Source organism: Pan troglodytes, chromosome 15, assembly GCF_028858775.2.
Source record: "Pan troglodytes isolate AG18354 chromosome 15, NHGRI_mPanTro3-v2.0_pri, whole genome shotgun sequence".
Taxonomy (NCBI): Eukaryota; Metazoa; Chordata; class Mammalia; order Primates; family Hominidae; genus Pan; species Pan troglodytes.
The window spans coordinates 97,155,520-97,297,614 of record NC_072413.2 but is presented as its reverse complement, the minus strand read 5'-3'; the positions used below and the strand labels follow the sequence as shown (position 1 = coordinate 97,297,614).

The 142,095-nt window shown below is 49.6% G+C and overlaps 1 protein-coding gene across 4 annotated transcripts; it reads left to right on the top strand.

Annotated features, from left to right (window-relative positions):
* The first annotated feature begins 22,673 nt into the window (after nt 1–22,673).
* On the top strand, nt 22,674–125,690 carry BCL11B (BCL11 transcription factor B). Of its 4 annotated transcripts, none has more exons than XM_009428435.5 (4): nt 22,674–23,831; nt 37,107–37,472; nt 63,330–63,542; nt 118,782–125,690. In XM_009428435.5, exons 1-4 carry the CDS (start codon nt 23,774–23,776, stop codon nt 120,824–120,826), a joined length of 2,682 nt encoding a protein of 893 aa, XP_009426710.1. In that variant the 5' UTR covers nt 22,674–23,773; the 3' UTR covers nt 120,827–125,690. The 4 variants fall into 4 exon arrangements, with proteins under 4 accessions (XP_009426710.1, XP_001151763.2, XP_009426711.1 ...); XM_001151763.7 differs by having other exon boundaries at nt 37,104–37,472; XM_009428436.5 differs by lacking the exon at nt 63,330–63,542.
* Nucleotides 125,691–142,095: the final 16,405 nt, after the last annotated feature.

Below are 142,095 nucleotides of genomic sequence, written 5' to 3'. Positions count from 1 at the left end.
ACCAGCTGTCCCAATAATATCCTTTATACTGCAAGAAAGCCCAAGGTCATCTGTTGCTCTCATTTGTCATGCCTCTTTAGTTTCATATTTTATGACACAGACACTTTTGAAGAGCATGGTCCAGTTATTTTGTAGAATGGGTGTCTTTTTTTTTTTGAGATGGAGTCTTACTCTGTTGCCCAGGCTGGAGTGGCACAGTCTCAGCTCACTGCAACCTCTACCTCCCGGGTTCAAGTGATTCTCGTGCCTCAGCCTCATGCGTAGTTGGGATTACAGGTGTGTGCTACCAGAGTCGGGTAATTTTCATATTTTTAGTAGAGACAGGGTTTCACTATGTTGGCCAGGCTGATCTTGAACTCCTGACCTCAAGTGATCCACCAGCCTTGGCCTCCCTAAGTGCTGGGATTACAGGTGTGAGCACCGTGCCTGGCCTGGAATCCAAGGATGGGTTTCCTGATGGTTTCTCATAGGTAGATTCAGTTAAGGCCCTTTGGCCGGAGCACCATGCGGTGATGCTGTGTTCTCAGTGCATCCTATCAGGAAGCACGTGTGGCCCATTAGTCCCATGGCTGGTGACATAACTTCAATCACTTGGTTAAGATGGCATCTGTCAGGCCTCTCTAGTGTAGACACTATTTTATCCTTTGTAATTGAAAAGTATAATGTGAGGCTATACTTTGAGACTATGTAAATATCTTGTTATTACTCAAAGTCTTATCTCCCAGTTTTAGCATCTATTAATGACTCTTGCTTGAATCAATTATTATAATTATTATTATGGTTGCCAAATGGTGATTTTCTAATTTTATCATTTGTTCTATTTTTATTAGTTGGCTTTCTACTATAATAAATAATTTTTCTTCCTATTTATTCATCTATTTATATCAGTATGATTCATAGATTCTTACCTTATACTATAGGTTATAATCATTTACTGCCATTGTTTATTTTGACACTCAAAGTGTCCCAGATTTGGCCAGTGGAAGCCTCTTTAGTTTGGCTCTTGTGCCTTTTTGACATACCTCTATCTTTTTTTTTTTTTTGGAGCACTTCCTTACATTTTGCTACAAGATGTTCTAAGCTCATCTTGTACATTCCTTGCTCCAGCCCTGGAATCAGTCATCAGTTCCTTTGTGTGGAAAATGACATTTATAAACCAAGATCTTGTCTATACATATGCTCATTGCTACGAGGCCCTCTTAGCAGACAGAACTGGGAAATTTTACACACACACATACATCACATATCCACACATATCTGTATGTGTGTATCTATCAATCATTTACCTATGTATGTATGTATGTATCTATCAATCTATCATCTATCTATATATCTATGTATCTATCATCGGTCTATCAGCATATATTTATCACCTATTTATCTATCAGCTATATATCTGTTATCTATCTATCTATCGAAACCTATAAGTTCACACCAATATCTCCAATTCCAAACAACACCTCATGGTACCTCTTATCTTTCTCCTTTTGCATATTTGTAACTGCCTTCTCAATAGTGAAAAGACTGGCTTCCATGATCAACAACATAGTCACATATTTGTTCAGTGATAGAATGTACAGAGTATCCGAATCGCTAACCCATTCCTTTGCAAAAAGGAAGCCTACTAAAGAGAGTTCAAGATTTGTTTGGGGTCTTTTTGTCTAGTGTCTGAGGGCATATAATCCAAGTACCATGTTCAAAAGTGACTCAGTTCTCCCCCGCAGCAGTTATGCTATTTATTTGAAATATAGCTCTGTAGTCTGTTGGTATTCTAATTCAGGTCCTCTCCTCTCTCCTGGTTGATTTCATTTTCTTTTCTTTGAGCACGTGACACATTAGCATGGTCAGGATTATATAAAATATAATCAGAGAGTGTTCTGTGTTATGACCCCATCATTTTGAACATTTCACCCCCTTCTCACCCAAGCCTTTTATGTGACTGCTATGGCCTGAATTATGTCCCACTCAAATTCATATGTTGAATCCTTAACCCCCAATACCTGGTCATGATGTATTATCCTTTCAGTGCATTGCAGTATTCAACTTTCTAATATTTTGTTTAAGATTGCTGCATCTAGGCTTATGAGGGATTAAGGTCTGCAATTTTCTTTTCTTTTTCTTTTTTTTTTTTTTTTGAGACGGAATCTTGCTCTGTCACCCAGGCTGGAGGGCAGTGGGACGATTTTGGCTCACTGCAGCTTCCACCTCCTGGGTTCAAGCAATTCTCCCACCTCAGCCTCCCAAGTAGCTGGGATTACAGGCACCCACCACCATGCCTGGCTAATTTTCATAGAGATGGGGTTTCACCATATTGGCCAGGCTGTTCTCGAACTCCTGGCCTCAAGTGATCCACCTGCCTCTTGTAACGTCCATGTCAGGTTTCAGTTTTGGGGTTCTGTATCCTCATAAAATGAGTTGGGAGGTGTTTTTTCTTCCTCTGTTTTCTGGAAGAGTTGGTGTAAAACTGGTATTTCTTCCTTAAATATTTGGAAAATTTACCAATGAAGTCATCTGGACCTAATTTTTTTTTTTTGGTGGGGGCTGGGGAGAGCAGAGAAAGAGGAAGGAGGGGAAGAAGGTTTTAAATTACAGATTAAATCTTAAACAGACGTGACTCTGAAAATTTTCTGTTTCTTCTGATGGTAGTTTTTTGTTTGTTTGTGTATTTTGAGCGTCTCACTCTGTCACCTGGGTTGGAGTGCAGTGGTGCGGTCGAGCCTCCTGGGCTCAAGTGATCCTCCAGCCTCAGCCTCCCAAGTAGCTGAGACTACAGGTCCACACCACCACGCTTGGCTAATTTTGTAGAGATGGGGTCTTGATATGTTGCCCAGGCTGGTCTTGAACTCCTGGCTTCAAGGGATCCTCCCAACTCAGCCTCTTAAAGTGCTGGGATTATAGCTGTGAGCTACTGTGCCTTATGTCAGTTTTGATAATTGGTATTTTTCAAGGAATTGGTTCATTTTATCCAAGTTGTCAGTGTTTCAGTGATAAATCAACTGGTCCAGGAAGGCCTCCTTGAGAAGGCAATATGTGAACAGAGACCTGAAGGAGGAGAGGAAGCAGGCCATGACCTGGGGAGCATATTGCAGGGAGAGGAAATAGAAGATGCAAAGACCCTGACGCATGTACCTGCCTGTGAGTTGCAGAATAATCCACAGGCCAGCGGAGTGGTGTTCCGGAGGGAGAGAGTGGTGGGGTTAAGGTCAGAGAGGCAAAGGAGGCTGGGACCTAGGACCCTCTGGGCCATCATAGGGTCTTTGGTTTTTACTCTGAGTAACAGAAAGTTTTCGTCAGAGCAGTGTTGTGATCTGGCTTATGCTTCAAAATATCAGACTGACTGTTGAGAGCAGCCTCAAGGAAGAAGCAAAAAGACCAGACAGGAGGCTCTTGGCCTGGGGAGGTGGCAGTAGGGTTAGTGAGACCTGGCCATGTTCTGGAAAGACTTTAAAGGCAGAAGCCATACAGTGTGATGAGGGGTTGGATGTTGGGTGTGGGAGAAAGAGAAAGGTCAGGGCTGACTCTCAGGGTTTTAGCCTGAGCAGTGACCATATTCTGAATTAGAGAATACTGTGGGCAGAGCAGATTTGGGGAGTGGAGCTCTGAAGTCAGTCTTGGAGAGGTTAACAGTGAGAGGCCTGTTAGGCACTCACTGTTAGTGAGTTAGTCCACTGTTAGTGAGGAAGTCCATCAGGTGGCTGGATACATGGAAGCATTGTTCGGGGCTGGGGACACATTGGCATGTAGATGGCATTTGAAGCCACATGAGACGTTGGTATTGCCAAGGGAGTGAGTGTAAGTTGAGAAGAGGTCTGAGGGATGAGCTCTGGGGCAGAACTATGCCCAGAGGTTGAGAGATGAGGGAGAACCAGAAAAGAGATTTCTGGCCGGTGAGATGGGGGAAAAAACCAGGGGCACGTGGCCACCTCAAAGCCCAGCAAAGAGGAGGAACGTCCTGCCATGGCACAGGCAACTGACGGGCCTGGGGTGATGAGGACTGCGTGGTGACATTGCACTTAGCAACAGAGAGGCCAGTGGTGACTTTGGCAAGGTCCCTTGGGTGGCTCCTGAGAGCCAAGGCGGATGGGGTGGCTTCCACAGGGACTGGGAAGACAGAGACCCAACAGAGTTAGCATAGACAGCCCTGTCACAAATGTGCTCTTCTTGGAGAAATAGGCTGGTACCTGGGGGAGCTATGGAGGAATTACAGCGTGTCTTGATTACAGCTGGTAAAACGAGAGCTGTTTACATGCCAAGTCCTGGGGCACTGTGGGGTCCCAGAGGTAAAGAAGACACCATTCCTGCACCCACCGAGTTCAGTAGCAGCTTGGGGCCTGCAGGATTACAGCCCAGGGACTGATGTGCTGTGATGGATGAGGCCCAGTGCCTGGTTGGAGCCTGCAGAGGGAAGCCTTCCTGGAGGAAGTGATGTCTGGCCGAGCCTTGAAAGGGAGGTGAAGAGGCCTCCTCCCCCAGGAAGCCTTCCTTGGTGTATTTGCACAACACCCCTCATCTTTGTCTCCATAGAACTCGCTGCGTTCTACTTGGTACTGGCTATCTATGGGGATTGCATTCACACAGGTGAAGCGCCTTCCACGCCCAGCTGCTGAGCTTAGTACTTTCACCTGAGCTTTCTCAGTTCCTCCTTGGAACTGCGTTGTGAGGGAGGTCCCGCTAGGATTCCATCTCACAGAGGAGGAAACTGAGGCCCTGGGGGGTTGAAGGGCCTTGCCTGAGTTCACACTGCCAGGAAGCAGCTGAGCTCGATTTGAATTCTTTCTGATCCCTATCCAGCGGCCTTAGCACATAGCAGGGGCTCAGGAAATGTTTTTTGACTCGACACTACCAGGGAGGTTTGATCTTGCAGAGGCCAGAGGAGGAGAAGATCTCCTGGCTGACTCCACAGACACAGCTCAGAGGGGAACCCCCTTCGCTCATCCTCGGGACCTGCTTCAAGGGAGCTATGTGGCTTACACCTGGTCCCTGGGCTTCGGAGTGAGCTCGGGAACCCTGGCTTTGCTTCAGAATAAAGAAGGCTGGACGTAGACGGGAAGGCCCCATTGAAGCCCTTCTGCCTCCTGGGCCTGGGAGTCAGGGCATCGGGGCCCACCCCATGGCTCAGGCACTACCCCGGTCCTGTGCCTCCCCCGCCTCCCCCTGGCCTCAGACTCCCTCCTAAGGTAGGTGGACTGCATTATCTCTTGGTTCCTTCCAGCTTAAAAATTCTATGTTCTAAATCCATCCATCAAACCCTATTTTGAGGGCTTTGAAGTGAAGCCTGGGTGTTTTTACCTTATCCCACACACCTACCTCACACCTTCCAAAGTTCCAACATCTCCTTTGATTGGCATGTCAAGTGGACACATTTCTGGACTGGAGGGGCCCCCACTGTGAGTCTCTGTTTCCAAGGAGCTAGCTGCTCACTTCCAAATGCTGCGGGTTGGTTTGCTCCTGAGGGCACATTGCACAACCAGGAATAAAGTCTCCTAGATTCTTGCCTCTGTATTACCTTGAAAGCCCCATGCTTCTTCAGTGTGATGGGAGCAAGCACAGTGAGTGATGGATAAAGGAATGGTGCCAGCAGTGAACTTCAGAGGACGGAGGGAAAAACCTCAGTCAGCTCAGAATAAGATCCTGCGTATGTTATGTAACAAATCCAGGTGTGTGGGCACTTCCGTTGACCCATGGTCCTGATTCCCAAATTGACTGGTGAAGAAATTTCTAGTGAAGGCCCCTTCAGTCAACAAGGAGTAACTGTGCACACCCTCTTCCTGGACATGGTGGCAATGGGCACTGCCAACCACACTCGGGGGCTGTTCTGCATTTCCCAGCTTCTCTGGAGGTGGGGTTGGGTCATGTGACTGGCTCTGGCCAATGGGCTGTGAATAGAGGTGATGAGTGTCACTTCTGGGTTGAGGCAGTTAAGAGCCAGTGGGACTCCTCCGTCTCCCTCTTCCCCTGCCATGGAGGTCCTGGAGGCCATGAGGGGTGGCTAGAGGGATAGAAGGACCACCAACAGCCTATGGCAAAAGAGGACATGTGAACCTTTCTTGTGTAAACTTCTTGTTTTTTCGAATTTATTTTTATTATTATTATACTTTAAGTTCTTGGGTACATGTGCACAATGTGCAGGTTTGTTACATATGTATACATGTGCCATGTTGGTGTGCTGCACCCACTAACTCGTCATTTACATTAGGTATATCTCCTAATGCTATCCCTCCCCCCTCCCCCCACCCCATGACAGGCCCCGGTGTGTGATGTTCCCCTTCCTGTGCCCAGGTGTTCTCATTGTTCAATTCCCACCTATGAGTGAGAACATGTGGTGTTTGGTTTTTTGTCCTTGCGATAGTTTGCTGAGAATGATGGTTTCCAGCTTCATCCATGTCCCTACAAAGGACCTGAACTCATCCTTTTTCATGGCTGCATAGTATTCCATGGTGTATATGTGCCACATTTTCTTAATCCAGTCTATCATTGATGGACATTTGGGTTGGTTCCAAGTCTTTGCTATTGTGAATAGTTCCACAATAAACATACGTGTGCATGTGTCTTTATAGCAGCATGATTTATAATCCTTTGGGTATATACCCAGTAATGGGATGGCTGGGTCAAATGGTAATTCTAGTTCTAGATCCCTGAGGAATCGCCACACTGTCTTCCACAATGGTTGAACTAGTTTACCATCCCACCAACAGTGTAAAACTGTTCCTAATTCTTCACATCCTCTCCAGCACCTGTTGTTTCCCGACTTTTTAATGACTGCCATTCTAACTGGTGTGAGATGGTATCTCATTGTGGTTTTGATTTGCATTTCTCTGATGGCCAATGATGATGAGCATTTCTTCATGTGTCTGTTGGCTGCATAAATGTCTTCTTTTGAGAAGCGTCTGTTCATATCCTTCGTCCACTTTTTGATGGAGTTGTTTTTTTCTCGTAAATTTGTTTGAGTTATTTGTAGATTCTGGATATTAGCCCTTTGTCAGATGAGTAGATTGAAAAAATTTTCTCCCATTCTGTAGGTTGCCTGTTCACTTAGATGGTAGTTTCTTTTGCTGTGCAGAAGCTCTTTAGTTTAAATAGATCCCATTTGTCAATTTTGGCTTTTGTTGCCCTTGCTTTTGGTGTTTTAGAGATGAAGTCCTCTTAGATAAAGAGATTAAGTTGTGTAGCAGCACAGCCTGGGTTACCCTAACATGAGGAGGTAGACACAACAGGACGCGTGTCATTGGAAAAACCGACTTTGAACCCTGCGTCTGCTGCTACTGCCTGTGCAGTCTTGAGCTAATCGCATAGCTTGGCTTCCCTCCTATAAAATGAGACGGATGTGTAACCCGGGGGGCGGTGTGGTGTGTAGGAAGAGTGGATGTCAAATGTCCAGCTGCTGCCTGGTGCATAAGAGGGGCACAGCCTGGGTCTGAGTCAGCTCTCTGTGAGCCCTGCCCTGTGACTTCACTCCCGCTGAAGGCTCAGTCAACTGGGGGAGACCGTTCCATGAAGAGCGAGGGCGCATCTACCCCACCATACATGCCTTTGGTCAAAGCTGCAGAAGCCTGTGGTTGGGCGTGAACCCAGCACTTTGCAGAAGTGTGAATTCTTAATTTACCTCCCCCACAGCCACACACACAGGAGTGAAGGCAGCAGAGCCAAGCAGGAACCCGTCCTGCCCCAGGCCTGAGCTTTCTTAAGAGGCTCACGGGGCAGAAAGGTAAAGTGGTTTCTTCCTCATCTTCCATGTGCAGGAGCAGGGGTAGAGCTATGTGCCCAGATAATTTCATTTTGTGGGGCGCTGTGGGGAGGAGGGAAAATGGGGCTTCTTCACTCTATTATGTCCAGGAGGGTTTTCAGTAAGCACCAGAGAAATGTGTCTTTTATGTAATTCCATTTTCCTGTGCAGTAATTTACTACTAGTAGTTAGTTAATAGTTTCTCTTGTTTTTAATTCTTTATTTGTTAAACACAAAAATGAAAATGAAACCCAGCTACACACCGAGCTAACACTTCAGTGGCTGAAGAGTTTCACCGGGGTGCAGTCTTATTTTAGGGTCAACTTTGTGTGTGGTTACTTGGAGGGTGTGATTTGAGGCCACTACAAATATTCAGCCCTTAAATATTTCCTCCACTGAAGCATTATTTTCCCCTAAACCCTGACTTTATAACTGGAGCTTAAACTATGTGCAAAGTCCCAAGCTAGGACAAGAGGGTGGCAGGGGACATCTGAGTGGGAGTTCAGGGCAAACCTGCCATGATTTTGGCCTCAAGATACTCACAGTCCAGGCATTATTGCTCTTTTCTGAGGTTGGCAAGGAGGGCCACCAGTTCTTGTCAACATTCTCTTTGCAAATATGAAATGCAGGGAAATCTTTATTTATGTAATTTTAAAGGCAGAGTCTGTCACCCAGGCTGGAGTGCAATGGTACCAATTATAGCTCACTGCAGCCTAGAACTCCTGGACTCAAGTAATCCTCCTGCCTCAGCCTCCCAAATCGCTGAGACTACAGGCCTGTGCCACTATGCTTGGCCAATTTTCTTTTCAAATTTTTGTAGAGATGAGGTCTCACAATGTTGCTTAGGCTGGCCTTGAACTCCTGGCCTCATAAGGTCCTCCTGCCTCAGTCACCTACAGTGCTGGGATTACGGGTGTGAGGCACTGCGCCCCGGCCTCGGGGATACTTTCCACAGTGTTTTACGACTTCGTAGAAAAGGCCTGTGACCCCTGAGCCCCCGAGGGCAGGGTCTGTGTCCAGGTAGCTTGGCTCTGCTGGCCTGGCCCCGGCTCATTATCCAGCACAGGGCAGGCACACACATTCATTTCTGGGGGTTGGCATAACAAAGTATTGCTAGCTGGGTGGCTTAAAACAAGAGGTGCTGATTGACAACTAGGGAGGCTAGAAGTCTGAAATCACGGTGTCTCTGGGCTACGTTACCCCTCCAGGGGAAGATCCTTCCTTGCCTCTTCCTAGCTTCTGGTGGTGGCCAGCATTCTTTGGTGTTCCTGGCAGCTGTCTGGGTCCAGCGTCTGCCTCCGTTGTCACCAGACATCCTCCCTGTGTGTCTCTGTGTTCACATGGCTGTGTTTTTAGGAGGACACCAGTCATGGCATGGAAGGTCCACCCTAACCCAGGATGACGTCATCTTAACTAATTACATTTGCAAAGACCCTAAGGCACATTCACAGGTACAGGGCTTAGGACTCCAACATATTATGGGGGGGTAGGGGGCATGATTTGACCCACAACAGAGCACAATGCTTGGTAACAATGTAGTTACCAAGTGAACCATGAGGTGCTCTGGGAGCAGGGAGGGCATTGGAAAACGAGGGCGAACAGGCCACAGAAAGGAGGGCTTTGCATGTAAAATGTGTCTAAGTATTCAAACACTGCATGGCGCTGTGCTGGGTGAGAAAGGGAGTCTCTTAGTTTACCACTTTGCCGAAACCCAGGGTTTTTCTCTTCCTAGGGTCATTGTGCATTTTTGGTGACTATTGATTCTCCCCTTCATTCAACAACTGTACTGAGGCCAGATCCCAAACTGAGCTCTGACGAGATGGAGAAGCAAAGGACACGGTTCCTGCCCCCAAGGAGCTCCCAGACAAGCAGGAGAGAAGGCGGCTCCCAGACAAGCAGGAGAGAAGGCAGCTCCCAGCCAAGCAGGAGAGAAGGCAGCTCCCAGCCAAGCAGGAGAGAAGGCAGCTCCCAGCCAAGCAGGAGAGAAGGCAGCTCCCAGCCAAGCAGGAGAGAAGGCCGTGGAAATGATCCTTCTGATACCACAGCCTGCCGATGTCATCTAGAACTCTGGGGGACTGGGGGAAAACGAACAGAACCAGATTAAAAAAAAACCCTGTCCTTAGCTAGGTGTGGTGGTGGGCACCTGTAATCCCAGCTACTTGGGCGGCTGAGGCAGGAGAATCGCTTGAACCCAGGAGGTGGAGACTGCAGTGAGCCAAGACTGTGCCACTGCACTCCAGCCTGGGTGACAGAGCGAGACTCTGTCTCAAAACAAAAAATGAAAAAGAAAAACAAAAACCAAACCCTGCCTTGTAATTTTGACTTTTATTTTATCCAAGTCAGGACTCCTGGTCTGAAGAATATTTGACCTCATAACTATTGGGGGACACTGGGGCTCCCTGCCCAGGGACAGGATGTTCTCTGCAGATATCAGGACGTGGGTGCCGATGACAAGGGCGCTTTGCCGCCATGGCCCGGGGCTGGAAGCGCAGCTCTCAAAGGTTGGTTGTGAAGCTTCCAGGGGAGATGGTCCTCTGCAGGAAGAATAAGAGCCATCCTGTAGCCTTCGCTGTTCCAGAAGGCTCCGTGGTGAATACATAACTAGGTCCTCTGTAATTACCAGTTTGAATCTGCCTAGGACACTAAGGCTCCCACCCCCTAATTTACCTTATAAACTTATTCTGCTAAAAAAGTCGAAAATGTCAGTCTTCTGTGAACGCTGCATAAATGAATTATCTCCCCGATGACAGAAGGTGGGGAGCGGGGAGGCTTCCAGAGGACATTCCTCACTATGAGTGTCGGAAAGTGCTCCACGCTTCGCAAGCACCCAGCAGAGAGCCTAACCAAGCTGCTTCCTGCGCCCACCCCACGGAGGGCCAGGTTCCAGCAGGTTCTGTGTAGCTGGTTAGCTGGTTAGCCAGCCCCAGCAGGGCGAGCAGAGGTGGCTTTAAAATCAGCCTGTTTGGCAGCTGTGAGAGAGCTTTGCCTTAGTGTGCAGTCCCAGGTAATGGAGGGCTGCAGACAGAAGGAAAGGAAGGAAAAAGCATGGCAGCTTCTTAAAGAAGGTCTCATCCAACCACGTCCCACAGACCTCCCTGCACCCAGGATGGTCTCACACCATAGCATGGCAACCATCTCCTTGATTCTTTCACAAAGAATAGTTTTACAAAACTATTTATTACAATGTACGAGGCTGGGCGCGGTGGCTCACGCCTGTAATCTCAGCACTTTGGGAGGCAGAGGCAGGCGGATCACTTGAGGCCAGGAGTTTGAGAGCAGCTTTGCCTATATGGGGAAACCCTGTCTCTACTAAAAATACAAAAATACAAAAATTAGCCAGTCCTGGTGGTGGGCACCTGTAGCTCCAGCTACTTGGGATGCTGAGGCAGAATTGCTTGAACCTGGGAGGCAGAGGTTGCAGTGAGCCGAGATATTGTGCCACTGTACTCCAGCCTGGGTGACAAAGCCAGATGCCATCTCAAAAAAGAAAAAAAAATGTACAGCAAGTCTTTAGTGACATTCTAGGGGGTTTGGGAAACAAAGTTCCTTTTTTTCTTTTTGAGACGGAGCCTCACTCTGTCACCTGGGCTGGAGTACAGTGGCGTGATCTTGGCTCACTGCAACCTCTGCCTCTCGGGTTCAAGCGATTCTCCTGCCTCAGCCTCCAGAGTAGCTGGGATTAGCCCGCCACTACAGCAAGCTAATTTTTTTTATTTTTAGTAGAGATGGGGTTTCACTATGTTGGCCAGGCTGATCTTGAACTCATGACCTTGTGATTCGCCTGTCTCGGGCTCCCAAAGTGCTGAGATTACAGGTATGAGCCACCGCGCCCGGCGGGAGACAAAGTTCTTTTAAAATCCCCCCTAATCTCATAATTCTCACACAATAGCTGCTGTTATTTCTGAATCTCCTTCCGGTCTTTTTTTCATATGTAGTCTATTATTTTCCTCCTGAATAATTAGTCAAAAGGTTCAGCCGCTACAACCTTTAATTTTTAATTTTTGGCGGCTGATAATAAAAACCATAAATGCAGATTATAGAAAATGTGGAGACCGAGAGAAGAAAATGAACAATGATTCCCCACCCTCAAACTCCCACGTGCTCATCTCTGAACCCTGAGAGCTTTCTTTGCAGTTTTTGTCCCATGGCCATGGTTTTTCTTTTTCTTTCTTTCTTTCTTTTTTTTTTTCCGAGATGGAGTTTTGCTCTTGTCCCCCAGGCTGGAGTTCAGTGGCCAGATCTCGGCTCGCTGCAACCTCCGCTTCCTGGGTTCAAGCGATTCTCCGCCTCAGCCTCCTGAGTAGCTGGGATTACAGGTGCCTGCTGCCACGCCCAGCTAATTTTTGTATTTTTAGTAGAGACGGCGTTTCACCATGTTGGCCAGGCTGGTCGCGAACTTCTGGCCTCTGACCTCAGGTGATCCACCCGTTTTGGCCTCCCAAAGTGCTGGGATTACAGGTGAGAGCCACCGCGCCCGGCTGGCCTTGGATTTTCTAGTTTGCCTGTGTATTAGGTCTTGTAGTGAAGTCCAGCTGGCTTAGTCACTGATACCCTCCTATGTGCCCGTCACAGGCACAGGAGACAAGGTAGGATCTGGACTGTCTGCTTTGAGAAGCTCAGAGCCCAGTGACCTGCTACTAGCAGATAACAACTATAATGTTTTCCTCTGGGTATTGGCAAAGGTTAGCCTGGTCCTTGGCACAAAGTAGGTGTGCTATGATTTGAATGTGTCCCCTCCAAAATTCACGCTGAAACTCAGTCCCCATTGTGGTGGTATTCAGAGGTAGGGCCTCTGGGGAGATGACTGAGTCATGGAGGCTCTGCCCCATGAGTGGATTAGGAGGGAAAGGGCTGGAGGGAACTAGCTTAGGCCTGTTTGCTCCTCTGCCATGTGAAGCTGTAGTGTTTGTCCACCCTGGAGGATGTGGCAACAAGGCACCATCTTGGCAGCAAAGGCTGGGGCCCTCACCAGACACTGAACCTTCTGACGCCTTCATCTTGGACTTGCCAACCTCCAGAAATGTGAGAAATCAACGTCTATTCTTTTTTTTTTTTTTTTTTTTGAGATGGAGTCTCACTGTCACCGAGGCTGGAGTAAAATGGCGTGATCTCGGCTCACTGTAACCTCTGCCTCCCAAGCTCAAGCGATTCTCCTGTTTCAGCATCCTGAGTAGCTGGGATTACAGGCACCTACCATCATGCCTGGCTAATTTTTGTATTTTTGTAGAGATGGGGTTTCACCATGTTGGCCAGGCTGGTCTTGAACTCCTGACCTCAGGTGATCTGCCCGCCTTGGCCTCCCAAAGTGCTGGGATTACAGGCGTGAGCCACTGCGCCCGGCAATATCTATTCTGTATACATTATGCGGTCTCAGGTATTTTGTTACAGCAGCGCTGAGACAAGATGCTTCATCAATATTAGTCGATTATGTACCAGTGAAATCTGGGGGAAATTTCCCATTTCATTCCTGAAATATTGACGTGTGTACCTTAGACTGAGTTGAATGTGAATCTCTTGTTTCATGAGTAAAACGCCTCCATAATAATATCTATCATTTATTCAATGCCTCCTCTGTGCCAGGCCTGTGCTGGGGGCTTTCTGAGAGGTCATCTGATGAGATGCTCACAGAGGCGTTGATAGAGGAGGACCTGGGATGCCGAGAAGAGAAACCGCATGAAGGCTTTTGCAGCTAGCAGCGGGCGCAGCGGAGACTTGACCCTGGCGATCTCGGAGGCGTATATCAAGCTGTGTGTGCCCTGTCCTGCTTTTCTCACAGGCTGCTGGGAGGACAAACTCAAGTCAGGGAAGCAAAAGGGCTTTGTACACTAAAACTCTGTCCCAACATGAGTTGTTTGTCTGTTTCAAATTTTACCAGCAGAAACGTCTGTCTTACCCCACTCTCTCCACCCCATTTCTCTCTGCCTCAATTATCTAGTTTCATAACCGTGGTGTGTCTTGTTGGATTTTGCTGTCTCAAACAAACAAACAAACAAAATCTCTTCTACTAACTGAGTATACTGTGTCCTTAATGCAAACTTTGTTTCTCTGTAATTCTCTTCCTTCCTCCATGTCTCGATCCAGCACTGACTTTGTCTTTGCTGTTCTGGTTCCACATCTGGTGATGTTTTCAGCTGCCTGTTATTGGCTTGCAGGATGGCTGGAAATCCAACCTGGGTATAGGACGGCATAGTGGTTATACACAGAGACAGACCTGGGGTGATTTGGGCTCTACCTCGTGGTGGCTGACTTCGGGTTTCCTGTCTAAGGGGGATGAAAGTCTTTCTCTTCTGAGGATTAGATAAGATAAATGCCTCACAATGTAATTAGACAGAGTGTCTCTTTGAATGAGCAGGTCTTGAGGGTCTTGGAAGAATTCTGCAATCTGTGCTCAGGACCCCTGAGCCCTGCTGCTTTGCTCCCATGGCACTTGGGACACATGGCCATGAATCCATGTGATGGGCTGTACTCTCACTACTATAATTGCTGAACTATGTCATCAACTTTTGTTTTCCCTTGCTCTGTTCTTTGGAGCTGGGGTGGTGTGTCAGATTCAGGCTTGCCTGAACTTGGAACCTCAGTACCACCACCTCACAATATTGCCATCTTTGGGCCCTGTCCCCCATGGTGTGCTCGGCATACAGCAGGCGTCCCATCCGCGTGTGTTGTTGAAGGAACAAATCACAGCCATGCTTATGATGCGACTGCTGCATGGCGAGAGACCGGGCCAGGCGCTTTGCTAAGACCCACTCATCACCGCTTATACAGAGCGGTGAAGCCCATCTGACAGGGAGACCACAGAGCCTGAGAAATGAATGCCCTTTCCCCAGCCGACTCAGCCAAAGCCTGAGCTTCCAGATGGGCACCCTGGCAGCATGTAGCAGGCCAGGGTTTGCAGGGCAGGGGAGCCATTCTACTTCAAGGCAGCAGGCAGCCCTCATGGCTGGTGGGGAGGCTACTGACAGTCACTAGCCGTTACTACTAGCAGGCAGGTTTTAGGGAATGACGCCTCGATTTCTCACTTAGAGGAAACCCTTGATGTGCACCGTGGCAGTGGCAGAGGCTAATCGCGTGGATCTGGGAGCTAATGCAGCTGCTGTAATTCCTGTCACCTTCTCACAGCTCAGTGGGAGCTTCCGATGAATAAATCGTGGCATTCAGGGGCTGCATACATCAGTGGCAGGTGTCACCGTCATAGGTCGGGCAGGGCACTGGTGCTCCACCTTGCCTTGTCTTTAATTAAAGGAGGAAATATGTCAGAACTGACAGGACCACTGACCAGCCTGCCAGGTCCTTTCCAGTCGCAGTGAAATCAACCGTTAAAGATGCTCATCTCAAGAGGAGAACGAGTCTCTTATGCTTCTGGGGAGAAATCACCATCTGGCGAGGGTTTCCTGGCCTTTGGGGGTCCCCCTGCTACCTCCTCTGAGCCATCTGGGGCTCCCCTGCATTTGCCCCTTACTTGGGAACTGTAACCCTTAGGGATCAGAGGGAGCATGGGAACAAAACAATTCAATAAAGTCACAATAAAGCATCCAAAGCCCTTCATACTTTTTCACTTTCTTTAACTCAATTTATTTTTCATTTTGTGGACAGAGATTTAGTCTGGGTATTAGTTTATGATTTTTACTGAAGGAATTACTCAACACACACACATATAAAAAGGAAATATTATTTTTATCATTTATTTTGTGCCATGTATACCATAGGAGAAAAAAACGGAGCGAAATCACTTCAGTACCGCTGTGTTTTTCATTACAAAGTTATTACATATAGAAATTACTCCAAATTATCTGAAATGAATGGAAATTATGAGGTTTAAATTCCCCAGGTTACTGCAGGCACAGCTCTGGAAATTTATTTTGTCATCTTGCTGAACATAATTGCTACAACAAAATTTCTTCCATTTTACAACTGCAGCATAACTTATTTATACCGGTGTAGCTGTAATTTTACATCAATAAGTTGCATGGGAAGGAATACACAGGTGGTAATTGAAAACAATAATTTGTACTGAGGTCCAGGTGGAACGGTTGGCTCAGAAAAAGGCTCCAGTTATTATCGGCAACAGCTTTGTGTCACTGCGGCCTCTTCTCATCCCCTTAGCCAACACTGGTCAAACCATCCAAACACCTTCAATCACATCCCTGTGGCTGCTGCAGTGAGAGCTGCAACTTGTCTGACTTTCCACCATGGCCCATGTATTCCGGTCTGGAAAGGGAGGCCACAGGGTGCTGAAGGTACCCAGGGAGGCCCATGACACCTCTGTGCCAGCTCCTGCCCTTTCCTTCTGCTGCTTTCCAACTTGCCTCTTGGTTGGGTGCATTTAGGTACCCGGAGCTAATTAAGGTGTTTGATAGATTTCAATTGGAGTATGAGTTCTTGCCAGAAACATCAACAATTCGATTCCCCAAGCACAATGCAGAGCGTTAAATCCACTAATGCTTTATACATTACTGTGTTCCTTCCCAGCCGGAATGTGTGGTCTGGGTACAATACCAAACTGGTCCCCAAACAGGCGTCCTCACTCTTCAGTCTCTAATTGTTCCTGTTAAGCAGATACAAATAATGAAACTGCAGATGCCTGTGCTGAATCCCAACAGCTGATGAATCTACCCGTTTGAATCCAGAGGTCCAAATACAGATTTAAAATAATTGACCATAAATCTGCCTTATTTAGAATCCAGATCATCAGAGTGGTCAGAGATGATCTTTTTTGCTCCTGTCTAGTGTTAATTTCATGATACGTGTGTGTGTGTGTGTGTGATGGGGCCGGCGGGGTGGGTAGAAGGGGGGGAGAAAGAGAGAGAGAGAGAGGCAGGCAGAGGGGCTTTGTCACAAGTTCAAATGGGAAATGTTATTGCCACATCCATATTATAGAAGCTATTCTTGTTTCAGTGATTCCAAAGGCTTGAAATCACAGTGAAATCATTTTTATAAAAGGATCCAGATTAAACTAATACCAGAATGCACAGCAATCCAGTGTCTCAGTTTTCCCTGGGCAGCATTAATTATCTTTTGTTGTAGCAAATTGTCTGCCTTGTAAATTAAGCTGAAAGTGCATCTTCAAGCAGAGGCAATGTTTTAATATGTACATAATGGAACAACTTTCATAACTTCCACATACTATAGAAATATGATTTCATCTTCAATAATGTGCCTGCAGTTAAAACTTTGTGGTGTAGAGCCTCGTTTGTCAGCTTGCAACCTTAACCCTTCTCTATTAGATAGAGAGAAACCACTTAAGTGTTTTCCAGGATACAAACTACCTTTGTTGAATTCACTCGAAAGCATCCGTGGCTGTTTCTAAAACTACAAAACAACAGATGAGCTCTCCCAGAGCTCTCTTTCCTAGCTCTGGAAGGCATATCTGAAACAAGGTGTTGGCTGGTTTTTATTTTTATTTTTTGGTAAGCGCCCCCATTGCAGCATCCTCATTAGCCGAGCCTGTTGGAGGGATGCTAGCCTGACTCATGTCTCTCTCTCCTTCTCTGTTCTTCCATAAGTGAGTGCTTGCTTCCCCCTCACTTCCTTTGTAGTGCATCACAGCACAGATAGGAGTTTTCAAAGCCTGGGATTGGGGGTGGGGGAGACCTCTCTACTGAGTCAGATGTCTACAACTCCAGCTTAGCATTTACTGAAACTTCATCTTTCTCAAACTGCTTAAGGATACAAACTAATTAATCCTTACAGCCTCATAAAACCCTTGTTAGGAAGGTGATCATTACTGCCTCCATCCCTAGTCCTCCCCATTTCCTATCACCAGACACCTCATTGTTGCTCGGTCTCAACGACAGCAGCTGACAGCCAGAGTCAGAACTGAAAATTCCTTTCTGAGTCCCTCATTTGAACCACTTTAACTCTCTTTATTTTCCTTGTCTGTTCTCTACAAAGGGCAGATGGATGGTCACTAGACCACTGAATTCAAACTCACGGATATGTGTGTGTCTTCAAAACAGAGCTCTCAGCATCTTCAGGAAAACGGTCTTCCTTGCAGTTTCAGTTACACAATTTGGAGACTCAGTGACAAAAGAGAAAGCAGCAGAGAGACCCTTTTGCATAACACACACACACACACACACGCACACAAACACACACGTGCACTCACACCACAGCTGCTCGGATCTCTGTATATGTGAGGGGTGGGGGTGGAATTTGGTGCAGTCTGATCATCTTCATGAACGATATTTCTCCCAAGTCGACCAACTGGGTGATGCCAGTCCCTACCAAATTTGAATTGATGACTCAACTAAAGAATTAAAATTAGCAAGACAAGAAAATTCCAAATGAGGTGAGAAAGCTGTAGAAATAGTTCCAGATCCCCTAGTACTGAGCCATTCAATATCATTTCTGATGACAGGGACAGAGCTAGGAACATTCAATGTGGGTGTGAGTCCTTTTCATATACGGGGAGCTGGGTAAGTATTTTTTAAGGAAAATAATACATGAATCAGGAACAGTGAATTTGATTTAACCCCTTGCAGGCTGCAGATACAAAGGCAGCAGGCAATGATGCCTCAGTTTTCCTACAGCTTACCTATGCCTTATACAGTTAAGCAACGGTCAGAAATGTACTACTGTATCAAGGCCAGGTATTACTTGCAGAAAAAAATAAGGTGCCAATGATGTCATGTTTTAACAAAAGCAATGTTGTTAAATTCAGTACACCAAAAGAATCAACCAAACAACTGTTGAAAGGCAAGTTTTGCGGTCCTGACTCTGCTATCAGGTGACAACGTAAAAAACTCCTCTAAATCCAGCAAAGCTTTAATTGAGTGCTTATGGCTCCCAGAAATTTGCTGTAATTTTCAGAAATGACATAAAATAATTCTAGAAGATACGGCAGGAAGCCCAAAAGGCCTCTTTTGTCTTTTTATGCCTCTGGATTTGATAGCTGCTAAAGATTCTAGAACTGTAAGGAAAGAGATAAGGACCACCTTGGGAGCCTTATTAATATGTACATAAATATGATTTGCTTGGTGCCTCCACTGTGGTTTCCTCAAAAGTTAGAATAAGTCCATCCACTGATCAGATCGGAACATCGTATTCATGTTCATCTTCTCAGTCAATAACACTTATAGATCCGGAGGAGTAGAAATGAACAGACAGGGGTTGCTTCTGAGTCTGCCCTATACCTGTGAATATGAAACGATTTGCCTTCTCTTTGCATGGATTTCTTCTTCTTTGTTTTAAAGCACCAAAAATGAAGCCCAAAGTAATTTGGTAAGATGTGCTGTTGAATTGCTACAAAGTTGACTGCGTTTCAGAGGGTAGATCTGTGTTAAAAAGAAAACAACAAAAACAAATGAAATGTCAGTTTTCTTTCCGCAGAAACATTAGGACCTTCCCATTTCTACTGACACGTCTTATCTTGATTCTTTCCAAATTTTTGTAAAGACATAAGAGATAAAATATAACAGCTCAGAAGGCAAAGATAACATTGTAGGATCTCGAATAGAGTCCAACCTCAGCTGAGTTAAGTATTGAGAATCGTTCAAAGAATTTTAAACAAAAAGCCTGGCTTGGGGGTCACGTGTCTGTTTAATCTGCCCCCACTGCATGGTGTGTTACACGCAGCACACACAGGGAATTAAAGCCCCACATAAGGTTAATAAAAATGCACTCTGATTTGATGAAATGATTTCTGATTTCTGAACTATTCCTCTATAAAGAAATTTAAAGTGACTGAGAATATGGAGGATTATCTGCTGGAATGCACTGTGAAGCTAGAAAAAGAATAGCAGGGAAATATTTGTGAGTTCAAAAAGCTTTTTGACATCTGCTCTGTGTGTGTGTAAAGATAGTGCAGAAAAGGTGGCATGTATTTCCATGTGATTCCAGCATGCACAAAGCCCCAGCTTTGGGCCCAGCACACAGTAGGTCTGCAGCAGGTGCTAGAGAAATGAACCTGGTTTTAAGATATTAGTTCAGGACCACATTTGGACCCACACTTTTTCCTTTTACATTTTCATATGTGAGCCACCTGCACCCTCTTTTTTGGGGGTGGGGAGGGGGCAGGAGTGACTTGTATTTTAAACAAAGGTTTGGTGAAGAAGAGGTGGGGTGGGGTGCGGTGGGGCGGTGCAGTGACCTTCTCAGGAGAGTCCTGCAGCCCCCTCTCGCCTGCCTGGGGTGCTGAGGCAGGGGTGGGTACATGGCTGTGGGCCGAGGTCGACCACCCGCCTCCCGCCCCGCCTGCTGTCTGGGCATCTAGAGAGTGGGGAAACATTAGTACGGGGCCAGCTGCGGAAGCCAGGCAGGGTCGAGGGAGAGGTCAAGGTCGGCCGAGAGGCGGCTATTGATCCGGCTTGGAACGCGAGACATGGAGCGCAGCAAGACTAAAGGGGGAGCTGTGAGACCAGACATTAACAGCTTTGCGCGCTGATGAGGCCCGTGCCAGACGGGCAGAGGGAAAAAGAGGAGACTGGAGTGGCAGCTGGGATCGCTCCCTGCCTGCGCCCGGCCGCCTCTCGGGAGAAGAGGAGGAGGAGGAGGAGGGGAAGGAGGGGGAGAAGGAGGAGGAGGGGGAGGAAGATGCGGAGGAAAAGGGGGAGGAGGAGGGCGAAGGGGCCGGCTCAAGGCTGGGCAGGGGCAGGGCAGCCTCTCCCCGGCTGCCGCGAGGTGGAGCGCGCCGGCGGGCGGCGGCGTGTCCGGCCCTGCACCCGCCCGCCCGCGCGTCCCTCTTCCCGCCGTCGGGGCAGCGCGGGGCCAATGAGGAAGTGCTCCTCGGGTCCGTGGGGCACGCGCCGGCCCACGCCAGCTACTTCCTGCTGGGAGTGGGGAGGGGGTGCCCCCTCCCCAGGCACGGCCCCTTACCGCACGCGGGGTGGCGGCTGCAGCTGGGACTCCGAGAGCCCTTGCGCCGCTCGCGGAGGGGCTCCCTTTTCCTGAGGGGTCCTCCCCGTCCCGCCTTGCCACTGGCGGGGTCTGCCTTCCTTGTAATCAACCCCAGGAAGGTGAGGGTCGTGGGTCGGGATTTCGAGTCCCGGACCGCCGGCGGCGCTGGGCTGCAGGCACGCCGCGGTGTTTTGGGTCCAGACCTGTCCCTGACGCGCTGTGTGTCCTAGGGCAAAGTGCTCACCCTCTCTGGGCTTCACATCGCTAGTTCTCAGAAAGAGAGCGCGAGTTGATCTTTCAAATTTAGAGTCCGGGCGAGTAGGGATGGCCAGTTTATGAATGTCTTAAAGAAGTTTATTAAAGGTGCGTGTGGGCATATTTTTTTTAAGCCACTTTCCTGGAAAGATTTTCCCGGTGAGAGGGATGGCAGAAGAGGGAGGCCCTACTAGACTTTGGACCACGTGGAGGTGGGGTGTTGGGGGTGGGCAGCCGGGTGCAGCCTGCCCGGCCAGGGCGAGGAGGTGCAAGTCCGCGCCCCGCCCCCGGTCTCCATCCGCTCGGCCTCGCGTCCGCCCACCGTGGAGCCCACAGTTTACAGAACTGCAAGCCAGGGCACATTTTATTGTTATTCATTTTTAGGGTATGGGACTGGAAGGGATCTCTTTCTGTTCTCGCTCACGGACGCTGGGCGCTGTTAAATTGTTGGTGCCATCGCCCCACCCAAGACCTTCGGGACGAAAACAAAAACCCCCGTGTGACCCCCGAGGAAAAGGCCCCGAGGGAGGCGGCGCTCCCTGAGGCGTCACGGCCTCGCCATGCGCCCGGGTGAAGCCGCCGGAGCCAGGCCTGGGGGCGGAGTGGGGTGGGTGCAGCTGGACTCGCCCGCGAAGCCTAGCCGGAGCCAGGCCCCGACCCGCCCTGGCCGCCTCCAGAGAAACCCTGAGAAGGGAGAGGAGGCCAGCCGCGTGGCGCGCCCAGCCCTGGAGGCCAGGTCATCAAATTGACAAAGTTGGCCACAGCCTGGGAAATGAGGGGTGTCCACGGGGGCCGTGGTCTGGCCTTGTCCCCGGGCCACGGAGAGGCCCCACCACTCCTCTTGTCCTCGCCGGTTGGAGATCAAACGGCTGACAAGGCAGCTGCGTCCTTCCCAGTCTGACAGGCATTTCCAAGTCTTACCCTGGGCCGAGGAGCGCGGGGGGCGGGGTGTGACTTCCAGGTTGCTGTGATTGTCAGGGGCGCCTCCTGGAGTCACCCACCCGAGTATCTGCGGAGATTTGGCCACACCTACTCCTGGGCTGGCAAGTCCAAGTCCCTCTCCCACGTGGAGCGCCCCGGTCCCTTTACCCTCTCGCTTGCCATAGACCCAGTTTAGGAGGTGGGGTCGTGTTTGACCCCAGGAGTTAATCGGGGTAAGGTGAGGGGAGGGGACAAAGATTTGAGTGAAAATCCTTTTCCAAGTGGGACTCAAACAAGGTCTCAAACACGTCTCACCCCCTCACGTGCTCTTGATTCTGTTGTCTTAGTGTCGTTTATTTTGTCATCCTCACCCTCCCAGAGTCTGTAATACCAGGATTTATATGGAGACACTTTTTGGAAGTTGAACTCCAACATCTACTCCCCTCCCCTCGCCTCCCGCGACCATAAAACAAAAGTAAAAACTACCAAGCGACTTTTCCAGGGAAACGAAGCGATTCCTACTGTCCCCCCAACTCCCATGTCGACCCCAACCCTTTTCCACAGTCCACGCCCCCACCCCCAAAGTCCAAGTCCGAAAGAGCTTTTGGGTGGGTGGAGACTTGCATTGATTCAATTTAGTTCACTCACACAGCACCCCGCCCCCCTTCTCAGGGGGTCCTGCTCCCAGGAGGGAGGAGATATAAGGACGATTTTTCTTTTATTTTAAAATAAGCTGCCCAGTGGCCCCCCCCAACCCCCTCCCGCTGTTGCGCAGCCGGGGCTCGAGGGAGATGAGCGCACAAAAACGCGGTTTGCACGTGTGTCCGGCTTGGGCTGCGGGTGTGCGCAACTGGCGACTGTGTGTGTGTGTGTGTGTGAGTGTGCGCGCGCGCGCGAGTGTGTCTCTGTGTGTGCTTTCTTGTTCTCTTACAGGGTACAATGTTAAAAAGCCACCGCTAGTCGCCCCCAGTGCTCCGACTCTCTGGGTCTTTTTGTCTCTAGTGCAGATTAAACGTCACGTCCGCACTTGAACTTGAATTTTATCCCATTGTACAGAGGCAGCCCCAGCCATAGAGAGACCGAGAGCTCCCAGAGAACCCGGACTCCGCCATCTTCACGTTGCAATCTATAGCTCCCAGTCTGCGCCCGCACCGACCCAGGCGCACTGGGCGAGCCGCCCCTCCGCCCCGCTCCCCCCGGGCCCGCGGCGCCAGGGGAGCGCTGGGGAGCGCTCGCGGGGACTCGGCAGCCCCTCCGGCCGGCGCCAGCCTGCCAGGTGAACTGGGAAGGAGCCTCTCCTGGTGTCCCCCCAGAGCCTCGGAAGGGTCAGTCTCCGAGAAAAAACAAAAACAAAAACAAAAACAGGCAGCCCGCAGAAAACCCAGAAACAACCGAACCGGGGCAGTTTTACATTGCTTTGGGTTTTTTGAGGGGGCGGGGTGAGGGGGTACGAGACAAGTCCCCAAGTTTTCTTTGCTTTTTTTTTTCCTTTGCTTTTTCTTCTTTTATTTTTTTATTTGTTTGCATTTTTTCCCCCTCCTGGTAGAAGTGCGCTTTCCACCTACCAGACCCTGGAAGAAAGTGTCAGGAGCCGGTGCAAAATCCAGTTTAAGTTCAAGAAGACATTTGCAAGTGCAAGAGGCCAAGCAGTTTGAAGAAGTGTAAGAGATTTTTTTTCCTTCGAAAGAATATATTTTTAAAGAAACCAGCCAGTCCGCGGAAAGCAACAGCAGTTTTTTTTTTTTTTGCCTCTTTTTCTTATTTTAGATCGAGAGGTTTTTCTTGCTTTTCTTCCTTTTTTTTTCTTTTTGCAAACAAAACAAAAAACAGCATAGAAGAAAGAGCAAAATAAAGAAGAAGAAGAGGAGGAAGAGAGGGCAAGAGAGGAAGGGGAAAAAAAGCACCAACCCGGGCAGAGGAGGAGGTGCGGCGGCGGCGGCGGCGGCGGCGGCGGCGGCAGCGGCGGCGGCTCGGACCCCCTCCCCCGGCTCCCCCCATCAGTGCAGCTCTCCGGGCGATGCCAGAATAGATGCCGGGGCAATGTCCCGCCGCAAACAGGGCAACCCGCAGCACTTGTCCCAGAGGGAGCTCATCACCCGTAAGTGTCTGCGGAGTGCGCGCGAGGGGCCGGAGATGGGGCTCCGGGCGTCTGGGGCCGGGGACACCGAGCCCGGAACAGCCGAGCCGGGCCAGGCGCCGGGGCCGCCCGCTGGCTGGCAGAGTCTACGGCGTCGGCCTGGAGCATGGCGGGGGGCGGGGGCCATAGGAAAGTTTCTTTGCAGCCCGGGGAGTTGGGGCGCCGAGCAGCCGGACGCGCCTCGGGCTCGGGGGCCTGCGGAGCCGGCTCCGGGCCGGGGAGGGGGCATGCAGGCTGGAGGAGTGTGTGTGAGTGCGCGCCGAGCCCGGCTGGACGCTCGCCCCTCCGAGCGGCGTGTGTGGCGGCGGCGGCGCTGGTGGCGGGGTTTGGAGAGGAGGGGGAGGGGGCTGGGGGAGCGGAGGGGGAGGGGGAGCCGGGAAGTGGGGAAAAGTTGGCGAGCGCGTGGGTCCGCGCTGACGGCGCGGGCGGAGGAGAGCGGGGTGCGTTCCGACTGGGGGAGCCGTAGGGCCAGGGGCGGCCGCCGGCTCCGGGTCCCCGGTCCCTGCGACCGGCCCAGCAGGGTGCCGGCCGCGCCAGTCCTAGGATTCCGCAGCCGCCTTTCTCTCCCCTCCTCCTGCTATTTGCAAAATAATCCAGCTGCGCGGCTGTTTGCCGGGCTCAAGCCCCCCTCCCCACCCCCCACTTCCCCACCTCCGTCTGTCTCCTGGGATGATCTTGTCTTCTTTCCCCCACTTCAAAAAAGGTGGGGGGATTGGGGTTGGTGAAAAATCCCCGCCACGAGGAAAAAAAAAAAGGTTGTCAGGAGTGGGAAGAGAGTGATGCGCTTGTAAAATAGTAAAAGAAAAAAAAAAAAGAAAAAAAGGAGACCCATCAATCTCGTATCCATCTTTCTATCTCAGTATCTTTCATCTTTCCTATCTAAATAAACAAGGCAGGTCGCAGTGGAAATCCACAGGCTGAAATCGTGTAGATTTCAAGCATGTGGCTGGGCGGGCAAAGTCAGGCAGCGGGGCAAGACAAGCAGCAGCTTCCACCGTCCCTGTTGGGTTTATTTAGCAGAGGGGAAAAGCGAGCGCGAGCGGGCCAGGTACGGTGTTTGCAAGGGAGCCCGCCCCGGGTCCCCGCACACTTGCACCGGGAAGGTGGCTTTGCGGCGCTCCCCGCCCGCCGCAGCCCGCGGGGCGGCTTCTTCGCTGCGCGCGAACATTTCCCCGCCGTTCTTTCTCTCGCGGTGCCTGGGTCGCCGTTCCTTTTTTTTTTTTTTTTTTTTTTTTACTGCAATAGAAATAAAACATCCTCTGGGTGCCATCGAGACCGCGGGCAGGTTATATGCTTGCAATCCGCCGCGCACCTCGCCGGGCTGGGGCCGGGCTGCCCGCGCGGAGCTAGAGAGGGCTGCGCGCCCAGCCACCGCAGAGGACTGGCTGCCGGGCGGCCGAGAGCCGAATATTTATGTTATATTTTAAAAAATTTAAATAAATAAATAAATATATAAAGGGGTTCTCCCCTCCCCTGAAAACCCAGCATAGGAGCCATCTGCTCGGAGCAATTGCTGTTGCCATCTCTCCTTTGTTACAGCAGATACATTAGTAAGAATTTGTGGATTTATTATGATTTTTTTTGGGGGGGGAATAGAAATTAAAGTGGGATTCGCCTTGGGAGAGGGATGCCTCTTTGGAGGAAGGGAAGAGGACTTCTCTTTTATTTTTCGCCATTGTAACACCAAAGAAGACTCGCCGGCTGCGTTTAAAACAAAATGTTTTGCAGCTAGATTTGAGCTTGGTTTGATCAAGGTCTTTTTTGCCAGTTGACATTTCGATCCTTTACCAAGCCACAGCAATCGCTTATTCTACACCCTTCCCCCTTTAGATGGGGTGGTTGTTAAAACGTCTATACTTGCAGAGGCTTAATTTCTCCAGGAGGCAATTTGCCCCACGTAGCCTCTGTATAATTGCAAGGGTTGTTTTTGAGGAGGGGGAATTGGGGGGGTCGGGGAAGGGGGAGTGGATGGGGGTGCACTGCCAAGCTGGCAGCAGCGGCGAGCCAGGAGTGGTTGCAGTTGTGTGTAAGGGGAAGAAGCAGGTAGGTTCGCTTTGCTTTGGCTCTCCTTCTCCTGGCATTCCTGGGACATCAGGCGAGAGCCCTGGCCAGAGGACTGGTGGCAGCTGGGCATGGGGGTGAGGGGTGCCTGGTGCAGCACTTTCCCATCCTTCATTTGTTCCCTGTCTCGCTCAGCCCTGCTCAGAGCCGCGCTGGGGAAAGCCAGCTGACACTGGAGCAGTGGCAGGGAGGGAAAAAGAGAGAGGCAAAGGAGAAGAGAGGTGGAGAGAAAAAGGGGAAGGAGACCAGAGGGCAAAGGAAAGCCGGCCTGCCTTTGAGGGGCACACGGAGCCCAGGCTATGTGTACAGGTTTAAGCTAGGAGAGTGGTCCAACCAGTTTTCAGACAAGGCTATTTATTATCCAAAAGCAGCTGGCTTTTCGTCTGTCCTGTGTCACCCGGGAGGGAGGTGGGAGAGCAAGCAGGGGAAAGGCAGGAATGGGGTGCACTTTAGCCTCTCTGGCCTCTGGAAGTGCCTCTCCACAAATGATGCAGGAGCCGTGGACTCAGGGTGCTTTGGAGCCCTGGCTGGCAAAGCGGGTGCTGTCGCATCCTCTACTTGGGATTCACATTTTAGATTTTAAATGCAAAAGATATCCCTTAAAACATGGTACATCTTTATCAGTTGGGTGGCAGCTCCTGGGCCTGTGGGGCAGCAACCTCAGGTCCTTCAGGGATGATGCAACTGCAAATAACTGATGGCCTGGGAAACAAGAGGGCACACAAATAGCACGCATGGTCTTTGTGGGTGGGTGGCGGGGGGGAGGGGAGAGGGGGGAGGGAGCGTCTGAGAAGGGCTCCATAATGAGCTAGTTAAATTTACAGACAGGGCCAGGGACAAGAGGAGTGAGGTAAAAAAGAGTGAGAGACAGCTGGTGATGGAAACCTGGGCTTCTGGTTTGCTTCAAAATGTTTGACCCAGATGGATATGGCTTTTAAAAGCAGAGGACAGACACAGCTATTAATAAAAAAACAAACACAAAACAACACAGTGGCAATCGTGCCGAGGGGAGGTTAAGGGGGATCGGCTGACCACGCAGAGGAAAGGGCCAGAGCCCGCTGTGCCAGACAGGGCCAGGGTGAAGGGAAGAGTACTTAAATCCAAGAAGGAGCTTGATGCTTTCTGAAGAGACCAAGGAAAATAAGATGTCCACGGTAAACTGCGTAACCCCAGTCAAGGTGATTTTCTCAACAACCCACCAACAGGTGTCCTAGGAAGATTAGTAATTTTCCGTATGAATTCACGATTTTGTAAAACAACTAGAGACCCAAGCAAGATTCAATGCAAAAGTTAGGCTAACTGTGTTAATTCCATGGTTACCTTTTAAATTAGGTTTTGCTGTAGCTGTGTGTTGTGAAGGCAGCGGTGCTCACAATTATCTTAACTCCCCAGGGTAGAGTATATCTCCAGTGGTCCACATGTCTTTCAAAATTGGGCCTCCGATAAATTTCATAAGACATAGCCCTCTTTTTTTTTTTTTTTTGGTTAGTTGGTGGGGGGGGGGGTGAAGTTCCTCTCCCTTCTGCACAGAAGGGAACCCCATATCATTAGAAGTGTGATATAAGTCAGCTGCTCTGATTCAATGGGAGAATAAAAAAACGTGTTCACCAAAGGTGTTATGCCAGGCTGATTTTATTCATTTGTAATTCACACCTGAGAGAAAACAGCCGTGAGCATATTTTAACAACCCCTAATATTTTTAAAGGGTCTTTTTTCCCTACCTGAATGATATGATGTACATATGCATATTTCTTTTCTTTTCTTTTCTTTTTTTTGATGGGGAGGTTGCTATCTGCCTGTGCTTGGCCTTGGCGATTTTTTGTCTGGCCTTTGAAATATTTCATAACAGAAAACTAGTCATTTCTGAAGTGCTGGGGTGAATGCAGTTGCTTTTGTGAAGCCGGCCTTAGAGACATCGAGGCTGGGTTAGCTGGTTGGGTGTGTTGTGTCAGTGACCAGTGTGGAGGGCTAAATGGGTCCTACTCAACCCAAGGGAAGGCCAACTTTGGGTGCATTTGAGAATAATTAGAATTATGTCTCAGGTGAGACGGAAGCACAGAAAACAGTCGTTTACAGATACCAGTTTCTAGCGCCTTCTCAGAATGGAGTTCTTGGCACTGTCTTATAGCTTAGAACACGGCTTGCACCAGCCTTCACTTATCCCCTTTTCATCTCCTATCTCGATTGCTTTGCATTCTCTGTTGCTTGTTGTGATAAAATACTTTCCAAAATAAACTTTCAGTTGAATTGGCTTTTGGTTGATGGCAAGCTGAAACGCCGAGCCGCGCCTAGCGCCACTTGGCAGCTAGGGGGAGCTCGGTGCCCGTGTCATGGCTTGGCGCCTCCGCTACAATGGGCTAGGAACGGGCTTCCATCAGCAGCGGCGGCAGTTTACGTTGCTGCAAAATATCTTAAGTGTGAAGTTGTAATATTGATTTTCCAGCAGAGATTCGTGCAGGACAAAATGAGAATATAAGTTTGAGAAATCTATTTTCAAGCTATCGCCATTGATTTACAAGCCCTCACTTGGCAGATGGGGGCATTTTCTTTTTCTTTGATTTTCTTTCTTTCTTTTTTAACAATTAAAATTGTGAGTTTTGAATGGGTGTGTTTTCTCTGATTCGTCCGTGGTCTTGACGTTCTGAAAATTCTGCTGCGTTATTAAGGCGCTGGTGATCGGGCTGGGGAGGTCTGGGGAAGGCGTACTGTTCATTTCTGTCTTGCATGTCACAGACCCAGGGAACAGTCGAGAGTTGCTGCTTTTGGGAGTCGTGTACCTAAAACAGCTTGATGAATGGAAATCCTTTTAGCTCAAATTTTATGACACTTGGATTCTCAATTCCATTTATTAGGTAATGTTCCCACTGAACTAAGGGAAATAGCACCGTTCCCCAAAGATTTAAAATGCCGACTCAAATAACATGTAAAACTTTGTTTGGAAAGAGTATGTGATTGCTAGAGCCAGTGTTGATCACATCTTTCACCCCAAACAGTTGTCCTTTATGGATGGCTTTTAATGAGAGGATTTCTCCCCTAAACATGTAATCTAGTGATGGGGAATATATGTGCTTTTGATCATAGGATTTCTAGATTTATAATGTCTTCTTTCCCAAGTTGAAGAAATCTGCAGACTGCACCCTGAGTCTTATGCTAGAGTTCAATATATGAGCAGAAGAGGTTACCCTGCGACAGGAAAGAGTGCTTTATTCTAACCTGAAAGAGAAATAAATTAGGTCAGACAAAAGCCTAGCGCTGTCGTCAGCTGGAGAAAGAGCCTTCACTCTCTAGTACAGAGGGCCAGCAATTTATCTGATGATTTCTCTGCTTCATTTAATGTTTGAATCGAGCCAGTTGTAAGCATGTAGTGGCAGCGAGCTCACTGGACCATTCAGAGATGAAGAGGCACGGTGACCTCGAAGTCTTGGGCCGGACGGTGGTCTCTGAGCTGCAGAAAACCGTTAAAAATCAGTTTAGCAATCTCCAATCCTTTGCCTTAGAACTGAGGGGAGTTTCACAAGCTGTAACTAAACACAGATCATAGATAAGACAATGCAGGAAAAAATATATGCGGGAGGGAATGGGAGGGGGTCAGGTTCTTGTCCGTTGGAGACTCTCCTTCATCTCCCATGGCTTAAGGATGGACCTTCTGGCTGCCTGGTTAGGCCTCACCTTTAGCTGAAACTCTCCAAAGACTTTGGCCTCTAGGTTAATGTTGGCTTCACATCTGGGGAGGACAAGGAGAAAGTAAATGGTCTTTGGGGACTGTACCCTGCACCACATGGTTGAGTTATTGATACCGGCTGAGCATCTTTCTCTGAAGACGGTGTTAGCTGTAGATACACTTTTGTATTTATTAATGGGGAAGGGTACAGAAGACACTAGGAATGAATGTCTGTGTCATCCAGCTGCCGTGAGTATGCTTTGTCACTTTGCGGCACTCTTTTGACTCAGGCCATTTGGCCTGAGGTCCTGTGTGCTCTGTCCTGTCCCTACTCCCTGATCCCACTCAGCTTCCTTCCGGTCCCAGGGAGCCAAATGTCAGGGAGATGTGCTCAGGCTCGGTCCCCCTGTTTCTCCATCCCTCCCCAAGAAACGCCGTGTGCTGACTGCCTCCCATGAGCAAGTATGTTTCCCAGGGCGTGGGTAAAAAGTGCCGAGAGCAGGCTATTTGGAGACGCGTGGAAAGAGAAGGACACATTTCTTGCGTCTTCTGCACAAGCCAGTGAGGAGGGTGAGCAGAGCAGCCTCGTTTTTTACTGGCAAAAGTGACACTAGATGGAGGCTTGATGAATGGTGCCACATTCACGGGATGTTGGTCCAGCATTTTGACATATGCTAGTCTTTTGTGCAGTTGATGAAAATCAAGAAATTCATTCTTTTTTCTTTTTCTTATGGCAGCTGATACTTTGCTTGGGTGTTGAATAGCCAGCCTGAGCTATTTTACTGTAATGAAATCCCAGACCACACAAAATTAAGTCACTTCAAAGTAAAAAAAGAAAAAAAAATCCTCTCTTTTACATAACTTCTTTTTTATGGCCCCCTTCCACTTATTTTATTGAAATACAAATAAATACATTTGTGAAATGTTCTAATGAGTTTTCTACTAAAACAACACGCAGAAATGACTCAAGAAAAGTTGAGTGCCAATATTATTGTGATTAACATGTGCCTCAGAAATGGATGCACTGCTAAGAATTAAAAAAAAGGGGGGGGGAGGCGGTGTCATGTTTAAATTCCTACCTTGGAAAAGAGATGTCGAAAGCACTCCTGCCCTTGCTATTTGCTGTTGGCCTCAGATAATCCAAACTCCTCCAGCTAAAGCCTTGAGGTCCAGTGTCCTGTGTGGAAGCCCTTCTTTTCTTCCGCACCTTTGAAAAAAGCATAATGTTAAATAAAAACAAATCTCTTCATTTGCCCACAAAGAGTGCTTTTTTATCACATCGTTAGGAGCCCGATGTGGCTCTGAAGATTGAAGGCATTTGCAGTTTTATAGAACCTGCTAAATGTGTTGAGAAGGATTGCTATTGTGGTAAATCTTTTCCTTTTCTTTTTCTTTAAAGCGCCTATTTTATTTGTCAAGACTTTTATTTGTAACCTTTTAGTAATGGCTGAGACCTGTGAATATACCTGAGTATGTTTTCCTTATTCACTTGTTCTTTTTTCTGCTCTTGTGCTGGGGAGACCCAGACTCCTGGGCTCAGTTTTTGGGGTTCTGGAGAGGTGTGTGCATTGTTCTTTTTTCTGTTCTTGTGCTGGGGAGACCTAGACTCCTGGGCTCAGTTTTTGGGGTTCTGGAGAGGTGTGTGCAGTGGGGGAGAGAAGGCGGTTGGACTCCATAGAGCAACTGAGGATATTTTTCAGGGAGCTGCTTAAGCATCCTAAAATTAGGCTGGAGTCCTGCAAACAATCTGTACACAGGGAGGCCCTCCCCAAACATTCGACTTTCCCGCCTGGAGTCTGTAGACCAGAAGGTATGGGAGTGAGCCTCTTCCTGTATCTAAAACCTCTTCACGGATCTGGAGTTTCCACCTCCTGGCCTGCAGGCCAGGCCCAAAGTTTCCGCTGCTGGCGGAGTCAGCGGGACCCTGGTCATTTTCCTGGGAAGCCCACACTGGGAAGCATGTTTTGCACCAGCCGCCTTCCCTTGCTCTCCCTCTCACATGTCAGAAACGGCGATCGAGGTGTGTGCCTCAGCTGAGGAGGGGCAGACAGGACCTCATGGGGTAGTGGCTGTGGTATGCATCTGTCCCTCCAGGGAGGCAGCCTTTGGAGGGTGTCAGGAGGGTGCAGAGCTGACCTGGAGCAGGCTGGACTCCTCTGACCGTCTGCTGAGAGGGTCGAGGGTCAGGACAGAGAGGTGTGATCTGGGTCTTGCTTCCTGCTTCAGACTCCGCCTGGCTGTGCCTTCCCAGGGTCCCCACCCCCAACTTGTGTCCTAATAACCCTTCGAGACCCCCTGTGGACATCCTCCTGACACCCGCCTCCCTCTTATCTCCATTTCCTTCTCTGCCAGGCACTTCATTATTCCCTCCGTTAGGGAACTTCATAAAATCTCTTGTCGTGCCTTTAAGCGTCATCTAGTCATAGATTATTTTCTCCACCAAGAATTGATTCCTGCTCTCTCCCCCTCCACCCTTCTCCTCCCCCCTCCCTACGGTTGTTATTTTCTCTTGGATCCAATAAATTAAAAATGGATGGCAGCTCAGAAAGTGTTGTGCTCCGTCGAGTGTGCGTGTGGTGGCGTTTCTGTGTCGCCTGGAGTCCCAGCCCCTCCCCAAGTGTTCACAGAGAGGAGATGAAAAGATCTCTTCGTAGATTATGGGTAAGCATGGGCTTGCTGGCAAGAGCTCCCTCTTCGTAGGAAGCAGGTGTAAAGTCTCCAGTCGGATGCAGAGCTCGGGCGGATGGATGCTGAACATTTCTTGTAAACATGCGTACACATCATGATGGCGGTTGTGACGTTGGTGGCACACGATTTTAAGAGCCTGGGACCCATCCCCCCACATCCTTCCCTTTCCCACCCCCGTCATCACTGAAACAATAATTCTGTGTATGTTTCTCCTGGACTGTAGCTTAGCCATTAAAGATAAGAGAGTTGGATTTGAATTAATGCAGGGTAAGGAGGAGCAGCAGCCCATGTACTGTGTATGTAGCAATGCACATGTGTGTGTGCAGGCAGCCACGCACATGCCTGTGCTCTGGGGACAGCAGGCAGCAGACCTCTCGGCTGGAGTTCCCCTAAGGGCAGGTGCATGGGCAGTTGTTAGAGATGGGCCAGGGAGGGCGGGGTCCTTGGCACCCTGTGTGTGGGGGAGTCACTGGCCAGGTAAGGCCCTGCTGAAAGCTTGCAGCTGCTGGGGGCTTGTTGGCTGCTTGGCTGGGCCTGTGTTAACGATGTCTTTCCATTTCTTTCTTCTGACTCAAATTCCTTCCCAGCAAAGCCGAGGCATGGGGAAGTTTGTCTTGGGATCAAGTGCTTCCCCTTTCACTTAACAACGATGTCCATTATTATTTGTGATTGCTTCTAAATGCATTTACCAGCTGGGAGGAGGCCTGGCCTTGTAAATAAAATGTGGTTTTGTTGTAAAAGAAAATCTAACTCGTGTGTTTGTGTGTGTGTGTGTGTAAATACAGATTTGTCCCTGCACTTTAGGATTTAGCATTTCAGAATCCGCCTCAGCCCTCTGATATCTGCCTTTCGAACAAGTTGTCTGCTGCATCCATTCATTTTTCCTCTTAATGAGTCAAACATTTCAGCAATTGCTCTACTTTATTCGGCTCATAATATATTGAGAGCAGCAATATTCTGCAGGGCTGCCCGACACTTGGGGAGCTTTTCATGAAAGCAGAGATCATCTCAGAGGAAAACCTCATCTTGGCTTTATTTTTTTAAGGCCCGAGTTTGCTGGACGAGGCTGCATGAGGGGCTGGTCTGTAGGGTCTGGGAATTTGAAAGACTGTTTTCATTGGTCTTTTTCCTGGTGCTTTTTCGTCTCTGGGTGGCAGGTTGGACCACTCTGCCTGTTAGAACAGAGGCCTGGCTCTCTGAGGCTGTGCAGAGCCGGGAGACTCAGGTGTCCATAGGGCAGAGAAAGAGGGGTGTCACTTTGCCCTTCCCAGGGCTTGGCTTTCTCCTTTTATTTCTTCCATTATCGATACAGTTCTAAGGAGGGACACATGCACACATATGCAGGCACCCTACACGCCTAGCTTGGTATCTGCCTGCCAGCGGAAGTGAAACCACAGTCTTTAGGGGTGTCTACAAAGGCCTTGAACGTGAGCTTTCAGGCCCACTTGGTCCACTTACTCTGACCCAGAAATTTGGGGCTGGGGGTGACTCTGCTGCCTGATGTTGAGGGTGACCTTGCTACCTTCCTGGGAAGTGCCGCACACAGCAGGCCAAGGCGCAGCGCCACAGCCTGGGTGGTAGGGAGAGGAAACCCGGTTCTTTGGAATCGGGTGAACACCCTGTCATCTCAGGGGTTTGACTTTCAGCGCTGAAAGTGGGAGGGGAAGGAGATATTTTTTGTTTGTTTCTTTTCCTCCCAGACTCCCTTAGAGGCAGTGAGTTGGATCTCTGGTCTGCGACGTGGAGATCCCAGCTCAGAACTGAGCCCTGGAGGCCTGGATAATCCCGGGGCTGTCTCGGGGACGCCAACAGGGCCTGGCTCCCAGGTTGGTTGGCTGTTAGGACTTGACGCAGAAATCAGAGCTGCAGCACAGCAAACGGCTTTGGACACCTTCAAACTCAATTACGGGGGCTCGCAGGGCTGCTGCATGAGGAAAGTGAAAAGGCAGAGACTGCCAAAAAAAGGAAAGAATACCAGATGTTACCAAAAATAAAAAAATAAAAAAAAAAAAAAGGAGAGAAAGGAAAAAGTGCTGGTACATAGTCTTGGCAAAAGACGAAGCTGAGGAGGAGGGGTGCTTGCGAACAGGCACGTGTGACCTCTGCTAATTTTTAAATTCATCTGTGTTTCTTTTGAATTAGAAAATGAGTTTGAAATTATGTAGTTGAAAACCTCCTAGCAGAGAGGAGATATTTAGGCTTGCTAGAACTCCTACTCAGGAGGGCGGACGAGGCTGAAAAAGTTAATAAAAAAGCAAACAAAAAAGTAAACCGAAGATTAAATTAAAAAAACCAAGAAAACCTCTTTGCCCTCAGAAAGGACGGTCCAGCTGGCCATGTGGATGTGTCGTCGTTCGTTTTTATCAAATCTTCCACTGATGCAGGAGTTTGCCAGGCCTGGACAGGGTGGTATTTAAAATGGTACCAGGTACCGCACCTCGCCCCTGTTTCCTTTGAATTCTCAATTTCATTATGTCCTTTTTTGCCTTTCAGCTCATTTCTTTTGTGCCTCTCTCTCTATTTTTTAACAAAACAATATTTTGACATCCTCTTCCCATTTATTAGAGCACCTTCTGTAAAAATGGCGCACAATACATCCTTATATTTCTAAAGAACTGTTTTTACAGCGCTCTCCTTTGGCTCTGAAATTATGTATATGTAATTGGTAATTAAAGGTGCGAGCTTTTCAATATAAACAGTATTGCTCAATGTTAGATCATTAAAGGGAAAAAGAGGCACCAAATAATTACCTTTTACATTCTGACAAACCGTTCACAGGAATCCAGTCTTCCCTAGAACCTCTGTTCGGTGGGAAGGTTGTGATTACATTTTAACCATAGCAAAGCATCTTTTCATAAAATAAATTGGTAAATTAATTACGTGGCATTGTCTTCAAACCCCTTTTTAAGTAAACTCCTATTTCTTTTTAAAGTGTAATTAATGGTTTCTGGGACCGGCTTTGTGAGGACTGTTTCTTTACCTTGTAGGTTCTTTTTGTTAGAGAGATGCAGACAACAGATTTAGGATTTCCTCGTCTGCGGGGCGTTTTTGTACTGCCACATTTCTGATGCATTCTGCATTTAATTCATCGAGGGCTCTGTCTGCTTTTCTGTAACCACAGGTGGGATCTCAAATTGTAGTTTCTCTTCTCAGCGATACCTACGTCGCTACCTATCCACACATAGTTCACACGTGCGCGCTGTACGTCACGCTTCGTCGTATATTCCGTATTCAGTTTCACACATGGACTCTCCTAGGCCCTGCATAGGCTCGTGTTCAGAAAATAGAGAACAGTGATTTATGTGTAGGATGGGAGATGCCACAGAATTTTTTCCTTAAATTATCTGTTCTTTGGCTCTGGCACTTCAATAACTTCACTGCCACGGAATGTATTTTCCTCCCTCCCATTCCTTCTCGCCGTTCCTCTGTGGTTTTCATTATCCTTTCCTAAATACCATACAACTTAAAATTTACCTGCCTCCTCGGGTTTCAGACCTTTGGCTGCCCTCTGGCTTCCCTGAAGACCCCGCCACTCATGTCTTCTCTACGACTACTGACATTTGCTCTCGAAAAATTCCAGCCCGAATTTGCTCAGACCCCGAGGGGAATATGAAACCTCCACACTGTCCACTTCTCTTTATTTATGACACTTTCGGCTGCCGAGTCTTCCAATTTTCCCTTGAGGAGGTTGCTGCTTTTTGAGGCATTTATTAGCTTCCAAATATTTGGGTCCTAGGCTCCCTACTCCCTCCCCCCCCCCAAAAAAAACCCAAGATAAATCTATCGGCTGCTAAAGAAATATAAAAACATACAGTCCATTGAAAGTGTGGTTTGATATCTTCCAAGAAATGCTTTTGGAGTCTGGAGAATTTTCTTTCTTTCATTTTTCTGGGAGTGAAAATAAAATCAACAAACAGAAAAGGACAGTGGGGAGTTGATGAGTGTGGGGGAAATCTACAGAGAAATGGAAGTCTGACCGGGCCTCGGGTGCTTGGCAGGAGAGCCTGCTTCCCGACTCTGCAAGCCGGTTCCAGCCTCCCTTCTGCTGCAGTGCTTTCTCCTAAGATATTTTTTTGGAACCTGACACTCACTTGTTGCTTTCTGAGCATGTGGGCTTCCTTCTCTCCTAAGGACGGGCCCTTAGACGCCCATCTGGGTTTCTGTTTTCTAGTTTGGTGTGTGGCCAGGTCCCAGGTAGAGGAATGTGAGTGGGATTCGCATGAATGGGGAGGGCATGAATGAAGGTGTAAGGGATGGGAGGGGTGGGGCTCCAGCCCAGCAGGGGGAAAGGGCTCCAGCTCACTGGTTCTCAGCCCTGGCTGCCCATTGGAATCACCTGGGGAGTCTGAAAGACTATTCCGGTGTTTGTTCCCAGTGTAACTGGTCAGGGGTGCTGCCTGCGCCTTGGGATTTTTCAAACCCTCCAGGTGATTCTCAGATACTGGAAACTTTGAGAGACACATCACGACCTCATGCTGTCAGCAGCCAGGGTGTGTGTGTATGCGCGTGTGTCTGTGTGTGTTCTTATACTACGTTAGGGAGAAACTGGCAGAAAATAAACTAGAATGCAGTAAGATCGGCACTACTTACGTGGCAATGCCCAGGGGGCACGACGTTGCTCCTAGAGCCTCAGTGTGCCCATCTGTCCTGTGGGGGATGCTCACCAGCCCCCAACCCCGGGGAGGACCTGGTGAGCTCTGGCAGCCAGCAGCAGAGGGGGCTGCTTCTTGGCGGGGAAGGGGTGGACCGGAAGTTGGGTGCTGTGACCACCTAAGCCCATCTCTATCTTCTCTGCCCCTTCCCTTTCTTCTTTCTGTCTCCAGCAGAGGCTGACCATGTGGAGGCTGCCATCCTTGAAGAAGACGAGGGTCTGGAGATAGAGGAGCCAAGTGGCCTGGGGCTGATGGTGGGTGGCCCCGACCCTGACCTGCTCACCTGTGGCCAGTGTCAAATGAACTTCCCCTTGGGGGACATCCTGGTTTTTATAGAGCACAAAAGGAAGCAGTGTGGCGGCAGCTTGGGTGCCTGCTATGACAAGGCCCTGGACAAGGACAGCCCACCACCCTCCTCACGCTCCGAGCTCAGGAAAGTGTCCGAGCCGGTGGAGATCGGGATCCAAGTCACCCCCGACGAAGATGACCACCTGCTCTCACCCACGAAAGGCATCTGTCCCAAGCAGGAGAACATTGCAGGTATGGGATGCTGCGCTTGCCTGGTTGCTGTGGAAGCCACCTCCTGGGTCCCATGCCCTCTGCCTGAGTGTGCTGGTGCAGGGGAAGGCCCAGGGGCTTCCAGGATGGCCTCTGGGCCACCAGCCAGGGCTCCCCCTTTCTGAGGGTCCACCATCCAGGTGACCTTCAGGAGGAGACAGGCCTGGGGCTCGGGGAGGCCCAAATGGCTGATGGCTGCTTGCTTTTGGTGAGGGGACTCTGTCTCGGGGGCTAATCCAGAGGTGGTCAGAAGCACAGAATGAAAATTTGGAAGTCTGGTTGGCCCTCTCTTTGCTACTGATCTTGGCTTAGTCCCTGATTTTGAAGCTAGACAGTCTTGGGTTAGAGTTTGTCTTCACGACTTGGACATGTCAGTTTGCCCATCTGTGAAATGCAGCTAAGGAAACCTACCTCGTTAGGGTTGCTGTGAGGACGAATGAGCTGTTGCATGCGGCATGACCTGGTAGGCACTTAGGAATGGGAGTGCTCATTCTCTCCCCTCTTCTTTCTCTCTGGACTCAGTTTCCCATGTGTGAAATGAGGAGTTAGGCCCCCTGATCTCAGAGGTTGCTTCTGACATTGCCCGACCCCAGGGGCCGGTCCCAGGCAGGGGTGTGGGAACTTGTTGGAGCACTGTGCCCGTTGGGGGAGGTTGGATATGCCCTTTGACATGCTCACTCATTCGACCACTGGGACAGCTGGTTTTACCACCTTGAGAACAGGTCTAGGGCCCCTCTGTCCCCAGGCGTGGGTCTGCTCACTGCAGTGAGTTAGCATGAAGTCCCTCCCTCTTGGCCAGCACCATGACATGCTGGAGCCTCTTCCACGGAGCCACTGCTCTCTGTGCAAACCAGAGTGTTTGTTTCTGGTTTATACTTCTGAGCCCAGGAGGCCTGGGGGAGAAAGGAGGGCCTGGCCAGCCTGGGTTCCCTAAAAAGGAGCAGCCTGTGCTGGAGCAAGATGGGCATCAGAGTTTATGCAGACGAGTCTTCAAATCCTGATGGTTGACTTTGGATTAGCCACTTCATGGGTCCGAGCCTCAGTTTCCCCATCTGTCAACAGAAAGTGATAATAGCAGCAGGCCTGGTGTGAGGATTAGATGAGCAGGGGCTCTTAATCAGTCTTTTGCCCGTGGCACTTCTCTCTCAGAGGTCTCCTCTGGCTCTGCGGCGTGCAAGTAGGTGGCTGGCTGGGGAAACGAGTGCATTGATCGTTACCATGCTTCCATCATGGAAGGTAGCATGGGCTCTGGAGGGACTCAGGCTTTGGATGCTTCTAGGAGGGTGAGATGGATGGGCATGGGCACTGATCAAGACCCATCACCCAGGACGCAGTCAGGGTAATGCTGCAAGCCTGTCTCCCCCACGTCTCCAAAGCTTTGTGACGCTGAGCCTCACTTTGCTCACCTGCACAAGGGGCTTAGTGAGCCCTCTCTTTTGTGGGGAGACTGTGGTGATATGCAGAGTCCTGCAGCCTCATGCCAGGCACTGGGGAGACATCAGTGAACCAGATTGGCCTCTGGGCCTTGCCTTCTGATGGGTGCCCTAGCATGAAGTGTCTCATACACTTTCCAAGATGCAAGGGGCTTTGAGACATGTCCAGGCCACCGGCATGTAAACACTGGCTTCTCAGAGTCCTGTGCACACCTGAGCAGCGTCTCTTCACCCGGCTGAGCCATCAGGCGAGAGAGGTGCTGGGTCCCTTTTGTCTTTGTTGGTCCACATTCCAGGGACAGTTTTACCTGTAGTATCAACGCCTGGCCTCAGTGCACATCGATCTTTCGGGGGTGGCCTTGCTAGGGAGACTCGGGCCGCCTATTTATGTTTCCATGGAAAGATTTTCTGCTTTTGCCAAAAACATCCAAATCCTCATTTCACATTGAAGGCATTTCCCAATGAGAGGCTGCAGATCACTGTGGCAGGTTTGTTTAAGAAAGTGACTAAATGTGATTTCATAAAAGGCAAAGCTAATCTCCAAGGCAGCTTTGTCCTCATCCTTCCACTCCCTGGCCCCCCTGTTTTTTTTTTTTCCAGGTTGTGATACTGCAGCAGCCTATAGTATCTTTATTTTATGTGTGACGAAAGATATTCTTGGCCTTTCTGTTCAGCAACAGGACGAATGGATTTCTTCATTCTAGAAGAAATATGTAAAATAATCCCTTAGAAGTCTAAAGAGATATGTTTGTTCAAAGCATTTAAAATGTTATTTTAATCAAAGGCACAAAACAGTCTACATGCTGTGTCAGCTGAAGACGACCATCCCATTTTAACAGCACACATGCGCCTGCCTTTCTAGTTCCCATTCCTCCTATTTCCCTGCCTACTTGGGCACCAACTTTTCTTTTTTTATTTAATAAAAAGGAAAGATTAAAGAATAAAACTTCAGTGGCTCAAATGTATAAAGTAATTTAATATGGTGGGAGCATTAATTATTTTAGCTTAATTGAATTCCGAGGACTGCAGTAGTTGCATTTTTGTAGACAAGCCCTGTTTATTATTTCTCTGTATAGATTAACAGTAAAGGAAACACAGATAACTTTCAGTTATTTATTGTAAAATAAATGTGTCAATTCATGTGTAAAGCAAGCTGCTCAGAGATAATTGAGTCTTTATATTTTAAGAGGGGGACTAGGAATCACGGGCACTTCTCCGCCCAGGCTTCCGGAAACCCGTCCAGCTGCTGCCCACGCTCCTGGCCCCCGGGCCGGCTGTCCCTCCAGGCTTCTGCCTCCTGGCCGGGGCTCCAAGGAGTCCTCCAATCCCTCCATGACCTGCTATTGTCCCCAGGGCCTCGCTGGCCCCGGCCAGTAGCTGGTGAGTGGGTGGCTGTTAATTCTTGGACTCTGCCTCTGGCTTTGGCTGTCCAGGCTCAGAGGAGTCCAGGGTGAGGTGACCTCGAGGGTCCTGGTGGCTGTGAGGGTCCTGCCTTTTCCAGGGCCAGCAACCTTTCTGATACCCAGGCAGGTCCCCGCTCTTCCTTGCTACCAGGTGCTTCTAGAAGTGGGGACTCCAGAGGCAGACCCAAAGGGGGTTCCTCCCACCCTTAAGGGAGATCCCAGGGTGAGAACTGCGGGGGGATTCTGTCAGTCATCACACTAGGTCGGGGACCCCATATCAGCTGTTTCCTCGGGATAGTCATTCTGGAGAGTAATTACTGTTATTTTTTATTTTTGGTAAATGATAGAGAAGTAGGAAGGTAGAGGGAGGAAGTTTCTGAAGCTTTGTTTTCTGGAGGGCATTCATTCATTCATTCAGCAACTGAGCACCTGGGGCCCTTCCTCCGCCCTGGGTGTCCCCACCTGGATCCCCAGGTAAACAGCCCCCAGAGGAGGGAGCGGGCGTCCAACATGGGGATAATGGGCAGAGTGTGAGCTGGCAGCAGCTCTGCTCTTGACGTGTGCATTCTGGATCCAGGGCTCCACTCCCTGCTGAGCATTCGCTGTGGACAGAGGAGGTTCTTGGAAATTTGTTTCAGGCCTCTCTGGGGATGGGGCGAAGCTGGTCAGAGGCAGGGTCTTTAGCTGGTGGTCTGACTCAGGGCAGCTATGGTGCCTCTGATACATCGCTGCCTATAGGTTTACATTCTTTATGTTTCTTAAGGTTCCTGCCTGTGGCATTCTCCCTGCCTCTGTGGGAGTTCAGGGGAGCACAGGACCCATCCTTTGGGGATGCTGAGAGGTGTTCCAGGGTTTGCAAAGAGCACGTGGCGCTGCCAAGCCGTTATCTGGGAGGGGTGTTTTGAGGAGGGGTGAGGAGAAAGGGGCTTTCAGGGTGTTTGGGGTTTGAAGGCTGTCTGTTGCTGTGTGGGAAAGAACACAGCCCGAGTCAGAGCCCCACCCTGCTCCCTGCCAGCCTCTGGCAGCCACTTGACCTTCTGAGCCGCGGTTTCCTCATCTGTCATTGTGACATTTATGATGAGTGCCTGGCACACGGTGGGGGTAGGTGTGCTGCAAATAGGAGCTTTTCCTGGCGCTCGGCTTTCCCTCCTCCGCCGCATTTTCAGGCGTTAGAGCAGCTTGCACCGGTCCTCTTGGCAATGGGCTCCTGTCAGGGTTGGGACAAACCGCCACTGGGTTGTGGGACTAAATCCACCATCACAGGCAGTGTCAGCATGGGGTGGACTCTCTCCCGCCCATTCTGCCTTTTGTTAGGTGACTGTCCCTTGAGGATCTCTTTGCTGGCGGTGCACTCTGAGGAGCCGGCGGGGGGTTTCAGGTGAGGGAGCACAGGCTTTGGCATCTCCCGGGTGGAATCCCAGCCCCATCACTCACTGCTGGCCACCTGTGTGAGTCACTTCACTTTTCTCGGCCTCCGTTTCCTCGACTGCACCTCCTTTTTGGGTTATGCTGAGGATGAAATGAGGAAGCACCCACCTGGCACCGGTTGGGCCTGAGGCAGATGATCGAGAAGTGGATGCTTCTAGAAAGCCAAACACAGGAAAGTGTGGACCCTGCTTGGCAGCATGCCGAGTACGTGCTTTTCTTGGTCAAAACCATGATCACTTACCTGGGATCTCTCGCACGGTGATTTCCTACAGGTTCCTCCATATAATTCCCACTTGATAGTCACTGAAGGGGAGGCGCTTGATCACCAGGAATTTGGTTTTGCCTGTTTTCAGCCCTTCCATAACCAAATGAAGCTACAGAGGGAGGAATTAACTATCAGCTGTCACTCATAGGCCTGCCTCCCTAACCCTCCAAAGTCCTGAATGTCAGTTTTCTGGAGAAGTGCGGAGACAGGCAGCAGGTGACAGGAGGTGGCAGATCCCTCTGGGCTTGGAGGTGGCAGGCAGCCCTGGCTGCGATGTCCCTGCCCACTTGATATGTCTTCATCCGCAACCCAGGGAGGACGCGGGATCTACCTGGGAGATTCTCTTAGCAGGTGGGGCACAGATAAGGGTTTGGTTTGGGGCCCCAGTGACCCATTGCTAAGCAAAATGTGTGAGAGAAAAGGACTTCTGACGAGCCCAGGGATTTACATGCTGCTTTGGGAATGTTCTCTCCAGACTTTTAAAAATAAATAAAATAAACGTGAAAAAAAATATTAGCTTGGCTAGTGAGAGAAACTAAATAACTTGCTTGTGCTGGAAACTGGAGATAAACCCCACTCGCAGGTTGCCTTAAAAAACTTGCACTTCATCTATTTAGAGTTGTTATTTTCCCTTCAAATTAAGATGCGTTAAATCCATGTGTGTTGTGGCATGGATTATCTTTTTTTATTATTAAATCGTGACAGCTAATTATTAGTTCTGTCTGCACCGAGGAATAGTGCAGTGTTCTGTCTGAGGGACATGGCCCTGGGCTCAGGCTGGGGTTTGGGTGTTGGGATGGCTGAACAGGGCAGAGTTTGGGCTGGGCTGGTGGCTGGTGGGGAAGAGGGGCGCTACCTGGTATTCCTCATTGTGCTAGATGCTTTTCTTGGGTTATCTCACTTAATTCTTCAACCTTGAAATATATATTTCTAACCCTACTTTGAACTGGGGCTCAGAGAGGTTAAGGGAGTTGCTGAAGGTCACACAGCAAAGCAGAGTCAGACTCAGTCAGGCCTAGTTTCCTTGGATAGCAAGGGGTGTGGAGGATTTTGGGGATGGGTATTCTAACTCTCTCTGGCTGGCTGGTGGGGCCTTGATGGCGGGCACCACCTCTGACCCCATCCAAAATGGTCTTTGAAGCCCATCCCAGATATGACCCTGTGGATACAGCCAGAAGTCCTCAGACCCCCAGGGACCGTGGCCTGCAGTCTGTGGCTTTTGTATATACTGTCCTGTACTTCCTAATGAGGGCATTGGAGAGATGGGTGGTGACAAAGAATGAAGTACAGTGTAAATTCAGGTGCACCTGGGCCAGAATTTTAGATTTTTTCCCATATATATGATTATTTCTTTTATTTTATATTCACTGTTGCATAGACTTTTCCCCCATAAATACAAATTATTTGTTTTATTTTGTGGAATTGTGGTTTTGCCAGGGTCTTGCTATGTGAGTGTCAGCCAACTGTTTGCCTCCCCAGGTCTCGGTCCCTATAACTGGAGATAATGTTCCTTGTGTTTTGGGCTTGTTATAAGGTTTGATTCAGACAAGGTATACATAGAACAGGTTCCTGTGGGTTTTAGCTGTTGTTGATAATGGAGATCCTGCCGGTGGGATCCAGAGGAAGGGTCTGGCTTCCTAGCCTCCTGGAAGGACCTTGCTGCCAACTCTTCCCTTCTCACCTGCTCACTGACTTGCCTGAACTTACATAACTAGTTACTGGCAGAGCTGAGTCCAGACCCCAATTATCTCGAGTCAGGACAGGTGACTTTTTGCCATCCCAGGGTGCCCAGCCCTGTAGCTTGAGGCCATCTCCCCTGGTGGAGTCCCAGTTTCCTCAGCTGAGAAAGGGGGTGAGCCCTTCCTGTCCCACTGGCCTTCCAGGGAGGCGGCAGATCCACCTGCCATGTGAACTGTGCAAACCAGAGTCAAGAGTGTGTGCAGCTAACATGGTGACATCAGCACCAATTGTAGTTGAAAGTTTTATTGGATTAAAAAAAAGAGAGACAATACTGGTCACATAAATGCGTGTTTTTTTTTTTCTCTTAAGGTTTGAGGCCTTATTTATTGTTTTATGTACGTAGTTCCATACTTCCAGCAGTAATTCAGGAAACAGGAGAGAGAGATAAGGTAAGAAAAAGAGAGAAAGGCAGCTGGGCTCCCAAGGGGTGAACTTAACCAACATTCAGCCTGAGTTAATATTATTATTCTTAGTTTGTCTATTTGACAGTAAATAGTTAGTAATTGACTAAAGTTTTTTCAGTCAGGCATTTGACAGCTTTTTTGGGTGGTTGTTGCTCATTTGCATGCTTGGCTAATGCATTAACCACCAGGTCTCGAATCTGTTAGGAGTGGGCTCTGCTGATACTCTATAGAAATAAGGCTGACTGGCTGTCACCCTGTGCCTTTGGGGTCATCTTTTCACTGAGGAAACAAGGAAATGGAGTTTTTCCTTATTTCATGTAAAATTTATTTATTTATTTTTGAGACAGAGTCTCGCTGTCGCCCAGGCTGGAGTGCAAGGGCGCGATCTCAGCTCACCAAAACCTCTGCCTCCTAGGTTCAAGAGATTCTCCTGCTGGGCACGGTGGCTCACGCCTGTAATCTCAGGACTTTGGGAGGCTGAGGCGGGGGGATCACGAGGTCAGGTGATCGAGACCATCCTGGCTAACACGGTGAAACCCCGTCTCAACTAAAAATACGAAAAATTAGCCGGGCATGGTGGCGGGTGCCTGTAGTCCCAGCTACTCAGGAGGCTGAGGCAGGAGAATGGTGTGAACCCGGGAGGTGGAGCTTGCAGTGAGCCAAGATCATGCCACTGTACTCCAGCCTGGGCGACAGAAGGAGATTCCATCTCAAAAAAAAAAAAAAAAAAAAAAAAAAGATTCTCCTGCCTCAGCCTCCTGAGTAGTTGGGATTACAGGCGCCTGCCTGGCTAATTTTTGTAGTTTTAGTGAGATGGGGTTTTGCCATGTTGGCCAGGCTGGTCTCAAACTCCTGTATTCAGGTGATCCACCCGCCTCGGCCTCCCAAACTGTTGGGATTATAGGCACGAGCCACCGCACCCAGCCTGATGTTAAATTTAACTCATACTTACTAGATCTTACTGTGTGCCAGACACTATTCTAAAGACTGTGCAGATACTAACTGGTGTAATCCTCCCTATGACCTTATGATATGCGAATATCAGCCCCACTTTATAGAAGAGGAAACTGAAGCCCAGAGATGTTAAGTTATTTACCCAAGGTCACACAGCGGTGAGTAGGGTCCCAGGGTGTCAACTCCGGCAGTTATGTTCTTCACTGTGGTCATAATTTTGCCTACATTCCATCCACCTCTCTGCCCCACGAGGGTGGTAAATCAGGTATTCCTTTCATTTTGCAGATGAGGCAACTGAGTCATAGAGAGGTACCTTGCACAGTTGTCCTGTGAGTCACCAGCTCAGTTGCGCCTAGAGACCAGGCTCCTGGGAGGGAGAGCATTAGGAAAAATAGCTAATGCATGCTGGGCTTAATACCTAGGCGATGGGTTGGTAGGTGCAGCAAACCACCATGGCACACGTTTACCTATGTAACAAACCTGCACATCCTGCACATGTACACCAGAACTTAAAATTAAAATTAAAATAAAAAAAGAGGACAGGCTCCTGACTTCCCAGGGAGGCCCTGGGTCTTCACTGTGTCATGTCCCAGGAGCCCAGGCCTCGTGGGATCCTGTGTTCTTGAACTGTGGCTGCTGCAGGCCCTTTCTGCTCCTGGCTGGGCAATGAGTGATTTCCACTCTGAGGTCGAATCTTGGTGATGGGACTTGGGTTCCAGAGTGGGGTGAAAGAACCAAGACAGTAGGCACCCACCTGTCCTGCACACATCTGTGGTTTCAATGTTGACTGCATTTTGGGAGGAGCTGGCCCCCACCTCGTCATGAGTTACAGGCAAGTGGCCCTGTTGAGTCCAGAGTGGGGAGAGGCAGGCACAGTGGACTCTGGCTCGAGACCTAGGATGGCATCCTACTGTGGCTGGCATGCTGTGTGACCTTGAGCAGACAGATCTTCCCCGTCTCTGGGGCTGAGCCTGCTGGGCTGAAATGTGAGATGGAGCCACCAGTGGTTTCTAACAGCTGCAAGAGCCAGGCAGAAGGTCGTGCATTTCCCACCTCAATTCCTTTCCCACCTAGTAGTTCCCCCAACTTTCCTCATTTTTCACATTAATGAGGCTTAGGAGTCAGTTTTCTCTGAAGAAACTGGTGGTGAAAATGAAAACTGTTAGATTGAAAGCTTAGGTCTTTCTGCCCCAGGCTGTGAAGATCCTTATGGGAGAATTTGGTCCACTCACCGTGAGGTTAACAGTTGAAGCTCAGAGCCCCTCGTGTGACCAGGCCCTGTCCCTAATGTCCCTGTGTGGTTTGGCATTCTTTTCTTTGTGATGAGTGTACCCTGAATTGTATAAACCTCGGGCCCTGCAAGATCTGGACCCACCCTGGCCCAGAGCCTGCTGGGGGCGGCCAGTGACCTCTGGGCACACAGGGAGTGGGAGCCTCCTCAGGGGAGGGTGTGATCAGGACTTGCAAGCCTCGAGTTGGACCCAGGGAAGAAGAGGCCTTGCTGGAGAAGGCAAGGCACCCGAGGCTTCATTTTATTTTGTTTTTGAGTTTTCTTGACGCCTTCTTGCTGGTCCGCTGGTTTTGGTCTGGAGGGCCCTGGGGTGTCTCAGAAAGGAGGAGTCTGTGCTGAGGGTTGGGAGAGGAGAGCAGGGAGGGAGGGAGGAGGGAGCCCTTGATCAGCCACAGGTCTGGGAAAGCATCTGCCCCTCGCTGCTCAGACAGCTGGGAAACTGGGACCACAGCCTCCTCTGGGCGGAAAAATAGTAACAAAATAGCCTTTTTGTTGGAGGTGAAAAGTCAGACTCCCCCACTCCTGGTGTGGAGAAAAGGCAGCAGCCAAGGGCAGGGTGAGCCCCCCAGCCCAGGACAGACTGCTCTGTCTCTAAGCCAAGGCAATGTTTGATCAGGGCTGTTTTCCCCCATCCCCTGCCCTGGGGGCTGAGTGCCTGGGCAGCTTCCATGGCCTTCAGGTTGCGGGTGTGGACACAACCTCAAAGGTGCAGGCAAACAGGTGCGTGGGTCAGCGTCTACTGAAGATGAATCCAGAGGCACAGAGCCCTAGGGGCTGGTAGCCCCAGTGCCTAGGCTGTGCCTCTAGTGATATGGCACAGATGAAGCCATCCGTCCAATCCACAAGAGTGTCCAGAAAACACGCGTCTACCTCCTGATGACTGCAGGTGCCAAAGGCATCCTGGAAAGGAGTGGAGAAGGTGGCTTTATTTCAAAGCCTTTTTCAGGGTAGAGCACACCTCCTGGAGAGTGTAGCCAGCCAACCAGGGATTCCAGGCTCCTCCCTTGGGGTTTGAGGGCAGAGACTGGCTGTCCTGGGCTCAGAGAGACAACAACTGTCTGAATTCTTCTCTGTTCGGGAGAAAATGGGACAAACCTTCAGTGACTCCCTGCCACCTTCAGCAGCTGGCTAAAAACTGTTGGAGTTGGTAAACCCAGCAAAACTAAGTTTTCCTGGGGCTGGAGCGGGTTCTTTTCTCCTCCCACCTCAAGTTCAAAGCCAGCCAATTAAGAAAGCTAAACAGTGTGGTCTTCTCTCTGCATCATTGGCTTGTAAAACTTTCCCTGCAAACTAGGCGACTTTATTTGTTGGGAAAACGAAGTATATAATTTTCCTGACCTGGCCTTTGCTTTGGGGAGAAGGGGAAAGAGAGAAAGAAGTCATTTCCAGAAACAGACGGGCCCCGAGGAGCAAAACAAGGTCCACACTCCAGCGTCAGGGCAGCGTAGACTGCAGCGCTGTGGTCTGGAACGCTGAAAACAGCGTGTTGCGGGGAGGCGGGACGCGAGGCTCCAGGCTGCGGAGCCCTCTGGGGCCTGGGTCACTGTCTGCGAGGTGGACATCGAAGTCCTCCCAATTCTGCTTCCGAACCTCTGGGCGCCACCTGCCTCCCCGCTACTGCAATTTTCCGGTTTCCCCGACGTTTGCAACTTGCAAGTCTCCTCTCACTTCCTTCCATCTCCAGCAGCCCCTCCTCAAGCTTGGCCTCCTCCCCTCCCCGCGACGGTGCCTATCCCGAGCAAATCATACCCATCCTCTCCGCCGCCCGCGAGACAGCCTCCCCCGCCCTGCCCGAGGGGGACTTCAGGCCCCTCCCTCCAAGGGCTCAATGGTTGGGGTCCATAGCCCCCTTCATTGCCACACAGGAGAACACAATGGCCTTCCCCGAGGCCAGGGGCGCAGAGCTCCGCGGGGGCGGCTGCATCTCCCGGACCCCGCACCCGGCACGGCGCGGACACTTTGGCAACTTCAAAACTGCGCGGGGGCCTCCCCTGCGAGCGGTGCCCCTTTCCCGGCTGGCCCTGGCCGGGTCGGGAGGCTCCTCGGCACTGTTCCCAGGCCTGCGGGCGCGCCTGGCCCCCGCCTGGCCGCCGGCCTCTGATTCGCCCACGGCCTTGCGCCCATCGTCCACCTCCTTCCCTCTCTCTTTGACCCGCGCCCGCTGCGCACGTTGATTGTGCCTTGGTGGGGCGGGAGGGCCGAGAGGGCTCAAGGTCCATGCATAATTCGGGGGCTTAATGGAGCAGCTGCCTGAGCCGGGCGGCGAGGGGCGGGCGGAGGCGCAGCTGACCCAGCCCGCGTCTGGCCTCGCTGGGAAGGCGCGCTCCTTTCTTCCTCCCCTGACACTCCCCTCCCCCACTCGGCCTGGGTCCGAGGAAGGCGGGGGGTGGGCGAGTCGAAGGGCTAGCTTTGGGAAGGGGTTTCCCTCGTGCATCCGTGCAACTTTTGCTTTGGGGGGCGGGGGGCATGCAGTGAATCGGAGCCGCCTCGGGACCGGCTCCTGAAGGAGGTGGAATGCAGGTTTCCTCGGAGCACTCTGCAGCCCTGGAGTCTTTTTTCCCGGCTCCTTTCCCCCCGCCCCCGTCGGTCCCCAGCCCAGCAGCAGCCCAGCGAGCACGCCCCTGGCCCCGGGCCAGCCCCCTTCCCTGGCAGCCGGCGGAGATGGATGGAGGCGGAGACCCAAGGTCAAGGGCGGGGAGCCTGCCGGCCCCGGGCCCCTTTGTGCGCACGGGGCCGCCCCTCCTCCACCAGTCGCCTCCTCTCTGGCCCTTGGGCGCTCTCCCGGGTGGGTGACCTTCTCGGGCATGGGGAATGTGGAAGTGGTCCCCTCCCCGAAACCGCTGCGCGCCGGTCAGGTCGCTTCGCCGGGGTGGCATTCGTCCCGGGTGCTGGGGGCGCACGGGGATCCCTCTTCCGCCCGCCGCCATTGCCCTGATGAGTGGCGCCGTCTTCCTCAGCCCACCTTGGCGGGACAGAGCGGGCGGTTCCCGGGATCCAGGTGAGGCCGGGACGGAAGGAGCCTCCGGGAGTTCCCTTGTACAAAAATGTGATCATCCAGGGGCAACAGCCCCATCTCAAAGTGGGGATTTCGTGGGGACCTTAGTTTCTTTCCGAGTGGGAGAAGAGTAAGCCCGCTTTTCTCAAGGACAAAAGTGTTTTCCCAATTGTGTGGGAATGGAACCCTCCACTAGAGTGGGCCACCGAAGCTCCTGGAATTACAGGGATTTAATGTCAGTCCTCCTTTCAGCCTGACTTCTCTTAGGATAACCTCTTCCAACAAGAATTTGTATGCAAATCGTCACCTTGCTAGGAGTCTCTAGTTTTGTGTGTTAAAAATTGGCCTCCAATTGTTTAAAGCACTTCAACAGGCCCTTAAAGGCCCAGAAAAGCAGTGGTTGGACGCCCAGCCTGTCCACCACAAAGCTCTTAAGAAAATGTTCAAACATTTTCCCAAAGCTGTTACTCTGGAAATAAAACTGTATACTGTTCGCCTGTAGCCGATTAAAAGTTTACCTTCACTGTGACAGCTTTTCCAGGCTAGGATTGGAGCCACATCTCTATTTTCCATTTTTCAGAAATAAATCTAAACCAGGCAGAATTGATTTGCTATAACAAGAGTCAAGGTAGTATTAAAAATATGCGTATACATATATACTTACAATATGAAACAGTATGTTACACTTGCTGGGCTCTCAAGGCGAGTATTGTGTAAACGCACCGTCATGGCGTTTTGAGTAAGAGTTGATTTTAAAATCTCAGATTTAGCTAACCCAAACTTTGAGCAGCCAGCTTTTCTGGTGGAGGAATCTGAAGGCATTTGTCAATTTATTTTTTGCAAGCCCTCCGGAAAAGGTAACAAATTCAACACTTGGGAGCTCAAAGCTACTGCCAGTCCTGGACAGGAAGGTTTTCATATCTGTCTGAACTTGCTCGCTGATTTCTCAGACGTCCATTTATAACAGTGGGTCTAACAAGATAGAATCCGCCTTTGAATATCTGTAAATACGGGTAAAGATCACAATCCAGCACTCATAATGGTCCAAAACGAACTGGCAGATTCTCGTGTTTGATTAATATTTATGTTACCGGATTCCTTTACAGAAAGGAAGATGAAACGCTAATTATGTGTGTGTGTGTTTGACGGGCCCCATCCTAGGTCTCTGCAGTTCATTTAAAGGGATGTACATTTTAGGATTTTTGGAGACTAGGGGTGTGTGTGTGTGGGGGGGGTAATTGTTCATGTTTTGCTTGAAAGACAGGTAACCTGTGGTTGGCTGAAGTATTGGCTGGTACACTGAGGGAGAGGCTGACTTTTCATTTTCCTTTTCTTTATTTTGACGGCTCAACAGTGTTCAGAATTACGCATGATTTCTCCCTGTATGTTTGGGCTAAGGCTTGGACAGTGTGGTGGAAGGCTCTTGTTCAGGATCTTCCTCGAGGAGAACTGGTAGCCCCCAGGGTGCTCTGGCGTCTTTGCAGGGCACACTTTCTGTGCCTGAGTGGCAGGGTGGGCTGCCCTGCAGTGTGTGCTTCCGAGCCCTGCCATGTGTCTGTAGGGCACTTTCCTTGCCTTTTTTTTTTTTTTTTTTTTTTTTAGGAGCAATGTGTGGGAGATTTGCCTGGAAATGGGGGGTTCTGTCAGCTGGATCATGTTGAAATACCAGTGCAATTGGTAGCCAAAGGGATCCTGGAGAAGCCTCCTTCGGCGGTGCTGTGTTAAGCATCTTCAATTTTATTGCTTTGAGAAGCCTAGATTTTTGTATAGGATTTCCTACAAGGGTGGCTTCCAGAGTGGCACCTGAGTCCTGCTTAGAGGTTCAATAATATTTGTTGTTGCTGGAGCGTCAGGGGCCGTGTCGTTGTTAAAGCCGCAGAATCTAGAGGTTGGCATGTGGTGTCGGATAGTCTCGAATGCATTGACTTCCTAAACAGCCCAGGGCAAACCAGTTCATCTGTTAGTTGCTTCATCTATAAAATGGGGCTAGCCAATTGTTTACTTCCCTGTCCCTGTCCAGATATGAAAACAAACCCGTAGGTAGGAGTGAAGCAATTGCTGATTTCAAAGACATCATAAAAATGGAGAACTGTTATTGTTCAGTCCATGGGGGCAGGGTGACTAATTTGCAAAAGGGAAAGGAATCAAATAGCCGCTTCTAGAGGGTGTAATTTTTTACTGCAAGGAAGAAGAATTAGGGGCTTTGGGAGGAGGTTGATGTGGGGAGGGGGGCACTTGGTTTTTCAATTTAGTAACCTGTCACCAATAGGAAACTCCCCCACTTCCCCATTCATTTTAGAGGAGTGTTCCCCCACCCCAGCTCCTTGTTATTGTTGGGACTGTCACATGATTCAGAATCTTGATACTGAATAGTGTCACTGCTGCTCTTGACCTGAATACCCTAGAAAAGGTATTTTTCCTGATATTTGGTCTCAGGCCCCAGAAGGAGAGGAGCTGGACAGGGGACATGTAGACTTGGATTAGGGAGGAATGCATACAGCAAGCAGTCTTTAAATGCACAGGCTTGCTAGGTGCCGGTGAGGAAGGAACTCAAAGCGGACCAGTGAGGAAATTCTCACCACCTCTCAGAGCTAACAAAAATTGGCACTTATCCCCATGGAGCACACGGCTGCTATGAAATGGTACCTTCACTAGGGAAGCCAGAGGGCCTAAGTGTCCTATTGGGGCTCCATTTTACTTTTTGGTTGTTGCTTTTCTTTGGAAGTGTCTTGGTTTCTTTTTTCCAGCAAAAGCTGGATTACTTGAATTAGATTTTTCATAAAATAACCTCTGGCAGGGTCCAAAACCTCTGGATTAGTCTTGTTAGTTAGGAAATACAGAAGCTTTCTTTATGTATTTGGTTTGTTCACCCTGGCTGGGCCAAGACTTTGGGCTGGAGTTGTGGGGTAGGGGTGGGAGAGTGTGGTCCTCTCCTTTCCCCATGGGGGCCTTGACCCAGCCCCTGTTCACTGGCATTGGGGCTGGAGTGGGGAACGGCAGATACCTGGAGTCTGCGATGGTGCAGGCTTGGAGCCAGGAGCTGTCTGGTGCTTCTTAATTGAATACAGATCTAAGTAAATTCCACGTGGGCATGCAAGGCTGGGCAAGGAAGGCCGTGATATTCCCCTCTCCACGGCTGGACTCGTAACCCTCCCAACCTGACGGGCCTCTCCGCCTGTCGCTGTACCCAGCCCACATGGTTTGCGAGAAAAGGTAGGGAAGCAGGGGGACAAGATCATGCGACGCCCATGTAAATATTGTCTGTATGAACTGGGTCTTCCATCTTTTGTTAGTGGCAGCTCGTTAATTAACCAGCAGATTAGTGCTGCCTTCTTTTGACACATGCATGTATTTTGGGGTAGAGGATTCTTGTTCTCCTAAAACTCTGAACCGAACCGTTCAGAAAGTCTTCCTTCAGCGCCGCCTGCCCCTGCTCCCTCTCCCTCATGTCCTCCCCACTCACTCCCCTTTTCCTGTCCCCTTCTACCCACCCTTTCCTTAAACCCAAGTGGGCTTGTAGTCGAGTGGAGGACAGACACGTTAAACACAGCTAAATAAATCATGTTTACGCTTGGCGTCTTCGGTAGTGAAAAATCTGTTGGCTGTTTTTACTTCCTTATTTCTCAGCATTTGCTTCCTACCTGCTTTTGACCACATGCCCAGAAATAGTAGTTTTGTCAAATGAGGGGATAATGCCAGCCAGCCTTTCTCGCTGCCAAGGAAGCTGCTGGATTTTGCAAAACAGAGTGACGTTTTTTTTAGTGACACTGATGTTTTTTTCAAAGAAATTAGGATGTAGAATAAGGGTATTAAAATGCACTTAGGGAAGGGGAAAAAAAGCGACATGGTCCCCCCTACAGCACAGGGACATGTAGCAAGCAGGTTTAGAGAAGAAAGGTCTCATTTTTGTTTGCACTTGGCCGCTCCAAGGGCAGGAGGCAGCTGTCAGAGGCGGAGGAGCTGAGTCAGGTTCCCTTCGTCTCAGCCCCAAGACTTAATTTTCTCTGCCATTTTGGTGATGTGGTGCGAAGATTTTTTTTTTTTCTTTTTCTTTTGGGTTTTGTGTCTGTTTAGTCTCTGAGGCCTCCTGAGCGATGCTTGCTGCTTTCTTCCTCTGAGATTACAGCTAGATTCTCGCCCCGATCTGGAATTGGAGCTCGTTGGGATCCTGGCTACACTATGATTGTTTATGTGTAAGAGTGGCCCCGGAGGCCTCCCCGCCTCTGGGCTCTTATCTACGATGTTGTTTTGGGGTATATTTCATGATGGGGTGCTGGGCAGAGAACTTCCTGGGTAATTACAGCCAAACAGAGGCTGTAGATTTAAAAAAAAATAATAAAAAAACAGTTTCAAAACCAAGTAAGTGGCATATAAATACTGGGCACTCCTGTAGGGAGAAGAGGCTTGTCTTATCGCGGGATCTTTGCAGGGTTTCTGCAGTCAGTTCTGTCTGAGGTCCAGCACATCAGCTCTGTTTCAAAGACAGCTGAGGAAAAAAAAAATTACAACAAAATCAAAGTCAGCGTGCTATGATTTTCCCCAATTTCTAATGGGAATAGTCTGCAATAGAAATGATATTTCCATTGAGGACTGCGCTGCCGGTTTCTTTAATTACATTAAATAGCGGTATAAACCTCAGCTGAATGTAAACCTCTGTTACAGCGGCGTCTCGCGCGTGGCTAGATGAATCGTAAGGAGCAATGTTCCCAGCGTTAATGTGCTAACAATCTTTATTAAATTAATCCCGCGAAGTGTTAATTTTTACAAATTTTGTTGTGCACGCACTGCACGTCACCGCTAGTGTGTTAGGAGATGAAAACGGATTTCACGTCAAAAAATAAGTAAGAAGGTGGCTGTCAGACAGCTCCCTTAGAAGAAAATTTGTGATTTTTGCCATCAAATGTTACCTGTGCTGAAAAGAAGGCTTACGATATGTATATTAAATGCCATCTACATACAGAAAACTCAGTTAAAGGAACTACTTTGTTGAAAGTAATTACAGGCCTGTTCAATTTTTTAGTCAGTGACATTTCAGACTTGGCTTAGGAACATAAAGAGGCCATAGAAAAGATTTTGTTCTTATGTAATGCAAAGCACTGAACCTCGGTCTTCTGTAAGTCCATTAGGAAAAGGAAAAAAAATGAAAGGGAAAAAAGAGATTTAGTCATAAACAAAATCCAGGGGAGAGCTATATTTTTTTATTACAATAGTAGAAATCAATTGCCTATAATTCTATTAAATGCAACCAAAAACAAAATGTGCATTTAAACTATAGCAGGGTCCTCCTTTTTACAATTTGATTTCTTTTGTCTTTCTTTCTCTTTCCTTTTTTCTCTTTTTAACCTTCTACTAACCAAATTTATTTCTGTTCCATCTGAAACAAGAAACCCTGCTGGCCCTGTGGTTGTCTGTTCCCTTATGGCTCAGGTAGAGTTTTATGGTCTGATCTTAAAAAGGTTGATGATGCTTACATTCCTCATATCCATGACTCCATCTGCACCTGAAATTTCTGTTCCCTTTTCTGGCTGCTTCGGGCTTGAGTCATCCCAATAACCTCCTTGCTGGGCACTCCGTTTTCTTTATGTCCTTTTTATTGGCTGTGCTGTTTATTTTCATTCTTAATTCTCCGGGATTCTCGCAGCTCAGCCTTCCTCCTTCTGTTTATTCCATTGCACTGTCTGTACATGGCCGTTGAGCAAAAGCCAGCATTGGAGTTCGTGGGACCTTGGAACCACAACTTCCTGAACTCCCCAGTTTGTAAACATGTTTTAGGGAGGGCCAGATTCTTAACACGTGTCAGGATTCAGTGTTTTCCGGGTCATTCCTCAAAGGTCAGGCACAGTGGATGCTGAGGGGATAGAAAAAGGTGTCCTTAGTTTAAAACTCACTGTAGGCACCCAATCTGAAGATGAGTTTCCTGGTTTTTGCCTTGTGTGACATGTGAGTTCTATCTTAACTGTGTATTTCCACTCCCACCCCCAGCTCTAAATTAATGAAGAAATAGGAACATATCTGAGGGATGCCTGGCCAAACTTGTCATTGGAGTCTGGCCCCTAAGTTCCATCTGGGAAAGGGCTACAGGGTCCCAACCCGAAGTCCCACATTCTTTATGCTTGGTATCCAGATGATTTATCTAACACTTTACTTCGGTTTGCAGCCTGCCTTCACTCTTCGTCGAGTTATGCTTCATGCAGATGACATGTAGTATACTGTTTGTGGCTCTGGATGCAACCGGAGAGAAAATTACTGAAGGATCTTGAATTAAATTGTCTTAGAAAGCAGAGACTGCTGAAGGTTGAAGCAGCTACCACACCTCTGATCAGAAAACCTAAATTGGGAGGAAAAGGGGCAATTCCTCCATTAGGTATTGACTGGCTGATTTTGCTGGTGAGATTTGGAGAATCTCTCAGTTGCAATTTGTCCTTGGCCTCTGTGGACTCTGGTTGGATGCACGCAAGACATCTTAACATGTCCACGTTGCTGATAGATGAGTGTTTGTTTGTGTATGTGCATATGTATATGTATATAGAACCTCTCTTATAGATAATAGATGTGCATGCACACATTTTTCTAACCAGTGCGACACATGGCTTCACCTTCTGTTGTCCTCAGGCCTGCCCATTCCAGGATGGTGGGCCCCAATTTGGTGGACCCTGCCTGCCTGAGGTCACCCAGAGGAGTTATATTCGTTTTTGTATCTGTGTCCTGAAGCCGTGATGCCTAGGAGCAAAGGAATGATCAGCGTCCCGGCTGGAGGACAAGTGTTTGTGGTTTATTTGCATTTCAGTAGTTCGGAACACTGCAGGATTTTCCCCGAGAGACAAGCAAAAGAAGAGTCCAAGCTGCGTGTCCCTCACTGCGCCCCCCCCACCCCCTGCAAATGCCCACTTAGGGGCTGGAACGGCCAGCCCCCTCCACCTCCGTGGTTCACAGAAGATGGCTGAGGGATGCCCTTCCTCCTCATCAACACTGAAGTGTCCTCTGCTCCCTCACAGGGGCCTTGGTGTTGGAATTTGTGATGTAACTTCACCAGTCCTTGGGTCAGGGTGCAGAAAGGGGATCGGCAGCCCTGGAGTATTTCAGCTGCCTGCATCTTGAGGAAATTGGAGTTGGCAGTCAATGAAACAGGTGCTTTTGGACCTGGGGAAGGGGTGTGCCCGAGCGTGCCTGCCTCTAAATTGCAAGAGGCAGCTGCTGGGGAGGATGTTCCCTTTCCAATCTCTGGTGGAAGGAGGAGAAAGGTTTTGGTAGTGTCGGTGGGGGACGCGATCATTCCTTGGCTCTGCCTTTCCATTTTCTGGGATGAGATTTCGGAAGTGCTCCAAGAGGAGGAGCTTAGAGTAGGGCAGCCTGGCTCAGGGTGCTTCCTGAGGTGTGCTTCTAGTCTCCCTCACGGCCAAGCCTTCTCATGGTGGGTGCAGGTGGATACCCTGGTGGCCACACAGGGTCGTGGGTGGCCTGTGGGGAATCTCTGGATGGTCGTTTGTGGAAGTGATGGTAGAAGTGGTCTCAACCCAAAGATGAGCAGTTGCCCATGTTCCTGGAGGCCCCTGGTGAACCCACCTCACTTCCTGCAGCCTGGCACTCCTCAGTGACCCTCTCTGGATCCATTAGGGCCTAGATGGTTGATGAAGGATGCTGGACAGGCTCTTTCACCTGCATTTGAATTCTTACCCTCCTCAGCCACCTGCAAGGACTGCTGTCTTTCAGCCGGCCGCCCACATAGCGGCCAAACGTAGATTCGAACTGTTTTTATGTCTCCCGTGTAATGACCCCGAAGGAACTCTTTAAACACAGCTGTGCAAACCCTTGTGAGACCTGACTTTCCCTTTTTGTTGCTCTTCTTTCCAAGGACACCTACATGTTCACCCCCAAACCAAAACCCATGGCAACAAGGGACTAGAGACCTGTAATGGCCATCGGGTGCCCAGACAAAACAGTGGTGTCTGATGGAGAATGAGAATCCAGGAGTGGGAGGTGGGGCCTGGGGAGCTCCATCGCCCTGCCTGGCATTTCTAGGTGCCCCAGATGCTCTGGGGCAGTGAGCTGAGCCACGTGGCACACCCACTCCCTCTCTGGTCCTGCCTTGGGGACCCACCCTAGACTTGCAGCTTTTCATGGTAACCTGCGTGTTCACTTAAATGCTTTGCTTTCCCTTTCTGCTTTATGATGATGATTGTTGGTATATATTTTACAATGAAATGGAAAACAAGTTACAGTCATTGCTGGTTCCTAGACCTTGGTAATTAAAAGCTAAAAAAAAAAAAAAAAGAAAAAAAAAGAAATGAAATAATACCTGTGGAGTGAAGGAATTTATTTTTTGAGTCACCCCCGACCCCAAAGACCTGTGTAGCTCTGAAATTGAGCAAATGAAGAAGTCTCCCTAGAATTGTTCTTCTCTATTCCTGCTGTCTCAGCCACTCCCCCTCTACACCCCCCACAGCCCCCCAAAAAAAGGGATTGAGAGAAAGACAAATGATGAGAAGGCCAGTCTTGTCAGGTGAACACCCAGTTCCTGTCTCATTTAAGGTTGCACTCCACTTCTTTCAAATAGGAAATTGCCAAAATGGATGTCATGGGCTGCTAATTAGATGTATTTTAACTGCAGGATCATTTTACCAGCTAATACTGTTATTATGTGCTTCAATGTGAACCCATGGTGGAGCTGTTAAAATATGAGCGTGCAGTCTTAGCAGACAGCTCTTGGAGCCGTTGGGATGGGTGGAGGGCGCTTTTCCTCACGGCCCTGAAGATCCCCGGGCCAGGCCCTGTGCTGAAGATCGGAGCCCTTTCAGCTTCTCAAGAGGTGCCCCCTGCTCTCCCAAAGACCATCTTCTCCTTGTGTTTAGACCAGGGCCTGAGCCTCCAGGAGGCCTGAGCTCTCCAGCGTCACATCTCCTGCCCTCTAGACATCAGGGTTCCCTCTGGACCAGCCTAGAAGTGCCAGATGACCACAGTTCATGCCTGTGCCTACCCAGAACAGGCAGGCCTGAATCTCACACACTGGAGTTTCAAGTCTGTGCTGGCTTCTCCTCCATCTTCCCTCTGTAGCAAACCGGAAAAAGAATCCTAATTTCCCGTTGGGGTGGGAGGAGATGAGCTAGGATCAGGATAATGATTTTTAAATGTGAGCCAGGCATTTGACTTCACGTTATTTCTTTTCCCCCTCACGCTCTTAATACTTAGCATTTTTTTCTATCATCCTTAAGACAAAGTAGCTGGCAAAATATTTAAGTGATCAGAAAAAAATATTTTTATTTGCCCGCGTGCGAATTGGGTTATCTGCCTATCTTGTTTATGAAATTTGGCGCTGCCTTTCCTGCACAGTACATTCGCCTCTCAAATCTTTCCCGGCTCCCATTTCCATATTTCTGCGTGCTTGTTCTTTGTTAATCACTTGGCAAGCGCTTATTTGAATATTAAAAATTTCTTTAATCATCAAAGGCAGGAGCACAGTCTCATGAATATTCATATTTTTCCCCCTCCTCAGACTGGATTCTAGTTCATTACCCTGCAGTAAAAGCCAAACAGCCATCAATCGCCCTCATTACAGGCTCTGGCGTTTTGATTGGCTGCCTGCTGCCCAGAGCTTTTTTTTATTTTTTTAATTTTTTCCCCCTTCTCCTATGAGCTGTCTTGTACCTGCCAACAACCAAAAAAAAAAAGAAAAAAAAAATCAACAATGCAAGAATAAATTTCTCTGGTTGGAAAACAACTTTGCAAACTTGTCAAACAGTCCTTGTGGCTTGCTGCTGCCACCGCTGTAGCATCCACCAGCGCCACCTCCTTCCCCCCGCTGTCCTTCCCCCACCAAAAAAAAAAAAAAAAAGAAAAAAAAAAGAAGCCCAAGATAAAAGAGAGGGGGGGAGAGAAAAATAAATAAATAAATAAATAAAAAGGGAGAAACTTGAGCCTCAGAGATGAATATTTGTCAAGAGAGTTGACGTAAGTTTCATTTGCATAATGACTTTGTACTTCTGCATTAATAAAATTTGCATATGAAGCCATGTTAATTACTCCTGATCATGCTTTTTGCATTCATGCATAGTAATTTTCTCCGACTTGTGAGAATTAATGTCTTGGCATGGGGGGAGGGGGCGCGGGGACTGTCAGGTTCCCTTGCCAGTGTCCCTCACTCACACGCGCTGCCTCCCTGGCTGTCTCCTTCCTTGATCTATGACTCATTTCTGCACTATCAGTAGGAGTTCTCAGCTTAAAAAAATGTATCAATTGAAAGGCACCAGTAGGGAGAAAAATACTCGTCTCCTGCACAGTGTATTCCAGACCACCTCTCTCTAGCTCTGAACATGGAATCTGTAATCCTCCCATTTGGGAGGGGACGCCCCAGAGGCTTTAGGGGTGGGGAAGGCTCGAATTCCCCCCGAAACCGGGATGGGGCTTTTCCAGGCGTTTTTGTGTCTCCACGCTCCTCGGCGGTGGGCGTGTTCGCTGGGTGAGTGCGCATGTGTGAGGAACGGAGCAGGAGCCTCTGCAAAGTCCCTCTAGAAGAGAGACGGGTGACAGACCCCTGTGGAATGCTTAAACCCATGAAGCCATCAAGAATGAGCTTATCTAGCATTGCCCTGTTTTGGAGCCTAAGAAGCGGGATTTTAGGGGCCTTATTTTTAGACTTTTTTTTTTTTTTTTTGCATAGACCTCCAAAGCCAGCGTTTTTTTGGGAGTGTCTTGCAGGTCTTTGCGGGGCGCTTTGCTATGCTCAGAGAACATCCTCTTGCTTTCTTCGCTGGGCAGCGATGATGCCTTGGAAAGGACCATAGGGAGTGGGGAAAGTTTCAGAATGGAAAGCAAGAGAATGATAGTGACCGTTTGGTGAGTTTCCTGGATCTCCGGCTCTGGCTCAGGGCTGACCTGACCCTTCTTTTAAAGTTGAGGGAGCTGAGGCTCTGAGAAAGTGACTCACCTTCAGCCACGAGGCCAGGAGACAGCCGAGGAGGAATTTGAATCCAGTCCTCTCGGTCCTCAAGGCTGTGTGGCCTGGGAGCTCTGGTGGCTTCCTCTGTGCGTGTGTGGGTGCATACCCTGTCCCACGTCTCAAGCGCTCCTTAAGTGCTTTCTGGATTTCCCAGCTTCACTTTTAAAGGCAAATACCCCTCCTCTGAGGAAGGATGGGGGCTGGGAGGTAGCCTGGGACAGGTACTGAGGCTGTTTTTTCAAGTTGAGGTAAGAGTCACGTGATGTACAATTGACCATTTTAAAGTGTACAATCAGTGGTTTTGGATCTATTCACAATGTCGTGCAGCCGTCACTCCTGTCTAAGTCCCGAGCATTTTCATCACCCCCCGAAGAAACTCTGTACCCATTAGCCACCCCTCACACCCCTACTGGCTCCCCCCAGCCCCTGGCAACTGCTACTTTCTGTGTCCATGGATTTGCCTCTTATGAACATTTCATATCCATGGAATCATGCCGTAGGTGGCTCCTTTCATCACTTTGGGCTTTTGCAGTAGCTTCAGATTTCTTGAGTTCCACCCTTGGGAAGGGCTCTGGGTTTAAGCTGCCCCATGTGGAAACCTCTCCCAGTGTAGAAGGTGCTCTGGGAGCCCCAGAGAGGCCCTGCAGAGCTTGGGATTTGAAGCCCCTCTCCCGGCTGCCCCCCTCCCCTGCCTCAGTTGAGCCGGTCCCTGGAGCAGGTGGACTTCAGCAAGGTCACAATTGCTAATGAGACTCTGGGGAAACCTGTCCAGGGCGGCCTACCCCCTGACCCCTATGCAGGGAACAACGCGTGGTGTGTGACATCGCCTTTACAGACCCTGGCCTGAGCCCCACCTTGGACGTTTCCAGGAGAAGGGTGTGGCCAGATGCCTGTTTTCTACCTGCTCTGCAACTGTTCCTCCCACCACGGAGACAGAGTCAGCTCCTTAGCACCTGGGACAACCCTTACCAGGCCTCGAGCTGCTTCTGCTGGTTTCTCAGTAGTGATAAATGGTGCTGGCTGTGTCGTGGCCTCACCCAGAACCCAGGAACCAGAGCCTGGGTTTGGCCTTTGCAGCTTCCAATGGCTGGATTGAGCCCAGGGATCTCAGACTTCCGCCCACTATGTGGCCGTTGCTCTAGAGATCCCAGGACCCCTGGTCACTTACCCAGCTGCAGCCCTAGAGGGAAGCAGAGCATTGCGGGCTTCAGGGACACAACTGGGTTCCAGTCTCAGATCTCCCTAAGCCTCAGTTTTCCCCCAGTGGAATGTGGATCTTTTCTGAGCGAGGTGGCTGTCATGATGATGGATGACCCAGAGCCCTCGGTGGTCTGCAGGGAAGGCCTACATAGGGATTTGAGACCACCAGTGGACAGGATCAAATGCAGTGTCCAGTGCTGGAAGGTTCAGGCTAGGGCAGGCTTCCAGGAGGAGGCAGGTCCTGACCTTCCTTGAGGGATGGCACTAAATCTAGCATGGCCTTCCCCTCAGCATCTGAGGCTGAAACTGTTTACTGGTTCCTCAGCCACATCCTTCCAGGGCTATCCCCAGCTCAGAAATACCCTGGGCCCGAGGCCTCACCTAGTATGAGGTCCTTGTTGGTTCAGGGGGGTCCGAGCAGTGTTGGTGTTAGCTTTGACCTCTTGACAGGACACTGACAGCTTGCAATCCCTAAGCAGGGGGTCTTCTTAAATGCCCTGATGCCTTGATCCTGGATAACCCATGTTTTAGAGAAACTAGGGCTACAGAGAAAGAGCCCTGGTTCTGGGGCCAGACAGCTGGGGTTTGGATGGGGCTGCTGATGTCTGCAGTTTTCTGCAGTCACGCCATCAGTTTCCTGGTCTGTGCAATGGGTATTCTAAGCCCCAGTTCCCGTCAGTGTGTTAGGAACTTCAGTCCAATGAAGACTGACAGGCTCCTGGCTCCTGGTGGCTTGCAGGGTCCTGTGGCTCTCCTTGCGATGGGGGAATCCACGTGGGGGCCCTGGAGTGGGCAGACTCCCACCCGTGCAGACCTGTGCTGGGCCTCCCTGGCAAAGCCGGCTGGGCCCAGCTGCCCATCCTCTTGTTGACGTTTCCTTTTTGTCTCTCTGATGCTTCCCTGCTCAATTATTTACCCAGGGAATTTGGGCTTCTTCACTTGTGGTTTTGGCAAGGGCTTCACACAAATGTTTTGCCCTGGTGGTCTCTTAGCCATTTAAGATAAACGGCTAAATCAAATGCAGGCCTTGCTGCGGAGCTGAGCGAGCTGTGGGGCTGGGCAGAGGCGGGGCCGGCCCTGGCCCTGTGTCCTTGCTGTCACATGGCGGGAGGCCTCCCAAGCCAGGCCGAGACATTAGGAGGGGGTGAGCAGCGCCAGGGTTTTCTTGGGGTGTGGTAGGGGGGTGTGAAAGCCTTCTGAAGGGCATTGCGGCTTGGGTGCAGCACGCTCAGTGCTTGGGGCTGGAGAGAGCCCCCAGCTGGTGGTCTGCCAGACAGGAGGCTAACAGAGCCCAGACACCTGGAGGCGGACCCAAGGTGTCCTGGGCCTGTAGGAACAGCCCATCCTGATATAGCAAACAGGGGAGGCTGTGAGCTTCCCAGCTCTTCCAGGGAGGGGTAGCCCGAAGTTTTGGAAACAAATCCCCAAATGGAACCTATTTGATTGCTCCAGAGGCCCCCACGTGGGGGGTCCTTCCTGAGAGTGGGCCCTGACAGCCCCCGTTCACCCAGCCCCCTGCACCAGGCCCCCAGAGGCGGGGTCCTGCCTCCCCGACAGCCCAGCCTGGCAGCTGTGGAAACCGGGCCCTCCCCAGTGCCCCCTGCCCACCTCCCCGAGCCCATTCCCTCGCCTGTGTCCCGATTGCCTTCCCTGCAGGGCCTGGCACCCCGGGGGCCTCCCACCCCCGAAGGGTGGCCTGAGCTGAGCCCCACGCCCCGAGCCCCGTCCCACCCCGTGCCCCTCACACAGTCCAGGGCCCGACTGACCAGTCTTTTCTATTGTTTTTTCTCCAGGGCCGTGCAGGCCTGCCCAGCTGCCAGCGGTGGCCCCCATAGCTGCCTCCTCCCACCCTCACTCATCCGTGATCACTTCACCTCTGCGTGCCCTGGGCGCTCTCCCGCCCTGCCTCCCCCTGCCGTGCTGCAGCGCGCGCCCGGTCTCGGGTGACGGGACTCAGGGTGAGGGTCAGACGGAGGCTCCCTTTGGATGCCAGTGTCAGTTGTCAGGTAACAGACGACGCCGCGGTGGGGGGCGGGCCCCCGGGATGGCGGGGTGTGCCATGGGCAGCGCTGGAGCAAGGTGGGGACCCAGGGAGAAAGGGCAGCTCCCACCCAGAAGGCTTTTTGGGGTGCCAGGGGAAGTGGTAAAGAATGTTCGCTGAACTATGAGCCAGGGCCCGGTGCCCCTCGGTCAGGAGTCCCCCACGGTGCCCCCACCCGTTCTGAGAGTCTTGCTCCCAGAATGCATTCCCCAGCCTCCCAATCCCGCTTCTTTGGGTTGTTTAGCGACAGCTTAATTGGATAACACTTAACATCTGAGGTTTTCTTCGGCCCTTGCCACTGCCACCCCCTCCCCCACCCCAGACAATCCCCTGCCCCGCCAAGACCAGGCTAGGGGAAGATTCCTTGGTTGACTGTGTACATTGCTGGAGCCGTCCAAAATGCTGAGTTTCTCTTTGGGGAAATGTGTTGCCCATTAGCTTTGAAAAAGAAAAAAAGTGGCTCAAAAGGAGCCTCTTAAAAAGCTGTGGCCACGAGAGGGAGTGAAACACTGTGAGGTGTGTGAGGGGTGGGGGCGGGAGCTGAGTACCTGCTGTGCGTCCGGCTCTGGGCCAGACCCAGACACAGCTGTTTGTGCCGACTCATCCTGCTCTCCCGGGCGGGCGGTGTGGCTGCCCATTCTACAGATGGGCAGATGGGGCAGTGTGGTGACACAAACTGGCCTCTACCTGCCCTGCTTCTCCCCAAGTGGAACCCAAGATCTTATTCTGCCTAGGGTCTCTGGGAATCCTTGGGGTCCCTGGGAATTCAAGGGCAAAGGGCCCTCTCACAAGTCTGTCCCCCCAGCATCTCGGCAGGGCCTGGTGTGAAAGCACTGTGGCCACGCAAACCAGGATGCTGACACAGACACATGTGGTGAGCAGCCGTGGCCTGGTTTCTGTGGCAGGGGCAGGAAAGGAGAAGGGGGGTGCAGAGCTGGGGCAGATTTGATTGGTCCCTACTTTGTCACCAGGCATGTTGCAGGCTTTCTCTTGACTTGAATTGTGAAAGGAAAACTATTTTTATTGGGCAGGTTTTGTTTTTAATTGAAGCTGTCCCCACAGGCGGTCCCTGATGGAGCCACAGCTCTGCAAAAGCCATGGCCACAGCTCTGTAAAAGGCCACAGGCAGCCCCTGCTCCAGGGTCCAGAGCTTCCTGGGCTCCAGAGCTCCCTAGTAGGGTGGCCTGGAGCTTTAGTGTACCCTCCCTGCTGTGACAGGTGGTGACATCATAGGATCTGGCTTCCAAAAGGGAGTTCTGGTTTCTTACTGGACTTGTGCCTTAAAGGCACAAAGCAAAACCCAAAATCTCCTGGGAAGGAGTCGGAACCACTTGCAAAGACGCCGGCTCCCTTTTCTGGGCTGTGCTGGTCCCCAGGTGCTCAGGCCTCCTGTCCTGGCTCAGTAGATCTGTTCTGTGAGTCTGTGGAAGGCCCTGCTTGCTGAGCAGGGGGTGCCTGCTCTGTCTGGGTGGTTGCCTTGCTCTCTTGGCTTCCTGTCATTAGTGCTGCAGCCCCGGCAACCACTGGGGGGGCCATGCTATCAAAGATCAGCCTGAGTGTTTATTACTGGACGCGGTCAAGTTCCGTGGCACAGAAATCTGATCTCACCAGAGGCTCACCCAGGGCTTTGCTTAACCCTCTGTTGGCCCTACTTAGAAGTTGCTGAAGTAGATGAGACTCAGCTAGAGGACTGAGCCGCTGCCTCATGTGGCCAGGCCTGCTTAGCATCTTTGTATGGTGCTGACCAGGAGCTGTTACCATCCCCATTTTGCAGATGGAGAAGCAAGGGCTTGGGGAGGGAGAGTGGCTAGCCAGGGTGGCAGAACTGGGATTTGTCCTTGGTTGCCTCCTGAAAGGCCACCCCTCTTCCTGTGGAGCCACGCTGCCTCTGCCGACATCCACGGGAGGTCGAATGAGCTTTCCACTGCCTTGGCTCTGGGGGACTCTGCCATCAGCAAGTCCTCATACATGCCACTAGGATCCTTATGAGGACTGTGTATGGAGGGCCTGCTATGTGCTGCATTGTGCTGGGCATGTGTACCTTCTTGAATTTAACCCTCACAGCAACCCTAATACTTTATTCTCCTCACTTTGCAGATGAGAAAATGATGTTCAGAGATGTTGAGTTCTCACAGCTCACGTCTATCCGTCCATCCATCCATCCATCCATCCATCCATCCATTCATCCCTGTATCCATCCATCCATCCATCCATCCATCCATCCATCCATCCATGCATCCATCCATCCATCCATCCATCCATCCATCCATCCATTCATCCATGTATCCATCCATCCATCCATGCATCCATCCGTCTACCCATCCACCCATCCATCCATCCATCCATCCATCTATCCATCCATCCATCCATCCGTTCATCCATCCATCCATTTATTCATTCTTTAGCTTGAAGCCATTTGGAAGGCACCTAGCTTGTAGCACTGTGCACACACAGGAAGAGTCGGCAGGCAGGTCCCTGCCCTCGTGCAGCTTGCATTCTGGTGGTGGGGAGGACAGGGAGTGGGGACCTGCAGAAGGGGAAGGAGGACCTGCAGAAGGGAGGGAGGGAGTGGTGGAGGTGGGATTTGATCCCAGGCTCTCCATCCAGCACCTGCCACATCTTTGGCTTTGGCTCTTCTTCTGGCATTAAAGGCCTTTTTAGATTTTAGGCCTTGAGAGCTGTCAGGACTCAGAGCCTGTGAGCAACCAATGCTTGATTGCAGTGCTCTGGGAGGGACATGAGGAAGGGCAGTGTCCTGTTCCTGGGGTTGGGACTGCAGGAGGCTGAGCCCCTAGGACTGCTCCAGGAGACCCTTCTAAGGGGCCTGCTCTTACCTCCTGCCCTCTGCCACCATGTCCGGTACAGTTCTCTTTTTTCATTCGGTCCCAGTTCATTGGCCCTCACCAGCTTGCACCACCATGTTTCCCGATCAATTTGAATACCTGAAACTATCCTATTCTGGTGTTTTTTGTCCCTTTGTGATTTGTGTCCCTGGCACTGGGCTGTTTGCTTAAGTGTTTTTAGTGCCTGTTTAATTAGTAGTTGGAATGGAGTCATTAAGTTCCCAGTAACCCGTTAGGAAGAAGCAGGCCTTTGTAAAGATGGAATGGGCCTGCTGTCCTTACTTGGTTTTGTCCCTTTTCGGATCAGGATGCATTGAACCCATCTCTTCAAGTTAATATGGAGAACCCCAGTGTAAACGTGTTTCACACAGGTTAATTGCGTGCCTGTTACCACATCTGCAGTTATTTATAGAAGGATGTGATTTTACGGGGGGAGAAAACCACACAGGTATGTGTGTTTGTGCACACCCTGGGCTGGCAGCATCCCAGGTGGCCCTGCCTCCCGGGACCCCAACCCTAGACCTCTTTCCAATGGTCGCAGTGGGGAGAAGGGACTCGGGGGTCCTGACTCTTTTTGACTCTGCTGAAGGAATGTGGGGCTTTGAGTCTAGGCATTCCTGGGGACTGAAATTTCTTCCCTGAGAAATTTCACATAGAGGATTTGGCACAGTGGCTGTGGGGTCAAGAGCCTCAGATTGTGTTCCTGGTCTGTGCTTCAGCTGGCCAGGGGCCCTAAAGAAGTCATTGCCTCAGTTTCCCCTTCTGTAAAAATACACGTATGTATGTATATGTGTATGTATGCAACACTTGAAAACGAGGCTCGTGTTATTTTCTGAGGTCAGTGTGGAGCTGCTGTGGGTGGAGTGAGCATGGGGCTAGCTAGGTTTCCAGGGCAGGGCGTGGGACATTCAGAGAATGGTTTGGACACTCCTGGGCTTTGTGCCCCGCATGCCGGAATCCTTCCCTGTTCTGAGGCTTCCATGATTGGAAAGCGGTGGTCAAGTGTATGAGACTGCTTGGGGGTGAAGGCTGTTCTGCCCCGTGTAGTCATTTCCCCTCTCCATTCCTCAGTTTCCCCATCTATAAAATGGAGCTAAGGATAGGACAGGCTCTGAAGGGTCGTTCTGGGGATCGTGTGAGATCATACGGGCCAGGTGCTGAGTGAGCCCTGTCGAAGTTAGAGTCCATGCACGAGCGGAATGGGATTCACGACATTGAGACTCTGTCAGGTCTCACTTCAAGCTGGATCCTCGCTTTCCATTCTTAAAAGTATTTAGCCTTTTGGCTGGCTCAGATCATGTACCAGCTTTGGGAGGTGGAATAGGAACTGAGACACTTCATTGCATATTTAAAAGCTGCAAATGGTCATCAGCCACGGTGATTAATGCGTGTACTTGGTGAAGTTCAAGGTCTCACACAAGAACACACAGGATCCCAGCTCAGGGAAGTGGAAGTGTTTGGCTTTAATAGAGGGAGTCAGTTGCAGTCATTAGTATATGCTGAAATCACAGGGCAATCTTGTAAAGTTAAATTCAATTTACTTTTCTACTGAAATTGTGCTTGCTGTGTTATTTAACTAGTCTGGGGTTTCTTGGCATGGGTTAAAGGGACAATAAAGATAAAAGAATACCTGTAAGTAAATAGTAGGGTTTAACCATAGAATCTATCCTTTTCTCCTCCTTCAATTATATCCCAGTGTTCATTTTGTGTTGGTTTTATAACCAGAGCCGTCCAATGGGGCGCCGTGGATTAGACCACCCTAGCTGTGGAAGCCTGATGCAATTAATACAGTCTGCCTGGAAAGTGGCCTTATTTCTGGAAGTTTTATGTTAATGATATGGTCTGTGCTTTGCACATTTCATACCAAACAAGAAGCAAGCTGTAGTTTCATTCTGGACTGGGTTTGATTAACACCGGAGGATCCATGGGAAGCCAAACGGTGATGCGGACAGAGATGGTAGCCTCACCAGGCCCCTGCTGATGCGTCGCCTTGATTCTGGTGCAGGGGGTGCCAGAGACACTCCAGGAGGGCGTCAGATTGGCCACTGAGACTGGAGGGAGGGGTGAGTATGGGGGTGAAGACAAAAAAAAGAACCGTGTGAGTGAGCGTGTGTGGACAGCAGAGCTCCGTCGTGGGAAGGTTGGAAAACATGCTCATGGGATTCCCTTTGCAAAGTAACGTTTGTTGTTAGGATCCTTCTGGGCTAACCAGACAGGTCCTAGTGTTGATGGGGGCTGGCTCCATGTAGGAAAAGGGCTTTCAGGGGAGTTATTAAAAATTTAGAGAGTCATCTGTATGCCTTGCAATGTCTACATCGCCCAAGGGCCAGTGGTCCCAGCATCTGCAACGCAGCCTTCACAGCGCTGTTGCTCTTCCTGGCGTGCAAGCGCTGTTGATTCCACCCTAGCACCTGCCTGCTTCTTGAGGTCACACTGCTGCAGAGGCTGTCCATGCCCGCCTGCCTTGAGAACCCAGACGCCTCTTTCTGTGACCGGAGGAAGTGCCAGGAGAAGCCATGGAGAGCTGCAAGCCCCCCAGTTGGGGGAAGCTGATTCTGAGAGTGCTGGAGGTAGCCAAGGGTGGCAGGGCTTGGTGGATGCCAGAAAGTCCCCTGTCCCACGTAGCTGGAAAGTGACATTTCCTACAGCATCAGCAAGGGCCAGAGGAGCTGGGGAGTTGGGGGCAACAGAAGGGCTGCACTGTGGCTCTGTTGGGGGTGGGGCACCTACCAGCATGACTGTCCTTAGATAAAAGAGGCCCCAGCAAATCCCTGAGTGGAGATCGCTGCAGCCTCGCCAGATTCCATTTCACTCTCTGAGTTGGCCCTTCAGACGTTCTGAAGGCAGAGCTAAATCAAAGAATTCTGTTCAAATCCATACAAGATGTTGCTGTTTTTCTGCTCTGACAGGAGAGGCATTTGGAAGTGCAGTTTCTTTCTTTCTTTCTTTTTTTCCTTTTTTTTTTATAGCTGTCTTAAAAAGGAGTTTGGCTGTTTAGCACAGCTGGTGCTCATTACATTATGCACTGGCAATAAGATAGCATGTGTAATTAATTTTTAATGCAGTGCTGGATGCAGCGCTTTCAAGCAGTTAGTGGATGTGAAGAAGCAGCACCGGCCACGGACATCAGAGACCTCAGAGCAAGGCAGCCCCGTTCTCCTTTAAAGGGACTCGGAAAGTGGCAGAGGAGGCTTGAATTGCCCTCTGTGTGGAGCGGACTGGCCCAGAAATGGGTTCTTCTCGGGTGACCTGAGGTCAAGTCAGTCTATAACAATCTAAGACCAGGGATCCCAAGAGATCATCTCCTCCAACCTCTTCATTATATAAATGGGGAAACCAAGGCAGAGAGTGGGGATGAAGCCATGACACATGGGTGGCAGAGCTGACTCATACCTGGGTCTGCCCACTAGGCCATACTACCTCTCTTGAGTTTTTATTGAAAACCAGAAAAGGAAGTTCGTCGCCCAGTGGAAGCCACTTAAAGATTGATTTCTGCCTGACCATGAGGCTTGGTGTGAACCCTGCAATGAGATTGGTAGCAGGTAGAGCTCTGATGTTGAGGAGCCCCACGTTGGGCGCCTTGGACTTCAGCTCTGCTATCTGCAGTGGGAGCACACCAGACACATCCTGGGTTTGAGACTCTGGGGTTGTGCTTTGACAGCTGGCTGCCCTGTCCCTGTGGGGCTCTGTGGCATGGATGTGTGTTTGAAGTTAAATGTCATTGTGGACCCGTATTAGACTGCAGGCATTGTGGGAAGCTCTAGAGATGGGGCCATCCTCGGTCCTTCCCTTGCAGTGAATGGGAGTGAGTATGTGATCCCAGGCTAGCCACTTACTTCCTCTCTCCAATCTTCAGTTTCCCCACCTGTAAAATGGGGACACTGAAGTACTTGCTTACCATCCCTCTACTGGCAGGTCCCATGAACAGCTACCATCTGGGCGTGGCCACAGCCCATGACCAGCACCTGGGGGAATCAGAGGGAAAAGGCCAGTGGGAAGGGAAGGAGGGAGAAAGCTGAGATGCTGGAAAGCCTTTTGAGACTTTGGCCTTGGGTAACCGGCACCCCAGTGATGACTTAGCTCTTGGAAAGCCACTTGCCTGGGAGAGTTTCTTAGTGTGAATGAAGGCAGAGGAAGGGCCAACATCATCAGTGTTCCTGGGGCTTGCCACTGTTTGCTAAAGGGCCGGCTCAGTCCTAGGCATGACATCTCATCCTTGTAACGCTCCCAAGAAGAGGCACTCCCCCACCCTTTTGCTTATGAGGATATTGGGGCTCAGAGAGGCCACACAACCCACCAGGGGTCACACAGCACACAAATAGCAGAACTTGGACAGAGAGTCTCAAAACAGAGATTCAGACTCAGGTCTGGCCAGCCTCCCAGCTGTACTTGGAGCTCTCCCGTCTGGCTTCCCATTGGGCTGTAGTGGACAACAGAGAAGGAGCTGCTGGTAGAAAACCAAATCAAACTCTGATATGGTACCTGGGAGGGTCCTGAAGGTCTTCCTTCATGCACTGGTCATCCTTGTGCCAGACCCTGGGCTGGACTGAGGGATCTGGAAATGGGCATGACAGGGTCCTTGCCCTAGAGGAACTCACCGTGGTGGGGGTGCCCATGGAGGGCCTTCTCACTCAGTGGATGTGAAATGCATGTCCCCATGGCGCCTTTCTCTGTTTGAAAAAAATGAATCAATTGGCTGCCGCTCGGGTGCTCCCTCACTTATTGCCATGGTGCAGCTCAAGAGCAGATCTCAGGATGGAGAGGTGTCCCACCTGAGGACAGCTTGTCCTTGTGGTCGCATTGCTGAGAGGTGGGGGGTACCTTCTGTGAGGATTTTTACCTGAATGAAGCACAAGTGGTGCCTGACTGCATTGGAATCCACGTGATTATTGGCGTGTTTTTGACTCTCATTTTATCCAGTGGTGCATTGGGCCCACGGCTGGTCCATAACCGCATGTTATGTGGAAGAAGTGAGAGAGTAATGGGTTTTCCATGAAAGGTGGTGCTGCTTCTGGAAATGGGGCATACATATGCTCATCCTCATGGAGCAGCGCCGTATTAAACAGAATTATGTGAATTGAAGGTCACCTGGACCACTCTTGGAAAATGCTCCCGACCCCCATGGGGTTCCTTCCAGAGAATTTGTGTTCTCTGTACCTGAAATCAAATGTGTGTCTAAGCAATTCTGGCCCCTGGCTCCCACCACCCTACCCTCTCCACAAAATGGTAGACATTAGGGGAGGTAAGGGAACAGAAGAGGTCTCTTTGCAGATATTATATTTTTAAAAAATGGTTCTATGTAATAAGCAGCAGCTAAGGAGACAGAAAGACAGTAGATGAAGAGAGTGCCAATATCTTCCATGGAGAAAAATGAATGAACTGAAAGAGAATATTATTTTTCTAGAATACAGAAAGCTGTCCTCTCACAGATCAGCTGGAATTCCAAGGTGGATTATGGACTTCTTCTAACTCCCATTGATAGTGCTTCTTCCCAGGTGAAGGGAAGGGCTACTTTTTCCTAAAGGAGAAAAAAGCTTTCAGACAAAGCTTGTACCAACCCCTGAACCGCAAATTTGCTCAAGTGACCGTGCATACTTATATTCCTAATTTAAATGATTATTTATGTCAAATGCTCATTGTGAAACTTGAAAATGTTGTATTACATTACATCAAATAAAGTTTACTTGTAGCAGACAGAAAGAGAGAAAGAGAAAGAAAGAAAGGAAAGAAAGGAAGGAAAGAAGGAAAGAAAGAAAGAAAGAAAGAAAGAAAGAAAAGGAAATAAAGAAATTAAAGGGCTGGGCTTACAGGAGCCTGGAGGGTTGGGAGATCTACAGGGGTTTTACCACCGGGGAACTTGAGGCTGAGGGTCCAGTCACTGTGGGCAGTGACAGGTGTGGATGTGGTGTCTTCTGGGAAGGGGCCTGCTGACAACAAGCTTCCTCCAGCCCTGGCTGGACATAGAGGGAAACAAAGTCACCGATCCTCAGTCCACCAGAAGGCAGTTTTGACCTTGAAGAAGAGGGCTAGAGCATAAGCGAGATTTTCTCATCGGATCACCTCAAATTGGGTTTTGGGGTTCTGACTGGGAGTCAGGGACTTGGCATGTGGTCCCACGCCAGCCTTAACCAAGTCGATTTCCTCGACCAGGCTCATCTCTGTCTCTCCAGTGGCTGGGGCGGGGCTGAGTCCCAGCAGGTGCCCAGGAGATGCTGGGGGATGATGAAGACTCAGAAAAGGTAGTGTCTACACCTGTGAGAGAAAGAGGAAACACAGAAAACGCTGCTAGCACATTCTTTTATGAGCATCCTCCTTGTTTTTGTACACAGGACAGTGGAATCCATTTTTTTCCCCCACTGGGGAGCGAAAGAAATAATAGCCCTTAAAAAAGCTTGAGGTGTTCTTTGTTGTTTTTATGGTGCCGGGAGAGGGGAACAAAATGTACTTGACTTTTCGAACCTGAGGGCAGGGTCGGGGTGGAGGGGCTGTGTTCTGTGTATATTTCACAATTAAACCCAAATAGTCTAGACCATGAGATATAGTTTATTCAAACATAATCAAGGCTGGCCACTTTTACCCAAAAAGCAGTGGGACGGAACCCTCGGTGGGCAGGGGTCCCTCTGTGGGGCCCAGCATTATGCCAGGGAAACCAGATCAAACTCAGATATGGTCCCCGGGAGGATCCCCCAGGTCTTCCTTCATACGCTGGTCATACATGTGGCAGACCCTGGGCTAGACCCTAGGGTCCAGAAATGGGCGTGACAGGGTCCTTGCCCTAGAGGAACTCACTGCGATGGGGTGCCCAGGTGGGGCCTTCTCTCCCAGCTCTGAATTTGGGCTTTCCAGGCAGCTTCTCTTGTAGTTCACAGGTGAGAGGTGACAGGACCTGCTCCTGGTTTTCGCAGATGCGAAATTGCTTTCCTTGCGCGTCTGGTGGACGGCACAGGTGGGATTTGAATCCAAGCCTTCTCGAGCCTGGGGCCCACGTGGGCATCCTGCTCCTGTCCTTGTGTCTGGTCCTGGCCTGCCCCTCCCGCCTGGCCTTGTACCTGGTAGGTGTGAGTAGGAACAACCAAGGGAGAGGAGTGAGCTTGTGAATCACAGAGCTGTCACTGGGCCAGCCTGAGCCCCGGGTAATTAGAACGCCAGTATTGTATGATTCTCAAGGAAGGGATCACGGCGCTCAGGACTTCTCCAGGGAGGTGAATGCAAAAATGGAGTCAGTACCTGCAGAAACGGGGGCCGCTGGAATCTTTTCATAAAACTGGACATTTTAAATGATTGCCTTTGTTAAGAAGTGAGGAATAGCTAGTGGGGCAAGGCCCACTGGGTGCGTGAGTCTCCTCTTGGTGTTGTATTTAACCAGTTCTGACTCAAGTTCTTTTGCACGAATTTCCTTGGGTTTTATTAGCCAACTCAGTTATTAACATTTTAATCTTAAAAAATACCTTTGATCAGGCCAGTCGCGGTGGCTCACGCCTGTAATCCCAGCACTTTGGGAGGCTGAGGCAGGCAGGCGGATCACAAGGTCAAGAGATCAAGACCATCCTGGCCAACATGTTGAAACCCCATCTCTATTAAAAATATAAAAAAATGTAGCTGGGCGTGGTGGCGGGCGCCTATAGTCCCAGCTACTTGGGAGGCTGAGGCAGGAGAATCGCTTGAACCCGGGAGGTGGAGGTTGCAGTGAGCCGAGATCACAACATTGCACTCCAGCCTGGGCAACAGAGCGAGATGCCGTCTAAAAATAAAATAAATAAATAAAATAAAAAATACCATTGATCAAGGGTCCACTGTGTGCTGTGGGCTTTCTGTGTATCTCCAGTGATTCTCACAATGCTTCGATTGTGAGTTTTTTTAATTGTGGTAAGATAAACATTAGATTTACCATTTTAACAATTTTTAAGTGCACAGTTCGGTGGCAATAAGTACATTGCAATTGTTATGCAGCCATCACCACCATCCATCTCCAGAGCTTTTCCATCATCCCAAACAGAGCTCTGGCACCATTAAATACTAACTTCCCATTTCCCCTCTCCCCAGCCCCCCATTCTCCGTTCTGTCTCTCTGAATGTGACTACTCTAGGTTCCTCAGGTAAGTGGAATCATACAGTGCTTGTCCTTTTGTACCTAGCTCATTTCACTTAGTATAGTGTCTTCGAGGTCCATCCATGTTGTAGCACGTGTTACAATCTCCTTCCTTCTTGAGGCTGAATAATATTCTATCATATGGATAGACCACATTTTGCTTATCCACCCACCCATTGATGGACAGTTGGGCTGCTTTTGGCTATTGTGAATGGCACAGCTAAGAACGTGGGTGGACAATAATCTATTTGAATCCTTGCTTTCAGTTCTTTTGGAGTTTCTGCGGAAGTGGAGTTTCTGCGTCAAAGGGTAATCCTATATTTAATTTTTTGAGGAATTGCCAAACCGTTTTCTATAGTGGCTACGCTGTTTTACATTCTCACCAACAGTGCACAGAGGTTCTCATTTCTCCGCATCCTTATCTGACTGTTGGGTAATTTTAGTGTTTTTTGGACTGTTGGAGTTGATAGCCAAGGAACCTGCCTCTCAGGGATGTGGCAACAACTGGTCCAAGTTAGGTGGGTAATAAACCTGAGGGCAATTTGAATCCAGCCTCAGCCAGCCTAGGTGTGGCCCTATAGTCACCACTGGACTGCCGGGGGCTACCACCTTCAGTATATTTTAGTTGAGGGTCTTGAATCCCCTTTGTCTTGGAAATGGTTGCCCATGGCAGTTCTCAGTTCTGTCTCCCAGGACAGCTTTTTTTTTAATTTTTATTTTTTATCTTTATTTTTTATAACAAAGCTAAACATTTAGCTACCTTGATAGCTTGGGGAAGAAAATTCTACAAATGGACAATTTTCATTGTTCTTTCTGTTGTGTCTTCAGGGTGTTGATTTGAGTGTGACTTAGCAGAAGGAGCCCCGTATTTGGAATCAGAATCCCTAGGAGCGAGATAGAGCTCACTCGGTGTCCTGTGCACGCTTTGGCCCTCTCTGAGCCTTGTGGGGTCTCCCTGCCTGATGGGAATCATCACACTGGTTTTGCTTCCTTGGCTGGGCGGGGAGGGACTGGGGACAGGGAATCTCAAGGGAGTGGCCTTGGGTCCTTTGTATATCGGGATGGTAATTGCAATGATTCTTATTAGTGGTTGTGCTTTCTCTCTACTGTCCTGTATTGGTGTCCCAGGGCTGCCATAGCAAATGGGCGCAGACTGGGTAGCCTAAGACAATAAGAAATTGATTCTGTGGTTGGGTGCGGTGGCTCACGCCTGTAATCCCAGCACTTTGGGAGGCTGAGGTGGGTGGATCTCTTGAGCCCAGCAGTTCAAGACCAGCCTGGGCAACATGGCGAAACCCATTCTCTAAAAAAATTAGCCAAGAATGGTGGCATACACCTGTAATCCCAGCTACTGGGGAGGTGGAGGCAGGAGAATCCCTTGAGCCCAGGGAGGTTGAGGCTGCCATGAGCCGAGATCATGCCACTGCGCTCCAGCCTTGGGCAACACAGTGAGACCCTGTCTCAAAAAAAAAAAAAAAAAAAAAAAGAAAGAAATAAAAAAAAGAAAAGAAATGTATTTTCTCACAGTTTGGGAGGCCACAGGTCCAAGATGGAGGGGTCGGCAGGGCCGTGCTCCCTGATTCCCTGCCTCTGTGGGCACACAGCTTTCTCCTCTGGGTTTGACTTCTCTTCTGAACAATTAAAATAAAAAAGACAATTGTCTTTGGATTCAGGACCCACCTAGACCATCCAGAATGATCTCATCAACAGCCTTCACTTAGTCACACCTGCAGTGACCTTGCCCCTAAATAAGCTCACATTTACAGGTCCTGGGATCTGGCTGTGGACAGCTTATTTCAGGTGGCTCCATTCAATCTTCTCTGCATGCCTCTTGCTGGATTCTAGGCCCTTCCAGGGCAGGAAACCCAGCTGGTCTCGGTGAACTGAGGTCTGGGACAGGTTCAGGCACTTACAAGGGATTCCCCAAATGTCTCCTGCATTGAAGCTGGAGCTGGCTTTTGACAAGATGGACACATGTTCCTTTTTTTCTCAGGAATGTGGTGATTCTGAAATGCCTGGCCCTTCGGCTAGCACTCAGACTTCTGTGTTTATGGAAGGCAGTGTGGTCACATGTGGCCCCCAGCCCTGCCCCCACGCTGAGTCAGAACACAACTATTAACGATAGGGCGGGGAGATGGCTTAAAAAAATCTGCGGCCGGGCGCAGTGGCTCACGCCTGTAATCCCAGCACTTTGGGAGGCCGAGGCGGGCAGATCACGAGGTCAGGGGATCGAGACCATCCTGGCTAACATGGTGAAACCCTGTCTCTAGTAAAAATACAAAAAAAAAAAAAAAAAAAAATTAGCCAGGCATGGTGGCGGGTGCCCGTAGTCCCAGCTACTTGGGAGGCTGAGGCAGGAGAATGGCGTGAACCTGGGAGGCGGAGCTTGAAGTGAGCTGAGATCGCGCCATTGCACTCCAGCCTGGGCAACAGAGTGAGACTCTGTCTCAAAAAAAAAAAAAAAAAAAAAACCCTGCAATGATTATTATGAGAATTAACAGAGTTGAATAGGAGCTAAAAATAACTGGACACACACTTGCCTATAATCCAGATTTTAAAAGAAAATATAATTATTTTTGTAAACTGGCTCTGAGAAGCCAGGAATATTTTTAGTTTGCATCTTTTAAGACATGGTGCATGTTTTCAGGGAGAGGAGCTCGGAGCCCACTGGCATGTGATGATGTCACCAAGTCAGAGCACACCTGAAGCCTGTGGGGACGGGGTGGTGGCAGGCGGCGGGGTCAGAGGTTAAGGAGCCCAGTTCTGAGTACCATTTGTTTGTCTGAGCATGCATTTGAGGAGAGGTGTTCCACCAGCCTACCGTGGCTTCTGTAGGTGCTGGAGCCTGGGGTGTCCTGGCTACCCCCAGTCTGGAAGCCAGTAGCATTGAGAGAACAGCAGCTGGTTCAGCTCAGAGGCCAGGGGGTGGGGGTTCCCCCTGGATAAGGTGGACCTGACAGGGTCTGAGCGGACCTGCAAGAAATAACCAAGACTTGAGGGAAAACATTCCACGGCTTTTTCATTTGGAGCCAAACATTGCCTCATGTAATTTTCTCCCTGGTTTTTCCCATTGCCTCTGCCAGGGTCCTTGGGCCTGGCACAGACCCGTAATAAAAGGCCCTGTGTGTGTGTGTGTGTGTGTGTGTGTGTGTCTGTATGTGTGTGTGTGTGTCTGTATGTGTGTGTATATTTGTACTTGTGAGAGTGTATATGTGCATATATGTGCATGCGTGTACACGTGTATATGTAAGTGTATGTATTTGTGAGTGTGTGTGTATGTGAGTATTTGCATATGTCAGCATATGTGTATGTGTGGGTGTGCATATGTGTACATGTCTGAGTGTATATGTGAGCATGCATGTGTATACATGTGAGGGTATATATACATATTTGTATATATGTGTGCATATACATACGTATTTGTGTGTGCACATATGTGTATGTGTATTTGTGCATGTCAGTGTATGTGTGAATGTGGGGGTGTGCATGTGTGTACATGACTAAGTGTATATATGTGCATGCATGTGTATATGTGTAGATGTGAGAGCATATGTGCATATGTATTTGTGTGTACATACACGCGTATTTGTGTGTATGCACACACATGTGTGTGCATATGTGTGTATGCATGTGGATATTTGTGCATATGTGAGTACATATGTGTATGTCTGAGTGTATATGGTATCTGTGCACATATGTGTATGTATGCGTGTGTGTGTATATGAGTGTTTTTGTGTGTGAGCATGTATGTGCATATGTGCATGTTGAGTGTATATGTGTATGTGTCTGTGTGCAGTCCAGGGAGAACTATCAGCACAGAACAGGCCCCTCCCAGCCTCCCAAGCTCTGTGTTTATGGTGAGGGCACTTGTGATTATTTTTCTTCCCTGAACTTTCTGATTCTTCCTGGATTTGTCGTGTGTGTCCATCCTGAGGCCTGCTGAGGCCTTTGAGGGCGAGTCTCTCTCTAGAGCTGAATTCACCTTCTTAGTACCTCCTGGGGGAGACTGAGCCCCCGCCCCCAATCTCAGAGGGAGCCCACAGTCCACAGTGCTGGGAAATGTGGCCAGTCTGGTGTGTGACCCACCAGGAGTGGCTGCAGAGAGAATAAGGGCTGTGGAAGTGGACGGCTGGGTTCAAATCCCGACTCGGATGTCTCTGAGGTTTGGCCTTGGGCAGGTAGCCCAGCCTGTGTGTGCATCTGGTTCCCCACCTGTGGCATGAGAATAGCACCATCTCACGACTGAGAGTGGGCGGCTAACAGTGATAATGGGGCGCTGTGCTAAGCGTTCATTGTGGGCTTCATCTTCAACATCCCTCACCCCAATTCTGCGAGGAAGGCACTTTTCACATCCCCATTTTACAGATGAGGAAATGGAGGCAGTCCGATTTCAGACACTTTACTGCTTTATTCTACCTTAGAGTCTTTCTCTGTTACATTGTGCGGCCTTAAGCAGCAGCTGGCCTGTGAAAGGTGCTGAATAGCGACAGGCATTACTGCTATATTTTTATCGTTGTTATAACTATGATTATTATTATTGCAATCACTGTCATTGCCGCTTCCCTGGGCGGAGGCTTTCCGGGATCCACGGGGCTTTTTCCTCTGTTCCCGGCACTGCCCTCTGTTCCTGGGGGCCGCATTCATCCTCGCGTCTCGCCCCTACTTCCCTGCTTTTCTCCTTCGTTTTGGGTTTGTGTGTATTTGAGGTCTCTTTCTCCTCTAATTGAGATAATGAACACAGTGTTTCCAGAATCACTGCACTAAAAGTCAAGTGCAAAGTGATGGTTTTCATTTGTTTTTCTCCCTCTTTCTCTCTCTCTCTTAATATACATGTCTTTAAGAAGGGATTGGCTGAAAGCAAACAGCTAATAACCTATGGATTTATGGAGGCAGTGCGAGCCGGCTTAATAAGCTTTTATACCTGGAATCAGTGTTCTGTCCCTTTAAGTGGAAACTCCAACGTGCCTTGGTATTTTACAGTGCCTGGTTTCATTTATGCTGGAGCCAGCCTTACTATGTGAGAGCCGTCCGCATGCTGGAATTAGTCTTAAGCTTGCTTCTGTGGCGTTGCCAAATTCCATGTTTGTGTTTTATTTAGAATTCTTTTCACGGCCAGCCGATTCTGTGCCGGCACACATAGGCACTGTTGCGCCCCATGGAGAAAATAAGCAAGCTTGCGTTTTCTTTGGCAGGGGCCGCGGCCACAATAGACTGCGGTCTCCGAAACATTTTTTAAAAGCTATTTTAACCCATAACAGATGCATAAAGTCGGCTCAGGCATGCCAGTTTTCTTAGTTTTAATTAAAAAATAATTACAGTCTAATGGGATGTTAGTGACACATTTGGATGAATGGTGGGTGACATTATCTGCAACTTATAAATTAGTGCATCTCCCTTGGCCGGAGCAGGGGTGGGGAAGAGCTGGGGAGGGAGAACGTGGATATCTGTTCTTCATTGCAGGGTGGGGGGCTGGGGGAGATGAGGTTCCTTCTGGGCATGGAGGCAGCCCGTGGAGCCCTTGGTGAGAGGTCAGCAGCACTCAGAAGGGACATTCCGCTGTAGCTGTCCAGGTGACAGTGCCGTCAGGAGGAATGGTGGTGTGGGCGCATCCCCCACCCCTGCATGCTTGATGAACTCACCTGTGGAGTTCTTCAGCCGGGAGATGGCTGTACCTGGGTGCTGTAGCCTCAAGCCAGCACTGACTTCCTGGCCCCTGTGACCCCTCCCCTGCTTCAGGAGCCACCCATCAGCTAGAAGCACATCCACCTGCTGGGGCCATGGGAATAAGATGCTGCTGGGAAGGTAAAGAGGCAGAACAGCACCGTCCTGCTGGGTCCCCATGCTCCCAAGAAGGCTGCATCCAGATGCTCATCCTGGTTTTTTTTTTTTTTTTTTTTTAATATTTAAATGTATTTTAGGTTCCGGGATACATGTGTAGAATGTGCAGGTTTGTTACATAGGTAAACGTGTGCCATGGTGGTTTGCTGCATGTTTTTTTTTTTTTTCTTTGAGATAGGGTCTTGCTCTGTCACCCAGGCTGGAGTGCAGTGGCGTGATCATAGCTCACAGCAGCCTCAACCTTCTGGGCTCAAGTGATCCTCCTGTCTCAGCCTCCTAAGTAGCTGGGATTATGGGCATGCACCACCATGCCCAGCTAATTTTTTAAAATTTTTTGTAGAGACAGGGTCTTGCTATGTTTCCCAGGCTGGTCTCAAACTCCTGGCCTCAAATGATCCTCTCTCTTCGGCCTCCCAAAACATTGGGATTACAGACATGAGCCACCACACCTGGCCACACCTGGATTCAGATTTTATGTAGAAGTTGCCACTCATTGGAATCTGGAGTGGAGGGCAGTAGGCTGGAGTGTGCCTGGGAGGCAGGGTCTTTGTGGGAATTGAAGCTAGGAACAGGCAGGGCCGTGGATGGGGGGACACTCACTGTGCCAGAAGGGAAGGGGAACTTCTGTGCTGTTTCACCAAGGGGGTCAGTAATATCCTCTCCACTAATTAGGCAGCTGACAAATGGTGACCTGTTGTTCTGACACTTGAGCCCAGGTTCTGCCTGCCCTCTGTGGGGTCTGAGGACTGGGTCTAGGGAGAGGGAGGAGTCAGTGTCCTGGGGCCAAGCCTCTCGGAGGAGCACCGGAGGGCTGGGATGTATCACCTTGAGTGTTCCAGCATCAGAAGCAAGATGCTGGCCCCAGCAGTACCCTTGCGCCTGGGCGCACTGGGCAGCCCCTCGGGGGCCCTTGCCAGGGTCCCCTGTGCCTTGTTGCGAGATGCTCTCCAAGCAGTGCCCCAGAGAGGGGACAGGATGTGCCCCAAGTCCCTGCGCTGAGCTAGGACACGTGTGGCTGACGCTGGACTCTATGCCTTCCCCTTAGACCTTTGTGCTCTGCCCAAGCTCATGGACTCTGCAGCCTGTGGCGTCCGGGAGTGTGGGAGACAGGCACGGGCTGGGGTTCTGCATTTGTACTTTTGGGGTAGTAGGACTTACCATTGCCCGTGGAGTAAAATGAGTGTTTCTTAGACAATATTTCCCTGAGCCCAGATTCCTCAGAAGTGAAAATTAAGTTCTTCTATTAAAAACATGACTCATACCAGCCCAGATGAGAGTCATTTTGGCGTTCCTCGAATTTTTGGAGGGGAAACGTCGCATTCATGTTAATCCATTCAATTATACCTCATTGCTGAATAACGTGCCGGGCATTCTGGGTGGCAGCCTCTGCTGTCTGATTAGTCGGGGCTGTGTCTGCTGCACTTGAGAGGGAGCAGCTCGGGGCCTTCATCCTCTTTTGTGCTGGCACACCCAGGTCGGCCGAGCCTCCGGGGCTCCCTTCTTCATTCCGGGGGCTCATCGAGAGCCTCGGCATGGTCTCAGCATCTGATTCTTGCAAATGATTCCTGCCCAGCTGAAAAGCCTCCCTGTCTGTCTGCTCATGTGAGTTTTAAGCAGATGGCAGTAGGTCCCCCACTCTGCACTGGCACAGGGTCTAGGGTCCCCTCTCCCCTGGTGGGCATCCTGCTCAGGTGAAGGTGGAGACAGGCTTGGTTTTGTTCCCTCAGTGATGTTATTTTATCCTCCCAGAAGCCACCAATAACCAAGACTGGAACCAAAGCAGGAAATCAAAGCAAAGTATCACTGGGTTTGGGGACAGACCCAGAGACTTCTTGTCTAAAGACAGCACATCCTGCTTTGGGCAAGGGAGCCAAGCAGGTGGGGGAGGTTGGAGAGCATCATGGCCCTGGCATCAGCCCTCTGCAGTGCAGTCTTTCTGCCTCTCACATGGGCCCTGTCAGGGCCTGGGTCACAGGCAAGTGGACACTTGCCTCCAGCTTCAGCTCCTGGGGGTGGGGTGTGGAGGGGTTGTTCTCTGGGAAGTCTCTGCTGAGGTCGGGGCTGAGGTCCGTGTCACCTGTGCCCTCCCCGATGGGCCCCTGTACTTACCCATGGAGACACCTATCACGGGGTGGGTCTCCTTTCCTGTCTCCCTGGCTGTCCTGGGAGACCAGGCTGTGAGCTAGCCTGGACCCTGTTTGTCCCCATAGGCCCAGGCGGAGGTCTGGCCCCCATGAGGCTGTCCGTGAGCGCTTGTGAATGAAGTGAAATCAAGTGAAATGAAGCTGACTAAGCAGACACCCAATGTGGCCAGAGATCCAGGGCAGGTGCATTCGGAGCCTCAGTTTCCTGCAGTGTTGGCTGCCCGCCCAGGCCCAGGGGAGGCTGCAGGTTTGCACATTTGGACAACATGGGGCTTGAGCTGCACATGCTGCAGCTGTCGGACCAACCTGGAAGGCCGCCTCTCTGGCTTTGGGTGCACCGTTTGATTTTTGGAAATTTTGGGGAGGTCCATTTTGCTTTTGCTTCTTTATTCAGCAAGTTGCTCTAGCCCCCCCAGTGCTCAGGTGAATCCCGGGGTAGGAGGAGCAGTTGCTTGGGTTGATGGCACCTCCTGGAAAAGAAGACAAAGTGTAGGGATGATGAGAATGAGTGGAAGTCAGTGGGCAGGATGGGAGAAGCTTTGGGCTTGGAATCTGATCCAAAGTGTGGTTTCTGAGTTTGGAACCAACTCTTCTGCTGGGATGTGTGGAGCGGGGAGTGGGGATGGGCAGGGGTTCAAGTTCATTTACTTGTATCGAGTTGAAGTTTCTTCTTCTTATAAGTAAGAAGCAAAAGCCCACATAGATGATGAGAAAGACAGGCTGGAAAAGCAGACTTTGCTTACTCATTAAATTTTCTGTAAAATAAACACAAGTTTAGAACCGAGGAACCAGTGGTGGGGGGTACTCCAGAGGGCAGGGCAGAGTTTGGTGTGAACCTCTGGGTGGGAAATGCACCAGCAGGTCAGAGTCACACATTCATGTGAAAGGGGTCAGGTGCAGCCCTGAGAAGTAAGGACGATGGACTCGAGGAACCAGGTGGAGGGGGGTGTGTGTGCACGTGTGTTTGTGCATGAGTGCATTGTGTGCATGTGAATGCATGTGCACGTGTACATGCATGTGTGCACATATGTCTGTGTGCACACGTGAGTGCATGTGTGAGTGTGCATGTGTGTGCCCATGGATGCATGAGTGGCATTGGCAATTCTACGCTATACTCTGAGACCAGGCTCTGTGGCCGGCTGCCATGAGGAGGAGGACAGAGCAGCAAAAGGCACAGGCCAGGATGGAGTGAGGGGCCCAGACCCAAGTACATGACTCTGCCCTGGGCCCAGAGGCTGTCCAGCTGCAGGCTCTCATGGGGACCCCTTTACTCCCCTGGTTGCCCATGGGCTTGGGCTGGGGACCGGAGCCTCTGCTGCTCCCACGGTGCTTTCTGAAGCAGAGAGTCCGACGGGGTGCCAGACAGGCCTGGGGCAGACCTGGCTTTGCCTTCTTAACTGGATGACTTTGGCCCCCACTTCCATCTTCCAGCCTCAGTTTCCTCACTTGCTAAAAGGAGATCATGGTATTACCTGGGTACGCATGTGTGGATGGCTCAGGATGGGGCCCGCATCGGCAGGCCTCAGCTAGGGGAGCTGTTATTGATCTTATTATTATGATCATTGTCGTCATTGGTAGAGGGGAAGGTGTCTATTGATCTTATTATGATCATTGTCATCGTTGGTAGAGGGGAAGATGTCTATTGATCTCATTAGGATCATTGTCATCGTTGGTAGAGGGGAAGGTGTCTTCTCCATGGTGATGCAGGGCTCTGCGGCCCCAAGTGCAGCTAAGTCAGGAGGAGGTGATGGTGAAGACTGGGTTCCCACCTCAGGCTCCTCCACACGTCAGTGTCAAAGTCACCCCTGCTAGACCAACTCTGGGGCTGCAGTGCTTTCCTGGATCTGGCTTTGGGGACATCCTTATTCCCCAGTGGGAAGCCCTACCTTCAATCTCTCTCTTCCGTAGAGTGACTATCCACACCTGAGCAGGAAAAGCCTTGGCGTGGACCCAAAGCTGGGGAAGTCAGTTTCTTGGTCCTCGGGCATGAGCTGCTTGGGCTCCTGTGGGAGCCTGTTGCAGACCCAGAACGAAAGGGCTGGAGCAGGGAGGTGGCCAGCTGAGGAGAGAGAGCTCTTCTCGGTGATTTCTCCCTGGAGAAAACCTTCTCAGTAAACACACTTCCGCAGTCAAGATGGGCTGGAAAATCTGTGCCTCCTGTTTACTGTGGGCTGAGAAAGCCCAGGGATGTAGGGCAGTTGCAGGCAACTCTTCTTCCCCCCCTTCTCTGGTTTTGGCCATTGTTTTGGACCTGCTCTCCCAACCTTTCTATTTTCTGCAGTGCTTGTTCTGTCTCTTTTGTTTGTTTCTTCTGCAAGGAATAGGATGCAGTTGTCCAGAGATGCATTAGAGTTGGGCATGTCCGTAGCATGTGTGCCTCCATTGCTTCCTCCTACACCATAGCAGACATCACTTGTCAATCACAGCACCTCCTTCCCCTGGGCTCTGGCCTGGATGCTTCAAGCTGAGAGGTAGGGCAGCCTCTGCTAATCAATCGTGCTGCCCAGGAATTGAAACTTAATTTCTGTCCTGGCATGACTTTCCTCAGAGGAAATGGTAAGAGGGTGCACCACCTCACACCATTTCCTCAGCCCTTGATGAGAGTCTCGGGGGGCTCAGAGGTCTTCCTGGTTATGGGACCATTCAGGGGACTTAGCTGGAGGCATTGGCCTAAGTGTTGCAGCTGTGGAGATAGTGGCTGCCCTGTTGAGGGCTAGTGGGTGCCAGGCCATCCTGAGCACTGCATTTTTGCAGTGGTTTTGCAGTCAAGGTGCACAGAAGGCAAGGCTTTGATCTGAGGTCATAGATTTAGAGGCAGAGAGGACAACTGGCCTGGCCAGTCCACTCCAGGGCACTCACCTCTCATCCACCCTCGGGCTTCTTCCCCCACCCTCAGCCTCCTAGCTCTCTTGTCTTCCTGCAGCCATGGCCCTGGCCCAGCCTGAGGCTGAGGTTCTCCCCTGCCCGGGGCCAGGCTCCCCAGGGGCTGGATCCTGCATCCCTGTGGCACCTTGCTGAGGTCGTGCTGGGTGCATGCTTCTCTCCCCTGGTTGTCCCAGTGTCCCTGGCAGCTGTTGTTACTCACAGCTCTGGGCTGGGCTGGCCCTGGCACTGACCTCATTCCAGCCCACGACCAGGCTTGTTCCGTCACATGGCCTCGGTGGTCTCCATGGATTACACCCCAGGGCTCTGCCCTGCTCTCTGGTCGCACAGGAGTCCCCTGCGGATGTCAGTGGAGGCCGAGTGTTTTCATAAACAAGAAGCGGAGTTTTGGGGTCCAGTAGGATTATGAGCCGAGTGAGAGGTGGAACCCCCTCCCCAGCCCATGGCCTATCGCCCTTTCCCTTCAGAGTCCTCATTGTGACTCTGTGGCAGGATGGCAGCTCCCGTCTTGCAAATGAGGAAACTGGGGCTCATAGGAGTCCAGGGCCTCTTGTAAGACCTCATGGCTCTAGAGTGGCAGAGAGGGGGTTGTAACCAGGTCTCAGACTGTAGCCCTTCTCTATCCTAGACACATTTTAGTAAAGCTCTTCCCCACTGTGAGCCCATCTCAGCCTCTTCTGCTGTCACTGTGCTCTGCTTCCCGGGAGGTATCCTGGCTCTCGCATGGAGCCTCTCTCTCCCACTTCTTGGGGGCTCGGGGTTTCCATGTCCACGTTGGCCTTGGCCTGGCTGCAGTGTATGTGGCTGTTGGAGCTGAGGGCAGGGACGAGCTTCATGACCTCTGTGTCCTGGTATCAGTGTCATGTCCAGCCCTGAGGGGCCTCACGTCTGCTGGGTGGGTGAATGGAACTAGAGCGGTTCTTCCAGCAAGCACTCCTTTGCGCAGACTCGGCTGCTGTCTTGGGTCAGAAATGCCTCAAACAACGGGCCCAGTGGATTCTGGGAAGGGGCCCTGCCCTGAGCCTGCCCGGACAGGAGGGAGGCAGTGTTATTAGCTAGAATTGAGTCTGAAGCCAAAGGGAACCTGAAAGCCCCCTTTCCTCTTGTTAAGTGCAGCCCCGTGCTCGGTCTTGCTTGGGTTAGCTTCCCTGTCTGCAGCTAGAAGGAATGGCCCTTTTATTACTTTAGTGCTTCAGGAGACCTCGGGAAAGCTAGGTGTAAATATTAGAGGCTGCCAACAGCCAGTGGCAGCAACTGCTTAATAAACTCCAAATAAATAATGTGGTGATTAGCAGGGATTGCAGCCCCAAGATGCTGGCCTCTGTGGAGGAACGGTCCTTGTCCATTCCTGGGATCTGGGGCTCAGGGAAGTCCGAGGCCCTGTGGCTGTGGCCCAGGTGACCACACCAGGCTTTTCCAGTGGGGGAAGGGATGCCAGGCCTGAGCAGGCCCATCTTTGTTCAAATTGTGCCACTCCAAAGGACAAGGGACAGGATCCTTCGCCTCTTGCTTTAAAACATCCGGGCTTTCAGACACCCCTGTGGGAAAGTAGACTCCTCATTGCAACATGCATGGCCCCTGGGACTTACTGGACTCATCTCCCTATGCTGCCCTGTGTCCGCTACCACCCAGCCAGGCCTCCTGGGGTAGACTTCATTTACAAAGCACCCACTCTGTGCTGGGCGTGGTGCATCTGCTCTCTCCATTCCTCCCAATAATGCTGCTCTGCTGGTGTGGGGAGATGGAGACTCAGGAGCCTGTTACTTGCCCAGGGCCACCCAGCTGGTGGGAGCTCAGTTCCAGGTGGATCTGGGGACAGGATCTGCCAGAGCCCTGTCCCTCAGGGCTGCTGTTGTTGGCAGCTGAGCTCTGCTCCACTGGGCTCCTTGCTCCACTGGGCTCCTGGGTGCCTCTGCCCTTTGGCCTGGCCAGACTCTGCCCAGCAAGCCCTCGGCATCCCCAGGCAGCCGAGGGAGCTCCTGTTTACTCTCCGGGAAAAGCTCCCCCAGGCAGCACTTGCACCTGCCTCTGGGCCGGCTGATAAGTCATGTCACATCCTCTTTGTGTGGAATGTGAAGGCCTCCAGGGCACAGATTGTGCCTGATGCCTCTAGCTCCGGCTCCCAGCACCCAGGGTGCACAGGAGGTCAATGAGGGTCTGAGTGAATAGGGGATGCTTTTGGAGCCCTCTTGCCCACCAGAAACAGGAAGGGCACTGGAAGTGACTGAGGTGAGTGCCCAAAGCTCCCTCAGCTTCATGGGGGATTTTCTGGTCCCAAGGTCTCAGCTAGAGGGACTTTAGATTGGAAAGGAAGGGATGAGGTGCCCTTGGCCAGGTGATTTCTGAGAGTTAGGTCTGCAAAGGCTCATCAAGGTGCAGGGGGCCCCCTGAGCTGGAGCAGCTATTGGGTCCTCATGTATTTTTTCGCTTTGTCATTTATGTCATAATAAGAGGAATTTGAAGTCTCTTGTTTTAAGTAAACCAGTAATAGAAGCATTAAAATGATGGTGAAAGAATGAGAATCATACAATCAAGGGACAGAAAAGGTAGTCCTAGTAATCTGCATTGCATAAAAACCTAGAATTTACCTCTGAGCTTCCTGGCAGCCTTGGCAAAAATGGAAACATTGTGATTTCTGATTCACTTATGAAAGAAAGTAATAGTTCAGCATAGAGAGTTTTGGATCAACTGCAAGCCTGGAGGGCTTCATCCCATGGTTTTTTAGATAAGACCGGGCCTTTATCTATGATAAGTACCAGATAGTGAAGTACTTTAGGGTTCGTGGGCCAAGTGGTCTCTCTTGCAACTATAGTAGTCTCCTCCTAATCCTTGGGGGGATATGTTCCAAGACACCCAGTGGATGCCAGAAACCTTGGGTAGTAGTGAACCCTATTGTACTGTGTTCTTTTTCCTATACACACATACTTATGATAAAGTTTAATTTATAAATTCAGCACAGTAAGAGATTAACAACAATAATTAATAATGAAATAGAACAGTTGGAACAATATGCCAGCATCATTGCCCTTGCACTTTGGGGCCATTATTAGGTAAAATAAGAGTGACTTCGACACAAGCACTGCGATACTACCACAGTTGCTCTGATGCCCAAGAAGGCTACTAGTGACTAAGGGGCAGATGGTGTCTTACAGCATGGATATGCTGGACAGAGGGAAGATTCAGGTCTTGGGCAGGACAGAGCAGGGTGGTGCAAGATCTCATCACACTACTCGGAGTGGCTCAAAATTTAAAACTGATGAATTGTTTATTTCTGGAATTTTCCATTTAATATTTTTGGACCATGGTTAACCTCGGGTAGCTGAAACCCCAGAAAGTGAAACCACGGGTAACGGAACTACTGTATTCAACTGTGCCACTGTAGTGCAAGAGTACCTGTGGACTATTAATGAACAGGTGTGGCTGTTGTTTCAATAAAACTTTATTTACAGAAACAGGCAGACATCCATGGCCCGTAGTTTGTGGCCCCCAGAGATAAGAGATAGTATTACCCTGATGGATGACTGTGACATCTTCCCATCTTGACCCTGTTGGAGGCTGAGATCTTCTTGTTCTGTGTCCTTGGACCACCCTCTGCCTCTGCTCCTGGAGAGAGAATCTGGTCCAGGAGGCCTCTGGCCCTGGCCTCCATTGGATGAACCTTGCTGGCTCAGGTGTTCCTTCCCCAAAGCCTCGGTCCTCTGTTGAGGGTATCGGGGGTCCTTCAGGCTCCCTTCCCACAAGACTCCCCTCCCAACCCCTGGCTACGAAGGGCTGCCTCTTTGGAGCTAACCTTCCTTCAACAACTTGATTCTGCAATGAGAGATCTTTGCCGGAAGACCTTTGTGGGAGTGGCTTTATGGCTGTCTGGACTTGGTCCACCGTGGTCAAGAACCATACTGCTCCCGGGAACTGGTATGTGTGCTGTTATTTTCTTTTAATTTTGGAGGTAAAATGTGGGAACAGAACTTTCTGGGAATTCTGCTCCTTACCACGTACTCTGTTTGTTTATTTACATATTCCTGACCTCATTCCACAAAGCTGGGGGGTAGGGGGGCGGATGCTTCAAATGTCCTGTCAAATTTTGGGCTCCTTTTTCCTCCTCTGGAAAAGGGAGCTCATCTCAGGCATCACAAAGTTCACAGAGCGCCCAGGACAGGGTGACACAGAGGTCCTCACATCGCTCCTCCCCTTTCCTGGCATGCTGGTGTAGCAAGCGCCTGGTCCTTGGGTGCATTTAACCAGTCATTGTAGAAGTGGGAGATGCAGGCTTTGGGAGAGTCTGCGAATTTTCCCTAACTGTCAAACTTGTGGAGCACCAGAGTGAATGCGAATCCTCCACTGGCCCTGCTGGCCGGGGCCGTCTCAGTTAGGGACTGTCCCCGGATGCTCATTTTCAGTGTCTGAGGCCCTGTGGCCACACCTCCATGAAGAAATGGCCGGGTAGGATGGAGCCGTCATCACTACCAGCTGTAGAATTCTCTCTTGACAGCCCAGGAGGGCCCTCGGTTCGTTCAAGGGCCTGTTTTTTTTTAATTCCCTCTTCCTACTGTTGTGAAAGAGCTGCTTCCATTAAGGAAGGATCATATTATGCTCCCTTTCAAAGTAATGTAACTGGAGGGGCATCCCCTGAACACCTGCCCACAGGTGATCTGGGACCTGGTCCGCCTGTCCTGTCCCAGGTACCCCTCCATCCAAGGACAGGGGGCACAGACTGTAATGGTGTTGTCACATGAAGTGGGCTGAATTTAGGCCCCAAGTTACATGTCTGTGTTTTGCTTTGCTCATGCGGCCTTATTGTGGGTACATTTATGAGTTTCTTTAGGTTTTGAACATTTTTGAATGAGAAATGCAGGCAGCCCTTCATGACAGCCTTCAGAGGCCCAAGGACGGAAGGAAGATGCTGCTGTTTGATTTTGTCTAGAACATTCTTTTTACCACTTGGGCTCGAGCTCTCGCTCTGTCTGGATGTGGGGGAAAAGGGACATTATTGGTAAGGGAGAAGGTTCTAGACACTCTTGTTAGGCTCCCAGATGCCCAGCACTGGCCCGGCCCCCGGGAGGTGTCCAGGGACTGCCCCTGGGCATTGGCAGGAAGCTGGTGGAGCAATGTGGGGTGGAGTGGGTGTTGGCGAGTCCCCCACCCACCTCCCTGAGCACTGTGGAGTGAATGATAGGGCTGGGGGAGCAAAGTTCTGAGTTCTCCTGCCTGCCTCCCTCCCCCCTACCCCAAGGCTGTTGGGTGGTGAAAATGCCTTTGGCCACTGCAGGTGGAAGAGCTCGGGTGCTCAGGACAGGCCAGTGGGTGCGGGATCGAGGGCAGTTGTTAGGTTGTTACAGGTGCCTTAGCCTCTCTGCACTAACCCCAGGGAGAGAGAGGCCTTCATTCCAGACCCCCCGGAAAGACGAGTCCACAGACTTCCCCAGAGGCCCACCAGGCAGCTCGTGCATGGATCCTGTCTGCAGCAACCTGCCCAGTGATGGGTTCACAGGTGGCTCATTAGTGAACCCCTTTTGTGGGCCCACCTCCAGTCATCACCCCCAAGGCAGCCTTTTCCCCTCTGAGGCCGAGCTCTGACTGAGCAGGGAGAATGCCCATGCTTCAGGTACTGGGTAGAGCCTGGAAGGCTAGGGTGGGGGCAGTGGCTGGAAGACCACAAGGAGGAAGTCCTTCGATCTGCAAGGGCCTGGGGGACCTGGGGGCTGATGGCATCCTGGGCACTGCTGACCTTCTTGTGGCACTCCTTGGCTCAGACCGGGGGGTTCGGGGCGCTTGGGGCGTTGCGATAAGATTGACTAGGCCACGAGAGGGAGGTGGCTGCTTCCTTCTGTGTACCACCCCCCCGCCCCCAGCCCTCTATCCCTATCTGAGCTGAAGGTCCCACTGTGCTGGCCTGTAATGATGCCTTCAGTGTTGGGGGTAGGGGGGCTCCCTTCATAACCACGTCCTCTCTTGTCCAGCACAGAGCTTGGCCCAGGAGACGCAGTTTTCAGACCCATTTGTGCAATGACAGAGTAAAGAATGACTCACTGAATGAATGAGTGAATGAATGAACTCCTTGTGAGTAGGGACCTTCCCAGGACCCCCATGGTGCCTAGCACATAGTAGATGCTTAGGAAATGCTGCTCAGCCAGTGGACCCATTCCGAACCCACTTCTCCTTTCTTCATCCTCGCTGACACTGACGGAACGTGGTGCACCTTTTCTTTCGTTAACCTCTTTGAACTCGCCTTTAAGAAATTAAAGTTCTGGATTCAGTGTCAGTGTTCTATTGGCCCCAGACATGCATGTCAGCATCCTGCCACTGAGAGGGTCTCAGGGGTCAAGTGAGATCTTTTCATCTCAGAAGTCTCTCTGTCCTGGGGCTTCACGGGTTATTTCCCTTTTTGATGATGGGATTTACAGGAGCAGAGCTGAGCCCTGTGGAGACCTTCTGTTTGGTGCCAGGTCATGTGGCTGACTAGGCCTGTTCTGCTCACTGCGGCCATGGGGGACGAGAACGGGGCCACGTGGGGCAGTGGAGCAGCTCTTGCCTTCCAGATCTGTGGTTGGGGAAAGCCACAGCCTCAGTTTGTCTTCTAGGAGGTGGGAGTTGAGATAGGGTGTGGAAGGGCCCAGCTTCGTGCCACAGTGGGGTGTGGACATTGAACAGCTGAGAGCCAGGATGAGGGGACCCTGTGTATTTCTGAGTGGAAACAGCTTTTCACCGGCTGTCCGACCCCAGAGCACTTGGGCTGTGAGGCCCTGGATTCTTGGCGGGGGTTTGAATTAGATTTGCTTGGTTTGACTCCCTTCCTGACCAGAGACCAGAACCCAGAAAGGAGAAGGGACACTTCCGGGTCACTCAGCAGGGGCAGCGCTGCATGAGACCCCAGGCTTGTTCTGCTGGCTCCAGGTGCCCTCGGCGTCGCTATTCCCTGCCTGAGCTAGGCTGAATGAGGCTGAGGCCGGGGAGGTTGGACTGCCCTGTAGCCAGGAGGACTGTTAGACTTGGGCTCTAGTGGCCGACGACAGGTGGCCTCTGCTCCCTCCCCAGGGCTCTGTGGGCCCTGCCTCCCTCTCTCTCCCTCCCATCCCCATGAGTCCTCAGGGCACTCCTTAGGTTGCCTTGCGCATGGCTTCAGGAGGAAGCTGTCTTGTTTGTCATTTCTGGCCCAGGGCTGGGCTGTCCTCTTCCACTTCAAGGCTCATTTTCGGCTGATCATGAAATTGCTACCCAGCACCTTCTCTGATGGAAGGGCAGTGAGCTGGCAAGCTGGGAGGCGCAAGTGTCCTCCTCCTGGGATGGGCCTATTAAAAGAAAAAGCAGGAGAAAAGAACTCTTAGAGGCTCCTACCACATGCAAAGCTCTCACCAGAAACAAGTGATCCTGGTGCTTACAAAGAGGCCGGTGGCTGGCCATGCTCACACCTGTAATCTCAGCACTTTGGGAGGCTGAGGTGGTAGGATGGCTTGAGTCCAGGAGTTTGAGACCAGCCTGGGCAATATAGTGAGATCCTGTTTCTACACAAAACTAAAAAATAAAAAAATCAGCCGAGTGTGGTGGTGTATGCCTATAATCCCAGCTAATCGGGAGGCTGAGGTGGGGAGAATTGCTTGAGCCCAAGAGGTTGAGGCTGCAGTGAGTGGTAATCGAGCCACTGTACTCCAGCCTGGGCAACAGAGTGAACTGTCTCTACCGAAAAAAAAGAGGCGAGTGTTTCTGGCTGATGCCCCAACTCCTTCCTGCCTGTTGTGGGCTCAAGGACCCCCTTTGGAGCCTGGCATTGTTCTGGTCACCAGAAATAGAGAGGAAGGGTGCAGCTCCTTGGGGGCACCCTGGCATAGAGCCCGGGAGCAGTGTGAGGCACCAAGGGATGGTCAAAGGGAGGCCAGGAGCTCTGCAAGGGAGTCTGAGCCCAGATGTGAAGGAGGCAAAGACATTCCCAGGTGGGCACAGTGGAGGGGCAGCCACACAAGGCAGAGGGGATGCCAGTGCTGGGTGTGAGCAAGGAGACACTTCTGGGATGTGCCAGGGGCAGTGCAGCACCAGGGACCTGGGACAGGGTGCAGAGAGACGGCCTGGGTGGCTGCTGGGGGCAGAGCAGGGTGAACACAGGGCCAGGACAGGGACTGGGGGCAGGTCTGTTTCCCTAGGGAGCAGCCTTGTCATGGGAGGTGGGGGCTTCTGGCTGTGTGACCTTGGACAAGTTACTCCACCTCTTTGAGCCTTGAGTTTCTCATCTCTAAGCAGGGAGGAAGCCCCCTGTGGGATGGTGATGATGATGACAGCGATTCATGTTGCTGCAGGCCTTCATCAGGCTCTAGATGAGAGGGGAGCATTGTCCCGTCACCATTTGTGTCCTGCCCTCCCTTAAAACAGTATTTGGACTGTTAATTGTGTGTGACAACTTTTTAACTACCGACCACTCTTCAGCCGGTGAGGGTCAATTTGCTTTTCAGGCACTCTTTACAATGAGCCTTGGTTTTGCTTCCAGGGTGAGAAATCCCTGGCGAGGGTTGTGTTTTCCTCTGTAGAAATGATTTGCACGGGCTACTGCCCACTTCCCTCGGAGAACTGGGATCCTCTGCAGCTTTGATCCTGCTCTTAGGAAAATGCTGGAGGCCTGGTGGGGGGTGCTGTGTGTCCACTGTCCGACCTGCCTTGGTGCCCTGGCTTCTCCTCCCATGCTGCGTCTGGCTGTGCCACTTCCCCAAGCCAGCAAAGTCTGGTCTGAGAGCATAAAGGATACAGAGGCTGGACTTCCCCTGGCCAGCCTGTGGACCACTGGGGGGCTGCTTCCCATGCAGTTTGAGTCAGCAAATATTGACCAGGGGCTGCTCTGTGCCAGGCCTCGGGAGAGGACTCCAGGCCCCGAGGTGAGCCACACGCAGGGCAGTCTCTGCCCTCTGGAAGCTTCTTGTCCAGGACTTGCCGGCTCTCATTCCATCCTGGGTTAGCTCCAGTAGTGGCCGTGCCAGCCTCCTGTGCCATGCCAGGGACATGTGGCCATGGGGGTCTGTGACCCAGCCCTGGAGCTGGCATTTGCAGGGCGTCCAGATGGGTGGGCCATGTGGTATGAAGAGAGATGCTCCGCCTCGCTGCCTCATGGGCAAAGTGGCATCCCTGGGCCCAGGCAGAGATTTTCTCACCTCTCTGAGGGACAGATGCCCAGGCCCCCAGAGGAGGCCTGTCGTGGTTGGAGGGCTTCCAGATGTCAGCAGATGCCTTGCCCTGCAGGGCCAACTGTGCTTGTGCCTGTGATCTCGGGCACTGCCCATGTCCCCTGGCTCCAGCCATGGATATTGGCTTCTTAGCACTTGGCCTGGCACGGCCCTGGGCTTTCTGAGTGGGAATGACAGAGCTCCAAATGGGGCTTCAGCCCAGTCCCCTTCCCCTGCCCATTCGGGGTGGAATCTGAGCTCCCCAAGACTGACCAGCGCCTGTGCTCCTGCACCAGGACAGCAGGCTCTTCTCTCGGCTGCGGACCCCTGCAGCATCCTGGATTCCCAAATACTCACAGTGGGCCTCATGGGGTTTCACTGCACACCCGTGATGTGTGTCAATAAGACTGTTTAAAAAAAAAAAAAGACGAGAGTCCCTGTCTGTGGTGGAATTTGGTGCCTTTTGAAGCCGAGGGATGGAGAAGTCAGGGGGAGCTCTTTCACAAGAAATAGACTCTCATATCTTGGGATTTGGGGAAACAGAACTGGTGAGGTTTTTTTTTCCTTCCCAGGCACGCTGTATTATTAAGACACTCTGTCTTATAAGGGATGTTGGATAATTAATCCTGTGGTGAGGAGCAACACCAACAAGCGTTCGAATATATTTAAATAATGAGGAAGTTCTTTAATGTGGACCCGTAAAATAATTGTGGGCCAGTGGCATGAAAAACAAGAAGATCCGTATTTATTGAAATGTACTTTTCCCCTTTAGAAGACAGGGATTTTTCTTTTGTGTACACACACACATATGCATGCACACACGCACACACGTGCACGTGCACACACACACACACACACACACACAGAGCATTTAGCCAGAACCCTGCTAAGTCTTCTCCCTTTTCAGTCAAAAAGAATCAATTATGCCTTGTGGTCGCTTTCCAAAAACCACTTTTGATTGTGTGATTCTGTTTCAGTTGAGAGCGCTCCAATCAGTCCCTCAGAAACAAGAAGGGGGAAAGAACCCTCTCACCAAATATCTGGGCGTCTGTGCAGATTCTCAGCCATTGAGAATATTGACAGCAATCAGAATTCCTCGGCTGTTGAAACTTCGCCTCTAATTGAACTGGGAAAGGTAAACCCAGATTCAGGGCTCTGCACGCTGTAATTGCAATAATTTAATTTAGCTATTTAACCTGTAATTCAGTGGTATTTATTAAGGAGCATGGGAGAAAATGAGGCCATTAGGAGCCAGAGATGAATACATTGAAATGAAAATGAACACTTCTAACTGCCAGTTGACCTTCGGTTTGTAGCAGTTTTTATTAGGCTGGTCACGGTAATTACCAGGACGTGGATCAGGGAGGAAAAGCGAATAATTCGGTAATGAACATTTTTATTCATTATCTCACATTTTCAGGAAGCGGACAAGTATCGCAAAAGTATCGGTGATGCTTCCTTTCTGTTTGTTTTTTTAAAAAAATGATTGTTTGTGGACAACGGCCCCGCGCAAAGCGTCCCTCGCCGTGAGCAAGTGGCGTCCGGGGAGTCTGAGCGAGGCGCTCTGGTGTGTCACGGGGCTGGGGTGCACTTGGGGACGGCTGACCTAGTCTTCCTGGGAGGAATGCAGAGAGTCGGAAGCCTGCTAGCCCCATTCACCGAAGAGTTTTCTAAAACCGTTGATTAAGTGGAAAGTTTTTTGCTGTGCTGACCGGGGGTGGGGTGGAACAGGTATTCTCGTGTCTTAGGATTAGCCCAGATGGGGCTGTTCTAGTGAGTGCAAAGCAGTGCATTTCGGAAGGTGCGGAAGGTGCGCTGTGTTTGGAAGGCCGGGGGTATGGCTGAGAATGTGTCGCGAGACCTTTCGTACCATTCAATCCGGGAATTCTACTTCCAGGACCACGGCCTGAAGACTAACCAGGGACACGCATAGGCTCATACGTATACACCTGCAGGGTCCCTATAATCGTGGAAAAGAGAGCGGTGAAATAAACATGCCCCAGCCATAGGGTGGAACATTACCCAGCAATTGAAAATAATGATGTCAGGGCACTTCTAGCGATGTGGGAAAATGTCAAGCACAAATCAAAACTGTATACAGCAGGAGCTCAGCTGTTTGAACTGTACACAGCAAGAGCTCAGCCGTTCGATGTCTGTGTGTTCTTGTCTATCTGCATCCGCAGGAAAGGGACCGAAAGGAAACATTGACATTTTAAGAGAAGTTATTTTGGTGGATTATATTTCCTTCCATATCCTTGTTTGTACCTGTAAAGGTTTCTACAAGAAGAAAAGTTTCCTTGAAAATCAGACAGTGCAGTGACACTGATCTCAAAAGTTGTAGCCACTTTTGCTCAGTGGAAAGAAAAGTTTCTAGCTGGGCACCCTGCATCGGCAGCCTCTGCCAACCTTGTGGTTTCATTAGCTCCTCCTCCCGCTTCCCAGAAAACCATCCAGCCCTTCGATGGATCAGGGGGATACACACTAAGCCCACGCGTGTCAGCCAGCTGTGATGGATAGCTCGCGTCCTGTGCATTTGGGAGGCATCGTCTCTTTATTGCTCTGATTTCCATACCTGGCTTGCGGCTTCAAATTGGAAGTCAGGGGCCTGCACAGCAGAGTCTGCTGTCCTCTTCTGGGGCTGGGGGTGCATGACCCAGAAAGGGGGACACTTGGTGAGGATGTCTCCCTCGCACGCAGCTGTCCAGTTGATGGCCTCCGTCTCTGAGTCTCCGCTCCAGCCGTCTGTCTGCTTCGTTTCTGGCTGTGGTCATTTCCTTTCAGATAGAGACGTTAGAAATAATCATATTCTATTCACGCAGCGAGGAAGAGTGCGTGCGGGGTGTGTATCTTGGCGTTGTCAGAAGAACCTTATTACATAGGAGGCGAATCCTCCTCCCCACAGCAAGGGCTTCATTTCCTCCCTGGAGCACCCCTCACCACCCTCTGACACCCAAAGGAATGAATGAGAGGCTTGCCTCGTGAAAAAAAAATTCTCTTTCCAATCTTCAATTTTCCAACTTCACTCATTTTCTTTATTAAGGGTACTATGGATATTGGAAAGAAAGAAATAAAATGACAGCTCTGCCCTGAATCCAGAGTGGGAGACCCTGCTTTGCATACTGACTTCAGCTGACTGGCAAGAGAGGGGCCAGGGGTGTCTTTAGGCCCTAGAGCAGTGTCTGGCACACACTGGATCCCTGTAGGTGTCCCCTTCTGCCCTGGGGTCCTCTTCTTACTCATCTGCTCATTGCTTCTGACCCACTGCCACCAACTGTGTCCCTAGACAGTGCCCAAATTCAGACCATGTTAGCAAAGGGATGTTGTGTAGCCTGATAAGGGTGCAGGCTGGGGAGGTGGAAAGGCATGCATTTAGCTTCTGGTCTGGTGTTGGGCCTCAGTTCCTTCACCTGTAACAAAATGAGTATGCTTCCAGGTCTGAGAATAAACTCCCTGGAATTATGCATGTGAAACCTTCGGGCCAGGTTCTGAACATGGAAGGAAACAGAACATGGAAGGTTCTTGGTAAATGTTCCCTTTCCTCCTTCCAGCCCTGAGCCTCAACATCACCATGTGATAATCTCAACTGGTGAGGATCCTGTGCAGCCTTGGTTGAGAAAGCGCCTGGTTTATGAGGTGCTCATGTGAAGGTGCTCGGTGTTCGAGTTGTATCACACAGCCTTGGCAAGCATTTGCATTTTTTGAGCGGGTGGGTTTGCACACTCCCTGCACACAGAGCTCCTGTTCCGTTTGCAAGGTCCCCTCTCTTGTGGACACAGGTGTCCTCTCTGATGGTGGACAAACATCTATCCAGTGTGCAGCTGGCCGGTGGAACTGCTGAGGCTTCAGCTCCTGGGAATCTTGGGGGGCATCTGTCAAGAGAGCCGCAGACAGGGAATGGTCAGGGCACATAAGCCGCTGCAAAGTGAAAGCTGCTGTGGCCTAGGACCTTAGGTTTTCAACCCACTGGGAACAGCTTTGACCAGGATAGCTGGGGACACAGAGCTATCTCCCTGAAAGATGGGCTGGCTGGCCTGGCTCGGGAGGGGAAGGGGAGGATGCCAGGACATTGAGGTCCTCACGTTGGAGGAGAGGCCGGTGTACCCCCAGCCCCTGTTTTTTTCAGGTCCACAGAAGGTATCACGGTGCTGCGCGCCAGTCACCACTATGATCAGAACACTGCTGTCCTCGCTCGTGTGGAGGAACTTTGGAACCTTTCCTCCCCTGGTTGCCTGGTTACAAGATCATCTGTCATGTGTTCCCCGAGAAGAGGGCTTGGCTGGGGGGCAGCATTGGGAGATGGTGTTTGCCGTTGGGAATGCAACAAGCACCTTCGATTCTATCTAATTCCCATTTATATTATGCCGGACAGCCCCACCACCCAGCTGCCCTCTCGAAGCCTCGGACCGCTGGGGTTTTTTTGATGCATGAATGAAGACTGGGAAGTGGGCCAGGACTTGGCTCATGGGCTTCTTCATCATTTATTAGCTTCTAGTTTTAATTGTTTCCCGACTTCTTTCCAGATATTTATCTAGGAAGAAATGTCAGTTCTCACTGTGCCACGCAGACACAAGGGGCGGGTGCAGACTGCAGAATTTTAAGGGCTCTTCTGGGCAGCAGGCAGGAGGGCTGTGTCAGCTCAGTCTAGCAGGTGTTGGCTGAGCACCTACTATGTGTCAGATGGTGTTGGGTGGTGAAGGGTGACAGGAATGACTGGGACGAGGCTCCCATTCTGTAGGGGCCTGTTATCCTTGGGGGTGGGGTGCTAGCTCGAGGAAACTTACTTATGCTTTATTTTGAGCACTTCCCATGCTGCAGGCCCTGGGATGGATGTAAGCTGTGTATCCTCGGGTGGGTTGCTTTACCTCTCTGAGCTTGGATCCTCCATGTGGAATCCAAGGCATACGAGCCTTGTGGGGGTTCACGAAGATACACTGAGGCACTCAGCAAATGCTCAGCAAGGGCCAGCCATTGTTTTGGGGGTGCAAAGCCCAGTGCAGTATCCTCGCTCGGGGTACTGTGGTGTGTGGTGGGGTGGGCAAGGATAGAATGCTGGGTGCACCATTCGCCTTCAGCATTCTGGTGTCATCTGCAAAATGGAGGTGCTGGGGGAGCCCCACAGAGGAGGTGTGGGGAATACTGGAGAGCCCTGGGAAGCTTCTCTTCCTTTTCTTCCAGAGGAGCCCTGGGTCAGAGTGGACCACTGTGTTGGTGTCTGTGGTGGATTTGACAGTGGGGCTTGAAAGTACAGGTCAGGAAGCCAGGTAGTTCGCTCCGCAGATTTTCCTGAGAACGCATCTCCGCTTGCTTTAGGTTCTTTTCAGTCCCCTGATCATCTGGGCAGAAGAGGAGTCTGAAGGCTCGAGTACCTGCGCCAGCCTCATCCTTGGGCTGTGCGACCTCAGGAAGCCCTTTCTGCATGCTGGGCAGCCTTCGTTTTCCCATCTGTGCACCTGGGGGAGATGGCCCTGTGCTAAGGTGACTTATTGGTGGAAGGAGCAAGGGCAGGCTGGCTGGACCTGCCTTGTTGCCTGGATGGCCTTGGGTAGACGCGCTTTGTTCCTGAGCCTTGGCTTCTGCACTTGGGAGCTGAGGTAAGATGGGATCGTGGTAAGGACTGACCAAGGTCCTACTGGTCGGGTGCCCGTGGTTCAGGCCTGTCTGCATCCTTGGGGGTTGCTATTATCGAAGGCCGTCTGCTCCACGGTTGAGACTGCTTTTGAGCCAAGTCATCCAAGCCTGGGTCCCAGCTCCTTCACTTCCTGTAGGACCAGCCACGCAACCTGGTTGAATCTCACCTTTCTCCCCTGAGTGACAGGGAAAATATTAGCTTCCTCTGGGGGCCATTTTGCAGACAAGGCCTTTCACACCGAAGGACAGATTCAGAGAAGTTAAGCACCTTCCCCAGGGTTGCCCAGCTAATAACTGCCGAGTCACGGCTGGTTGGGAATAGAACCCCATAGTGTTCAGTCCTTTGCTCAAGGTGCATGGGCAACACTGGATGGGGTTCTGGGTGGCCCACAGGGCAGAAGCCGAGAAGGACAGAGCTCTGGCCATGCCTACAGGCCTCTTCCTGGCCCTGCCACCCCCTAGGGGTGTTGTCCAGGAGCACTGGCTCCTTGGCGGGCCCATCTTACCAGACCTGGGTGTGTTCCGTAAGCCAGTGCAGTCCGGGGAAGGCCTTGGCGGTTTGCTGACTGTGACTTCTGCTGCTGGGGGACAGTCCGGGGCCAGCAGCACTTGCTCTGTGCTGGGGCTGTGAGGAGGGAGGACAGGTGTCCAGGTGGTCGCCCTGTCACCTGCCCTGAGCTTCCTGATATTTCGTCTTCTCCATCATGTTTGGGAGAATTCATGTGTGGGGTCATGCACGTTTCTCACAACATTCCCATTCCTTGCAAAATCACTGAATTTGCCATTTGCTTTGGGGCCATATTGGCTGGCAGAAACCATTGAAACCCCCAGTGCCCCCATTCATATTGACAAGCACTGGCGCCAATAAAATGGCTGGATCTCATTGGCTGGAGCACTGCTTTGGGATGGCTGCAGAGAAGGGAGAAAAATAAAATCCTTCAGACTGGTCAGCTTGCTTTTCAAACAGGAGTCTACAAACGCATTTTAGATTTGGGGTTTTTAAAAGACAGATCCCTTCTGAAATTTGGCCAGAAATGATTTGAAACAAAATGATCACAGACTTGATGAAAAAGAGGTGCTATCAAACCCTCTTCATGGTCTGGACCAGAACTTCTGTTGGCAGTGGGGTTCGTTAGTGTGTGTGTTTGGCTGTTGGTTTCTCTATTTAGTTGCATGTATTCTTATTATCTTAGATTTGGCTTTAATCATTTATTTCATTTTTTTAGAAGGGAAACTTTTTTTTTTTTTTCTCCAGAAAAAAGAGGTAAGAGGATTGGGAGGAGGGTCTCTCCTCTGCAGCCGGAATCTGAGTTCTGTGGCATGTTGTACCAAGTTGATGGCTATTATTCCCCGAGAAAATAATGTCCCTTTTTTTTTTAAACTTCCTTTTAACATTCTGCCCTTGGCATCTGTTCTAGGCATTGTGGACGAACGTAGACTGTGTTCTGACAATGGGTTAAAGCAAGCACTTATTGAAAAGCATTCTCTACTTAATTACATTTCCTTCTTCTGGAAGCTATTTTAATTTTTTTTATAATCACATGTTAATTGTGTATTAGCGGGGCCTTTCTGATTAGTTGAAAACATAATGAAACCTTTGTAAACAACATAGAGAGAAAGAAAGAGGAGTGTGCGAACAGAGACAGTGGTGATGAGCCAGTTCTAAGAGGCCGAAATCACTACGTTTCTTGATGCCAGGGAGGGGCTGAAATTGTACCTGGAAGGCCCCTTTTGAATGACGACTACTTGGTGGCAATGGCTGACCACGGTGGCTGATCAGTGACAGAGAGGGGTTTGGGGGTTTGTTCATGAGCGGTCCCATCTCATCTTAGCCCCTCTTAGCCCCATCCTGCTGTCTTGCACTCATTTATTCACTCATTCATTTATTCACTTATTCACTAATTTACTCATTCATTCATTCACTCTTTTATCCACTCACTCATTCACTCATTCATTCATTCATTCACTCATTTACATTTTGATCATTAAATAGCATTCTCTATTGAGCACTGACCAGAGGCAGGACTCTTCCATGCACGCTCTGGAATCTTCCCACCATCCTCAATACAGGTGTCACTTGCATTTATGGATAAGGAACTTGGAGCTCAGAGTTGAGCTCACTCATTCATGTTCAGCCAAGGCTAGGAAGCAGGAGAATCAGATCTTTCTGGCCCACAGCCCCAGCCCCAGTGTGGTTCCCAAGTTGCCATGTCCCTTCCCATCCAAACTTCAGCCGGTCTGGTACACCTGGTACCTGGCAGGACAGCAGGAGGGTAGAGGAGGCAGCGGGGCTGGGCCTGTGTGTGTGTGGCGAGGATGAGGTGAAAGGTAGCGCGCTGTGGTCTCCAGAACGTGCCGGCATTGTTTTATTTTCCGCCTTCTAACGAGAGCCACGTTTCTTGATTGAAAGCACCAGCCCCAGTTTACAGTCCCTATTGTGGCCAGCGGGGCCCCGAAAGCCCTGCTCTGTTCCCCATTTAAAGGGCTGGGCTTACAGGGGTTTTGCAGTTCCCAGGCTGTTATTAGGGAAGCGTGGCTGGGGCGCTTAAAATGAAAGTGCTACTGTATGCGAGAGCCAGGTTCACCGTGTGCGCTCCAAGGAAACGCTGCCAAGACAGTATTATGAACAGCCGCCAAGCAAAACACACGCATTCCGTCCAGTGGAGCCAGCACTGCTGCAAATAGAGGAAAAATTGACTTTCTGATTTGGAGTGTTTCTACAACTAAGAAGAATCACTCCAGTGATTGTTCTAAAAATATTCCGGAGCTAGCACGTTCTTGAAGGCCTCGGGATTCTGAGCGTCCCTTAATTGTACTTTTTATGTAATCTCTCTGGATCGTGTTTTTTAAAAAAATCACTTAAGCTTGCATGGTCATCCTCCTCCCCCCGTCACCCCACATAAGTGTTGATGCTGCGTGAAAGAGTGGCATACGCAGCAGAAATTGTATTTTTATCTCTTTGACTTCAGGAAGTATATATTTGTTTTTCATCTCCTGCAGCCGCTGTTGCAGGGCTCACAGCTGAGCCACCAAATCTAGGGCAGCCCCTGACATCCCTGCCTTAGTGGCCAAGCCCAGCTCTGGAGGGAAGTCACTCGGAGCATTTTTTTTTTTTTTTTTTGGTGGAGGGCTGCGGGCAGGGGGGTGCTGACAAATGCAGTCCCCCTGCCCCCTCTGCCATTTCAGGCTGCCTTCCCCCTTCACGAGGCGCGGAGCTCCCTAGGAGCCCCGGATTCTCAGCTCCAGGCAACTCTGGAATTCAAATGATTTCTACAATGATGAAATTGACTGGGATTCCACAGTTTCTTTATTGCCAGAGAAGTAGATGGTGTGGGCCCCTCCTCTTCTCTCTGTCTTTTCAATTCTCTCCACCTCTTTCTCCCTTTCCCACTCTCTTCCTGACTCCCCACTTTCTCTTTCAGTCTATTTTTTTTTTTTTAGATTTTGGGGCAGTCCCCACAAGGAAGCCAGTGTTTAAGTTGACGGGTGTGGCCCAGGGCTGCCCACTTTTGGGACAGTTGCTATGTGGACTGGCTCATCCTTTGTTGGGGAGATGTCCTGTGCATCGTAGATGTGCAGTGGCATCCCTGGCCTCTCCCCACTAGATGCCAGTAGCACCCCAAGCCCAAGCCCCTTCAGTCTTGACAATCACAAATATCTCCAAATATTGCTGCAGGTTTCCTGGAGGGGCAAAACAACCCTCAGTTGAGAACCACTGTCCTAGGCTGTTTTTTTCTAACTGACAACAACCTGGAAAAGACCTGGGGGAATATTAGTGTCTATTTTGAGGTTCAAGAATAACCAATAATAAAAGAGTGGAATCAAAGGCCTTCCTTGAAAATTGGGACTGAATTCCCATTGTTAGATTTTACCCCCAAAGCATATTTTAAAAAGAAGTAACAGGATGACCCTAATTTGAGGGTGACCCCCCCATGTGGCCGAAGCGGGCAGTGGGAGTGGAGGTGGTGAGCTGTCTGTCACAGTTGCACCTGTAGGAGTTGGAATGGCCAGGTAGGTCAGACATCTGTACCTTCAAACAGTCGAGCAGTTTTTCTCTGAAATATTTCCCATGCCGAGCTTTAGAACAACTCTTCTTTCTAGAATTAGCTTACTGATAGCCTTATTGGTGAATGGATGCTTTTGAGAAATTTGCCAGTGGTTTTGGCAGTGTGTGTTGGAACTTTCTCAGTTTTACTGCCCTTCCTCCCTCCTTTCCTTCCTTCCTCTTCCCTCCTTCCCTTAGAGATTTTTTTCCCCATTGTTAGGAATGGGACTTCACTTAGAAAACAAAACAAAACAAAGGCACAGGCAAGTGCCTTTTTAAAAAAATTAGTATTTATTTATTTCTATTTGAGACGAAGTCTCGCTCTGTCGCCCAGGCTGGAGTGCAGTGGTGCCATCTCGGCTCACTGCAACCTCCACTTCCCGGGTTCAAGCGATTCTCCTGCCTCAGCCTCCCAGGTAGCTGGGACTACAGGCGCATGCTACCACGCCCGGCTAGTTTTTTTGTATTTTTAGTAGAGACGGGGTTTCACTGTATTAGCCAGGATGGTCTTGATCTCCTGACCTCGTGATCTGCCCGCTTTGGCCTCCCAAAGTGCTGGGATTACAGGCGTGAGCCACCGCGCCTGGCCCAAGTGCCTTGTTTTAAAGACATGCTGTAACTGTTTCTGTGAATCATGTTATGTGGCTTTAAATGTTGGCTCATTATTGGGACACCCAGTAGGGTCAGGTGCCAGGTGTCATTGCATCCATCAGCAAAACCCGTCTTTGGGAAATCTAGAATTGGATTGTCAGCAGGTGCTGTGCTGGGCTTCTTGGAGTGCCTTGAGAGTGATTTCCTGGGCTCGGCCCACACCCCTGCTTCTGCGGGCCAGCCCAGCCAGCCTTGAGGTGCTCCTGCCACTTGGAATTCACAGAACTCCACCTCCCCTGGGCCTGGACCTCTAGGCTTCACATTCCCTAGTGCCCATAGTCCCCGATAAGGGTCATCTTGGGGGCCTTCTTGCTCCAGGTGCTCCCACACCGTGTGGGCAGCAGTTTCCCAGCCCTTCTCATCCCCCGCTCTACCTCGTGCACTCCCCTCTGGCTTTGTCATCAGCCTGGCCTCCTTCTGCCCCTTGGTGTGGATGATGCCTTTATCCTGCCCTCATGGGGTGGGGGGCAGTCCTGGGAGAACCAATGGGCACAGCTGCTGGGGCCGCAGGCTGGAGCCAGCGTTGTGATTGGATCCAGCTGCTGACCCAGTAGCCGCCATGCTGGGGTGTTGGTGTCTGGAGAGGGCCGTGTTAGGAGCGTGGGTGTAACTCCTTGTCGACATTAGTTTCTCTCCTGCACACTGTGTGTGTGGGTGTGCGTGTGTGCCCACGTGGACGCACACATCCCCCTGCATTTTGTGAACTTGCATGTGTGTGTGCATGTAGTGTGCGTGCAGCTTTTCTCTTCCATAACCGCCCATGGTGGCGTTCGGTGCATCTTAGAGTCCTCTGATGTTCTAGCGGCACCAGGCAGCTCGGCTGCGCATCCGGGCACCCGGAAACTTCGGTAGTGTCAGGCTGTGCCTGGCGAGATGACCACGTCCCGGCAGCCAGCAGCGGCTGGAGGAAGCTTGGCACGGTGGCAGAGGCAAAGCTCCGCAGAAGTGCCGCAGGTTTTTCATATGGAAATGTGAAATAATGGGGTGATTAAATAGAGCTGTATATTAAAGTACATCTGACATTAGAATTACCATAATGTGCTGTAGCCTTAGGCTGAGTACTTTATTTGCCATCTGCGTCGGCCCAAAATCCCCCGGGGAAGCGCTAAAATATTCTGAATAAACTCAGCTCGAGTTCTTATTGAGAGTAAAATACCATTTGTGGCACGTCGTATTGATTCGTCTTAATTGTGGTGCAGAAAAGAACATTCACTGGCTGATGACTTTTGTGCTCGGTGACAAGCTGGCTGGAGTTACTCTAGCACTGCAGTTGGTTAACCTGGGCCGACAGCGGACTCGGCCAGGCGGGCACCTGGGCTCCAGCCGCGGGAGCCGCAGCGCCACCCCCCGCCCCAAGCCGGTGGCACAGCTGGGGCTCCCCACCAGCCCCTGGCCCTCCTCCCGGGAGAGGGTTGGGGAGAAGGGAGCCCACTGCGGGGGCAGAGGAAATTCACACCCTGCCCCTCAGACCTCTCCCTATGGCCAGCCTTGTCCTTCCCCAGAAAGACGAACTGACCTGCTGGGGACAGAGGCCACGGTTTCAGCCCTAGCCCCAGCCCCGGCCCCAGCCCCAGCCCCAGCCCCAGGCCAGCCATTGGTTGGAGAGATGTATTCTGCATATCGAAGGAAACAAAACTAACAAAAGAAAGGAAAAGAAAAAAGAAGGAAAAGAGCCTATCCACCCGGGCAAACCCAAGCTTGGTTAGTTACTGGTTAGTGGTTGTGGGACTGGGTAATGGTCTCTGAACCCCACTGGGGGGAAATTACTTGCAAAATGCATTAAAGATAAAAGAAAACACTTGGTGATCCAAACAGTGTTCCCCCCATTCATAAGGTCCAGTTTTTTACCCTATAATTGCCTATCATTATACACAATTTAAATATTCAAACATTCTCCACAAACCCTGGGCTAGCATGTTTTTATTACAAATTCAGAACAAGGGAATAACCTTTAACTTCAGAGACAAATGAGACAAATTTACAAGTGCATATCTGCTGTTTTCTTGTGCTTTATCAATCCCCGCGGACCGGAACACTTTTGCTCTAACGCCACTCAGAACAATATACATATATTACTACTTGTTTGTAGTGTGTCAGTAATGAGTCCCCTCTGCATTAGCTAACCTATATAACTCGGTGTTGAGGCTCTCCATAACGTCAATTATCTCCTTGGAGCTAAACGTACACTCCATTAAAATGAGATTTACTGCTCTGCCATACTTCTTGGGGTGGAATGTCGAGATTTTTTGTGGATTTAAAGAAAGGAAAGATGGAGGCTTGCCTGGTGAAGGAAGTCGTGAATTATGGAGAGGGGAGACTTCCTGTCTCCAGGAGGAGGAGGAGGAGGAGGAGGAGGAAGGCCTGCATGGGGTGCTTCTGGGGAGACTGAGATCCCACGTGTGAGTGAGAAACAGCTACACACTGGTCCCCGCTCACACACCTGCAGCCGACTCCTGGCTTTTTTTTTTTTTTTGCCTGTTTATCTCCTAACTCCCTCTTTATTTGTCCATTAAATGATAAGGATGGTTTGCTGTGTGCTTCTCTTTCACATTCTCTGCAAAATTCCTGTCCCCAGAGTTCTAGAATCCTTTCAGAAAACTCTCATGTTGGGCGGCGTGGGGGAACATCACCATCAAAGTGAGCTCAGCTATCAGCCCACCAAAACCCACCGGAACAGCGTAGGCCCTTTTCAGGGAAGTTCACAGAAAGCAGATTTCAAGGGACTCTGACAACGCATTCTTTATTATTTCCAGTGGATTTCAGTGCCTTATCCGAAGGGGGGACCTCTAAAGACAACCTCTAGGAATGTGCTGTAGTTTTTCACAAATGCTGCAGATGACTTGCCACATGGAAAATTGCTCTGTGCGTCCTGCCCCGGCTCTTCCATCTTACTGACAGACACCACTGTTTTCACCCTGTTCCGTGATACCCCTGTGGCTGGCAATGTTGCTTTATTTTGGGGTTGGGTGGCTGTTTCCTGAGCCTGAAACTGCACACCTGGGCTAACCAAAGAATTGAACAGTTGAAACACAGACTGTTTTGGGAAATCTCGGGTGCATGCAGCCATAGTTCAGTTTTAATACTTCCCTGTTCGACCGACAGCCTGGACTGTCTTGTTTCTGAAGGTGGATTCACAGGCCTAGGGTATTCAGATGTGAGGCTTGCTGGAATCGTTGAACTCCTGCTGGAGAGGGTAACATAGAAGCCACCTTCCTTGCTAGTGATCTTCATAGACTGGATTTTAAGTTTCATTCCTTTATACCTTATGGTTTCGCAGCTTGGGAAGGGTGGTCCTCTGAAGGGTTCACCTGCATCCTTTTGTTATATTGAGATTTTCCCTTATACTGAACAGTTCTTGACTTGAGTAGGCCTTGAGTGTGGGCTTGAAATTTTTCATGGACAAAATAGGAAAGTTTTCACTATGATGGGATTTACAGCAATGGAATTTGCTCTATATCCAGCTAAGTTTCTTGTGTGTTTTCAGAACCTCCCCCTTTTCAATTTCACCTTTAGTTCTTCCTTTCTTTGAGTCTGGAGTCCCACCTCCGCCTTTGGGCATGCAGTACCTCTGCCAGGCATGCCCTTTCCCTCCCTTCTCTGCATGATGCACTTTTTTTTGAGACGGAGTCTTGTTCCATCACCCAGGCTGGAGTGCAGTGGTGTGACCTCATCTCACTGCAACCTCTGCCTCCCAGGTTCAACCAATTCTCCTGCCTCAGCCTCCCGAGTAGCTGGGACTACAGGCACCTGCCACCATGCCTGGCTAATTTTTGTATTTTTAGTAGAGACGAGGTTTCACCGTGTTGGCCAGGCTGGTCTCAAACTCCTGACCTCAGGTGATCCACCTTCCTCAGCCTCCCAAAGTGCTGGGATTACAGGCGTGAGCCACTGTGCATGATGCACTCTTATTTTCCCTTCTGAATGAACACCAGGGTCTCTTCCTCGGAGAATCTTTCCTGGTCCCCCCAGGATGTCAGCCTCTCCCTCCTCTGGGTTCCACACTGCTTGGCACACCCTTCAGTAGTGACTGAGTGGCCTGAACCCTGCCTAGATGTTCCTGGAGTCATTGGCCTCTTGCTCTAGACTTTGGGCTCCATGAGGACAGACCTTCATTTCTTTGTGTGTCCCTCCTCTTGGCATAGGTCCTGGCACAGAGTGGACACATCGTGTATCTGTGAAGGAAGGGAGGAAGGAACAAGTGAATAAATGTTGTTGAGAAGTTGACGGTGAAGCCGTGCTCTCATTTCTTGCTGTAACGATACCATTTCTGGGTTGCCAGATGCGGTGAGGTCTTGGGTCATCCTGATACTCTTCCAGGGCTTCCCTGGGAAAGCACCTCGGGAGCAGGGTGTCTTCTGCACACCTAACACTTACCCTGGGTCAGGAGGGCGAGTGTGCGGGAGTGAGGACAGCCCTGTGGAATGAGCCAGGCCTGCACTGGATGGAGACCCCTTTTGTGGAATGCTCTTGGGTATATATTTGCCTCTCCGGTTGCATTTCCCATTTCCCCCGACCTGCCTCATTCTATAGCAAACAGAGCTGCTTTCTGCGTCGCGTGGCCCAGCGCCCTGCACCTTGAGTGTGCTCACACAGCTCCCTACCTTGCGGACCTTTCCCTCCTTGGCCTGGGCACCTCCGGTTCTCTGTGTCCGGCTTGAACATTACTGGTCATATAGTTTTTTTTTTCTTTTTTTTTTAAGGCAGAGTCTCACTTTGTCACCCAGGCTGGAGTGCAGTGGTGTGATCTCAGCTCACCGCAACCTCCGCCTCCTGGGTTCAAGCAATTCTCCTGCCTCAGCCTCCTGAGTAGCTGGGATTATAGGTGCGTGCCACCATGCCCAGCTAATTTTTGTATTTTTAGTAGAGATGGGGTTTCACCATGTTGGCCAGGCTGGTCTCCAACTCCTGACCTCAGGTGATCCGCCCACCTTGGCCTACTAAAGTGCTGGGATTCCAGGCGTGAGCCACCGCGCCCGTCCTCATCATGTAGTTTTGCTGCCTGCCTCCTCCCCAGGTGCTCAAAAGTCACTTGAGGTTTCTGCTTTGTCTGACAATTCTCTGTGTCTACAGTTTAACCCACTCCCACTCCCTGACCCCCACCTATGACCCTGAGGGAGGAAAGCAAGACTCACTGGCGTTTTTGTGCAAATCTGGCTGTCAAGGGGAATGCTGGGGCTCTTTGTTTGAGGGGTGTAGGCCCAGCTTCCTAGGATTTTTCTCAAAGCCTGAATTAAGTCCAGGCAGATGAAGCCGCACAGCTCACCTCTGATGCAGGGGTCCCATGAGGGTAAGTGGACGGTCACCCAACACTATGGGGTGAGCGAGGTTTTCTCGCTGTGTGCAGCCTCTTTCTTCTGGGACATTTCCTGCCCTCAAAGGCCTCAGCTTGGCCTCCCAGGCTGGCTTGCTGGCAATCCCGGGTGCAGGCGGAATGATTGCACAAGGCTGGTTCAGGCTCCTTCCCAGGGCTGGTCACCGCAGGGTCTGCCATCCCTGTGTGAGGGGCAGCCAGTTGTGAGTCTGGACCCAGCACAGGCTCTGGGGTCACACGGACCCGGGTGTGCATCTTGACTCTGCCACTTACCAGCCCTGTGACCTGGGGCCCCTCACTCAACTGTGATGAGACTTAGTTTCTTTTCTCTAGAGAACCTGGGTTAAAACCCACTTTCCAAAGTGGCTGTGAGCATCCACCTGAGAGCAAAAGGCCAACATTGGCACGTGCAGGCTGTAGCCATGCTGAACACACCAAGGTCAAAGACAAAAGATGACAGTTCAGTATGGTGATCAGTATGAAGCAGATCTAAATACAATGCTGTGGAATGCTGAGGGGATTAGACTTGGGCTGGATCTGAAAAGATATTTTATGGGGAGAGAATAAACGGCAGGTATTCCAAGAAGCAGGAATGGCACCAGCAAGGGCATGGAGGTGTGAAAATGCGCTGCCCAAAGGGAGGCACCGAGAGGGCGAGTGGGCAACTCATGGGTGTGTGCAAAAGGCAGGCAGCAAGTGGGACCGGATCCCAAAGGCTGGGGTGCCTGATACATCGTCCTGGGTATCAGGGAGGCCCCACCAGCTCTGTGATTTGGGAAGATCTGTCCCTGGTTCTGGGGTGGGTGGTAGCAGAGGTGGTGGCATACTGTCTTGGTTCTGTGTGTAGTCCCCTGGGATTCTGGCATGCTTTGGTGGTTGGGATGCAGCCAGCTTCAGGGTGGGGGCAGTGCTGGGTGTGTTCTCTGCTGGGGAAGAGAGGCCCTTTGTTGAGAGTGCTGAGTGGAGCCCTGCTGTCTGGAGGGGGCCCGGTGTGGAGGGCGGCATGTGGACTGTGGAGTTGCCGTGTCCTCCCAGGTCTGGTCCTTGTCTTGGTGGGACTTCAGGAACGCTGACCATGAGAAAACGCAGAGAAAGTCCCAAGTTCCAGTCTCTGTCACCTCCCGTGTACCCAGTGCCTACTGTATGTGGGTCCCTATTTGGGGTATTTTACCACGACGAGCCCTCATCCTACAGCGAACGACCCAGGAAGGCAGGTATTGTTTTCCCTGTGTGGATGAGGACCCTGAAGCCCTGTGATGTCCAGCAACTTGGCCGAAGTGTCTGGGCTTTGAAGTGGGTCTGAAAGGAACATGGCTCGTGCTGGCAGGAGGCTGAGAAGACTCCTGGTCTGTCGGATGTCTCGGCCGCTGGCAGTCCTGAAGTGCAACTTTGTGTGAGTCACCATGTTGCAGGCTGGTGTCCAAGCAGTCCCCAAGACCAGCGCAGTCCCTGTCCTCAAGGAGCTTGGAGTCTGGAAGATGAATTTTAAATAAATAAGCTAAGGTCACTAATTTCTTCTTGAGCAACTTGTCCAAGTTCTCTGGGCTTCCCTTATTTCTTCGGTCAGTGGTCACCGTGTGTAGAGTTAGGTGGGGTCTAAATGAGGTGATGTGGGTAGGTCTGGCATCATGTGGGTTCTGAACCCCCAAGTTGAGTCAAGCCCTTGAATTCTTCTCTCTCCCAGCACCCTGAACTTCTCCTAGCGTCACTCATAATTTGCATTAAATAATGGAGTGGTTACTGGGGGTTCCCTGTCTCCCCCTGGAGTGTGAGCTGCACCCTTAGCTACCAGCATAGTACCTAGCAGATGAAGGGGGCCCAGATCCTGTTTGTTCAGTGAATTAATGAAAGTCAGATGTAGACTAAGTTCTCAGCAGAACACACAGTGCTACCAAGCTCATTCAGCCCAATCTATTTTGATCCCACATTTACTGGATTTACATCTACTGAGATCCAGGGATGGCAAAGAGGTGCAGGCATGCTTTATTTGGCAATGACTGCTTGGAGGCTGGGGTTAAAGCGGAGTCCAAGGCCTGGAGGGAGAGTGCGGGGATGAACTGGCAATGTCTACCACAGGCCTTGGTGTGGGGGCAGTGGCTTTCTTAGCTAGAGGCTGGCTCAGCACATTACCACCAGAGGAGACCATGTCTTATTGGTCATAGTACCACTGCTGTTACCATCAGCACTTACACCCCTCAGTGGGCCGCTTGCTTTGAAAGGTTTTTCTCTTCTAAATGGCATCTATTATTTTTGCCATGAGATAATCAGCATGATTTCATGGAGTTACTGCAATTCTAGCCAAAAGCAACACATCTGGACATTTTTGTTAGTACGTGGGCTGAAATGAAAGGTAAAATACTGAGGCCCAGGTAGCTAGCCCCATCCCTGCCCAGAGTGTGTCTGCTGCTCTTCTGACCCAGCGTTTATCAGAACAGCATAACAAGAGCACAGGCTTTACCGTGGGCAGCTGTGCAGCCCCAGGCGGATCCCCTATCTCTTCCCGTCCTCAGTTTCTTCATCTGTAAAATGGTCATCATGACAGTGGGTACTGCAGGGGTTGTTGGAGCAGCATGTGAGGTCCTTGGTGTGCTTAGCTCAGGCCTGGCAGGTGGTAAGGATTTCATAAAGCTTTCTTGTTACCACTGTGAGTGTTATTTCCCCAGTTCCGCCTTTGTCTTGGAGAGAGCTGAGGTTTCACGGAATGCATTTGGAACAGGCAGGGATGGTTATCAATTCTGCAGATGGCTGTGCCCAGAATGATATAGACACGAAACTTAAATAGACCCCTGCGGTGCCCAATGGACATCTCCTTTCTGACGTCATGAAAGAGGATAGTTTTTAAATGAATAAGGAAGCTACACATCTGAGGGATAACACTGATAATTACGATCATTTTGGAACTGTGGAGACGGCATCTTTAGCAGACGGATTCTGGAGGCGGACTGAGTGGTTGGCCGGTGAAACCAGCCATCTCCTTGGGTACTGGGTACGCTGAAGTCCAGAGCGGGGAAGGGAGCTGCCACAGGGGGCCCTGGGATCTGGTTTCCCATCCCTGGATTTGGCCACTTCGGTGTCTGCCTCACGAGGTCCCCAGTGACGTGTCATACCCAGCAGGCTCACTTGCTCGCTCTGTGAAACGTCTCCCCTTCTCCTCTCCAGGGTCAAGGCCTGTGGTGGACCTGACCGGGTTCCAGTCAGACATCATCAGTGCCTTCCACTGGGAGGACACTCACAGCGTGGTGGGAGAACCTCCTTCATGGCCATTTTCATTGTGAAACAGGCCCTGACGATAAATGCCTCAGGTGGTGCTGTGTGCCGAGGCGGGGCTGGAGCCCTGCTCAGGGGTCGGGAAGCCTGAGGAGGAGCGTGGCCTGCCCCTTTCTGGCCGTGCCACTTTGCTTCTCTGAACATCAGTTTGCTCACGTGCCAGCTGGGATGCAGTTTTCGCCTGGCCCCCCTTGAGGCCACAGTGAGAAAAGATGGTGTGAGTGACTGCATGGGAAATGCCACGCCCAGTGTAAAATGTTTTGCAAGCTGTAGAGGGGCCTGTAAAGCCAGAACCCAGTTCTTACTTTAGCCCCCCAACCTCAGGATATCACCCTGGGCCCTGCTTGAGTCGAGAGGGAGTCTCCTTGCTGCTCCTTCTCGAACAGCAGTGGGCCACTAAATCTCACCCAGGCAGGAATGCCCTTCCCTTTGGTATCACTTGGCCTTAGGAGAACCCCTATCAATTATGGCCTTTTCATTGGATAATAATTTCAATTAAAGGTGTGTTTTTTATTGAACATCTCTGATACCTTTATTGGTATTATTAGAGTAGCCAGCTTAATAAGGAGGAACAATTATTTAAATGCTCATAAAAAAGCCTAATGGCAGAGGGAGAGTCACATTTCATTGCAGGAGTCCAGCTGCACGTCGGTTCCCAAGCATCATAATAAAAAACGATGTTTCCTCAATGTTTGCAAGTTTCTGCTTCCCTGGAACCTCTAATGCATGAGGCAAGCTGCATTAAATGTCCTCCAGGGTTTCATTATTGCTGGAGTTATACTGAAAGTCATCCCTGAAACATCCATGACCAGGTACAAGGATGGATAATAAAAAAACAAAACGTGCAAACCCCATCGTAACGCCTGCATAGCCATGTGCGATTTATAGGCTGTGCCCACATACAGGAGCTCATTCGGTCTCCCCAGCCCTCTCTGGAGCCAGGTATATTATTCCCATTCTACTGATGAGGAAGTCAAGCCTCAGAGAGGTTAAATGAATTGACTGAATTCCTCCTTCTGCGAACACCAAGGCAGAGGGGTATGGACGCACTGCTGTTGTCCAGGGTTCTCATGACCCAGGGTATTGCATTTGAGAAAGATGTCCCGGGGCTCTGTCTAGAGCCAGTGGAGCAAAGAAGATCCAGTGTGGGTTTCTGTCAGTGGATACAAAAAATGTCTGAGAAAGGAAGAAGGATGGAAAGAAGCAAGGGAAGACGAGGCCCTGGGTCTGAGTCGCCAACCGTGACTTAGTGAGCAAAGTGTAGCTGACGTTTCTAGGTCTGTAGGCCAGGTTTGATGTTGCTGGGCAAATCGCTTCTAAATAATCTAGACCTTGACCTATCAGTGGGAATCTCAGCAGCCTGTCTGGGCCGCTAGCATAAAGTTGTCACCCCTCTCCACAGTGCAGCCTCCAGCTCACCTGTGGGCAGGTGGCCCTCAGTTTCTGGAGGGGGGTGACAGCCAGGAAACATCTGGTCCTGGGAAGGGGAGTGGGCCAGCCCCCAGTCAGAAGCAGCCTGCTCACCAGGGGTCTTTTGCTGCACTTAAAAATGAGCCGTCCGAGACTGTGTGCCATGTGTTTAAAATATTTAGCGAGTTTTCAAATAGAAAAATGTTCTGAGTGGCTCTTCAAAGACTTTCTGACATTGTTCCATTTCTAAAAGTGAGCAAGCCTCATGCTCAGGGCTACTTCTGGGCAAGAGATAACCATGGAGTGATAATAAGGAAATGAACATTTTATTAAAAAAAGGAGGGAGGGGGGACTGGAAAGAAAGTTGTCTAGGGTGGGCCTCTGAGGGCTGGGTGATTTTTAGGATATCGGAAGGCTTCAGATCCTGCACTGGAGGCCATCGCCTGAAGTGAAATCTTGCCATTGTGCAGAGGGAAGTATTGGAACCAAAGCGGTTCACGGACATGGGTCCAGTAAGAGCTTCCCAGGCAGGACAGGTGGCCCTGAAATCCAGCCTGATGAATAAACATTGCTCTTCTCACCTGATGGTGAATTACGGACAGGTAATGCCCTCCCTATGTTGCTCCAAGTTAGTTTTAGAAGCTTTTTTTTTTTTTTTTTTTTTTTAAGATGGATTCTCATTCTGTCGCCCAGGCTGGAGTGCAGTGGTTCGATCTCAGCTCACTGCCACTTCCATCTCCCGGGTTCAAGCGATTCTCCTGCCTCAGCCTCCTGAGTAGCTGGGATTATAGGCATATGCCACCACACCCGGCTAATTTTTGTATTTTTAGCAGAGATGGGGTTTCATCATGTTGGCCAGGCTGGTCTTGAACTCCTGACCTCAAGTGATCCGCCCGCTTCGGCCTCCCAAAGTGCTGGGATTACAGGCGTGAGCCACCGTGCCCAGCCAGAAGCATTTAAAACAAACAAACAAGAAGTGGAAACACTTGAGCTCTTTAGCACTTGTAGCTACCTGACTTCCAGTAACTGCCCTTTTGAGTTGAAAAACCTGTGACTTGGCCATTTCGGCTGTAGAGCCACCTTCACTGCTGGCCTGCCTAAGCGCTCTGCATTTTCCTCTGATAGCCATGTTCTTTCCTCACCAGCCACGGAACTTTCTAGAAAATCTGTGGCCACCCAGATCAAGAAACAGGAAGTGCTTTGGAGCACTTCCCAGGGAAACAGAGATGATGAAAAAGAGATTGGGGGAAGGGAGGTGGCCTGACTTGAAAACATGAGGAACTAAAGCGACGGAAAGCTGTGAATTGATTAATTAGAGTGGCTGAAGGGCGGTGCAGGGTACAGGAACGATCTTTAATTTGAAGATCTATAACCCTGCAGGAAGGGGCACTTCATTTGTGTTATTAGCTCCTGTGTCAGAAAAGGACGTTTATCTAGCTTCTTTTTTTATTACTTATTTATTCTGCCTTGTTCCCAAAAACGGTGTGAGGAGTCGTCTAAATATGGCTTCTGGCCAGCTCTCCTATGAGGCTGTCTGAGCTAAGGCGTGCTGTTCCCCAAGTACAATCACTAATAAGTGTAGGACAGAACCAGGGAAGCTGGGCACTTCCTCTGTTTGCTGAGAGTGCACAGAGCAGGAGGGCTGTGGTGTTGGGGTGGCCTTACAGGGAGAATCGCGGCCACCCAGGGCCTTGGGAAGGCATCCCTGCCCTATCTTAGGTGGGGAGGTTTCCCCTCAGGGGCTCTTTCATGGGAGAACTGAGTTACCTGGATGACTAAGAGAGGGAAATGACCCAGACACCCTGGAGAAAGAAGACAGCCTCAGAGGCGCTCCTTGAGCTGTTTTTAAAAGAGGGATGAGGCCGAACTTCAGAATTCCTTTTTCATTTCTGTCCTCCCTACCACTGTCTTCTCATCACCAAACACACAGAATGGGAGAGGAGAGGGAAAGAATCCCTATGTAATGCCAAACTTGTAACGGCGTGGCTCGGTTTCTAGTGTTGGTGTCCTGGGCCAACTGGTTCTGAGGTCGCGGGGGGAGTCTCCACCCTGCCCCTCGGACAGCACGAAGCCTTCTGTGATGCTGCAGGCATGGGATGTCTTGGGGAGGTCCCAGCCCCTCAGAAACTGGCAAGTCCAGTTTCAGGCAGAGGCACAGGCCACACTCAAGACTGAAGCCCTTGGATGGAATTCAGGGTATTTGGTCCCCGAGTCACTCGATTTTTAAAAGATGGTTTCCAAACGAAAGTTTATGTGCGTATAAACACTGCTAAGAGTGCAGCCTTCCAGAAACATAATTAGTGGGTGGAAAACAAAAATGCTGTCTGCCTAGGATTTCAGAAGGCCTGTAATCGATTGGTGGAGAGGGTGAGACAGGGGACTGTTTTCTCCACTTCCCATGGCAACTTACCGATATCGGGAAGGGTCATTCATTTGCACGTTTGACTTCACCAGAGCTTGTTGCTCCTGTACTTTAGCATCTGTGTTAAAATCTTCCAGGTAGATGAAAGTTTGAGAAAACAAAAGGGATCTTTCAGGATCTCGCATGCCATGTCTTCTGCTGGATCTGAGCTGGGATTCTTGTTCCTCTTGCATCCCCAGCTAGTGAGTGCAATGCTGGAAGATGGGTCCTGTCTGCACCGTCTCTTTTATGCAGAGCATTAGGAGAGGTACATACTGGAAAAGCGGCGAGCTTCACCCCCAGGTGCAGGAGGGCACTTGCAGGATGGGTTCCGGAGGAAATGTTCAGCCTCCATTTTGTGATTGTCTCAGTGATGGACACAGACGATGACGTTTTGGCTGCATACCACGAGTGTTCGCTACAATTTGCTGCCCGTGTCACCAGAGCCAGTTGCTAACACATCAGCATTTGCCACTGTTCATCCTGACTGCCCTGTCAGATGTGAGGATGTTCTTTCATTGCTTAGTATTCTGGCAGAGGACTTTGAAAGACTCATTTAGGCCAGTGTGCCCCCGCCTTCCCTAGGGTCTGGAGGTGGAATTCCAAGCGGTGTTTGGGCGTGTGTGTGAGGACACAGGGTGGGGGCAGCTGTCACAGTAGTAGCGGGTCTTCACAGCATGTTAAATTTCTTCTGTTCCTACGAATCCATATTCAGGTGTACAGTGCTTTCTGCACAGACGGTGGTGTAGGAAACACGAGAATTTCCTATAGCTAAAAATCGCAAATGTTGCAGAGGTACTGCAGCTATTTCTCTTAAAAAAAAAAAAAAGTTTGCAGGATAGTACAGTTTGATTTGTGTTTCTGTACAACTCCCTGGAATCAAATATTATCAGAATTGGTTGTTCTCAAAGGGGTCGGTGATCTTGCCCCCCTCCCTGGGAAGATTTGGCAAGGCCTGGAGACACTTTTGGTCCTCGCAACTGGCGGAGGTGGATGCTCCTGGCATCTATCTAGTGGGTGCAGGCAGAGGATGTTGCTAAACATCCTGCAATGCGCAGGACAGCCCCCACCGCCCAAAGAATTAGGATGTAAATGTCAGTAGTGCCTTGACTGAGAAGCCCTGGCCTAGATGGTTTCGGGTGTGGAGCATCCTGGAGGGCTGGCATTTGCCAGGGCTGTTACACAGTCCAGCCTTGACAGAATTCCTACTACTGGATGGTATTCTCACAAACACGATCTCCCGTGGCCTCGGAGGTAATGGAGATCAGAATCCCTTTCCTTTGGGGGAGCAAGGCGGGTCTTACACAATTGAAGTAAGTCGCTGGCGCCCGGGTGGCCAGGGCGGCCCGCCCACAGACCCTGCGTCTTCGGCCCCCCAGCCAGGAGGAGACAAGGCCGGGCCTGCTTGCAAGCGGCCCTGCAGCCCCTGTGAGGCAGGGCACTGGGATCCCGGATCAGCCCGGGCCGCGTCCCCCAGGCCAGTGGCCCTGCGGTGCCCGCGCCCCGCTGCCGCTTCTCACGCTGTCTCTGCCTTTCTGTCCGTGTGTTTCCCCAGGTAAAGATGAGCCTTCCAGCTACATTTGCACAACATGCAAGCAGCCCTTCAACAGCGCGTGGTTCCTGCTGCAGCACGCGCAGAACACGCACGGCTTCCGCATCTACCTGGAGCCCGGGCCGGCCAGCAGCTCGCTCACGCCGCGGCTCACCATCCCGCCGCCGCTCGGGCCGGAGGCCGTGGCGCAGTCCCCGCTCATGAATTTCCTGGGCGACAGCAACCCCTTCAACCTGCTGCGCATGACGGGCCCCATCCTGCGGGACCACCCGGGCTTCGGCGAGGGCCGCCTGCCGGGCACGCCGCCTCTCTTCAGTCCCCCGCCGCGCCACCACCTGGACCCGCACCGCCTCAGTGCCGAGGAGATGGGGCTCGTCGCCCAGCACCCCAGTGCCTTCGACCGAGTCATGCGCCTGAACCCCATGGCCATCGACTCGCCCGCCATGGACTTCTCGCGGCGGCTCCGCGAGCTGGCGGGCAACAGCTCCACGCCGCCGCCCGTGTCCCCGGGCCGCGGCAACCCTATGCACCGGCTCCTGAACCCCTTCCAGCCCAGCCCCAAGTCCCCGTTCCTGAGCACGCCGCCGCTGCCGCCCATGCCCCCTGGCGGCACGCCGCCCCCGCAGCCGCCGGCCAAGAGCAAGTCGTGCGAGTTCTGCGGCAAGACCTTCAAGTTCCAGAGCAATCTCATCGTGCACCGGCGCAGTCACACGGGCGAGAAGCCCTACAAGTGCCAGCTGTGCGACCACGCGTGCTCGCAGGCCAGCAAGCTCAAGCGCCACATGAAGACGCACATGCACAAGGCCGGCTCGCTGGCCGGCCGCTCCGACGACGGGCTCTCGGCCGCCAGCTCCCCCGAGCCCGGCACCAGCGAGCTGGCGGGCGAGGGCCTCAAGGCGGCCGACGGCGACTTCCGCCACCACGAGAGCGACCCGTCGCTGGGCCACGAGCCGGAGGAGGAGGACGAGGAGGAGGAGGAGGAGGAGGAGGAGCTGCTACTGGAGAACGAGAGCCGGCCCGAGTCGAGCTTCAGCATGGACTCGGAGCTGAGCCGCAACCGCGAGAACGGCGGTGGTGGGGTGCCCGGGGTCCCGGGCGCGGGGGGCGGCGCGGCCAAGGCGCTGGCTGACGAGAAGGCGCTGGTGCTGGGCAAGGTCATGGAGAACGTGGGCCTAGGCGCACTGCCGCAGTACGGCGAGCTCCTGGCCGACAAGCAGAAGCGCGGCGCCTTCCTGAAGCGTGCGGCGGGCGGCGGGGACGCGGGCGACGACGACGACGCGGGCGGCTGCGGGGACGCGGGCGCGGGCGGCGCGGTCAACGGGCGCGGGGGCGGCTTCGCGCCAGGCACCGAGCCCTTCCCCGGGCTCTTCCCGCGCAAGCCCGCGCCGCTGCCCAGCCCCGGGCTCAACAGCTCCGCCAAGCGCATCAAGGTGGAGAAGGACCTGGAGCTGCCGCCCGCCGCGCTCATCCCGTCCGAGAACGTGTACTCGCAGTGGCTGGTGGGCTACGCGGCGTCGCGGCACTTCATGAAGGACCCCTTCCTGGGCTTCACGGACGCACGACAGTCGCCCTTCGCCACGTCGTCCGAGCACTCGTCCGAGAACGGCAGCCTGCGCTTCTCCACGCCGCCCGGGGACCTGCTGGACGGCGGCCTCTCGGGCCGCAGCGGCACGGCCAGCGGGGGCAGCACCCCGCACCTGGGCGGCCCGGGCCCCGGGCGGCCCAGCTCCAAGGAGGGCCGCCGCAGCGACACGTGCGAGTACTGCGGCAAGGTGTTCAAGAACTGCAGCAACTTGACGGTGCACCGGCGGAGCCACACCGGCGAGCGGCCTTACAAGTGCGAGCTGTGCAACTACGCGTGCGCGCAGAGCAGCAAGCTCACGCGCCACATGAAGACGCACGGGCAGATCGGCAAGGAGGTGTACCGCTGCGACATCTGCCAGATGCCCTTCAGCGTCTACAGCACCCTGGAGAAACACATGAAAAAGTGGCACGGCGAGCACTTGCTGACTAACGACGTCAAAATCGAGCAGGCCGAGAGGAGCTAAGCGCGCGGGCCCCGGCGCCCCGCACCTGTACAGTGGAACCGTTGCCAACCGAGAGAATGCTGACCTGACTTGCCTCCGTGTCACCGCCACCCCGCACCCCGCGTGTCCCCGGGGCCCAGGGGAGGCGGCACTCCAACCTAACCTGTGTCTGCGAAGTCCTATGGAAACCCGAGGGTTGATTAAGGCAGTACAAATTGTGGAGCCTTTTAACTGTGCAATAATTTCTGTATTTATTGGGTTTTGTAATTTTTTTGGCATGTGCAGGTACTTTTTATTATTATTTTTTCTGTTTGAATTCCTTTAAGAGATTTTGTTGGGTATCCATCCCTTCTTTATTTTTTTTTTTAAAACCCGGTAGTAGCCTGAGCAATGACTCGCAAGCAATGTTAGAGGGGAAGCATATCTTTTAAATTATAATTTGGGGGGAGGGGTGGTGCTGCTTTTTTGAAATTTAAGCTAAGCATGTGTAATTTCTTGTGAAGAAGCCAACACTCAAATGACTTTTAAAGTTGTTTACTTTTTCATTCCTTCCTTTTTTTTGTCCTGAAATAAAAAGTGGCATGCAGTTTTTTTTTTAATTATTTTTTAATTTTTTTTTTTGGTTTTTGTTTTTGGGGTGGGGGGTGTGGATGTACAGCGGATAACAATCTTTCAAGTCGTAGCACTTTGTTTCAGAACTGGAATGGAGATGTAGCACTCATGTCGTCCCGAGTCAAGCGGCCTTTTCTGTGTTGATTTCGGCTTTCATATTACATAAGGGAAACCTTGAGTGGTGGTGCTGGGGGAGGCACCCCACAGACTCAGCGCCGCCAGAGATAGGGTTTTTGGAGGGCTCCTCTGGGAAATGGCCCGACAGCATTCTGAGGTTGTGCATGACCAGCAGATACTATCCTGTTGGTGTGCCCTGGGGTGCCATGGCTGCTATTCGCTGTAGATTAGGCTACATAAAATGGGCTGAGGGTACCTTTTTGGGGAGATGGGGTGGCCTGCAGTGACACAGGAAGAAACTAGCGGTGTTCTTTTAGGCGTTTTCTGGCTTGACGGCTTCTCTCTTTTTTTAAATCACCCCCACCACATAAATCTCAAATCCTATGTTGCTGCAAGGGGTCATCCATCATTTCCCAAGCGGACGAATGCCCTAATTAATTGAAGTTAGTGTTCTCTCATTTAATGCACACTGATGATATTGTAGGGATGGGTGGGGTGGGGATCTTGCAAATTTCTATTCTCTTTTACTGAAAAAGCAGGGGATGAGTTCCATCAGAAGGTGCCCAGCGCTACTTCCCAGGTTTTTTTTTTTTTTTTTTTTCCTATCTCATTAGGTTGGAAGGTACTAAATATTGAACTGTTAAGATTAGACATTTGAATTCTGTTGACCCGCACTTTAAAGCTTTTGTTTGCATTTAAATTAAATGGCTTCTAAACAAGAAATTGCAGCATATTCTTCTCTTTGGCCCAGAGGTGGGTTAAACTGTAAGGGACAGCTGAGATTGAGTGTCAGTATTGCTAAGCGTGGCATTCACAATACTGGCACTATAAAGAACAAAATAAAATAATAATTTATAGGACAGTTTTTCTACTGCCATTCAATTTGATGTGAGTGCCTTGAAAACTGATCTTCCTATTTGAGTCTCTTGAGACAAATGCAAAACTTTTTTTTTGAAATGAAAAGACTTTTTAAAAAAGTAAAACAAGAAAAGTACATTCTTTAGAAACTAACAAAGCCACATTTACTTTAAGTAAAAAAAAAAAAAAAATTCTGGTTGAAGATAGAGGATATGAAATGCCATAAGACCCAATCAAATGAAGAAATAAACCCAGCACAACCTTGGACATCCATTAGCTGAATTATCCTCAGCCCCTTTTGTTTTTGGGACAACGCTGCTTAGATATGGAGTGGAGATGATTTACTGCTGAATTAAAACTCAAGTGACACAAGTTACAAGTTGATATCGTTGAATGAAAAGCAAAACAAAAACAATTCAGGAACAACGGCTAATTTTTTCTAAAGTTAAATTTAGTGCACTCTGTCTTAAAAATACGTTTACAGTATTGGGTACATACAAGGCTAAAAAAAAAATTGTGTGTATGTGTGTTGGAGCGATCTTTTCTTTTCAAAGTTTGCTTAATAGGTTATACAAAAATGCCACAGTGGCCGCGTGTATATTGTTTTCTTTTGGTGACGGGGTTTTAGTATATATTATATATATTAAAATTTCTTGATTACTGTAAAAGTGGACCAGTATTTGTAATAATCGAGAATGCCTGGGCATTTTACAAAACAAGAAAAAAAATACCCTTTTCTTTTCCTTGAAAATGTTGCAGTAAAATTTAAATGGTGGGTCTATAAATTTGTTCTTGTTACAGTAACTGTAAAGTCGGAGTTTTAGTAAATTTTTTTCTGCCTTGGGTGTTGAATTTTTATTTCAAAAAAATGTATAGAAACTTGTATTTGGGGATTCAAAGGGGATTGCTACACCATGTAGAAAAAGTATGTAGAAAAAAAGTGCTTAATATTGTTATTGCTTTGCAGAAAAAAAAAAATCACATTTCTGACCTGTACTTATTTTTCTCTTCCCGCCACCCTCTGGAATGGATATATTGGTTGGTTCATATGATGTAGGCACTTGCTGTATTTTTACTGGAGCTCGTAATTTTTTAACTGTAAGCTTGTCCTTTTAAAGGGATTTAATGTACCTTTTTGTTAGTGAATTTGGAAATAAAAAGAAAAAAAAAAACAAAAACAAACAGGCTGCCATAATATATTTTTTTAATTTGGCAGGATAAAATATTGCAAAAAAAAAAAAACCATTTGTATGTTAAGTCCTATTGTACAGGAGAAAAAGGGTTGTTTGACAACCTTTGAGAAAAAGAAACAAAAGGAAGTAGTTAAATGCTTTGGTTCACAAATCATTTAGTTGTATATATTTTTTGTCGGAATTGGCCTACACAGAGAACCGTTCGTGTTGGGCTTCTCTCTGAACGCCCCGAACCTTGCATCAAGGCTCCTTGGTGTGGCCACAGCAGACCGGATGGGAAATTATTTGTGTTGAGTGGAAAAAAATCAGTTTTTGTAAAGATGTCAGTAACATTCCTCATTGTCCTCCCTTTCTCTAAGAGGCCATCTCTAAGATGTCAGATGTAGAGGAGAGAGAGCGAGAGAACATCTTCCCTCTCTACCATCACTCCTGTGGCGGTCACCACCACCACCTCTCCCGCCCTTACCGGCAGAAAGCAACGCAAACTGAGCTGCTTTAGTCCTTGAGAAATTGTGAAACAAACACAAATATCATAAAAGGAGCTGGTGATTCAGCTGGGTCCGGGTGAAGTGACCTGCTGTTGAGACCGGTACAAATTGGATTTCAGGAAGGAGACTCCATCACAGCCAGGACCTTTCGTGCCATGGAGAGTGTTGGCCTCTTGTCTTTCTTCCCTGCTTTGCTGCTTTGCTCTCTGAAACCTACATTCCGTCAGTTTCCGAATGCGAGGGCCTGGGATGAATTTGGTGCCTTTCCATATCTCGTTCTCTCTCCTTCCCCTGCGTTTCCTCTCCATCCTTCATCCTCCATTGGTCCTTTTTTTTTCTTTCATTTTTTATTTAATTTCTTTTCTTCCTATCTGCTCCTCCCCTAATCCTCTATTTTATTTTTATTTTTTGTAAAGCCAAGTAGCTTTAAGATAAAGTGGTGGTCTTTTGGATGAGGGAATAATGCATTTTTAAATAAAATACCAATATCAGGAAGCCATTTTTTATTTCAGGAAATGTAAGAAACCATTATTTCAGGTTATGAAAGTATAACCAAGCATCCTTTTGGGCAATTCCTTACCAAATGCAGAAGCTTTTCTGTTCGATGCACTCTTTCCTCCTTGCCACTTACCTTTGCAAAGTTAAAAAAAGGGGGGAGGGAATGGGAGAGAAAGCTGAGATTTCAGTTTCCTACTGCAGTTTCCTACCTGCAGATCCAGGGGCTGCTGTTGCCTTTGGAGGCCCCACTGAGGTCCTAGAGTGCCTCCAGGTTGGTCCTCCTGTAGTCATAACAGCTAGCCAGTGCTCACCAGCTTACCAGATTGCCAGGACTAAGCCATCCCAAAGCACAGGCATTGTGTGTCTCTGTGACTGCAGAGAAGAGAGAATTTTGCTTCTGTTTTGTGTTTAAAAAACCAACACGGAAGCAGATGATCCTGAGAGAGAGGCCTCTAGCATGGGTGACCCAGCCGACCTCAGGCCGGTTTCCGCACTGCCACAACTTTGTTCAAAGTTGCCCCCAATTGGAACCCGCCACTTGCCATTAGAGGGTCTTTCATGGGGAGAGAAGGAGACTGAATTACTCTAAGCAAAATGTGAAAAGTAAGGAAATCAGCCTTTCATCCCGGTCCTAAGTAACCGTCAGCCGAAGGTCTCGTGGAACACAGGCAAACTCGTGATTTTGGTGCTCCTTGTAACTCAGCCCTGCAAAGCAAAGTCCCATTGATTTAAGTTGTTTGCATTTGTACTGGCAAGGCAAAATATTTTTATTACCTTTTCTATTACTTATTGTATGAGCTTTTGTTGTTTACTTGGAGGTTTTGTCTTTTACTACAAGTTTGGAACTATTTATTATTGCTTGGTATTTGTGCTCTGTTTAAGAAACAGGCACTTTTTTTTATTATGGATAAAATGTTGAGATGACAGGAGGTCATTTCAATATGGCTTAGTAAAATATTTATTGTTCCTTTATTCTCTGTACAAGATTTTGGGCCTCTTTTTTTCCTTAATGTCACAATGTTGAGTTCAGCATGTGTCTGCCATTTCATTTGTACGCTTGTTCAAAACCAAGTTTGTTCTGGTTTCAAGTTATAAAAATAAATTGGACATTTAACTTGATCTCCAAACCTTGTCCTTTTCTGTGTCTTTTAAAGGTGGGGGATGGACAGCTTATTTCCAAGGGCAAATTGAAGGTCTTTCTCCATTTTCTTCCTGACCCAAATCTTTAAGCCCATCGAGAGGATGACAGGAAATCACAGCACGAGAGCCCTATAGTTCTCTTAGCTCCTGTGCAGCAGTGTGATCTAGAACAGTGGTTCTCAGCCCAGTTGCACATGGGAATCTTCTGGGAGCTTTCAAAAATCTCAGGGCCCGGGAGACATCCCAGACCAATTCTGTCAGAATCTCTGGAGGCAGGTCCCAGTATCAGCATTTTTGAAAATGATCCAGGTGATTCTCCTATCCAACTGAGCTTGTGAACAAGTAGTTGAAAAGAAAATACACTTGGCTAGGAATGATTAGACTCAAGTTGAGCCTAATTCAGCTCCCATTTTCTCAATACCCAGGGAGAGCTGTTGTGAGCCATGGGGGGATCAAAATTCAGGGAGAAGGAGACCCTGCCCCAAGAGTCTAAATGATTCTGTGCCCTTGGGCAGGTCCCCTTGGTTTTCCCATTTATAAAATGAGGTTGATGAATTTTGTTAAAACTCATGAATGAGTTTTAACAAAATCACACGGGAGGATATCCTTCCCGTCCCATGTGCTGGATGTTAACAGATTTGAGGAAACTTTCACTGGAGATGATCAAAATCAGGCCTTGCAGAATGAAGTAGCTTTAATTCGGTGTTTCCCGGTGTTGGGCCTGGAGCAGCCAACAAGATGGGGTGGAAGGAGGCAGGGCTGTTGGGTTCCAGTCACACTGAGGCATGAAGGCACCTTTGGTCTTCTCCATGTAAGCAAGAGAGAGGCAGAGTCCACCCCTGAGCATGAAGGAACAAAGGGCCCACTGGGTTTTTGACCATTCTTTTTCTATGTTTTCTGTTCTTAAAGGGACAAAGAACAATCTGCTTATACCACTTCTGCAAACTATCATTGGGCACTGATGTGAACCAGGTACCAAGAATTCAGGCAGCCCAAGAATCTTCATAAAGGGACTTTACAAGAATGAAAATACCAAGCCATGCTTGCTAAGGTGATTTGTGGGCTCTCTGCTCACAGAGATGAGAAGAAAAAGAAGGGCGGCACGTTCTTCTATGTCCTGTCTTCACCCCACACAAGCCATTGTTCTCCCAAGGCCACTGGACAGGAAGTGGGGTTTGAACTCCAGCACAAGAAATGGAGCTGATGGTTATTTGGGACACTTGCCTTACTTTCTAGGGCCTTAAGGAATAAGAATTCCCAGAGAGAAAATTCTCTTTTCCATAGGTCCTGGGCTCCAAGTCTTTTCCCCAGTGGGCTTTAAAACACAGATATTTGGGCCTTTTTATTTTTTATTTTTTATTTTTATTTTTATTTTTGAGACAGGGTCTTTCTCTGTTGCCCAGGCTGGAGTACAATGGTGCAATTACAGCTCACTGCAGCCTCAACCTCCTGGGCTCAAGTAATCTTCCTGCTTCAAATTCCCGAAGTAGATGGGACTACAGGTGTGTGCCAGTATGCCCACTAATTTTTTTCTATTTTTTTGTTGTTTGTAGAGATGAGGTCTGTCTATGTTGCCCAGGCTAATCTCAAACTCAACCTCCTGGCCTCAAGCAATCCTCCCACCGTGCCTGGCCAAACCTTAATGTGTCTGTCTTTCCCACCCAGAAAACTAGGCAAATAGCAGAACTGAAATGCTCAGTTACTTTCTGGCTGGAATACAGCAGGATATGCTCATCTCGGGGAGATGGGGAACAAACTCCTAGGTTGAGTACCAAGAATTGCTTGGGAGGAGGGAGTTAACACTCATGAATACCTGTCATTCATACTTCTGGCCAAACTTGGTGATTACCTATGGGACAAAGGAAAAGCTCACTTCAGTTCTCACCATTGTCTGGTCTGTAACCAGCTCTGTGACCTTAGGTCAGTCCCTTCCTTTTTCTGGACCTCAGTTTCCCCATCTGTAAAATGGAGAGTTAAGGTAGTTGGGAAGGAACCATTCTGCCTTTGAACAGCTGGACCCTGATGAGAGTGCCACATGTGCACAGAGTCACAAGATTTGATGGGAAAGGTCATGTCAGAAATGTTTGCTGTTCAGGTTACAAAAATCAGGGCGAGGAGGATGGATTCTCAAGAACAGAAAATCCCACGTTACTGTTGGCTCTGACTTGGAGTCTGCAGCCACCGTGCGAGCCACAAGGTCCCCATGTTTTCCAAGCACTCCCAATTGTGGTTTGGGGCAATTAAAACTAGAAAACCTCCCTGTCTGCTTCGTCGATAAAACTAGATGAATAGAACTTGTTGGGTTTCTTTTTTAATGTTAATGTGATGGAAATATAGAATGAGTCTCACGTAACTTTTGAGCTAGGGAAGATAAAAATTCTGACTTTCTTGTGCGCAAATGAAGCCTTAGTCACTAATTGCCTGCCCTGCATAATCTTCAAAATGGTTTTATGGGATCCTGGTTACAGACCATATAGGATGCCCCAAAGAAGTCAAAAGAGGTTGAGCTTGGAAGTCGCTTTAATCCCTAAAGCAAAGACTGAGCCGGGTGTCAGGACTGGGCACAGGAAGGTCTCTGGCCTGGTCTTTGTCCTCAAGGAGAGAGACATGTTATGAAACAGGACAGGGGAGTGTGGGCAGTGAGAGGGACTGGGAAGACGGCATGACCAATCAACCTGGGAGAGAGAGGATTAGGGAAATTGTGCTTCTGTGTGAAAGATGAGTAAAGATTCACCAGGAAAATGAGGACCAGGGAGAGAGCAGTGGTCTCTCTTGCAGAGAATGCACATGGAGGTTGGAACAGCCCAGTTAAGCCCATAGAGATGCAGGATCCTAGAGCTGGCTGGGACCCTTAAAAGTCATTTATTATAAACCTATCTAAACTGTATTAGTTCGTTTTCACACGGCCGGTAAAACGTACCCGAGACTGGGTAATTTATAAAGAAAAAGAGGTTTAATGAACTCACAGTTCCATGTGGCTTGGGAGGCCTCACAATCATGGTGGAAGGCAAAAGGCATGTCTTATATGGTGGCCGGCAAGAGAGAACTTGTGTAGGGGAACTCCCCTTTATAAAACCATCAGATCTCATGAGACTTATTCACTATCATAAGAACAGCATGGGGAAGACCCGCCCCCATGATTCAATTACCTCCTACTTGGTCCGTCCCATGACACATAGGAATTATGGGAGCTACAATTCAAGATGAGATTTGGGTAGGGACACAGCCAAACCATATCAGAAACAGTCTCCCAAACACTAGCGTGTAGTACATCCATCCATTTGTCCATACAGCCACTTATTCATCCAGCCAGCCACAAGCTTGTTTGTGTAATAAACATTTCTGCAGTATCACAGACCCTGCTGGGAAGATAGGGGTCAGTACGACTCCCCCCTGCCTTCCCAGAGTTTGCCCTTCAGTGGGCAGGATGGGACATCCATCTATCTATCTGCTTAGTCGTTTATTCCCTTAACTCTCCTGGAGTTCCTACTGCATGCCTCACCCTCCTAGGCCAGGGGGTGCAGTACCTGCCCTGGAAGAACTCCTGATTAGCTGGGGAGGCAGTGAACAGACAATCAGGGCTCAGTCTGCTGGACAGGAGCATAGGGTCTACCAGGAGGCTGGAGGAAATGTTCATGCCCTTCATTACAGACAAGGAAAACCAGCACTTGCTCCACTGTGCCAGGCCACAGCCCAAACTGTCACCCTTTACTGTGGCTTATTTCTCGTAGACCATAACGAAAATGAAATTGTGTTTCTGTGATCTTTTATAATTCAAAATATTTAAAATAAGTAATGCCCAGTTTAGGATGCATCCCAAGATGCAAGCCCAGAGGTGCTGTCTAGAGGATGTGGGTGGTTCCCTACCTATCCAAATCTCAAAACAAGAAAGTGATGCTGATGCATTTGCTCATTGGCCAGGCCCCATAAGGGCTTTTTGTTTTTTTGACTGAAAATGCACTGCAGGCTGCCGTTTGCAAAGGCTAGGCTGGCCTCCCAGCAAAACTAGGAGCTACTGAGGATAGGGAGAGTGCCTCCTTCCTGCCTTCTCTTTTCCTAGTCCGACTTCTTTCCATCAGCAAGATCTTACTAAGCATCTGCTCCTTGTCCTGTGGTGCAGCGGGGAAGCAATCGTGTTGAGCTGAGGGGTTGGTAAGCGAAAGAAAAAAATGAGGGGGCAGACCGCAGGTATCACCTCAGACCCCTGACTACCTTTGGCACTTGGCACAACCCAGCCCTCTTGCCTGCGTTTGGAGGTTTAATTGAGGGTTCAGCTTTGTTACCTGTATCATGTTTCAACCACTTTTCCCTCTTCCCTTTGCAAAGCTCTGGGGTGGTGTGTATCAAGGGCCCAGATGTTCTTCTGACTATTTGATCTGGTGACGTCATTTTTGGAAACCATACTAAGAATACTAATTCGCGATTCCTAGAGAGAGGAAAAGCCATGTGCCTATAGATGGCCATCTCAGCATTTCATTAAACACTCTGTTAATAATTTGCATCCTTCTTCATTCCTCAAGATTGTGAGCAGACCAATAGGAAATGTAATAAAACATAAACAAGCAGCGAAATATCAGGATCAGAGAGATTAAAAGCTCTAGTAAGATGTCTACACCTATGCAAAAATATTGCCTAGAGAAGACGGCCATACGTTGCTATACTTAAATCATAAATTTGAGTCTAAGATTCTTTTTAGCCAAAGGGAAAAAAGAAATGTAGATACACTGCTTATTTTTCATGCAGACAAAATATGCCAGGGAATGACGTGCATGATAGCGAAATTTTGGAAGCTGCCTCCGTGTTCAACAGTAAAGGAGTGAATGAGTGAAGAAGAGCCTGTTCATTATGGAGTATTTACACACATCGAAAATGAGGGGGATGAAGACTTTGGTAGCAACAGGAAAACTGTGTATGAGATAATGTTAACTTTTAAATGAAGAGAAAATGTTCATAGGCTGTGAGTCTAAATGATCTAGCTGAAGGTTGTGTGGACATGGATGTGTATCAGATGCAGATGCTTGGGAGGAAAGGCTCTTCAGGAAGGTATTTCTCCTACCTTTTCCAAATTTTCAGGAAGTTAGTCTTGTTGTCTTCGCAACTGAAAATATTCAAATGAATGTGTGCTGGATGGACTCTCACAGATGTCTCGCCAGGATCTTCCATCCCTTGGAGCCATTTGCTTGGCTAATGGTGATTTTCTGACGCCCATGGAGGTCTGTATGCAATCACCCCTGGATGATGTGGAAAAGCTTTGCTCTCTGCATAACAAACACTAAGCACATCACGAGCCATCTTTTTTTTTTTTATTAATCTCTAAAATAATTAAGGAAGCTCTAATACAGCCAAAGATTTAGCCCCAAAGATGTTCACTGTATCTATATTTACAATAGCAAAAACTGGAAATAAAGAAAATGCCCAGTAACAGGGGATTAGATAAGCAAGAGATAGGATGTCAATGCAATGGAACATCAGGCATTTATCAAAAATACTGTTGTCAGAATAACATACATGGTATTGGAGAGGTGTTCATGATGGACACATTAGGGGGTTAGTTACCTACTTGTGGTCTCATGAAGATGCAATGAATCACACGAAAGTGTGGGAAGGAAATGCAAGGGAGGGATAATGGTGGCTGTTTGTGGGTTGCATTGTAGCAGGCCCCTTCAGGCTGCATGAGGAGGGACTGACTGTCATGGTGGGATGTAAAGTAGGGGTTGTCCACGGTAAGAAGTTGGTGGCTTGTACTTAAATTGAAAAAGGTAAGAAGGAGGTGGTAAGAAGATCTCTGATCCAGTGTCTGTTTGGGGTGCAAATAAGAGCTGATAGGATTTGCTGATGGATTAAGTAGGGGTGTGAAGGACAGAGAGGCATCAGGGGTGATCATGAGTTTTTCGGCTGAGCAACAGGATGAATGGCCATTTACCGACCTGGTGGAAGACTAGAGATGTGTGAGGAGGTGGGATAAGGGGAAATGGAAGCAAGAGTTCTCTCTGGCAGAGGAAGCTAGAGACAACTAGTTAAGTGGGTACAATGCCTATCTCACCAGGTCGTTGAGAGAATTCAAAAATTAAGACCAGGCCAGGCGTGGTGGCTTACACCTGTAATCCCAGCACTTTGGGAGGCCAAAGCGAGTGGATTTCTTGAGGTCAGGAGTTTGAGACCAGACTGGCCAACATGGTGAAACCCCATCTCTACTAAAAATACTAAAAAAAAAAAAAAAAAATTAGCTCGGTGTGTTGGTGCGTGTCTGTAATCCCAGCTATTTGTGAGGCTGAGGCAGGAGAATCACTTGAACCTGGGAGGCAGAGGTTGCAGTGGGCCAAGATCACGCCATTGCCCTCCAGCCTGGGATACAGAGCAAGGCTTTGTCTCAAAAAAAAAAAAAAAAAAAAAAATTAAGACCTACAAAACAACAGTACAGTGTAGTCCCTAATAGGCACGCCGGGTGTAGACTGCCTGAGGTTTTTGCTTGGCTCTGTCACTTACAAGCTGTGATATCTTGGCCCGGTCATGTAACCTGGTCGTGCCTCAGTTTCCTCATCAGTAAAAATGGGGAAGTAATAGCACCTTCCTCTTAGGGATACGATGAGGATTCAGTTAATTACTATTTGTAAATGTGGCTGAGTATGCAGTGAACCAAACACCTGGAAAATTCTGAGCACCTATACCTGTTCCCTTTCTTAAGGAGAAGTAGGACTCAGGTTCTCACCAGGGTTTGACCATGTTTATCAGTAAAGACAGCCCATAGGACTCTGCTGCTCTGTCTGAATTTCAAGTTCTAACCCTTATTTCCAAGTAGGACATCACAAGGCTGCACTGGAGCGGCACATTAGCTTTGCTACTCACACATCAACATCTAGAGCAAGGTTGACTGTAGTGTCTATTTTAATCTGCCATTGATGGCTGTTTCCGAAACTAGCTACAAGAAGAATTATTATTACCTAACAATTCTCTCTACTGCGGCTGATGAAAATAAACAGAAAAGTTGTTAAAGATGCTTTCCATTGTGTTTTGTGTGTGAGTGTGTGTGTGGCAGGGTTTCACCCTGTCACCCAGGCTGGAGAGCAGTGGTGGGATCTCAGCACACTGCAACCTCCACCTTTCTGGTTCAAGCAATTCTCCTGCCTCAGCTCCCTCGAGTAGCTGGGAGCATCCGTAAAGGTGCATGCCACCATGCCCAGCTAATTTTTATATTTTTGGTAGAGATGGGGTTTCACCATGTTGGCCAGGCTGGTCTCAAACTCCTGACCTCAAGTGATCTGCCCACCTTCACCTCCCAAAGTGCCAGGATTACAGGTGTGAGCCACCATGCCTGGCCTCCATTGTGTTGGTGATGTACATTGAACATGGTCGTTTTGTTGTCTTGCTTAGCCCATTCCATTCGTCCAAGTTCTCTTGTGTTTTCTCCTCTGAGGACTCTCATGGATCTGATTTTTTAGTGGTTTGTGATTTCAGATTGTGAGCTCATCTTTGTGGGTTTCTCTGGGGTGTGTCTGATGTGTCCTGGTTTAAAAAAATATCCTTCGGTGCAGTTTCATTGCTGCTTCTATAGTTACTGAAGGCCTCTGGTTGTTCTGGAAAGGGAGTGTAAATCTGGATCCCACATATTCTGGCCCCAGTGCCTTTTCCCAATCCTACGGCTCAGGTGGGCAGCCCTCTTGCTTTACCACTTCGTAGTGAGTGTAGCTTTTCTTGTCCTGTGTTTACTGATGGTGAAGCTCTTCAAAATCCAGGCTTTATGCAGGGGGTTCCATTCCAGGTTCCCAGCCACACATGGACTTGTGCCCATATGGACATTGGAGCTCTCATCTCTAGTTCCATTTTTGGGTCTGAAACCCATGAACTATGAAGCCAGTTCTCCTCACTCTGGGTTTGATTTATCCAGCTTTCAGGGATTCTCTTTCTTTTGTGCTTGGATATCTATACACATATTTGTTAATGTACACACACATATACATATTGTTTTATGTGTGTGTACATGTATGTAGCTACAAATAAAATGGGATAAGTGTTTGTGATATTTTATCCTTCCAGAAGTCTTGTCACTGATTTCTAGGACTTAGCAATGGAAAAGAAATATCTGCCTTGGTAAGTCAGTACATTTCATTTTGGATTTGAGCCACATAACTTGTTGCATTTCCCTTTTTTGCTGAGACTGCTAGGGAGCTCAGTGTTCGATTTAATGGTTAATCATAGCCACAGTATTAGTTTGAGATTTTTTTTTTTAACAAATCCTTTCTCCCATCTATATTATTCTTGTTTACCACTGTGATAGCTTTATTGTATATGTAATCTTATCACAGCTTCCATAGTATGTCTTAGAAGATGCTAAGGTAAAGAATGATTGATAAATAAAGAGATAACTCCCTCTACACTACAAAGCCATTCCAGTATACTGCTTGTGCTATGTCTGAACTTCCCTGACTGTGATCAATCACAACTGTCTCATGACAGCTCTGGTCTGCGAGATTGCACTGCTTCAAAACATCTTGTGTACTGTTTTCTCATGAGCTTAGAAAGTTTAGTGCAGTGAAAGGAAACTGGAATTTCTATTTGGACACACCGGAGGCTGAGTAGAAACCTCAGCTCTGCCTCTTACCAGCTAAATGTGTGGAGTCTGTAATCTCTCAGCCTCAGTTTCCTTATCTGTAAAAAGGGGACAAGGATCTTTATGCCACAGAGGTCTTGAGAGGATCAAGCAAGAAAATGCAAACAAGGTACCTGATACATGAAAGCTGTACCTACAAAATTCCATTTGCCTTCCCTTTTCCTTTCTACTTGTGATTGCCATGTTCCTAGAAAGTCCCTGACCCCACCCCAGGCCCCTCCAGCCTCTTTGCCCCTGCTTCCCACCCCCTCCCCAGCCCCCACACTTTGTAGTGAACTGAGAACCTTTGGCCTTGCCCGCTGTTGGTAAAGGCTCACTCCATGCCCTCTACGCCACCATGCGTGTGCCTCAGGGGAGCCTTGCCTGGCATTGTCATGGAGACATCCACTTGGCACAGCCCTGAGAGCCTGGCAGCTGGGCAGGGGTGGCTGGCATGTGAGGAGGTGGGCTGCTACGCGGCCCGGCCTGCCCCTCACTCTCCGGGGCTGCTGGAAGACCTGGCAGATAGGAGCAACTGGTGCGGCCTCGTCCCCGTCTGTTTTCCCGCCTCCCTCTCATGCCCGCTCACCCCTCTCTGCCCTGCTTTCTCAGCCTGCCTGGCTGCCTCTCCGGGAGTCTCCCTGCCTCTGTCTCCAGCTTGGTCTCTGGTCACTTTCCCGGTCTCTCCTTACACTCTTGCCTGTCATCGCCTTTCCTGCCTCTGTCTGCTCTCTCCTGTGTGGTGCACTCAGGGCGCTCACCCTATGAGACCCTGGTCCTCCCTGCCCAGCACCCCACCCTGGCTCATTCCCAAAGCTCTAGGAAAGGAGGAGACCCTGTCCAGAGGCCTGGCTGCCTCTTGGAGAAAGCCCCACAGGTTCCTGGAAGACGTGGAGCCAGAAAACCTTATTAGTCTGGTCCTGCTCACACTTTCACTAGAAGAATCCTTATTAGCAGTGCTAGTTAAAATGCAGATTCCCAGTTTGCACTGCTCAGAGACTCTGGGTCCATAGGTCGAGGGCGGGGCCTTGGAATGTGGATTTTCAACACAACTCCTGAGAGGTCTGATTCAGGGGTTTTCTGGGCCACATGCAGGAAGCTCTGTGGGGGTCCCAGGGCTGCTTCTCTGCCTGCGCCCAGGCAGCTGGGGCCTCCTGGCTCCCTGTCTACCACTCTTCTTGAGGCTTCACTCCCAGCGAGGCTGACAGGAGACAGACTGAGAGGCAGGAAGACCCCGCAGACTCAGGGCTCCGGCCAGAGGTGGTGGTGGTGCAGTGCGTGAACCTCGGGCTGGGAGTCTTCGGCCCTGTGTCGAATCCCAGCTCTGCCCGCTGTCCCCCAGGTGACAGGTCCCATAACTTCCTGTCTCTTTCTCTGCAAATTGTGGTGGACAAGACATCTCCACAGCATCTTTGGGAGGATCGATGAGGTAATGAGCAAGGATGGGCTCTGAAGAGTTTATGTTTCTAGACATGTATCCAAAAATGAAGAATGTGTTAAATAAACAACCAAAAAAAAAAAAAAAACCAAAAAACCAATGATGGCAATTCCCAGCCACTTCATCTGCCACAAAGCATCCCTCAGACGAGCCCTGCTGTCCCCGGGAGCACTGGCAGCTTCTTTCCAGATATTTGCCTTTCTTTGTGCTCTCTTCTCCTTCAGGAAATCTTGTCCCTTCCCGTACAAGGCCCAGCAGGACTAGTGGTTCCAGGTCCCCTCTGCCCTTCTCCTGGACTCCTCACATCGCAGACTGTGTGGTGCTTTCTTACCTCTGGGCATATCTGCCCTGGGCCCGTGCCCTGTGGCTTTTAGCATGACAGGTCTGGAGAGCTTAGGAGTGGGAGAAGGAGGTGGTGTCCTGCTGTGCTAGGTGGGGGCACCCCCACCTGCGGGGTGTCTAGAACCCTAGAGAATCAGCCATTCTCTCCCTCACAGGCACTATTAGAGCAGCATGGCAAAAAGGGGTTTCATACCAGGAAACAAGAGCAAACCAGGGATTTTCTCTGTGGGCTGCAAAGCAGGCAGGGCTTTGCTTTTGTCATGGGACCTTCCTTTCCCGGCCCCTTTGGGTTCCTCCCCAGTCTGGCCACTGTCTCCATTCTGGGCTACTACAAGAGCTTCCCTCACAAATCCCTTGGTTTTTAGCCTCAGGGAAGCTCTGGAGCCAGACTGACCTGGTTCGGAACCCCTTTCAGACTCTTCCTATCTGTGTCTCAGTTTCCATTCTGTGCCTCAGTTTTCTCATCTGTAAAATGTGGATAATAACAGAACCTCCCTCCTGCAGGGAGATGATTAAATAAGATATGGCATGCCAAGGGCTGAGAACAGTGGACCCAGGAGGCACCTGCTATTTCATGCCAGCTGCTGTCACAATCTCCAAATTCCAATGATCTGACATCATAAGGATTTGTTTCTTGCTAGTGTCACAGTCCCGTAAAGTGGTGGACAGCTTTCCACGTGGTGTTTCAGGGATTCTAGCTCCTTCTGTCTTGTTTCCCTGCCATCTTCTAGTTGTGCCATCCAGTAAACTATTTAAATTTAAAGTAATTAAAAATCCTCATTAAAAATTCAATTCCTCAGCTGCACTCTCCACATTTCAGGTGTGCAGTAGCCACATGTGTCTTGTGGCTATCAGATTGGACAGCGCAGACAGAATCTTCCATCCTTGCAGGAAGTTCCATTGGTGAGTGCTATCTAGAGTCTCCTTGGGGGTCTCTGCTGGGTCGTCTGCATTGAGCCATTCACAATGGAAGACATGTGAGTCTCATGCAGGGCTCCCCATGGGCCAGGCCTGGAAGTGGTGAGTATCACTTCTGCCCTGCCTCCTTGGCCAGAAAGCCCTGAATTAACCTGACCCCAACAGAATCAGAGGGCTTCAGCATGGCGCTCAAACCCTTCACAACTGGATCCAATGCATCTGTCCATTTCCCATCGCCATTCCATCCTTACAGCCTCATCCCTGCAAGCGGGTGAAGGAAAGAGAGAGCGCTGGCCATTGGCATACTGTGAGACCTCTCAGAAGACTCCGGTACCGCGTTTCTAGAATGTTCAGCCAACTTCCCCTCACATCTCATTGGCCTGAAGTGGGCCCCATGGCCATTCCTGAACAATTCCATGGCCAGAAGAATGCCCCGGGCCAGTTGGCTCTGCTGTTGCACATGGGAGAAGGCTGTGGGAGACTCCGGGGAGCAAGCCACCGGGCCCCGGCAGTGCCCCACCTATGCCTGCTGCTCTGCTGGGCCCTGGCGGTGCAAGTCTGACCTTGGGATGGTCTCTGATGCCAGGGAGTTCAGAGCCCTGTAGCAAATCCTACCTGTAAATGAGAAGGTGCCAGCACTGGGTACATGTGAGGGTTGGAGGCAGGGCACTGGGGACTGTGAACTGAATGGTATGGGATCTCCAGGCACCGTCCCGTGGGGCCTCATGAACCTTGATGGTTCATGTTTAGATGCTCTGACGTTTGTGCTTTTGAGATGATTGGTCATCTCCGATATTCCAAAGGAGTAAGAATGACTCTGCTGGGCCACTGCTTGTTTCTCTCTCCTTTTTCATTCTTAGCTCCCTCGGTGCTTCGTTTTTTCCTCACCCAGCCTGGCCTCCCTCGCTTCTCCTGTCCTCCCCTGTGCTGGGTTTTAGCATTCCAGATGCTTTTTCACATTTCTCCCCACTTAATGAATGCGGAGTGCTTTATTTATTTATTTATTTATTTTGTCAGAGGCGCCCAAGCATTTAGCAGTTACCAATGATCAACAGTACATTTTGCAAACAAGTAATAAATTTTAACAGCAATTTGTCTACGAATTGTGACCTTTTGATGATGTATTTGATTTTTCCCGAGAAGTTGAACTTCTTTGTCATCTGAGTTTGATTCATATTTTAATTTTTTTAAAAGCAAATGGTCTGTATAACACATCGCAACATTGAGCTGATTGCGAATGCTATTTTGGTTGCAGTCAATATTTCTAATTTATGCCGTTCGAGATATACAGGGAGCCCCTGGCCCACTTTGCTAACAGCTGCAAATCCACACATCTCTGCCCCTGACATTTTATACTTTGTAGTTTTCTTAATGTTATATGGATTTTTTTTTAAAAGGAAGAATAATTATGCCAGTGCCTTTTAATGATGCACCTTTAACCAAAGATAAAACATATCCTTGCTTCTCTCCATTCTACCCTTTTGGCCTGGGTGTTGCAGATCACTTTCCTATGGAAAAGGTTGTCGACTCTTTGAATCCCCCAACTGGCACATTACTTTGTGTTAATTACCTTAGGACGAGAGAGTGGCTCAGAAGCAATCATCTTTGTTTGTTAACACACCCTAGCTGCGGCACCACTCTCCATAAATAAAACATAACCGAGATTACAATGTCATGTTCACCGGGACTTCAGACCCCGGTAACTGCCCTAGTAGGATGCACAAAACATCCCCTGGCAGCTGGGTTCCTGGAGATGTGGTGCAGTCAGGATGGCTTCTCATTCCTCAATCACCCCGTGCCCACCAGGCCCTAGCTGCTCTGTAATCCCCTGGTGTTCTTCTGCTGGTAAGGCTGGCAGGAAGCTGACTTTGTTTCTCCTCTAACTTAAAAGGGTTAGGCTTGTCAATATGCAATGGTATTTTTAGCCACTTGGAAAAGGTTGGAGTAGACTAACATCATGCAAAACAGTGGTCAGGAATTTAGCATGCATGAATTGTAGAAATATCTAAAGTGATGCTTAGACAGAGATCTCCATTTATTTATTTGTTCATGCTGGCTTCTTGTTACACACACACACACACACACACACACACACACACACATAAGGAAAAAAGAGAGATGGTTACTGAGAAATGTGTTCAATAAATTAGAACAATAGAACAATAAGATTAGGGCAAATGCCAATTTGAAGAGAAGAAGTAAAGTGAAAACTCCCAAGGCACAGGGTTCTAGAGTTTGATTTTCAAGTTTGGCTCACAGCTTCCCAGCTGTCAATGGGAAAAGAGATATAATGAGTATCGTCATCAGTGTGGAAAGAACCACAGTAGTTCTTCAGGAGGAGCAAAGTGTTTCCTGGCACTTTAATCTGAAAGTGGTTTCTCTTACGGGTCCTCATATGGAGTTGTGTTTCTCAATGGGTGGCCCACAGCCCACTGGTGGGAGGTGACAGACTTCTGGACAGTCATAAACTGATGAAAATGCACATTCAGAATCCAGTTCTTAGTAGTGAGTGATGCACAATCCTATTTATTTTTGTTGTTATGCATGACCGATGTCTACTTCATAGTAATTCACTGAGTTACTACAGGTTACCCAAATATAGTTCTCATAAATCAGTTAGTGCATTACTAGAGTTTACCAAGAACTCTATTTTTAGCATTCTATCTGGAAGTCTGACTTCCTGGTAATATTGCAAAATCCCTGGCAATATTCTTGGCAAAAAACCTCTTAGCCAAGAACGTAGCCAAAGAGCTCAAATTTCTTTAATTTTGAGGACTTTGTTCTTACTGAATTATCAATGTGGTCTTGAATTCATGTGGTTTTTAATAGTTTCTAGTATTATATTCATAAATATATTGGTAGAAGAGCTTTTAGGTTTTAATTTTGTTCATCTTTTTTTTCTTGGTAATTGCTTTGGAAAATGGACATGGGTAGGGTAATGAATTGCAAGATAATTTGCTCCACCTAAGCAGATCTCAGACAGAGGAGTTGAGAATCATTTATAAAAGGAACCACGGTAGGCCTCAACAGCATACCTACAGCCATGTAGTTCAGGAAGAGAATGTAGTAATCCTACATGTGTGTGCACCTAGAAACAGAACTTTATTTTAAACTACATGCAGCAAAACTGAGAAAATTAAGAAGAAAACTAAATCTACAATTGCAATCGGAGATTTCGATATTCCTCTCTTGATACTTGATGAAACAAATAGACAATGAATAAAAATGTAGAAGATATCATTTTTAACTAACACTATTAACTCACTGACCTACTTGACATTTAGATAACACTTCAATCAACAAAAGCCAAATGCACATTCTTCTGAAGAATGCAAGAGACATTCACCAAGGCAGATTATATTTTGGGCTACGAAACAAGTCTTAATAAAATTAAGTGTCTAAAAATCATACAAATAGGTTTTCTGACTATAATAGAATTAAACTAGAAGTCAGTAACAAAACGGTATCTGAAAAATCTCAAAATATTTGGAAATATCATACATCTCAATAATTCATAGGCCACAGAATAAGTCACAAGGAAAATTAAAAAATATTTTGAACTGAATGAAAATGTAAACAAAACATCAACATTTATGAGATACAACTAAATTAATACTTAAGAAGAAATTTATAGCATTAAATGCTTCTATTAGAAAAGAAGGTCTCAAATCAGTGATCAAACATTCCACTTTAAAAAGCCAGAAAAAAGTAGAGCAAACTAAATAAAAAATAACCAGAAAGAAGAAATAATAAATATAAGAGAAAAAAGCATTGAAATAGAAAACAGAAAATTAATGGAGAAAATTAAACCCCAAATCTAGTTTATTATAATTTTAATATAAACTTGATAAGTCTATAGCTGGACCAACCAGGAAAAAAGAAGAGACACATGGCCAATATCAAGAATGAAAGAAAGGACAGCACTACATATCCTGTATACACTGAAATAAGAAAAGAATACTATGAACACCTTTCTGCCAATAAATTCCACAATATAGATGAATGGACAAATTTCTTGAAATACACAAATTATGAAAACTCACCCAAGAAGAAGTAGACAGCCAGAATAGTGCTGTATGTATTAAAACAATTGAATTTGTAGTTAAAAACTTACTCACAAAATATCAAACAAACTAAAAACCCTCAAGGCTCAGCTGTCTTCACTGGTGAATTCTATCAGCCATTTAAGAAAGAAATAATATTAATTGTATACCAACTCTTCCTGAAAATAGAAGAGAAGGGAATAATTTAACTCAAACCATTTGAGATGTTACCAGAAAAGAATAATGCAGACTAACATCCCTCTTGGGCATAAGTCCTTAACAAAATTTTAGTGAATTAAATCTAGTAATATATAAAATGAGAATGCATCATGACCAAGTGGGTTTTATCCCAGGAATTTAGAAAAACCAATTAACGTAATTCATCATGTTAGCAGACTAAAAAAGGATAGCCATATGGTCATATCAGTGTGTGCAGAAAATATATTTGACAAAATCAATACTGAGCAATGATTAAAAACTCTTAGCAAACTAGTTATATAAAAAAACTTCCTAAATCTACATAAGCTTACAGCGAGCATCATACTTAACGGTGAAAGACTGAATCCTTTTCCTGAGATTAGGAACAAGACAATGATATCTGCATTTACGTTTTATTCATCATTATATGTGAGGTCCTAGATAATGCCATAAGGAAAAAAAAAAAGTAATAAAAGGCACACTAATTGGAAAGAAATAAATAAAATGGTCTTGCTTCACAGATAGCATTATGTTCTACCAAATACCAAAGAATATACAAACAAGCTACTAGAACTGATAAGTGAGTTTAGTAAGGGTAGAGGATACAAGGTCAATATACAAAAGTCAACTGAATTTCTACAAAATATCAATGAACAGTTGTCATTTGAAAAATTTAAAGACAATATCATTTATAATTATATAAAAGATACATTTAAAGAAATAAATTTATGGCCAGGCACGGTGGCTCACTCCTGTAATCCCAGCACTTTGGGAGGCTGAGGGGGGTGGATCACAAGGTCAGGAGTTCGAGATCAGCCTGGCCAAGATGATGAAACCCTGTCTCTACTAAAAACACAA

What these genes read in the sequence shown, in the direction of transcription:
- BCL11B (XM_001151763.7), top strand. Translation starts at nt 23,774, where the DNA reads ATGTCCCGCCGCAAACAGGGCAACCCGCAGCACTTGTCCCAGAGGGAG. An exon ending in CCAGAGGGAGCTCATCACCC is followed by an intron (nt 23,832 to 37,103) that starts GTAAGTGTCTGC and finishes TTCTGTCTCCAG; the next exon opens with CAGAGGCTGACCATGTGGAG. An exon ending in CAAGCAGGAGAACATTGCAG is followed by an intron (nt 37,473 to 63,329) that starts GTATGGGATGCT and finishes TTTTTTCTCCAG; the next exon opens with GGCCGTGCAGGCCTGCCCAG.